The sequence below is a fragment of the Coenobita brevimanus genome, chromosome 58 (genome assembly GCF_032717465.1).
Source record: "Coenobita brevimanus isolate Jiangsu-jjx chromosome 58, ASM3271746v2, whole genome shotgun sequence".
Taxonomy (NCBI): domain Eukaryota; kingdom Metazoa; phylum Arthropoda; class Malacostraca; order Decapoda; family Coenobitidae; genus Coenobita; species Coenobita brevimanus.
Window position 1 is genome coordinate 31,435,512 of NC_137011.1, and position 137,500 is coordinate 31,573,011.

Genomic DNA, 137,500 nt, shown 5'->3' on the forward strand with positions numbered 1-137,500 from the left:
GCAGCTCCTAAATTCTCTCTCGCCAGCTGTAAAGCAGTGGACAGCCGTTCTTTGAACTTCATCACATACAGTACTCCAGCAGGTTGACGTCATCTTCCTCCGACAGCCAGCATTCCTTGAGTAACTTAAGGGGTCCTCTTACTTCATGGCCAAACAGTAGTTCAAAAGGTGAGAAGCCCAGTGATTCATTTGGAGATTCTCTTGCAGCAAATACAACGAATGGAAGACCTTTATCCCAGTCTTTCTGATGTTCCAAACAGTATTTCTTGAGCATCGATTTGAGTGTTTGATGATATCTCTCCAACGCTCCTTGGGTCTGGGGATGGTAAGCTGAAGACGTGATCTGGGTGATGCCCAACTCTTTCAGAGACTGCTTGAAAACATTTGACATGAAATTACTTCCTCGGTCTGACTGTACCTCCTTGGGCAGACCAAACTTTGTGAAGAACCCTAGCATTTCCTTAACCTCGTTCTTTGCTGAGATGTTTCTAAGTGGAATGGCTTCAGGATAACGAGTAGCCATATCAATCATGGTCAACACATAAGAAAATCCTGAAGAAGTCTTAGGAAGAGGGCCCACAATATCCACCAACACACGGGTGAAAGGCGCCTCAAAAGGAGGAATGGGAACTAGAGGTGCAACCTTTTCGGTCTGATTACACTTCCCCACAACTTGACAGGTGTGACAAGACTTACAATACCAGGAAACATCCCTGAAGATACCTGGCCAGTAGAAGTGTTTCAAAATGCGTGCCACAGTCTTCCTCACTCCAAGGTGTCCTGCCAAACTGGAGTCATGAGACACTCTAATGATATCCTGCCTACGAACACGAGGGATGACAACTTGATGTACAACCTCCTATTCACAGTCGGCTGATGCTGTTGGGGGTCTCCACTTCCTCATAAGTACTCCTGACTTTACATAATAACAAGTAGAAGCACCGGCTGACTCTTCTTCACTGTAAGCAGAGTTAGCTAGACCTTTCAACTCAGGGTCAGCAACCTGCAACTCAACCAACTCTTGACGAGACAAATTATCAACACTACGGGGTACTGCCTCATCTGGTGAGTGGTCCAAATTAGCAAGAAAAGTGTCAGCTAGGATAACATCATCATCATCATTATCCTCTAGATCACCAGTAACTTTAGACTTAGCCCTAGTGACAGCACATGCAGGGAACACATCAGGGACATCACAATCCTGGGACACAGCCCCTGGCTCACTAGACAACTGAGGAGCTGGACACACTTGACTTCCACCAATATCATTTCCAAGTAAGAAAGTTACACCTGACATTGGGAGTGTCTCAACCAACCCAACCATAACGGAACCATTAACAAAACCAGACTCTAAATTCACTCTGCACAGAGGGACAGAGAAGTAATTATTCCCTACACCTTGTAAGATTACAGTTTCATCAGAGGAATTAACATTAGAGCCTAGAACACTGGTCAGCATAAGGGATTGGCAAGCACCTGTATCACGATATATTTTAACTGATTTCCTGTCATTACTGTCCAGAGGACTGACAAAACCATCAGACAGGAAATTAGCACATGAACTCTTGAGAGTGTCACCCACGTTACTGCTCAAAAGAGGAGCTCCATCATGAGAATTTAAGTTACCCCTCAAAGCAGGCTCAGTTAACTCAGTTAAAGAATTCTGGGAACTCTCAAGAGTGGACACTAGACCAATTGACTGAATATTTAAAGACTCCTTTTTGTTCACATCACGCTGTCTCCTGAAACATCTCTCCGTAGTATGACCAAGCTTACTACAATAAGTACATTGACTTTTCTGAAATCTAGAGGTGAAGCTGGTATTTACTTCCTGAGAAACATCATCTTTATTCTCTTTCCTGTTACCTGTACTCTGAGTAGAGGCAACGTACTTACTCTCAGCTTTCCCTTTTTCTTTAGAATATCTCTTGTGAGTGAGAACATATTCATCAGCTAAAACTGCAGCATCAGACAAATTATCTATTCTTTTCTCATCAAGATATAGGCTTACATCTTTATAAATACACCTTTTGAAATCCTCCAGCAAAATCATCTGCTTAAATTTACCAAAATCAGAATCCACATTCTTAGAATTTAACCACTGCTCTAACAGATCTTTTTTGATTTTTGCATACTCAACATGGGATTGCTTATCTTGCTTGTAAGTTGTCCTAAATTTTACTCTATAAGCTTCAGGAACAAGCTCATAGGCCTTAAGAATCAAGCTCTTAACTACATCATAATTATCAGACTGATCCTGAGGCAAAGATGCATAAGTTACTTGAGCTTTACCGGTGAGAACAGTTTGAAGGAGTACTGGCCAATACTCCTTGGGCCAATTAAAACCTGTAGCTACCCTCTCAAACAACTGAAAATACTTTGTTAAATCAGATTCATTAAAAGGAGGGACAAGTTTAACATTTTTAGCCACATCAAAATCATCAGAGCTAGATGATCCAGTTCCACCTTGTTTCATGCGATACTCATGGTCTGCCTGAATCCTGGCAAGTTCAATTTGTGCCTGAGCCTGTACCTGTGCCTCTTGAATACGAGCATTTGCCTCATTAACACGAGCCTCCGCCTCCTTAGCCTTAGCCTCCTGCAGGGCTAGCTGTAACTTAGCTAATTCAATCTGTGTTTGCTTATTTGGAGGAGTTACATTAAACAAACTTTCATTAATCATGTCAACAATTTGATCTTTAGAATGATGAGAGCGAACAGCAATTCCCAATTGTTGAGCAACAAGCTTAAGTTCATTCTTTGTTCTGTTTTCTATATCACACACTGTTTGCACATTTGACAAAAAATCTTTGGCTTCATCAAGTGTAGTAATAGTAGACATAATTAATAAGTAACAGTCACAAAATATCAAGCAATATCCTTATGATAATATCCTGAATATCCTGGCGAGGTCGCCAAATTTATGTTACGGAACAGAGAAAGATAATGTACACTTTATGTGAGAATACTAAGAGTCACTACTGTCCCGTAAAGTTCCAGGTTCAAAACAAAAGAGTTAGGTAAAATTACAAGTTAAAGTTTAATGCTCAAACTAACAACAAAACATTCAGGACTCATAAGGATAATGTAATGGCAAATAAACAGGTTAAATATATGGTTAACTGCAATAGCCTCTATTAACACAAAATTAGCATGAGTAAATTTATCTAAGTCAGCCCTGATAAAATGAGATACCAGATAATACTCAGTGAATGCCAGATAAATTATTACAGATACAAAATATTATTAAAAATGATGGACATAAAGATCCCTACATGAATTACAAAAACTTCACTAGACCTACAAATTAAACTTATGCTATACAGTACAAGAACAAAATGCAATAACACTTATACTCAAATTACACAGCTGCTAGATGGTTGGAGACTTCCTGAGAAACTCACAATAATAATAACTGTACAGGGGAGGACAGAGATGTGAACAAAATGAGGAGCAGATCTAAGTGGCAATGATGCAGAGACTGAGCTCATTATATAGGGGCCAGGAGAGCTTGATACAACTTGTAAGAAGGACGCGCAAATGAAGCCATGGGGACAAAGAGCTGAAAATCCCGCTCTGAATAACAGAGAGAACGACTTTACTATAACGGTAGAAGGGGGGGACTGAGGCAGAACACGCTCGTGATCAAACATGCAGCATACTGTGCGTTAAAATTACACAAAGGGTGATGAAATCATAGGCTATGTAACAATATATATAATACACACACACACACACACACACACACACACACACACACACACACACCTACTCTTCTTCCTCCTTTCTTCTTCACTTCCTCTTCCTTTTCACACCTTTCTTTATATTTTTTATCTTTTCCCTTCTTTCTCCGTAATCTCTTTTCCGTTCTCTCCCTTCGTAATCCCATCTTTTCCCTTTCTGAGTCGTTTCTCCCACTTCTTGTTCTTTTTCCTTTTCCTCTCAGCGTACTCCATTTTTTTTTTTTTTTTTACCTAAAATACCTCATTAAGTCCCCTCTAACATACCTGTACGAGTATCCTACAGTAACTTCATATAACGTATTCTGTGTCAGTTTGCGGTAGTTTGTATGTTCTAGTCTAACTTAACCTAATCCAGCCTTTTCTAATTTGAGAACTTAAGCTAAACCTCATTTGTCCTTAGTGAATCTTATTTGATTTAACCTGACTGGACGACCTTACCTCACCTCTTATCACTACACCATACCTTACCTCACTGTACCATATCACACCACAGTTTACTCCGCCTCACCTCACTGTACCACATCACACCACAGCTTATCACACCTCACCTCACTGTACCACATCACACCACAGCTTACCACACCTCACCTCACTGTACCACATCACACCACAGCTTACCACACCTCACCTCACTGTACCACATCACACCACAACTTACCCCACTTCACCTCACTGTACCACATCACACCACAGCTCTCGACCTTACCTCATCACATCACACATCACATCACACCTCAGTTCCTCACCTCACTTCCTCGCCTCATTTCACCTCATCCCATAGTACATCACACTACACGTCTCCACCTTGCCTTACCACACCACACATTACAGCACACCTCACCTCTTCTCACCTCACTTCACCTCATCCCACTCAGTCATACAGCTCTGTGTTTGGGATGAGCTCAAATTGTGATAATTATCTAGTGATTATCCAAGCTCCAGTAATGTATTTAAATGTACCGCTTGATAATTAGGCAAAAGTTATGCATATATGACTAACTTTTACGAGTATAATCCTAGTGCCAGTGTACTTTTTAACTCCCCCTCCCCCCTTTTTTTGTGCATGTTAATCTAAACTTTATGCATTTAATGAAAAAAAAATATTTAGGTGGTAGGCCGAAAGGTTAATGTTATGAGATTTGGTAATACTGATGGAGAAGGATATGATTTTATTTTTCTCCTACTTCTTCTGGACTGGTAAGGAAGGTATTAAGTCGTGTTAGGCTACAAGAGTATTGCTTATGTGGTTTGAGAAGGCTGTGAGTTTTGCCTTTTAATACTAGATTATTTTGTGGGTTTTGATTGGTGTTTTTTGTTGGTGTTTATTAGTTTGGTACTTTTTTGAGGAAAACAGAATAATTTTTAGCCTTTATTATTCATTGTGGTGGATATATATTTTTTTAAGCTTTTTTCGTTCGATTACACAACTTCTTTCCAAAGTTTTGTATTTTTCTTTCAGCAGGTAAGGAGGAACTAATTAGCTGAGACAAGGTGTGGTGTCTAGGTCTTAATTGGACAGGTGAGTGTGACTGCTTTGTGGGTTTTGTTGTGGCTTGGGTTAAATCAGCACGTGTTGGGATGTCTAATTCTCTTTCTCTCTCTCTCTCTCTCTCTCTATCTATCTCTCTCTCTCTCCATAATCCAGTTATACTAGTGGCGGCTGCGACGGTGCGGTCATCCGTAGTTGATGATAATATTAATAATAATAATAATAATAATGATGATGATGATGATGATGATGATGATGGTGGTGGTGGTGGTGGTGGTGTGTGTGTGTGTGTGTGTGTGTGTGTGTGTGTGTGTGTGTGTGTGTGTGTGTGTGTGTGTGTGTGGTGAGATCACTGTTGTTTGTTGTGGTATGTGGAGGCCGAGGGTGGGGGTAGATAACCACAGTTTGTGTTATGTGATTTGTCTATTTGCCTAAGTTGATAGCACACTCACTCCTGAATTTTTATGAGTTGGTACCCATTAGACATATATTTACAGTGAGCGTACAAATAACACACACACACACACACACACACACACACACACACACACACACACACACACACACACACACACACACACACACACACACACACACACACACACACACACACACACACACACACACACACACACACACACACACACACACACACACACACACACACACACACACACACACACACACACACAGTGGTATGGTGTGTAAGGGCAGTACTACATGTACGGGTATATCAGTGGGTGTGTTGATACAGACTGGCACTTTGGGCACGCACCACTCTATCATTACTCCTTTTATGGATAATGTTATACGCTGTTACTTAACTCTTTCACTGTCATGAGTTACTTTTTATTCTTGCTGTTGCAGACGATTTTCATCAACATGGAAGATGCTTTACGAACTGTAGGAGTTAGATAAAGCCTTGGTTAATGCCATCACCGCTACAGATACATCCCAACTTTAAAACAGTGCGGTGGGAGCGTGTTTAAAATGAAACATCATCGTAGTGAATAGGTTAACCCATTGATTGCAGTGAGACGTACAAGAATTTTGTCACCTCATGCTTTTAGTCAGTCAGGGTAAAACCATTTATAGTAAAGGAGTTGGAACAGTGTCCATTAAATACTGTAGTAAGTGCTGGCCGGGATATATTTAACTTATATGTAGTGTCAGTTATTTCATTCGGGACTTACTGTCTTCTCTCCTCCTGTTCTCCACCTTCCTCCTCCTCCTCCTCCTCTCTCTTCTCTCGTCCTTTCTCTTCTCTCCCCCTCCTCTTCTTCTTCACCCTCCTCCTCCTCCTCTTCTCCACCCTCCTCCTCCTCCTCCTCCTCTCTCTTCTCTCCTCCTTTCTCTTCTCTACTCCTCCTCTTCTTGTTCACCCTCCTCCTCCTCCTCTTCTCCATCCTCCCCCTTCATACTGAGTGCCTACATCACCATAGCAGTTTGTTTGGAAAATGATACTGTACATTTAATTTGCACATTGAACGAGTATTTACGCTTAGATAGGAAAGAACGAAAATTCTCTCTCTCTCTCTCTCTCTCTCTCTCTCTCTCTCTCTCTCTCTCTCACACACACACACACACACACACACACACACACACACACACACACAGAGGGAGAGAGAGAAAATGTTTTGGTTTATTTAAATGTTTTCTGTCCTTATTTTGTGTGTGTGTGTGTGTGTGTGTTTTATATATATATCTATATGTGTGTTACCCATCATTGGAAGTAAATCTTTTGTGCAATTTATCTATGTATCCGTCTGTCTGTGAATTTATTTGTGTATCTATCAACTTTTATCTGTTAGTCTTTGTACCGTCATTCTGTATCATTCCATCTATCTGTCGAGAGTACGGTATCTATTAGTCTTGCCCTTAGGTCGTCAAATGAATGTCTAAGTTTCCATCATCGTCAGTGGTATTAGTGTTGTGTAGCGAGGGCATGTGCTGTGCCTGTGCTGCCCCAGTACTCACACACGTTATCCGTCTCACCATTACCTGCCTTGCTACTCCATTGGCCAGGCTTTGTTCAGTCGCGTACGGGGCTGCGATGTATTGTGAGATGATTATTACTTGGTGTTGTGCGGACACTGATATTGAGGTACAGTACACATTAAGGTTTCTCTCTCTCTCTCTCTCTCTCTCCAAACGATTATGTGGTGCGTCGGAGGGAAGTTTAGTGGGTCGGTCAGATACAGCTGTCATTAATCTCTGTGCTGTAGCATGTTGCTCATGTTCTGCTGCTGCGCAAAAAAGTGTAAATGAAAGCTTCATGTACGGCCATCCTTTATCCCCACTACTACTGCTACTGCTACGACCGCCATACTGCTGTTGCTGCTGCTACTGCGGCAGCGGCGGCGGTTTTCCACCACCAGATTCACTCCTTGTTTACCACACGCACACAGCCGTGAAACGCTGGACTGAAATAATTCCCAGTTGCCCAGTTAACTACAGCAGCTTTTATTGTTCGGTGCGTTTGGACGTCACAGAATTATTACTATTTCCTGATGCTCTTGTTTACGATGCTGGCGATTAAGTGCTCTTTTTTTACATATTCTTTATAGCCAGAGAAGGCAGTTTGTGTTTTATTGTTTCTATCTACACACGATTATATTTGGTTCAGGAGAGACTTTGCCAACTGTGAGATGGCGTGTTACATTTTTGGTATCGCTACATGATTTTATTGGGCTTAGGGGAGACATTTAGAACTGGGGTGGCAGAATATAACCTTCAATAACCCCTTCACTGCTAGAGATCTCCCCAGGCTAAATAAACTCACCTCAAAGTAGCACGAACAAAATGAAAAGCCCGTCATTGGTTGTGTTGCTTGCACTCTCTCTCTCTCTCTCTCTCTCTCTCTCTTTCTGTGTGTGTGTGTGTGTGTGTGTGTGTGTGTGTGTGTGTGTGTGTGTGTGTGTGTGTGTGTGTGTTTGGAGTAATGGATCTTGGAACGGAACTGAGCAAATGGACAAAGATGTGAGACTTGTGTAGGTGAGAGAGGTGTACTGTAGAGGGGGAGGGTGGAGGAAGCGAGGGTGGGGGCGGGGAGGATTGAGGAGATGGATGGATTGAGAAGGGAGGGTTTGGAGGGGATGGGGTTGAGGTAGGGAAGAGGATGGAGGAAAGGATACTAAGGAAGCGATGGGAGTTGAGGTAAGATATGATTTAGATGGTAGGGTACTGAGAAGGAGGAGGGACGGTACTGAGAAGGAGCAGGGACTGAGTGGAGAGTGAGGAAGAAGAGTGGGAAGTACACAGGGAAAAGATGCAGTGTTGTAGTGGTTGGAGGTAGGGTGAAGGGATATGGGATTGTGTTAGTGTGACGGGGTGGTATAGTTGGAGGTAAGGGTGAAGGGATATGGCATTGTGTTAGTGTGACGGGGTGGTATAGTTGGAGGTAAGGGTGAAGGGGTATGGCATTGTGGTAGTGTGACGGGGTGGTATAGTTGGAGGTAAGGGTGAAGGGATATAGCATTGTGGTAGTGTGACGGGGTGGTATAGTTGGAGGTAAGGGTGAAGGGATATAGCATTGTGGTAGTGTGAAGGGGTGGTATAAGTATAGTACGTCCACCATAATTTGCATTAGATTTTCGTCTTTTTGTAGCATATTTCCTGTAGCTCAACTGCTGAATACAAAACCACGGCTCTGCATACTTTCCACAGCACTTTTTTAGTAGCACTATTATCGGGGTTAATCTTTTGTTACAGCTTAGTGGCAAAATGAGACAGTGCTACTGATTTACAGTACATCCTTTCCATGTCACATTTTCATGACTAACATCATAGTATCGTGTTAATTTCTTGTTACAGCTCAGTGGCAGAATAAGACAACACCACGGCCTTATATTCTGGCATAGCACTTCTTGGCGACTAGCATTTTATTCGTTTTAATCGCTTGGTACAGCTTACCAGTCAAAGTAGACAGATGGCAGTTTTAGGGCAAGTTAAAGTGGAGAGAACAGATTGGAGGTTGTAATCAGTGGACAGTATTTGTAATTATATTCTTGCTGCAACCAGACGCTTTTTTATGCAGAGTATGAGAAAACCTTAGCAGTGGCAGGATTGGCGAAAACTGTATCTAACCCATCTGTGTCGGGGAAAAAACTATGACAGTTTCAGTAGTATCGTCTGTTGATAACATGAATAAAAGAAGAAAAAAAAAAACAGCTTCAGGCAAAGAGGTTAAGGGAGCGATGGAAAGGAAGGAAAAGTTAACTCCATCACTCCATGGACGTATAATTCATTTTTTTCATAATACTTTCAGACGGTAATGAATGAATTAGTCAGGTATATATCTGATTGCTCAAGCCAGAAATCTCATTCCTAACAAGGTAATTTCTTCTGTAGGTACCACAAATGAACTTGAAATTGCATAAAAAAAAAACCTGTGTGTAAATGACAAGGCTCCATTAAAATACGTGAAGGTAGTGAAGGTGATAATGCCATAATGGGGTAATGGAATTGTAATGGAGTGGAGGGCTGGTGTGAATCCAGGGAGGAGCAACATATCACTTGCAACAAATTGACTCTCGTGTTGCTAATGTAGAAGGGGAAGTGGAGGGAAGGGGGGGACGGAGAGAAAGGAGGAAGGAACGGGCAGAGAAGACAGAGCTGCATAGAGGGGGAGAGAGGGAGGGAGGGAAGGGGAGAAAGGGAAGGAAATTCGAGAAACACTGAGGTTAAAGAAACGGTAGGGAGGGGTAAGGGAGAGGGAGAAGAAGGAAATGAAGGAGTGGGAAGGGAGGGAAGTAAGGAGGTGAGGGAGGGAAAAGAAAAGCTATGCAACATTATGAGGAATCAGACAAAGATTTGTGTGTGTGTGTGTGTGTGTGTGTGTGTGTGTGTGTGTGTGAGAGAGAGAGGGGGGGGGGACAACCTACTTCACTTTCCTGTCATCTTCCATATCCTTTCCTTTCATTTTCATCTTCCCTCCTCCTACTTATCACCCTCTCTTCTCTCCATAATAAGAATCTTACTCCCCTTTTGTTCTCTTATTAACCATCTTTGATTTTTCTCTTCTTCATCAAGCACTTCGCTACGTTGACGAACTTTTCATTTAATTCCACTGCTGTCAAACGATTGTACCTTACGAAAGGCTCCTGATAGTGACAGGGTTAATGAAGGCTGTATCTTACCACATGCAGGTAAGATAATCTCTGTTACACAAAAACATCGTGTAGTCGTAGCAAGAGGTTGATTCCTTACGTCTCTGTTCTCCCCTCCCTCCACCATCTCTCTCTCTCTCTCTCTCTCTCTCTCTCCAGTTTTATCTCCCTTAATACTGTTAGTACAGTATTTTTATCCCAGTGTTGTTTTTCTTACTGTTATTTATGTATTTTTTTTTTTAGCCACTCTCTTTATCCCTCTCCCTTCCCTCTCTCATTCGCGCCCTGTGCCTCACTCTCACTCCCTCTCCTCCTTCTCCGCTCCAGCCCGTCTCTCCCACGTTCTCCTCTTCTCCCTCTCCCACTTTCTCAGTGTGTCATCCTCAGTGGAATTCCCTCACTGTTTCCCTGGCTCTCTCGGTCACAGCCACTCCCCACCCCGTCCTTTCCTCGGCTCCTCCCACCCAAACTCTTCCTTGCCTTTATTCCTCTATCCATCCCTCACTCTCCTTCAGTTTTCCCTTATTACAGTCACCCTCTTTCCTTTAATTCTTCCTTCTTCTAGCTCCCTCTTTCCTCTCTCCCTCTCCCTTTTCTCTCCAACATCTTCCAGCCATCCTCCAAGTTTCTCTCCCTCCTTTTGCATCCTATCCCCGCCCTCCTTTCCCGAACAGCCTCTTCCCTCCCTGTGTCATTTCTTCCAGTCACTCTCATTCCTCCCTCTCTCTCTCTCTCTCTCTCTCTCTCTCTCGATTTTTCTATCATCTTTTCGTTTAAGCTTCCCTCACTCCCTGTCCTTCAGCCTTTCTCTCATTCCGTTCTCTCCCAGCCTCTTCAACTCATTTTCCAAACCACACAGCCTGTCACAATGTCTGCCATCCTCCTGCCCAACATCCTATCTCCTCCCTCATCCTCCTCCCCAGCATCCATCTGTCTCCTCCCCCAGTACCTTTCTCTATCTCCCCCAGCACCCCTTTCTCTGTCTTCCCCAGCATCACTTTTTATCTCCCCCAGCATCACTCAGTCTCCCCCAGCATCACTCTTTATCTCCCCCAGCATCACTCTTTCTTTGTCTCCCCCAGCTTCCCTTTCCCTATCTCGTCCAGCATCCCTCTTTCTCAATCCCTCCCCCCCCAGCATCCCTCTTTCTCTGTCTCACCCAACATCCCTCTCCATCTTCCCAGCGTTGCTCTCTCTGTCTCCCTCCAACTACTTCCCTCTCCCTTTATCTCCCCACTTCTTCCCAGCATCTCTCTCTCTCTCTCTCTCTCTCTCTCTCTCTCCGCCTGCCTCCTTGAAAGTATCCGTCTCTGTATCTCCATCACTCCAGCCTCCTTTTTTTCTGTTTCCCCCAACATCCCTGTCTTTATATCTCCCTGCCCTCCTAATATGCCTTTCAATCTCCCTGCCCTCCTAGTATGTCTTTCTCTCTCCTGCTCCCCCAGTATGCCTCTCTCTGTCTCCCCCCCCCCTTGCCCCCCAGCATCAGTGAGTCAGCGGTGTCGGCGCCAGGGGGCCACGGCGCCAGGCAGGCCATACCTCTCGTGACGTCACCCCACCCCTCCACCCCCGTCTCCCTCCATTACCAGCACCTTACCCTACGTCACCCTGCCCTACCTTACCTAACCTTACCTCATCTCACTTTACTTTACCATACTTACCTCATATCTTTGCTTCACTTCGAGGCGGCCGGTGCAATACACACCTACCTGTACATTGCCCTGCGTAATTTTGCTTACCTTAGTCTCGTATAACCTCACTTTGTGTCATCTTGCATAATCTTGCTTCACTTTGCACCTCTATCCATTCCGCTTCTAATGTCATCCCGTATCCCTCCTCCACCTCGCACCTTAATTTGTCTTTTCTTATCATAGCTTACCTCTCCTTGCGTTACTTACTTTTGCTATGCCTAATTTTACTTCACTTTGCTTAACCTTACCTGTCCGTACTTCATTTTGCCATGCACTATCCAGACTTACATCACCTCACCTCATTCCATTTCACTCTGCTGTTCCCTACCTTTCTTACTTCACCTTAGCTCACCTCATTTCACCCCAGATTTACTTTTCTCTCCCTTTACTTTTCGTAACTCGTTCACCTTGCTTCTGATCTCCAACCTTACCTCAGTTCACTTTGCTTCTTCTTACCTTCCTTACTTCCCTTCACATTGCATCACCTCACCCAGCCTTACATCAGTTCACATTGCGTCTTCTTACCTTCTCTTACTTCCCTTCTTCTTGCATCGCTTTACCCCTCCTCACCATGACATTAGTGGTGTTTGGTAGTGTTGTTGTTGTTGTTGTTGATACTGATAGTATTGTTATGGGGTCATTTCACTCTCCAAACCAGTGTTCCGTTTTTACCCATTTATTCTTCTCCCTTTATACTACGCTATTAGTTTCACCGTTTTTCTCTTTTCTCTTCATTTTCTTTCTTTTCTCTTTCCTTCCGTTTAATGCGGCAGGTATTTAAGACTATGCCAAGTATACATGCTATAAAAAATAGTAACTTTATTGAAGAGGAGAACGATGATGAGGAGTGATGAGGTAGAGAGGTATATGAAAGAGGTAGGTGTAAGTGGAGAGAGGGCATTGTGATGGCTGCGAACTGAGTAACTAAAGCGATTCGTTTGTGGCCACAATCTGGGAGTAAAGCGTCCGGTTATAGATGGATAGATATTAATAAAGAGTACAGTATACACATCCATGAAAGACTGCATTATTACTTCAAATACCAGTTTGGTGTATGTATTTTGTCATCACTAGAATAACTCAACATTCATTGCCAGTAAGCGGTATTGTATGTAAATATTTCAGTTCCAGTGTCTTGATACTCTCGTAACAGTAGATCACGTAGAAGTAGCCCTTGCAGCCAAAGTATTGTACATTTCGATTTTGATATGCCCAGACAGTTTAAATCAGCTTTAGGTATAACTTTGTAACTGAAAGGATTAGATACAACCTTCATTAACTCTTTACCACCGGGGACCTGAGGAAAAATATCTCATTGCAGTAACAGAAATAAAGTAGAAAAATGTCATGTTGTTGAAGTGGTTCATTGTGCCAACATTGTAACAGCAACATTATCTGCATTGCTGGTGAATATTTAAGGTTTCATTTTGGGCATTAACCTTTAATTTATATGACAGAAAATGCACAGCAAAAGTTACACCACGCCAAACCATGCAAATTCTGGCTGTTTAAAGTCAACATTGATTGCCATTGAACACAAATTACTTCTTGAAAAATAATGGTTCTCCTTACTTGATACTTTCTTATTCTGTGTGTCTGCATCCTAACTCCTCTGATATTTAAATAGGAAAGATGGTGATGTTGATGATGAAATTTTTCTTAAAACTTCAAAATAGGTTCTTTTATCTTAGTCCTGTAATGTTGCAGATAAAGTCTGTTAAGCCTGGACTGAAGACAGAAGGTTGTGTCGGTGTTCCAGTCGAATGATTTGGTCGATCTTGAATGCTGATTCTGCCTTTGATTCCTGGCCAGCAATTACACTGGTTTTACTGGCGTTGTAATGACACTGGAGGAATACATTCTTGTGTCTGTGGCAAGTGTTATGATGAAAATTTCTCACGGTGTCCATGGTCCACGACTGGAATTGCTGGCATTATATTCCTCCTACAGACAGCTGGGTTGCTTACAATTCAGGCCAAGACTGGATGATTTTATTTTGTATTTCATATCATATTAACAAAGTGAAGGAGCTTTACAGAAGAAAGTGATGAAGAAAATTTAATGAAAACTCAAACAGAAAACAGAGACAGGTTAAGTATTAATAAGAGAGAATAACGATGATAAAGGGAAGCTGTTGTATAAAATGTAAGCTACTTTGTTATGGTGCTATTTGTTTTACCAGTAGTAATATACAGTAGGTTATGTATGTACAGTTTAATAATGCACTCTAATATAACACTGCTTTCCTTTGTTGCAGGTAATTTCTGGTGCAGTACCGTGGTGTCCTGAAGTAAGTTATAGTTGTATCCAGGTATGGATTCACAAGCATTCACTGGTAACATTGGTTTGCTGTCTCTGTTGGCTGTATTTTTTCGCTGGCACAGCAGACTTCGATGTGCTATTTCTTGGTGATGTGTTATGTATATTTCACCTTATATTCTCTTCTATATTATTCATGTATTTCTGGTGTCCATATATTTTATACATGTTTTGCATCAGTAACATTCAAAAGGACAGTATGGCGTATTAAGCAATATAAATCGCTAATAAGAAGTTGATTGGAAGGCACCGGTACAGCTACAACACGGCCGTATATCATAGTGCCTTGAATTATTTAGATGGAAGATTGTACCCACGTTTGAAAAAAGTGTAGACTGGGGAGATAAATCTTGGAAAGGGTCCAGCTCGGGCCCAAACTGTTTTATCTCCACAATATACTTCTCACCCTGGAGGAGATACCTACAGCCATCACTGATCTGTGTTCAAGAGGTCATTTCTGTTTTGCATGAATCATTTTACATAAATAGGAATAAAATGGATAAGAATATATTGGGCCAAAGGAGGTAATATTTTGCCAGTGGTTCATTCACGTATTTTGAAGGATGTCTGGAACTTGGTTCCTCCGATAGAATACATTTTCAAAACCATCGTACTGAGAGTAAATGTATCGGTAATGCCCCAGTCACACTGCAGGTATGACTTGTCGCAAACCTGAAAATCGCGAAACCAGTCCCCGACCACGGAGGTCTCCGAGCAGTCGTGCCACTGATCGGCTACCGGTGGTCGTCCAGTGTTCGTCCAGCAACCGTCCAGTGGGCGGCCGAACGGCGACCATGGCCAGGTATACACAGGTCAAGACGCTGACGGGTGGCCGGTCGGTCGTCAGCAGGCCGGCGTCCTGTCGCAGTTTAGACCACTAGACCGACACCGGCCGTGGACTGGCCGGCGGCTGGTCTCGGTCCAACCCACCACTTGTTGCTTGACCAATCGCCAGCTGGACGGTGGCCAGACTTCAACCACCACCCCGGACAGGAGGCTTGTGGACGGCAGCCGCTGCAGTCCAGTCGTCGCCTTGACGGAGTGCGGACGGCCACCGCACAGAGCGGGCAGCGACCGACCTCCGTCCGGATGGCAACCACTGCTTAAAAATCAGGTGTTGCAGTCCGTAAGCCGGCCAGATGCAGTCCAGCCGACCATCGGGCTGCTTCCGTGCCACGACATCGGTGGTCGCGGGGAGGTTTTTCGTGCAGCACGAAAAACCTCGCGACGATTTTTTGGTCGCCATGGTGGCCTGCGGCTAGACCGAGACACATGAAGACCAGTCGTAAACATCACCAAAACCACCCACAACTTGTAGGTCGCGGGTGGTTTGCGATAAGTCGTACCTACAGTGTGACTGGGGCCTAAGGATGAGGTGCTAGGGATCCTCCTGACCTCACGAGCCTCCACCACCACTACGACCATTACACTGCCACAAATAGCACCACCACCACCCACACACCATAATTACCACCACCACCACCACCACCCACCCTGCCACCATCATCATTACCTCTAGTACTATCATTACCATGCCCTGCAACCAAGATTTATCACCCCATTAACATTGCCACCATCTTTGGAAGGTAACACCACCACCCCACTACCTCGTCCTACAAATACCCCGTTATCACCACCACAACTGCCATTTATATCAACTCTTTACCTTTTTCATCACACCACACCACCATCACTGTCACTGTCCTCTTTCGTCATCATTCACATCCATAATTACTCACAAGCATAGCTACAACAACAGCTACTGCAGTTGCTGCAATTATAACCACATTCACAACCACAACTACAGCCACACCACAGTCACTGCCACAACCATAATTTAGCTAAAATCAAAGCAATAACCACAACCAAAGCCACAAAAATAACTTCATGCAGACGTACAATCACATCCACAGTCATAAGCATAACAATAACCACTACCAAAACCGCGACCACAACCACAACCACCACAATAGCCACAGCGTCATCCGTATATTTAACTACAACCACAACCACTATATTAACCCCTTCAGTATGGTGATGCCTTATTTTCCTCGTGACGTCTACATCAGGTCAGTTAGTGAGTCAATCAATCCTAATTAGACCCACATACCAAATGTTTTTGCCAACACACACACACACACACACACACACACACACACACACACACACACACACACACACACACACACACACACACACACACACACACACACACACACACACACACACACACACACACACACACACACACACACACACACACACACACACACACACACACACACACACACACACACACACACACACACACACACACACACACACACACACACACACACACACACACACACACACACACACACACACACACACACACACACACACACACACACACACACACACACACACACACACACACACACACACACACACACACACACACACACACACACACACACACACACACACACACACACACACACACACACACACACACACACACACACACACACACACACACACACACACACACACACACACACACACACACACACACACACACACACACACACACACACACACACACACACACACACACACACACACACACACACACACACACACACACACACACACACACATGTTCCTCAGCTCACCACCATATCTTCTCCAAACCTTTACCTTCGACTGTTTCTTCCAACTTTTTACGTGTTCCTTGACATAGCCATCTTTCCTGTGCCTGTTATCTTCTCTTTAGTATTAGATATCATTACATTTCCACCTTTTACTTAAGCTGTATTCCCTCTGTATTGCTCTACTCCACTTCCATCCTCTCTCTGTATTGTGTCTTTATAGCTCCACATAATTTCACCACCGTTCATCTCCACCTTCCACCATTGTGTCATTCCACTTCCACTATCCACCTTGACTTGTATCCTCTTCTTATAGCTCTACGTCGTTCCACTTTCCATCAGGACTTGCATCCATGATTCATAGCTCCACATTATTACACTTCCAGCTTCAGACTTTAATCCATATCCTCTCTTCCCAACTCCAAATCATTCCAGACGGTTTTGTCCAGCTGGAATAGTTTGTATTATTTAAAGACAAAGCAAAAAGTATCCGGTTAACCATTTTGCCAAGGTAGACGTACGTACTTAATTCAGACAAACGCCAGACGATTTTGTTTAGCTGAGAATAATCTGATAGGCCAAAGGGTTAAGTACTCCTTACCCACCCACCTCCGCCGCAACCACACCCACTACCATACCAGTCCCTCCCCACACACCCCACCCCCACCATACCCAACACCCTACTAATCCTTGACTACCCATCTCTCCCCCACAATACCCATAGCCCTACCAATCATCCCCACCCCAGCCCCACATCAATCCCACCCCTAACACCCCTAGCACTCTACCACTCCTTCCCCTCCTTTCCCACCCACCTTCACCCCACAGCTTGAATACTCCTCCCCTACTCACGACCACCCCACCACCCAAATGCTTGTACCCCATCCACCACTTAAATAACTCCCCACCACCACCACTTAAACACAACTTCTCCACCCTACCACCACCACTTAAACACAACTTCTCCACCCTACCACCACCACTTAAACACAACTTCTCCACCCTACCACCCACCACCATAACACTCCTTCCCCACCCACACCACCGCCGCCACCACCAGCACTCAGGGTGGGGGCTGTACTTATCCTCGAGACACCAACACACACGCCCTAAATCATCCACTGAAGCTTCACCCTTCTCATTACCTCGTATAGCTGGGTCATGCTGGGGAAATGAGAAGCATGGAGTATGAGAGAGAGAGAGAGAGAGAGAGAGAGAGAGAGAGAGAGAGAGAGAGAGAGAGAGAGAGAATACGGCAAAAATGAAATTACTTGCTGTGACTTGTGTCAATCTTCGTTATTTTCTCTTTTAATTTTGAAAAGCTCGCGAGTAACGAGAATTATTGTTAATATTTTTTCTTCGTGTTTTACTTTTTTTTTTTTTTTTTTTAGGAGGGTATATTCTGTGTTGCACGGGCCTGGTTCATTGCTTGTTTAGTCTTTGTGTATGTGAAGTTATTTTTGGCCATTCCGCCATCTTTTTCTTACTCATATTCTATACCCACCTCGTTTGCCTTCTCTTCCTCCTCTTTATCTTCCTCGCATACACCAAATTTTATATCCCCTAAAACGTCTTAGTGACTTTTTTTTTTTTATGTTCTTTTACTCACTTACATTTGTGTGTGATTTACATACGGTAAGTGTGTGGTGGACAAGGAAAAATATAGTACTTGAAGAAGTAGTTCCCTGCAAACTAAATTACGTTGAAGTGAAGACAGGAACACGAGTTGTGGCTTGGCTGTTTAGTTACCGGTATGCAGCCCATTTGTATTTAATTTTATTTCTTTATCATCTCTCTCTCTCTCTCTCTCTCTCTCTCTCTCTCTCTGTTTTAACTTCGTAAGTTTTGACTTCCTCTTTCATTTAAGGTTGATTTTGGTTTCTAACATTTTTCTTTTATTGTGTTTTATTTTTTATTTTTAACATTTTATCTGTATTATCTCCTGTTTAAATATTTTAACTTTGTATTGATTTTTCCTCTTTATTTTCCTCTTACTGTCAACTTTCGTTTTAAATATCGGCTTTACCCCATGTTCGTTTTTCTCGCCTATTCTTTTTTCACCCTTCTTTCCCTCGTAACTTTTCGCTTCTTTATTTTCCTATCTTTGGTTTTCTGGAGTTATGCGTCTCCTGATTTTTTTCTTGTTGTTGGGCTGTCCTCTTTTGTTTTATAATTTTCCTTAATTTCATGGTGGTTTCATCTTCCGTTTAACATTCATCTACGTTTCTCCTCTCTGCTTCTTTCATACAGATTCTTCCATCCTTTCAATTACGATTGCAGTTTTGAATGCCTTTTTTTTTTTTTTTTTTTTTTTTTTGGCTGCGTTCATTTATTTTCAGTTCATTTATGACCTTTCTTCTCCAGGGTACTTTTTGATTCTCTCCACCCTTCAGTTAGACTCCAGTTTATTTATTTTTTCTCAGTAGTCTATCTATCTATCTATATACCTAGGCTGCTTCCCCCAAGGAAAGAGAGGTATCCGAGACAGGACGACACACTCCCCATTTACTCATCCATTCAAACACATTCATTCGCATCTTAGCCCCAAAGGGGAAAAGGGACAGATCCTCACCACACCACACCGCACAATGTGTCAACTCCTTAGTGCAATCAGTGACATCCGCAGCAGGGCCCGACAGCAGAGCTGGTTTACCCCTGCCACATCATAATAGACCCATCCCCTTACCCGCACCTGACCTGACTAGCTGATCAGACCAAATGCGGGAGAATATCCCCTCAGGGCTGCGTCATCATTTATCAGTTCACAATTTCCATTTATTTCTGTCACGCCCAGCCACTCTTCCTTGCTCAACAGACATCCCTTTCGCATCCAGCGCTCTCTTCACACTGTCCATCCATCCTGTTCGTGGTCTTCCTCTCAGTCTTACACCTCTCACATCAGTAGTAGTAGTATTTTTTAAGTTTCAGCTTCAAATGTGAGTACGTTTAAGTACTTGGGTAGTGTGATGAGTAAGGATGGAGGTTTGGAGGGTGAAGTGCTTGAAAGGGTACAGCAGGGAAGAAAGGTTGCTGGTTCTTTGAAAGCAGTGATAAGAAACAGGGAAGTGAGCATGGAAGTGAAAAAGTTACTACATGACAGTATTGTGATACCAACTCTAACGTACGGAAGTGAAGCTTGGACGTTGTTGGAAGGACACAAGTCAAGAGTGAGAGCCGTGGAAATGAGTTATTTAAGAGGAGCCTGTGGAGTCACATGGAGAGACAGGCTGACGAATGAGGATACAAAGGAGCGTTGTGGTGTTGATGTGGATGTGATAGGAAGCGTTATGAGGAACACACTGAGGTGGTTTGGCCATGTGGAGAGGATGGAGGGTGAAAGACTGACGAAGAGAGTGTATGTGAGTGAGGTGGAGGGGGAAAGAGGGAGGGGGAGGCCGAGGATGAGATGGAGAGATGGGGTGGAGAGGTATATGAGAGAGGGGGGTGTGAGTTGGGAGCAGGGGAGTGAAATGGCGGGGGACAGGGCGACTTGGAGGCGATTTGTTTGTGGCCACCCCAAACGGGATTGAGGCGTCTGGCAATAGATAGATAGACCTCTCGATGAATGTAATACCATGTACAGTTTTTCCTTGTTACTGCATATTTTCTTCCTGCTCCCCTCTTCCTCCTTTACTTTTCAGTTTTTTCACAGCCTCTCCCCCTGTATTTACCCTGTATTCTTTTACTTAAGCATTTCGCTTTTTCATCGTCTGTTACTGCTTCATCCCAGGTACGTCGTTGATATGTCAGGAACATTTTATTCTGTAAAGGATATATTTTGTTTTGACCAGGGAAGGTTAGTTATAGCCTCCATTATCCTCTTTATACGAGAGGGTCTTTACTGAGATGAATACTTTCTTCTGGTAGCAGGAAAAATAAAGCAGAGATAATGTCCTCTGACTGAAGGGGTTAAGTTCCCTTCATTATATTAACGCGATTCATAACATTGATCTCTCTTCTCTCTTGTCACTTTCTTTATATAGCTGCCACTTCTTTCCTTTCCCTTGCATATTTTTACCTCAGTTTTATTACAATATTTTGTTTCGTATTTCCAGTCATCGCTTTCATTACTTGTGTATGATCTTTTGCCATATTTCTTCATTTATTCTCACTATTCGTTTTTTATTCCTGAGATTATTATTTTTTTCTTGTGTTGTCAATTTTTATTTTTTCCTTTTTCTCCTTTCCTAATGTTACTGTCTTCTTTGCGTAATAATGTCGTATTTTTGCCCTGTTACTTTTCTTAGCAGTTCGTCATTTCATTGCGCCAAATCCCCCCCCCCCCTTTCTCTCTCTCTCTCTCTCTCTCTCTCTCTCTCTCTGTTATGCTGTTCTTTCTTGATCCTTTTTTTTTTTTTTTTTTTTCTTGAAGATGTCGTTCCCTTAATAGTTCTTGTTCATTGTCTTGTTTTCCTGTTTGTTTTCCTGTCTATTCGTTTCGATGTATGGTTTAGATAGACGAGTTCATGGTGAAAATACAACAGTTTTAGCCCGACGTGGATCCTCCTCCGCCCAACAGAAGTCCCAGTTTGTGGCGAAACTGTTGTCTTTTCACAGTAAACACAGTGTCAGCAGGTGTGCAACGTACCTCCATCTACAACCTTTTCTGCTTTTCCCCCTCGTCCCTTTTCGTGCAGTTGTACAATTGGAGACTTGGATTTAACATCGATAATAGCAGGAGGTAATGAAGGGGATGATTGGTTTTGAACTAAAATTGGTTGTCTGGCTTAAAGGCCTTCGTGCAGTCGATAGGCATTACTTCTAAGCCTTGTTCTGCATTCACCGTCACTGCTTTAACCTCATATTACTGTTTATTTAATTGTGTTATTCCTTCCTTTCCTTGATATCCTTCAGTTGCTTCACTTTACCTGTCTGTTTGTAGCTTCCATCTTCTTGTTCATTTTCCAGTCTCACGTCTTATCTTTTCTGTTCGTTTCAATTTCCTCCAGGACATTGTGACCTCCCACCCTCTCTTCTATTCCGTTTTTGTATTCCTTTCCACTGCTGTTTCCCGTTTTATTCTCTTTTTCTCTACACGTCCATTTTCACCATTGCATTTTTGCCCTGCCTCCCTCTCCCCATCCACTATCCTCTGTATGTGACCCCCAGTATTTGTGTCTGTCTGTGTGGGTTGGACTCTCTCTCTCTCTCTCTCTCTCTCTCTCTCTCTCTCTCTCACACACACACACACACACACACACACACACACACACACACACACACACACACAGTTCAGTCATCAATATGGCGAGCTTATATCCCTGACAGTTCCACTTTTTTATTTCTCATAGCGTCATCGATATCCTACATACAATACTGTAATTAGGTGGGTCAGAGCCATACATGACATAGGGAGATTAAAACTACCCCCTCCCACTACTTGAACATCACCTGTTCACCACCACTTCATCCTGCTTCCCCTCTCCATCCTGCTTCACTCGTCCACTCCACACCAACCCCCATCAACCACTACCACCTTTCCCTTGCTCCCCCTTTCACCCCATCACCACTGCACATACTGTACCATCCTCACTAGTACTCGTACCCCAGATTAACCCCCATCAGACCACATCACTCCTGCCATTACCCATCTGCCCCGCCTTTATAGCCCCACTTTCACCCTCACTTTTGATTAACCCTTCAAACCATTACCACCATCACTATACTCCCCAAATCCCTTTTTCCCTTCCCTCTCTGGTGTGGGGATTTAGTCTGTGGAATGCGAGTTATGTTTGGTAGAAAAAAATGCTCTGGTATGTTTGACTGCGATAACTCCATTGCTGCAAATATGTAAACAACAATAAATAACTTGCCAGTCATAGGAGCAACAGTTAAGACTTTTAAGCATGATGGAAAAGTTACTGGAGTTTGCCTGTAATCCCTTTAGCCACAGTGATATACATTTATATATATTATATTTCTGAGGTCAGATGATTAAGCTTAAGAGAGACGTTTATATCACAAGAGGTCCGTTACAGCGTTTATTAAATGTGACTGAAACACTGTTTCTAAGGTAGTTACAGGCTTCCCCTCACCCCCCTCAAAAAAAAAGAAAAAAAGTACTACTAACTGTGTGGCTCAGTAACTTCCCCGGTATTTTTTTTTTTCTTTGTGGCTCAGCAACATCCTCGGCATTTTTTCCCCCCTTTTTAAGAGGGATCTACTCGTATAGTCGTCAAAGAGTATCAGGCATGACCTACAAATATAGTACGTTATCAGATTAGAGTCGACTAAGCTGGAAAGAATGGTCTGCTGTGATGTGAGGAACATAATGAGTCATCGTATTAAGGGGCTGTAGAGGCAATAGCGTAAATGAGAGGCCACGTCACGGCAAAAACTAACACATTGGATTTCATCCTTAGACATTTTTTTTTTTTTTTTTAAACTATACAGTATAAACTAGGTCAGAGTTTGAGGTCAGTGCGGAAGGGCAAATATTGTTGTTTTGGTACGTTAAAATCTGAGGTGAATTTGCTGTGAATGGAGTAAAGGTTGTTGCTCAAAGGCGAGGGGGAGGACATACAGACTTATACTACTTTATTTAACAAAAACCGCACATTTATTTTTTATTTCTCTCTCTCTCTCTCTCTCTCTCTCTCTCTCTCTCCCCCCGTGGCTAAATTTACCTTTTCTTCACTGAACTTATAGTATACCCTTACACTGTTATAGTTTAGCTGAGTGTACTTTTGAAAAACAGTTAGAGAAAAAAACAGCAATCAATAAATACTCGGGAGAAATGGAAGCTTTATTCGTGCTCTCGTAAGGGACGAAGCACTTCTTCCTTAGCGCTGTGTTTTGTGTTGCCAATTTTCTGTATTGTTTGCATAATTAGCATCAGACAACATCGACCTTTAATGTTTGTACATAAAGGTGTGCAAGGCAGCTTCTTTAGCTACCACAATACGATCCTGACAACCATGTGCTGAAGACTTGTGTCGGGAAGAGGAAGGGAGGCTTTTAATTGTTATGGGCTTTTGGGGACTGACTGTGTTTATTAGCTTTTATTAGCCAGCATTCCACATCACAGTGTTGTCAGCAACGGCACGGAGGGGGAAGGCACCTCGTATCTTCGTAACCTGAGTCAGAACTTGCCTTAAAAATTTGGTATTTCCCTGGTAGTTTTGGTTGGTGTTTGGTACTTGTGCCTGGTAGTTTGGGTTGGTGTGTGGTACTTGTGCCTGGTAGTTTGGGTTGGTGTGTGGTACTTGTGCCTGGAAGTTTGGGTTGGTGTGTGGTACTTGTGCCTGGTAGTTTGGGTTGGTGTGTGGTACTTGTGCCTGGTAGTTTGGGTTGGTGTGTGGTACTTGTGCCTGGTAGTTTGGGTTGGTGTGTGGTACTTGTGCCTGGTAGTTGTGGTTGGTATCTGGTACTTCTGCCTGGTAGTTTAGGTTGGTGTGTGGTACTTGTTGTTGGTAATTTTGGTTGGTGTGTGGTACTTCTGCCCGGTAGTTTTGGTTGGTGTGTGGTACTTCTGCCCGGTAATTTTGGATGGTGTCTTGTACTTGTGCCTGGTAGTTTTGGTTGGTGTGTGGTACTTGTGGCTGATTGCTGACCAGTGAATGTTAAGGTACTTTGGTACATGGATACATCAGGTGATTGTGGCCGCCTTTACAGTAGATGATATATAGTGTCTTGTTTGGAAAGGAGTGTCAGTGCTGCTCAGCCCATTATCGTCACGAGTGAGTGGCTGGCTGTGGATGCCTCAACTTTGACATTAATAAAGGTGTGTGTGTGTGTGTGTGTGTGTGTGTGTGTGTGTGTGTGTGTGTGTGTGTGTGTGTGTGTGTGTATCACGTTGACTGGCTCACTTCTATATTTACAGTACTTACATATTTTTTTTTTTTTTTATGCGAGGAAGAAGGAACCAAAGGCCACGAGCCCGCAGTAACAGTTCCCTCCAAGAGAAAAACAAAATACAATATAGAGCCAAATTCAAGATCCGATCATTTTGAGATGCCTGGACACACTGCGTTTGAAAGACTGGAGATCATAGGCAGCAGGAAATACAGACAGAGGGAGACAGTTCCAGAGCTGACCTGTTGCATAAATGAAAGACTGGGAGTAACGGTTAACTCTTGCATTAGAGAGTTGGACAGAAAAAGGATGAGAGTTTGCTGCCAGACGGGTGCTACGCGCCCGTCGTAGAGGTGGAGGAATGCAAGCAGACAGTTCAGAGGAGCAGTGACCATTAAAGTAGCGATAGAAAAGAGATAAAGATGCAACAGTGCGGCGAAGAGACAGAGGTTGAAGGGAGTCAGTAAGAGGAGGAGAGTTAATTAGACGAAAAGCCTTTGACTCCACCCTATTGAGAAGAGCTGTATGTGGGGAGCCTCCCCACACATGAGAGTTGTACTCCACACAGGGGCGGATAAAACCCCTGTATAGAGTCAACAATTGCGCAGGGGTAAAGAAAGATCGGAGTCGGCTTAGCACACCCAATCTCTTGGAAGCAGATTTTACAAGAGATGTAATATGATCTTTCCAAGATAAGTCCCGAGTAAATGAAACCCCAAGCATGTTCAAGGATGATGCAGGATTAAGCTGAATATTATTAAACATTAGTGGGTATACCTGTGGAAGATTTTGTCGAGTTGATAGGTGTAAGAACTGAGTCTTAGATGCATTAAAGACAACCATATTATTTTTACCCCAGTCAGAGATATGAGCCAAGTCAGACATTAGGTGTGCCATAGCCTCATCCCTTGTTTGTTGAAGTAACTGTTGAGATGGGCGTTGTGGGAACCGAATGGAAAGGTGAAGGGTGGAGTCATCAGCGTATGAGTGGATAGGGTTAGATGTACAGCTTAGAAGATCATTGATGAATAGAAGGAAGAGAGTTGGTGATAGGACAGAGCCCTAAGGAACACCACTGTTGATAGATCTAGGAGAAGAACGATGGCCGTCTACAACAGCGGCTATAGAACGACCAGAAAGGAAGCTAGCGATGAAGGCACAGATAGAAGGATAGAAACCGTAGGAAGGCGGTTTGGAAATTAAAGATTTATGCCAGACTCGATCGAAAGCCTTTGAGATGTCAAGTGCAATGGCAAAGCTTTCGCCAAAGTCCCGAAAGGAGGATGACCAGGAGTCTGAAAGGTAGGTGAGAAGATCGCCTGTGGAGCGTCCCTGACGGAACCCATACTGACGATCGGAAAGAAGGTTGTGATAGGAAAGATGCCTTAAAATTTTTCTATTAAGAATTGACTCGAAAACTTTTGAAATACAGGACGTTAAAGCAATTGGACGATAGTTGGAGGGTTGGGAGTGGTCACCCTTCTTTGGGACTGGCTGAATGAGAGCAAACTTCCAGCAAGAAGGAAAGGTACAAGTTGACAGACAAAGACGAAAGAGTTTGCCTAGGCAGGGTGTAAGCACAGAAGCACAGTTCTTGAGAACAACAGGAGGGACTCCATCAGGCCCATATGCCTTGTTAGTACTGAGGCCAGTGATGGCAGAAAATACATCAGCTGAAGAAATTTTAATGTCAGCCATCAAGTCAGAGGGGGGAAGTGATGGAGGAACAGCACCGGAATCGTCTATGGTAGAATTGGAGGAGAAAGTCTGTGCGAAGAGATCTGCTTTATCAGTAGAAGAAATAGCTACAGAACCATCAGAGTAGAAAAGAGGAGGGAAGGATGATGAGGTAAAGTTGTTAGAAAGATTTTTGGCAAGATGCCAGAAGGAGCGGGAAGAATTCGAGTTGGAGAGTTGAGAGCATTTAGTATGGATGAAATTATTTTTAGTAGGGCGAAGAACAGACTTAGCACGATTCCGGGCAGAAACGTAAAGAAGATGTGATTCAGGGGTGGGTTGGCTCCGGTACCTTTTGTAGGCCCTCTCCTTGTTGCGGACAGCATTAGAACAAGCGTGATTAAACCAAGGCTTTCTTGCATTAGTCAAAGGATATGAGAAAGGAATGTATGCTTCCATGCCCGAGAGAATAACCTCCATAATGCGCAAGGCACACTCAGATGGCTCACGGCCATGGAAGCAATAATCATTCCATGGAAAATCAAAGAAGTACTGCCTGAGGGCCTCCCAGTCTGCGGCTCCAAAATGCCACAGACGACGTTTCCCTGGAGGGTCCACAGGCCGTACCGGAGTGATAGGACAGGTTAAGGTACTAAGGTTGTGATCCGAGGAGCCCAACGGAGAGAAAAGATTAACAGAGTAAGCAGAAGGATTAGTTGTGAGGAAGAGGTCAAGTATGTTGGAGCTCTCTCCAAGACGGTCAGGGATACGGGTAGGGTGCTGTACAAGCTGCTCTAGGTCATTAAGGATAGAAAAGATGTAGGCTTGTTCACCAGGTGGATCCGTGAAAGGAGAGGAGAGCCAAAGGTGGTGGTGAACATTGAAATCTCCAAGAATGGAGATTTCAGAGAAAGGAGAAATGGATAGAATGTGTTCCATCGTAGAAGTAAGATAGTCGAAGAATTTTTGATAGTCAGTAGAATTAGGGGATAAGTAAACAGCACAGATATATTTAGTCAGAGAATGACAGGAAAACCGAAGCCAGAGTGTGGAGAATTCAGATGAATCAAGTTCAGGAACACGAGAGCAAGATGAGTCGTTGCGTATATATACACAACAGCCACCTTTGGCTTTGAAATGAGTATAGAGAAAGTAGGAGGATACAGAAAAGGGTTTGCTGTCAGTTGCCTCAGACAGCTGAGTCTCCGTTAGAAAAAGAAGGTGAGGTTTAGAGGAGGAGAGGTGGTGCTCAACAGAGCGAAAGTTAGAGGAAAGGCCGCGAATGTTGCAGAAATGAAGAAGAAGAGAGTCAGACAGTGGTTCCAGGCACCTCGAGTCGTCACCGGGAGAGGGGCAGATGGTGGGGGCATTTATGGTCCCCCCCCCCTGGGGACTCCGAGGCTTGATAAAACGACGCCATTTTTGGTAAATTTTAAATAGGAAGTGTAGTGTGTACTGTGCATGTAGTTTGTTATCAAAGTTCTTTCCGCTATCTCGTAACTGTGTCGAAAACTATTGAAATTTTGCTCTATTTATCGGTAATATTCTGGCGAGATGAAAGTGTTTCGATCTTGTTTCATTAATTCCGACCAAAACGTGTAAATAGATCATTGTCCGTAACTGTACTTCCCTGCCGACCTTGTTAAAATATCAGTCAGTGCTACAGTACTACCTTGGAGGTGTGCTATAGTACTACCTTGGAGGTGTGTGGGTCCATGGCTAGATAACCGTAGGCCAGTACATTTAACAGTGTACTACAGGACCAACCAAACGTCCTTGATGGCACCAGGGGATCACCTCCAGTCACACCTTGGATGGATCCTATGTCAGACCGTCACTCCGACTTGAGGTTGTAACCACTAAACCACCTGCCACCATACTTACCTTACAGATTATTGTTGTTTTGTTTTGGCGAGTCCAGACAGGATTTAGAATACCAAAAGCGATAAAAACAAATGGCGTTCATAAACTCTTCTGAACAGCTGCAAAGTTCACATTTATTTACTCGCTTTCATTTACCAGCAAGCAAAAGTAAACAGCCGGGAGTGTACACAGATGGTATTGTGTAAACATCACCATTAATCTCTTTAACACTCACCCTTGGTGAGAGAGAGAGAGAGAGAGAGAGAGAGAGAGAGAGAGAGAGAGAGAGAGAGAGAGAGAGAGAGAGAAACACCGGACGGTCCTCGATGGGCCACTTTAATAATATATATCCAAGGTGGACTTCCAATAACTGAGTCAATCTTCCCTGAAATGAAAACTTAATCCATGCCAAGCCAGGCCTCCCGCGGGTCTCTATTTGCTGCCACAGTTTTGTCATTGTTTCACATCAATTATTTCTTGGTGGTCGGTAGACTTTGGTATTTCATTCAGATTGGCATCTGGCAGTTTTGTTCACCAGACATTAATAACAGCTTTGTAAAGGATTATTTTGTCACAGTTTTGCAAATGATTTTTTCCATTATTTTACTCTACCGCTTGACTTTTAAGTGGCATAGACGAATATTTATCGGTAGATAATTATAAGCAGCTTCAGAGTTTCTCCATTAACCCCAACCCTACATTGACTGTCTTAGATGCAGGAGCATATTTTGGAGTGGCCCTATTCGTCAATCACACCCTAAAGTTTTTCGGACAAGGACAAGAGGTTTGTTACTCCCGTAAACTTCAGTAAAGCCCTGTATGACGGCCCTGATCATCCGGCATGCCTAGTGCTTTTTCATTGTTTTCCTGTTTTTCACGCCGGTTCTCTGTTTGTTTCACTTTAATTTGGGGGAGTTTCCTTTTTTTTCCCTTCACTCTTGTCACCGCTTGACGAGTTTTGGGAGATTCAGGGAAATATCTGTATCCCTCTTATTCTAACGTGGCCTAAAATTGATGTATCTGCATCTTCAGTCAGTAACAATAGATTAACATCAGAAGATGATGCTAGTCACGAAGAGGTGTTTTGGAAAGGATATAGAACTGTGGTATTGTTTTATTATGCCATTGAGTTAGGTGAAATAAGCATCAGAAGGACGAGAATATAGGCCAGGTTAAGGTAAAAGGACTTTAGTGAAGCTTTACATACGAGGAAGTTTTTTTATTTTTTTTCTAGTCCTCATACCCCAGATGATTTTCTCTTGTGACTAATGTAGAAGAGTTTACATCATATTTCAGGTTTGTTTATTCCTGCTGCCGTTGTCAATATTAGGCAGCCATTACCATTTATACCTCAATGACTGTTTTTGTTGATACACGCGATTGGCTCTTTTTTGACTTTGATTTGCCTGAATTTGCTTGGCTCTGTACTTGCTATATTGTTTATTTTAATCTTGCCACCGATCAGCGATTTTACTTACCTTATGGAAGACGTTGATTTTGGTGGAAGTTGTTAGTGATTGTTGTTGTTGTTTTACTATTGCTACCGCTACACGATATCATGCAGCTTAAAGAAGATTTACATTAATGTCTTCCATGATATTTTTTTTTATCAAGAAAAATTTATTGAGATAAAGGTAGGTGTAACCCCTTCCTTACGATGACCTGTGCTGTAATACTGCAGGTATATGGAAGGGACGTGTGGATACACTGTTGTGTTAATGGTGAAGCCTGGTGGAATAAAGCATGAAGGAAGCAGTGTACACAAAGAGAGAACCATTTAAAGCCTTTACTGCAAGGAAGGTGGTGGAGAGGGACGCCTTCACTCGGTTTGTACTGATATAACCCAACTGTGGCGCTGCAACAGAGAGCCACCTGAAGCCTACATTGCACCACCTGCACCTGATAATGTACCTTCCGCCACATTGTTAACTCTAACGGTTCCGCTTAAATAAGAAAAAATATCTGTAATTAATCTGAATAAAATGCATAAGTTTACCATTAGCCAGTAGTCAGGATTATTTGAGGCACCTTTGACCTGTCAGTTGTTATGATTTCTCTCAGGTAAATAAAATAATCTCTTGTTAAAGTGAATAAAATGCACGTCCATGACAGCGAATATGTTCTGGATAGGTTAAGCAAGAGAGAGAGAGAGACAAAGAAATCAAGAGGAGTGAATACAGACACAAATAACAACAGAAAAATGGGAAAATGCCGGAGCGAACGAGAGTGAGATCCAGTGAGGAAGGTAGCAAATTATTCAAGAGACAGAAGAGACTATGTCCCAAATTAAATTAGCCCAACAAACCAAACTTCTAAACAACGGGCGAGAGAAGTATCAGGTAATTGACTTGTGAACTTATAAGATGGCCGAGGAAAAGTCGAACGATAAAACTTTTTTTTTTTTTTTTTTTTGGCTTTAAAGATCGGTTTTTTCTCTTCCTCACGAGTGGTTTATTATCCGAGAAATTCGGTAAATTGTGAAAGTTGAGTGTCGTGGACGGATGGATAAGCTGACTGGTGGATGGAGTGTGTTGATGACTGGACAGATGAATGGATAGGCGAGAGGGAGTTGAGCCCATTCACTCCACTGACGTTTGTAATTTTAATCAGGTCTCCATCAGAAAATTCAGTTCAACATGAGGTAAATGTCTTGTGATGAGGGTTTTATTGAAGGTTTTATTTATTCCCTCAAGTGTGACGTCTCTTATATGCTGAATAAAATCGTCTGGTAATAATAAGAATGAAGTAAAAAGTACGTCATTGTAGTGAAGGGGTTAAATGGGATAGTGGGATGACGTTTTGTGTATGGGGCAGTTTTGTGAATAGGTATGTGTAGGGATTGATGGATAGAAAAGGGTAATTGATCTATGGATTTAGGTAGGTAGGAGTTTAGGTGGGTAAATTGATGGATGGGTAATTAAGAAAGATGCTGATGTGTAGCTGACGGGTGATAACAAACATTCTCCATCAATACCTTCACTACGAAAGGTTTCCAAGAGTTGAATAAAGTTATCTAAGGGTTGAAGAATACAAAAATAATTGGCATTGAAGGGAATTATCTCTTTACTACGATGGCGTCTTTATTATTTTATTTTTGCTATTTTTAAACAGTTTTAGTCACATTAGGAGGGATTTTTCGAAGTGGGGGAAGTGAGTGGGTATACTCCTCATTTATCCCTTCAGTGCTTTTCTGAATCGAATAAAATCCTTTGAATGATGCGAACGCAGGAGATTACTAGAAAGTCGTCATCATAAATTAAAAACACATCAGTAGGCCAGAAATATTATACTTAGATTGACCTATTGGACGGTAAGATGGCTGGCATTGTAAGTGATTTAAATATTGCCGCCTCCAAAAGATTTTGTTCATTGTAGGAGAAACTTTAAGACTGGATGGGTTAGTTACAGCCTTGGTCAACCCTTTCACGACGAGGGAGATGTCCTGATCGTAAGGACATTATCTCACAGTAACAAGAATAAAACATGATTGCCATCATTCTCAGTGGAATGCACGATGGTCTCCACACACTGTACAATGACATGCTTCTGTACAATTTGCTGTGATGATTTATGAACAGACAAAACCACAGGATCGACAGATGTTCTTGTCTGTATGGTTTCACGCTTGACCCCATAAATCCCTTTAAAATGACCCCCTCCTAAATAATAATAATAATAAAATAATAATAATAATAATATTATTATTATTATTATTATTAATGATAATAATAATATTAATAAATAAAAGGTGTTTGGGGCTATTGGCCCAAGGAACAATTGTGTCAAGTTTGAAGCGAACTGGTGAAGAAATAAAGGAATGGCGCCAAGCTGAATAAGCGTTTGGGAGAAAGAAGTGGAAGATATACAGTGGCCCTACACTCTATGGTGTGGAGACCTAAAAACAGACATCCTTGAATGGGTTTACTATAATAGTTCACAGCCAGGACGTGTGGTATGGGGCGGGGGCACGTATCCGTCTGAGGGGAAATGGACGGCCCTGCCCTGCACCGTCCCGGGTCACCAATGGGCAGGGTAGCATCCGTCAGCCTGCCAAAAAGTAGTAGGTGGATGGTTACCAAGGGACTCTTTCACAAGCAGAAGAAAAACGTCCTGCAGTTAATATGAAAAAATATACACTGAACTGAAAGGATGAAATAGGCTGTTTCTAACTTGTCCTCGACAAGGACATTCTGGTATGTTAAATAAAATTGACTGACGACAAGCCATCGCACTGAATGGCTTCAAGCACTCCCAGCGAAAGAGCTAAGCTGAATCAAATCATCTGGCATTGGCAAGAATAAAATAAAGTGATGAAGGGGTTAAATGTCATGCCAAATGCTGCCCCACCATGTATTATGATTTGTGGTTAAATCTGTCTCATGCAGTCTTAACTCTCTCTCTCTCTCTCTCTCTCTCTCTCTCTCTCTCTCTCTCTCTCTCTCTCTCTCTCTCAGGCCAAATAGTCGTCTAGAGTTAGCAGGATTACAATATATCGGGTGTCATGGTACTGAATGGGTTGTATAATTGTCGTAAAACACTAACGACTTTTATAATGGTTAGTGTAAGTTACTACTAATTATGGCCATTATCAAAATCATCTGGGGTTTGCAAGAGCAGTAAATATGACATTGTGTTGAAGTGGTTGAATAATTATCGTTAATGGCAGTGTCAGGTATAATGGTTGATGTATTTTATGAATAACTATCACCATTACCACAGTACCCACCAGACAGTAACAGTATCCTACATAGCCATTGTACCCATCATCCTTCACTGCTTCAATACCAACACAGTATTAACACATAAACAGTTCACTACGCCCTCACTGTGACGGAACTCCACACACCACAGCACATCAGTTCGCCTCATGCACCTCATTGTCACAACACTCTCATTCAACATATTCATAGCAAATGGTTACTGTGCACACCCGGGTAAAGTGGCCGGTGTCCTGCTGTCCACCACTCTCTCTAGTTCAATCATCATCGTCAATACCACTTTATTCATAATATGTTGTATTACTACCACGATTATTATCATAAACAGACCTGCTATCACTACCTTCACAGTTAAAACCTCCAGTGTTTCTCCTGTTATCATCGTAGTTATCATATGACAACTACTTCCATGACTGCCACTACCACCATCATCATATTCGTTGTCGTCATCATTATCATTGTCATCGTCGTTAGTGTCATTGTCCCATTCACTCATCGTCATCATCATCATCATCATCATCATCATTCATATCTAACAAACTTATCATCATCATCACCTCTCATCGTGGTGGTCTACATTGCCACCTGTCACTTTCCCACCACCCCATATTATACCTACAAGCAACAAACTCAGCCAGACCTTCCCCTGTGATAACACCTGGCCCTTTGCCTTCACCCACGTCACACCACCAAGTCATCCTGCCACATTTTGCCTCGGCCCAGCAATCTGTCTTGGCCCAAACTGCCTCATAAACCATCACGCAGGCCAGTTAGCGAGGTACCACGCAGCGGCCTTATTACCCAGTGCGGAAGTCAGCACGGGCTGGGCTGGGCTGGGCTGAGAGTGTGGGAGGAAAAGGCGTATATCAGGAGTATTGTTTTGTGGCCTTCATGTGTTAGATGGGGAGGAGTGTGTGTGTGGGGGGGGGGAGGGAGGAAGGAAGGTAGAAGATGAAGGTGTGCGTGTGTGTTCTTACCTAATTGTTCTTACCTAATTGTATCTTTACAGGAATGAGTCAAGCTCGTACTGTCCCGTGTCTTAAACCATATTTATCGTACATATCCTTAAATTTGTGAATTGTTTTGGCACACACTATTTCATTCGGTAGTGCATTCCATTGATCAATTGCTCTGTTTGGGAAACTGAATTACCTTACGTCTTTATCACCTCTCTTCTTATGCAGTTTTTTGCAGTGTCCTCTTGCTGATGCTTCTCCATATGTTAAGTAATCATTTATGTCTATTTTCTCCTTTCCTGATATACACTTATATAGCATTATCATGTCACCTCTTTTCCTTCTCTCCTGTAGTGTTGGTAGATTCAGTTTATTTAGTCTTTCTTCGTAGCTTAGGTCCCTTAAGCTTGGTATCCATCTTGTAGCGGCCCTTTGAACTTTTTCAATCTTGTTTATATGCTTTTTGTGATGAAGACTCCAGACTACTGATGCATATTCCAGGGTTGGTCTAATGAATGATGTTATTATCCTTCTTAGCATGTCTTCATTTATGTATGTGAATGCTATTCTCATATTTGCAAGCACCGTACCTTCTTGCTGATGTGGTCAGCCGGAGATAGTCTGTTATTGATAATCACACCTAGGTCTTTCTCTCTTTCTGATGTGTATAGGGTTTTATTTCCTAACTTATAATCCCAATCAGGTCTTTTTCCACTTTTACCAAACTTGATTACATGACACTTGTCCACATTGAATTCCATTTGCCATGTACTACTCCATTCATGAAGTTTATTTAATTCTTCTTGTAGCTCCCTACAAGAGTCTGTGCTAGTAATTCTCCTTTGTATTTTTGCATCATCTGCAAACATATTCAGATAGCTCTCATTTCCAGTGTTACTGTTTATATCATTTATGTACACTAAAAACATGATTGGTGCCAGCACCGAACCCTGAGGTACTCCACTAGTCACTTCTTTCCATGATGAGTAGTTTCCTCTTAGTACTGTCCTCATTTCTCTTTTTATGAGAAAGTCTTGCATCCAACAAAACAGTTTGCCTCGAATTCCTCCTTGATGGTACAGTTTCCATAAAAGTCTTTGGTGTGGTACTGTGTCAAAAGCTTTCTTGAAATCTAAATAGATACTGTCCACCCATCCCTCCCTTTCCTGTATTGTGTTTGTTACTCTGTCATAGTAGCTCAACAGATTAGTAACACATGATTTTCCTTTTCTGAAACCAAACTGTCTTTCTGTTATCATACTGTGTTCTTCTAGATGATTTACCCAAGCTTTTCTTATAAGTTTTTCTAATACCTTGCTTACAACACTGGTCAGTGATACTGGTCGGTAGTTGAGAGGATTTTGTCTATTTCCTTTCTTGAATAATGGGACCATATTTGCTTTTTTTTTCCAAATATCAGGTAGTTTCCCTTGACTCAAGGATTTCTTGAAAATTAAAAATAATGGTTTACTTAACTCCTTTGCACATTCTCGTAATACCCAACATGAAATTTCATCAGGACCACTTGCTTTTCCTCTGTCTAATCTACTTAACTCCTCCTGTATTACTTTTTCTGCTATTTGTATATCTGGTAGTATGTGTGGACATGCGTGTTCCACATAGTCCCTCTCAAAATTTTTTTCTTCTGTAAAAACTAATTGGAAATTCTTATTTAGTGTTTCACAAATATCTTTCTCTTGTGTATAAGTGATTCCCTCGTCCGTAATGGATTGTATTATATCTTTTACTTTGGTTTTGCTTCTGATATAGCTGTAAAACAGCTTTGGTTGATCACTACTTTTATTTATTATATCCTCCTCAAACTGTTTTTGGGCTTCCCTCCTTATTCTTGTCTAGTCGTTTCTTGCCTGTTTGTAATTATTATACGCCCTTTCACTATTGTGTCTTCTGTATCTATTCCACAACAAATCTCTTCTTTTGATTTTTTACATTCTGTATTGAACCATTTCTGTATTTTCTTATCTGCTTCTTTGTGCTGTGGGATGTACTTCTGGACTCCTATTTCATAAAATTCACAAAAATTTTTATATACAGCATTTAAATCGTGTCCTCTAAGCTCATTTTCCCAATCAACTTCTAAGAAATACTTCTTCAGGTCTTGATAATTTCCCTTTTTATAGTTTAGGCTCTTTTTGTAACTGTCATTGCTGTTTACTATGTCATATGCTATCCTGAAGTTATAATTTAGTACTGCATGATCGCTTTTGCCGAGTGGAGGGTGATATATTAGACTGTCAATGTCATTTTCTTGCCTAGTAAGTATTAGATCTAGCACTGAAGGTACATCAAGTCCTCTTTTTCTGGTGGTTTCCCTCACATGTTGCGTTAAGAAAAGCTCTTGTACGAGATCCAGGAGCTTTTGGTCCCAACAGCTTTCTTGGCTATTTATATCTAGAGTATTCCAATTTATATTTGTATTGAAGTCCCCAGTTAGTATAATTCTTTCTGATTTCTCTTCCATTTTATGTAGCAATGATCTTATACTCTGAATTGTACTCTCTGCCAGGTCCTCATATTCGTCTCTTTCCCATGTGTTTGATCTGGGTGGCATGTACAAATTGGCTACAATTACTTTACCTTCAGATGTGTCGATCTCTACTGCAATCAGTTCTACTTGTGATGGTATATCTAGGTTTATTTCTTTGACTTTTAGATTTTTCTTAGTTAATATTATAATTCCTCCTCCTTTTTTTAAATTTCTGTCTTTTCTCCATATATTGTATTCCTCTAAGTTTAGTATGTTATTGGATATCCTTGGTGTTAATTTTGTCTCAGTTAGGCATATTATTTGTGGTTCATTTTCTCTGACATAATCATTCATCTCTAGTAATTTAGATACCATTCCATCCACATTTGAGTACATCAACTTTATCATCTTGTTTATATACTTGTCATGACATGGTTCTACTACCTTCCTCCTTTTTCTTCCATCCTGTTTGTGTACCACTTTCGTACCTGCAATCCTATTACTTTGTAAAAAAATTTCTTCTTCTCCTCTTCTGATCTTCCCTCATTTTTTGTTTTTGCTTCCTCCCTTTTCTCTTTCAGTAATTCCAGTTCCTCTTGTGTTAGGCATCTTTTTATCCATACATTTTTGAACTCCTCTTTTTCCATAAGATTCTTTGCATTTTTTAGTATCTCTTCCACAGTTGTTTATACTCTAGAAAGTCACCTTTAGAGGTCTTGTCTTGCTTTTCTCCTATTTCCCTAACCTTTTGTGTTCCTCTATGTCTTTACTACAGATTTCCTCTGATACTTCTTTCAGTAGGCTCATTACATTTGCCATCTCCTTTTTGTCTCTAGTGATCTTGTTTTTAACTTCTTCCTCTTCTATACCAGTGATTACTATTGATTTATTTATTTCTACTGAATCTCTGACTAACTTTAGATTGTTTTGGATTATTCTTTTCACTTCCTTTTTAATGCTTTTTTCCTCCACCCTTGTTTCTAAGTCTTTCTTTACTTTCACGATTTCACCATACGTGGTTTCTACATCATTTTTGTAGCTTTGCACAGCTTCATTCACCTGTGTTATCTTCTCCTCAATATCACTGCTCTGGTCCATAAGACTGCTTGCTTGTCTAATTGTCTCTGTGTCATTTTTTAACTCTTCCATAACACTCTTGTGATTGACTACTGTACTTCCTATTTCACTCACTTTCTTCCTAAGCGTACTCAATTCCACTGTTAGTTCACTGATAGTTGTGTCTTTCTTATTGGCCTCCCTTCCTAGTTTTTCTATCTCTTCCTTTTGCAAGTGCATTTGCTTCTTTATTTCGTCAATTTCATTTTTGAAAGCCATTTCTAGTTTGTGTACACGTTCGACCAGTCTATTGTGTGTGTGTGTGTGTGTGTGTGTGTGTGTGTGTGATGTAGTTCTGCACCTAGCCAGCAGGAACAAATTATATTTTCGTGCGGACAGCAAATAACCGTCAACCGTGTTCTTTAATGGTTACAAGAAACAACTGCGGGAGATGTTTTAGCTGCAAAAAATATCTGAGGAAGGTGACAGTGTCATAAAAGACTTTGTAGTTACTTGTAGAGAAGTTATATATATGAGACTTGTGGACGAGCAGTTGTTATACTTGAGTAGCTTTGTAAGTAGATAATCTTCTTTCCCATTTGTCATGTAGTGACAGGAGAGGTAAAGAATAGTATGGGACTATTTTTATTTGTCTTGGAAATATTAACAAGTCTCTCACACAGAGCGAAGTATAAAGTAGAGTCCCGCTAGCTATCTCCCTATCTCACTCTGTCTCTCTCTCAAGTTGCTAAGCCCTTCTCCCTGCGACCTGTCTGTTCTATGGCTAGCTTCCTTCTGAGCTCTCTTTCCTAAATTCTGGTGAAACAGGAGACGTATCACGTGTGTTCCTTGTGATTGGAAAGTTCTAGAAGCCTGTGTGTGAGTATGTGTGTATGTGTGTTCACCTGGTGATCGCTGACCAACTAACTGCATCATCTCCTGACTCCTACTTCCTAGTCTGTCGTCAGCTTTTCCTCAGTGTAACTTGCAAGATCATTTCCCATTCCCAGGCTCGCATAGAGCTGTCTATCTATCTATTTATCTATCTATCTATTATGATTTGTAATTATAATATGGAGTCCTAATATATGCTCGGTCACGCGAAAATGGCGTACCATCGACAGTTAATAGTCATAACATATTAATACATATTATATACACATTATAATGAACTTATAAGCTAATTAAGTGAAATACATAATATTGGAAAAGTAACATAATTGTATGAATAGTGTATACATATAATATTTATAGTAAATAGTGATTATTTAGTAATATTACATTTTAAACAAGTTGTATACATATTTGAATAAATGCATTAAAAGTAAATTATTTAACTGTAATACAGTATGTACTTGGGTTATTGTAGTGAAATGCATACATGCAAGAAAAAAGAAAAAAAATAGTTTAAAATTAAGATTATGGTAAGAGTTATTAATATTTCATTTAAAGATAATGGTACTGGTATGCCATACATGGGTCATTCTTCATTGTATTGTTTATATATATATATATATATATATATATATATATATATATTTAATACTATATACAAAATATGTACACTTCATTCAGGGGGGTTAACTTGGATGTTAACTCTCCCCCCACTAAATAATGACTCCAAATTAGCAATTCTTGCATGCATTCTGTGCACTGCGAACAGCAATACTGCAACTACAATGCAGACGATTATAAAGACAGTAGGTGCTGGGCTATACACATAATATGGGTTGAACATACTCAAACTCAAATCTTCCCAGGGCTTCATTGTTTCATTGATCAGCTGCATAGTTTCAGACTTAGGTGAAGTCAACTTAATACTTGTGCTCATGTTTAAGTCCATATCAGGCAGTGGGTGGAAATGTTTGTGTGTATGATTGAGAATGGCGTAGTGATTGATGGTGGATAAAGTAGACATGGCTGGTGTAAATACCGCACAGTAGTCTGGTGCTATGTATATTCCTGATGCTGAAGTATGAGATGGTGGTATACCTGGACAGACTATGTAAACTGATGTGTTAGGAGGGAAATAAAAAAAAACTGTGAGTGTCCAATGCGTTGATGGTGTACAAGTTTATCTGGAGCAAAAGTGAAGTTGCAATGATGATGAATATTGTCATTTCTGATGATAGCCATTTCACAAGGGACTGTATCAGTAGGCTGAAACGTGAAAATGTACGCAGGACAAAGATGAACAGCATGTAAGGATGTGCGGCACTTTCGTTCAATCGTTGATTCACTTGCAAAAGTGACAGTGTCCCGTCTCTTGGAGACCATGATGAGTTCGGTGTCTGTGGTGATGTTGATGATGACCAAAGTGTTGTTATTTTTAAAAAAAGTATATGTTTGTCTAAAAGTATATGTTTGTCTGACGAAAGAAAATTACACAACACAATAATAATTTAAGCGTCTAATAATAATAATAACAATAAAAATAAGCAGGGGTATAATACACGGGACGGTACTGAAAAAAGTAAAATAGCCACAAGGAATACTTGGGTGGTGTAGTGGTTAGAACGCACCAGTCGGAGTGACGGCCTTGACACGTGCAAAGTTTTGATCGCCAAGAAGGGCCTGGATGTGTTTCAGTCATGTCAAGCTACTGGAGGGTATAATATGGACTTGGGTGTTACCGTATTGCCAACGGAGACGCCTGGGTGGCCTGGTGGTAGTGTTCCAGGGTGGGAGAAGGCCGTGTGTCAACCCTCTGACTGCTGGGATTTACCTGCACTGCACAAAATCGTCTGGTGTTGGCCAAAGTAAAATCCCTGGGTGTATCAGTGGCAGAGAAAGGGTTATTCCAGATAGTTCTTGACATCCTTCACTGCTACAGTTGCTCTCAGCTAAAGTAATAATAATAATAATAATAACAATAATAATAATAATAATAATAATAACAATTCTGGTGATAGCCTTTATAAACTTTGATGGTGGTTAAGAATAAAAATTTATAAATTCGAATAGCCAGCGTTAATGTGCTTTGGTATTATCGAGAGTGAGGGGTTTTAAGCGGGCTGGACCCCAACACAGAGAAACACACTTACCCCTATTCACCCACACATTACCTCTGAGTCATCTTCCACTTACATAACACACTCTTCACTTCCGTAACAGTCTATTCACTTCCATAACGATCTCTTCACTCTTATCCACCCGCGCTTCACCTGCGTCACTCTTCACTTCCGTAACTGTCTCTTCTTTCCCGTCTGCACACTTTCTTGGACAATGGTGCTTAAACGTGTTGAACGTTTATATAATTACATCCAGTACAAGAAACTGAAGGAGATTACGAGAGAGAGAGAGAGAGAGAGAGAGAGAGAGAGAGAGAGAGAGAGAGAGAGAAAGGGGAGGGGGAATTAAGTTTATTATTGTATGCAAGGCTTGAATGAGAAGCCTGAATAAGAAGAGGGAGGGAGGGAGGGGAGAGAAGCGAAGCTTGTTTGAAATAAAAATCTGAGGAATGTTTAGCTGCGTGGTCGGAGGATTGGATGGTTAGATGAAGGGTTGAATGGAGGGAAGAATGACTGCATGGAACAGTGAATGGTTGAATGAAAAGGTAGTTGATTTACAAGGATGACTGACTATAATGATGTTGGATGGCAGACTGAATGACAGCGATGATTGGATGGAAGATAACATGTAGAGACTTTTAATTGGGTAGTTAAGTAGTGAATGGATGGATGGGGAGTAATGGATGGCTGGATGGAGTAATGGATTCTTGGATGGACTAATGTAAGGTTGGATGAATGAACTGGAAGGAAGGAACAATGGATGGATGGATGGCATATGGATGATTGGGACAACTAGTTTCTTGGATGAACGAATCAATAAAATGAATGGCTGGATCGAAGGATGTATGTATGGAAGGAAAAATGGTTGGTTGAAGAGGAAGATAGTTTTAGGAGAGGGATGCTTGGATATATAACAAAAGATGGGTTCACTGGAAGGTGGATGGATGAAGGTAAAAATAACTGACAGTGATGTCCGTATACGTGAATGGAAAATGGATGACTAGGTGTATGGAAGGATGACTTATGGAGGAATGGATGGAGGGATGGAAGAAAGAGTGGTTAAAAGGAAGGATGGATGGGTGAATAAATGATGGGATAGAAGGATAGCTGAATGACGAGAATGGTTATAACAAAAAGGTGGTTGAATGGGAGAATGAATGGCAAGAATAGTTATATGGAAAATTGAATTAATGGCTGGATGGATGAGTGGCTGGATTAATGGTTAAGAGGGCTGGGTATAAATTAAAATGGATATGTAGGTCTGAATGGTTGGATTGATGTATGGATGGATGCTTGGATGGCTGGCTGGCTGGATGGATGGATGGGTGAATGGATGAAGATTGAGAAGGGTAATTGTATAAATATAGGGAACAGGAAGGAAAAAATAGACTTAAGGAAGAAAGGAAGACTAGAAAGGAAAGACAGAACCGAATGAAGAATGGAAGAACTGACGGAAGAAACGGAGGGATGATGACCGGAAGAAGAAAGGAAAGAAGGATGAAGAACTGAAGGATGGCAGGGTGGAAGGACCGATGTGAGCATGGAGGCCAGGATGAAGGACCAAAGGAATTAAGGAGGGGCCGAAGGCGACTAAAAGAATAGGAAGGGGAGAAGGCGAAAAAAAAAAAATGCAATCTAAGTGCGTGCACGTAATTGAAGGAGGGGAGGGATGTGGAAGGAAATATTCTTGGGAGGTGGAGAGGAAGAGAAATTGACGCCTTCACCTCGAGAACGTAATTCCTGTTGTATTATTATTGTCACTGGACGGTTTTATTCAGCCTGGGATGGACTTTCCATACCGAAGGGGGTAGCTACAGCTTTCATTAACCCCTTCACTATACTCTTTTTACTCTAACTTGATCCAGATTTCATCCTTTTGCAGCATCTTTCATATAGCTCAGTGAGAAAAAAGAAAGATAATGCTATGGTTCTATATCCTTTCCATAGCATTTCGTCTTTACCAGCATCATTCTGTGATGTTACTGTGTTCATACAACTCACCATGCATTATGGAGAGAAGGCTGTTTTGGGCGAAATAAGTGTAAAATTTGCATAGTAAGGGCATCTCTAAGCCTAATAAATTCGTCTTGAGGTAGCATGAATAAAATAAAATTACATCGTTGGACCGAAGCAGTCAGGAGGGTGCAAGTCCAGAGAGAATGGAGGAAAGAATGTAAGAGATAATCCTGTTAAAGCAGGATATCAGTGAAGAGGCACGTAGAATGAAAGTGATGTGTAGTGAGAGAGAGAGAGAGAGAGAGAGAGACTGAAGGACGGACTAGGAATACTGGAGGAGGAGACGGAAGGGGAAGGAGGGACGAGGTTATAGAGACATACGACGGCATTTCTGACCCTCCCCCTAACGTGATTATTTCTCTCTCTCTCTCTCTTTCCCCCAACACACACACACACACACACACACACACACACACACACACACACACACACACACGGCTCTTTTAAAGCCAAAACAATCACACCGAACACCGCCACCACAACAACAACATTCATTTTCCCTGTCCACCAAAAAAATAACAAAAAATGGAACGAGACGGATTAAAAAAACAAAAAAACACCGTCCGAAACAAAACTGAATAGTGTTGTCAGTGTCGTGTTATGCCGGCATTTTAGTGCGTATTTAATAAAATGGCCCACCGAACGGAGCAGTACAGTATACTGTACAGGGGCAGCATAAATAGATCAGTTTACCCTCACATTAATGTAGTTCCCTGTGGCATTCAAACGTTTTTATTCTTTTTTTCCTGAAGTTATCACGCTGGGTCTTTTTGTGCAGTTTAGGTTACAAGTCTTTATACGTTTGAAATACCTGGATGCTTTTATGCCTTCCCTACGGTGGATTTTTTCTTTTCTAACACCGTGACGAGTGACGTACATATCATGTTATTCTTGCTACTCACACGATTTATCTTTATAACCAAGCGCCTTTCATATAGAGAGGTGTAATAAAACCTATATCAAGTCAAGGTAACTGAATATAGAAGCTGTACCAGAACTGCATGAAGGTGTGTTAGTGCTGCGTTAACGTATGCGTGTGATGCTCTGATATCCACGAGTGAGATAAATAGAATTGCGAATTTTGGAGTTTTTACCTTTGTGCATTGTGTAGGTTGCATTGGTAAACATGTACTGTAGATTGTGTTAGATATGTAGTAGAGAAGTCTTCTGATTTAAGGATAGCAGCGTTAGTGCATAGACAGTATGACCACTTAGAGAGAATGGATTATGAATAATTTAATGCAAAAAGCAGACATGAGTGAGTTCGACAGTAAGGAAAGGTGTGGAAGGCCGGGAAGAAATAAATGGACATGGTAAATGAATGTGTAAGTAAGCTAAGCATGAAAGGTAAGGTAGGAAAAAGAATAATGTAACAGAGAAAGATTAATGAAGGATTGACAGATGCATTAGACAAATGTTGCACGTTTCTTATTAGCTAGCCATTCAGTACGATAACACCTTATTGTGTTTTTTCTTACTGCTCTCTTACTATTGTGTTCAGGCTGTAATAGACTTCTTGTACTGAAACGGTTAATGAAGGCTGTAAGTGACCTATCCGGTTCGATACTCTCTCCTTGGCTGAATACAAGCATCATACTAAGTAGGAAGACTAAAATGAAAAAAAACAAAAAAGTGTTCGGACTGAAGGGTTTAACCTGACAGTCATCGGAATGTTGTCTGTCCCTCAGGCATCATGAAGCAATTTTTTGTGTGGATCGTTTAGCCTGTAATGTGATGCCGAGAATTTCGTAGGCATGAATGATGAGCGAATTGATGGAGGGAACATTTCTATGGGCCCTTTGTTGACAGTTCTTATTGTACGCATTCCTGTTCCTGTGTGTGCAGCCTCCTTACTGCATACATTACTTGAATGGAATGATAATGGTGATGCTAATGATAATAGTGATGATTATGATGATGATGATAATGATAATAGTGATGATTATGATGATGATGATAATGGTGATGATTATGATGTTGATGCCTCATGCTTATAGCGTACTACAGCGTTTTATTTATTCCCTGCTTTACTGTCATTCATTTGTCTGCAGTAATATGTTTTCGTAGTATCTGCTTTTCTCTCCTCCCCATTCTTCCACCACCCCTCTGCTTAGTACACCAATTGTGTGTGTTTTAGCGCTCAGCCGTGTTGCCATGACAGCTGTGTTGTGGAGGGGGGGGGGAAAGAAAAAGAAGTAGTAATACTAGTAGTAGTAGTAGTAGTAGCAGTAGCAGTAGTAGTAGTAGTAATAGAGTGAGGAGGAGTTGGGTGTAGAAGCTGGGGAGGAAAAGAGTTGTTAAGAATTGGGAGGTGATGGATAGTAGAATAGAATGGGAGACAATTGAGAAAGTGAAAAATAGTGTGATGAAGAGGACACAGAACAGATAATTAAAGAAAGGGTGGATGTCACGAATCAATTCGCGACATTTCCCTTTTGTGAGAAGCCACGAACTATTAGTGGAAAACTCACTGTGTATCGCTCAGTTAACCGTTTCTCTCTCCATTTCGGAGTATACTTTTCAAAACATTCGTTACTGTTCAAAAGTGACCGATTTAATGCACGTCACTAAGTGCGCTACTGAGCGATACTATTGTTTGTTTATTGTTCGCCCCTGCTGCCTTAACCGTTAGCCACGCCTTCTTCCGGTGGCTTGTGCGTCCTGCCCATACAATGTATTTTGAATTCAGTCTAGTGTTTGTTGTGACGGAGAGAGGTCCTGTGCTCAAGAAGTGTGAGAGGTCAGCTAGCACCCAAACTCCACTAGTACAGTTAATCCAAACTCCCACCCCCCGGGTGATACATAGCATTCATTGACTGGTATTTCCTTTTTGTATAATCCTAGTTTTAAGAGTTTAGTTAAGGTTTTTTTTTCTAGGCGTAAGTATTTAGCTTTTGTGTGAGTGAGTGAGTGCGTCTCATTAATTTGATTTGAATTGTAACGTTAAATTTATTTTTTGTAATCAATAAATTTAACAGTTCTTTTTCTTGAGCTTAATGTAAAGTAAACTCTTGTTTCATTTCTCCATAATTAAGGTTATTTCCCACATAGCTCCTAGTTTGCATAAACGTTTGCTTTCATAACTGGTACTTAGACCAGTCTTGTTGTATTAACTTAAAATCCGTTGTGCCATAGGAGTTAAGCATCAGCAAGGACCTGATTATTATTATTAGTATTAGTTATTTATTGTCAGGGGTGAAGTAACTTTCTCCAGAGGCTAACAGTACAGTAATTCAGCAATTGTGAGTAATTAGTCTCTGCTGTGTACTGTTGAGAAAGTTTATAAATTCTCGTTCTCAGAGAATCGTGCACAAGCCAGCGTAAAGTAATCGTTGCTTGATGTAGCAAGACAATCATTGTCTCTGCTCTTCAATATTATTGAATATTATTATCAATTAAATAATATTTAAGCATATATTTTTAAAAATACCGTGTTATTTTAAAAAAACCGTGACAGTGGATAAGTAAAAAGAGGGGAGAAAGAGTTGCGAAACTTGGAAAATAGAGAAAAAAAAACAGTAAGATAAAATAAGTGGTAGGAAGGGAAAGATCGAGGAAAGGAGAGAAACTAGGACGATAGGTGTGAAACAGAACAGACTAGGGGAAGGAAGACAAGAGAGGAAGAGGGGTAAGAAGAGATGGAATGATTTAGGCGATATGGGAAGCAAAATAAAAAGGATGGAATAGAGGATATGGATGGGAGATAAAGGAAAAGAAACGTCATACAAAAGCTGCATGAAAGGAATCAAGGCTGGGAATGGAAGGAGAGGGGAGCGGATAGAGTGTGGGAAGAGTGAAGAAAAGAAAAAAAGAAAGGAGGAGGGAGGAAGAAGAAATAAAAAAAAGAAGGAAAGGGGGATAATAAAAAATAAATAAAAATGAGGAGGGAAGAAGACTAACAATAAAGGTAAAAAGAATTACTAGAAGCAGTGTTGAAAAGGAAAAGTGAAGGAGAGGGAGAAAAAGAATGAAAGTATTACCTAATACAAAAGAGTGGAGGAATTATTGAAAAAGAATTGAAATGAAAATGAGAAAGGAAGAGTATTAATGGAGCATGATAAAAGGAAAAGAGAGAGGAGTGAGCGAAAAATGATGAGGGGAAAGGGGTAAGGAGAAGAGGATTGGAGAGGCGGGTTTCTTATGGTTAGGGATTTACATAGGATTGTGGAATATTAGCAGGTCTTCTGTTTGTGTATGTGGCACAGACTTTTTACAGGGGTAGGTTTGATTGGGAGAGAGAGAGAGAGAGAGAGAGAGAGAGAGAGAGAGAGAGTTTGTGTTTGTACCTCTATAAGTACTCAGTATACGGTTAGGAGCATCTATCTATATACTATCTATATACCTAGGCTGCTTTCCCCAAGGAAAGGGAGGTAGCCGAGACAGGACGACACACTCCCCATTTAATCATCCATTCAAACACAGTCATTCGCATCTTAGCCCCAAAGGGGAGAACGGACAGATCCTCACCGCACCACACTGCACAAGGGTCAACTGCGCAATGCAATCAGTGACATCCGCAGCAGGGCCCGACAGCAGAGCTGGTTTACCCCTGCCACATCATAACAGACTCATCCCCTTACCCGCACCTGACCTGACTAGCTGATCAGACCAAATGCGGGAGAATATCCCCTCAGGGCTGCGTCATCACTTATTCATTCACAATTTCTCTCCACCCATTTCTGTCACGCACAGCCACTCTTCCTTGCTCAACAGACATCCCTCTCGCATCCAGCGCTCTCTTCACACTGTCCATCCATCCTATTCGTGGTCTTCCTCTCAGCCTTACACCTCTCACATCAGATCTAGTTTTCTTTTTCACCAATCGCTCATTATCCATTCTCTTCATATGCCCAGACCATCGCAACACCCTCTGCTCAACTCTACCAGCCATCTCCCGAACAACTCCAGTTCTCCTTCGCACTTTATCATTCCGCACTCGATCCATACGCGTCACTCCACACACAGTCCTCAGACACCTCATCTCCATTACATTCAAACTTTTCCTCTCTGCTACACCCATATTCCATGTTTCAGCCCCATACAATGCAGTCGGTACCACAACACCCTCTTACAGCCTTCCCTTTACATCCATTCTAAGCGAACGACATCTAAACACTTTTTTCATTCCTCCCAGCACCTTTCCTACTTCATTTATTCTAAACTTCACTTCTGCATCTATTCTTCCATCCACAGCGACATGTGACCCTAGATATTTAAAACACTCTACCTCCTCAAGCAACTCGCCATTCAAAACTATATTCATCCCCCTACCATCTACCAACCTCGTACACTTCATCACTTTACTCTTATTCTCATTTACTTTCAATTTCCTCCTTTCACACACCCTTCCAAACTCCTCTACCAACTGTCTCAATCTCTCCTCTGAATCAGCCACCAGTGCAGTATCATCTGCAAACAGCAGCTGCTTCAGATTCCACTCTCCACCATCAACATTCACCAGACTCACACCTCCACCTAAAACTCTTGCATTCACCTCCCTTACAACACCATCCATGTAAATATTAAACAACCAAGGCGACATCACACATCCCTGTTGCAGCCCCACTCTTACAGGAAACCAATCACTCACAGCATTTCCCACTCTTACACATGCTCTGCTATTTACATAAAAACTTTTCACCCCTTTTAATAACCTACCATCAAGTCCATACAATCTTAAAACAGTCCACAAAGCCTCCCTATCAATTCTATCATACGCTTTCTCTAAATCCATAAATGCCTAAAACACATCCTTGCCTTTCGCTAAATACTTTTCACACACTTGTCTCACCGCAAACACCTGATCCACGCATCCCCTCCCTCTCCTAAAGCCACACTGCTCATCACCAATCGCTCCCTCTGTACCCTCTCTAACTCTCATAATTAACACTCTACCATACACCTTACCTACAACACTCAACAGACTTATACCCCTAAAGCAAGTACATTCATACTTATCACTCTTGCCTTTATACAACGGGACCACACAAGCACTTGCCCAGTCAACTGGCACCATACCTTTCACAAAGTACACATTCAACAATCTTACTAACCAGTCAACAATAGTCACTCCACCACCTTTCAGGCATTCCACAGCACACCCATCCATACCTGCAGCTTTCCCTGTTTTCATCTCCTTTACTGCCTTCTGCACTTCCTCCTTTTTGATCAAAGAATCACTCAACTCTCCCAACACATTTATTCCTTGCACCCTTCCATCTGCTACAAGCTCAGCCACCCTTTCCTCCTCTACATTTAACAATCTTTCAAAATACTCTGCCCATCTCTTCCTTCCTGCATCCATCTCAGTTAACATCCTTCCATCCTCTGCTTTTACTCGTTCTTCCTTCCCAGACTCTCCCTTTCGCACCCTTTTCGCCTCCTTCCAAAACATTTTCTTATTCTGTTGAAAATTCTCTGTCAGCCGCATACCCCACCTCTCATCTGCTGCCACTTTAGCATCACGCACAGCCCTTCTCGCCTTATTCCTCTTTTCCTTATACCTCTCATATGACATCTCATCCTTCCTCTGCAGCCACACTTCATATGCACGTCTCTTCTCAGCCACAGCCATACTTACTTCCTCGCACCACCCTTCACTTCCTTTTCTTACACCACCACCCACACGTCTCACACCACACACCTCTTCTGCATGCCCCACCACAGCACTCTTAAATAACAGCCATTCCTCCTCCACACTGCCATTTTCCCGATCTTTCACTGCGTTCCACTCATCTTTCAATTTCTCCTGATGCTCTATCTTTTTCTCTCTTAAACTCACTCACTTTCAAAACCTCCCTGCCACACCTAACTCTCACCCATCTCGTACCTACTCTTAACTTTCCCTCCACCAGGTAGTGGTCAGACATACCTCCACCCTCCCCTCTCAGAACTCTCACATCCAATAGTCTTCCTATTACATTCCTAGACACAACCACATAGTCCATCAAAGCTCTATCAACAACCCTTCCACCCTCCTGTCTCACCCATGTATTATTATAAATATCTTTCTTCTCAAACAGCGTATTTTCAATCACCATCTCTCGCTCAACACACATCGCTATCATTCGTTCCCATTTTCATTTCTTCCAGGCACACCATGCATACCAACTACACCTTCAACTGCTACATTTCCCACTCTAGCATTCAGATCTCCCATCATTACCACATTCAGATTCGCTCCAAAACTCTGCAGACACTCATCAACATCATTCCAGAAAGACTCCCTCTCTTCTTCATCCCTTTCACTACCAGGCCCATATGCACTCACAAACACCCACAACTCACGTTCAAATTTCGCTTTCACCCACATCAGTCTCGATGACACCTCCTTCCATTCAGTCACACACTGCTGTTCTTCCGGACTCACTAACAAGGCCACACCTTCTCATGCCCTTCCTCTATCAACACCTGACAATCTTCCATTCACACTTCCAGACATAGACTCACCCTTCCCTTTCATCTTCGTTTCACTCAATGCTAACACATCCAACTTTCTTCTCACAAACATTCTCCCAAACTTCTCCCTTTTAGCCTCAATCGTACTACATCCACGCACATTCATAGACCCAATCTTCGGGGTACGGGGATAACTCCATCCCCCATCCCTTTCTCTGGCCTGTCTATTTTTAGGAACTAAAAAACAGAGGAGGGGGTCCCTAGTCCCCTCACCCTGCCCCTTTTAGTCGCCTTTTACGACACGCAGGGAATACGGTGGCAGTATTCTTCCTAACACAACCTGGCCGCAGAGTAGTAGTGCCATCCCATAGTGCGGCCTGATTGTGTCCCCCCCGCCACAGGGGGGGAGCATACAGAAGGTAAAAGTTGTTGAGAGTAGAAGCGTAAGTTAAGTAGAATTTATTGTTATTTTATATCAAGAATACAGCAGTGTGATGATGATGATGATGATAATGATGACGACGATGAAGGATGTGTAAATGAAAGAATCGCTGTAGAAAATTTTTAAAATACTAAAGTGGGTCAGACACATAAACTAAGTGAAAAACAAGGCATGACCCAAAAGAAGCTGAAATCTGATACAGTAGCCTACACAGGTGAGGCAGAGAGAGGTAGGTCGTGTGCCGATTGGTTAAATAGGATTTGAGTCTGAGGGAAGAGGAGGACAGAGGGGCGTGGGGGAGGAAGGGTTTAGGAGCGTAGTGTTTGTTTTAGGAACTGCCATGCTGAAGATGAAACCAGGTACTCTGTAGAAAAGCTCTTTTTCATTGTTAAATCCTTGTAGCAGCCAAGAGAGCGAGGCATAAGCAATAGAGAATGCCATTATGGCTGAGAAACGGTTGAAGCAAGGATTGCATAAAACATTTGTGGAATGATAACCCATTTATAGCTGGTAAATTAGGTTAATAATGTATCATCATTGAAAATATCATTAGTACTGAAAATAATAATTTTGTCCCATTGAGATAGAAGTTAAAGAAGGATGCTTGCAACGTACTCCCAGTGTGTCGTAAAGGCGAATAAAGAAAAGGCGTGGGATGAGGTTGCATCTTCCTGCCACTGTTTTTGATCTCTGGCCATGATCATATTATTTTAGTTCGTAATAAAACAAATTATATCAGGCGTAGACAGCAAGGATTATCTGTCAGAGCAGGAAACACTATTAGTCAGCCCCTGTGTATAGTGCAGGTTCCTGAACTAATTACCTTACTTTAATTTCCACCATCCCTCTAAGGGAAGATGTGTGAGGAATGAAGTACACACACACACACACACACACACACACACACACACACACACACACACACACACACACACACACACACACACACCGCTCGCTGGCTCAGTGGTAACGCTCTTGCCTAGCACCCGCTAAGACGGGGGGTTCACGCCTTTCTCGGGATGCGAAAAGTTTCACTGATGAAGCGGGTGGTTACTGTCCCCCTCGAGCAAAGGGATGGATGTGTGCATGTGTGAAGGTCAAGGCTTTGCCCTTAGATCGGACTAAATGAGCTTTCAGCTCTCTTCCGGGAGGGTAAAATGCTGATGATCACAACCATCACGTGATCCTGACCGACCCGGTGAATTACAGAGAGAGAGAGAGAGAATTAGGTGACTATGACAACAACAAAAGTAGCAAGGGAGGGAGAAAATAACACCCTCTCCCACACACACACACGCGATAAAAGCCAGACCGGGACAAACATTTCGTGGCAAATTTTTTTCCCACCGCTCTCGTCTCTTCAGTCAGTTCAGTGCGAGATATACTTTGTCCCCTGTCTTGCCTTGAAGTGGCCATGTGAGGTGTGGGATTGGGTGGGGTGGGGTGGAGTGTAGTCTGGGTGTGTGGTGTACTTGTTGTGTGAAAGTGTGATGTGTGGGTTGCGGAGGTAATGGATGGGAATGTGATGTGGTGTAGTGTGGTGTTATGTGAGGTGTTTTTTTTTTTAATGTGAGGAAGAAGGAACCAAAGGCCATGAGCCCGCAAAACTGTTCCTTCGAAGAGAAAAACAAAATACAAGAGAGAGCCAAATTCAAGATGCATTCATTTCAAGATGCCTGAACACACTGCGTTTGAAAGACTGGAGATCATAGGCAGCAGGAAATACAGACAGAGGGAGACAGTTCCAGAGTTGACCTGTTGCATAAATGAAGGACTGGGAGTAACGGTTAACTCTTGCATTAGAGAGTTGGACAGAAAAGGGGTGAGAGTTTGCTGCTAGACGGGTGCTACGCGCCCGTCGTAGAAGTGGAGGAATGCATGCAGACAGTTCAGAGGAACAGTGACCATTGAAGTAGCGATAGAAAAGTGATAAAGATGCAACATTGCGGCGAAGAGACAGAGGTTGAAGGAAGTCAGTAAGAGGGGGAGAGTTAATGAGACGAAGAGCCATTGACTCCACCCTATTGAGAAGAGCTGTATGTGGGGAGCCTCCCCACACATGAGAGTTGTACTCCATACAGGGGCGGATAAAACCCCTGTATAGAGTCAACAATTGTGCAGGGCAAAGAAGGAACGGAGTCGGCTTAGCACACCCAATCACTTGGAAGCAGATTTTACAAGACAAGTCCCGAGTAAATGAAACCCCAAGCATGTTCAAGGATGATGCAGGATTAAGTTGAGTATTATTAAACATAAGTGGGTATACCTGTGGAAGATTTTGTTGGGTTGATAGGTGCAAAAACTGAGTCTTTGATGCATTAAAAATAACCAGATTATTTTTACCCCAGTCAGAGATACGAGCCAAGTCAAACATTAGCTGTGCCATAGCCTCATCCCTTGCCTGTTGAAATAACTGCTGAGATGGACATTGTGGGAATCGAATGGAAAGGTGAAGGGTGGAGTCATCAGCGTATGAGTGGATAGGGTTAGATGTACAGCTTAGAAGGTCATTGATGAATAAAAGGAAGAGAGTTGGTGATAGGACAGAGCCCTGAGAAACACCACTCTTAATAGATCTAGGAAAAGAACGATAGCCGCCTACAACAGCGGCTATAGAACGACCAGAAAGGAAGCTAGAGATGAAGGCACAGAAAGAACGATAGACATCGTAAGAGGGCAGTTTGGAAATTAAAGATTTATGCCAGACTCAATTGAAAGCCTTTGAGATGTCAAGTGCAATGGCAAAACTTTCGCCAAAGTCCCGAAAGGAGGATAACCAAGCTTTCGCCAAAGTCCCGAAAGGAAGATGACCAGAAGTCTGAAAGGTAGGTGAGAAGATCGCCTGTGGAGCGTCCCTGACGGAACCCATACTGACGATCAGAAAGAAGGTTGTGATAGGAAAGATGCTTTAAAATTTTTCTATTAAGAATAGACTCAAAAACTTTTGAGATACAGGATGTTAAAGCAATTGGGCGATAGTTAGAGGGTTGGGAATTGTCACCCTTCTTTGGGACTGGCTGAATGAGAGCAAACTTCCAGCAAGAAGGAAAGGTACAAGTTGACAGACAAAGGCAGGATGTAAGCACAGAAGCACAGTTCTTGAGAACATCAGGAGGGACTCCATCAGGCCCAAATGCCTTATTAGTACTGAGGCCAGCAATGTCAGAAAATACATCAGCTGAAGAAATTTTAATGTTAGCCATGAGGAAGTCAGAGGGGGGAAGTGATGGAGAAACAGCACTGGAATCGTCTAAGGTGGAATTGGAAGAGAAAGTCTGAGCGAAGAGATCTGCTTTATCAGTAGAAGAAATAGCTACAGAACCATTAGAGTAGAAAAGAGGAGGGAAGGATGATGAGGTAAAGTTGTTAGAAAGGTTTTTGACATGGTGCCAGAAGGAGCGGGAAGAGTTCGAGTTGGAGAGTTGAGAGCATTTTGTATGGATGAAATTATTTTCAGCAGAGTGAAGAACAGATTTAGCGCGATTCCGTGCAGAAATGTATAAAAGATGTGATTCAGAGGTGGGTTGGCTCCGGTACCTTTTATAGGCCCTCTCCTTGTTGCGGACAGCATTAGAACAAGCGTGATTAAACCAAGGCTTTCTTGCGTTAGTCAAAGGATATGAGAAAGGAATGTATGCTTCCATGCCCGAGAGAATAACCTCCATAATGCACAAGGCACACCCAGATGGCTCCTGGCCATGAAAGCAATAATCATTCTAGGAAAAATCAAAGAAGTACTGCCTGAGGGCCTCCCAATCCGCAGCTCCAAAGTGCCAGAGACGACGTTTTTTTGGAGGGTCCACAGGCCGTACCGGAGCGATAGGACAGGTTAAGGTGATAAGGTTATGATCGGAGGAGCCCAACGGAGAGAAGAGATTAACAGTGTAAGCAGAAGGATTAGTTGTAAGGAAGAGATCAAGTATGTTGGAGCTCTCTCCAAGGCGGTCAGGGATACGGGTAGGGTGCTGTACAAGCTGCTCTAGGTCATTAAGGATAGAAAAGGTGTAGGCTTGTTCACCAGGTGGATCAGTGAAAGGAGAGGAGAGCCGAAGGTGGTTGTGAACATTGAAATCTCCGAAGAATGGAGATTTCAGAGAAAGGAGAGATGGATAGAATGTGTTCCATCGAAGAAGTAAGATAGTCAAAGAATTTTTGATAGTCAGTAGAATTAGGAGATAAGGAAACAGCACAGATATATTTAGTCAGAGAATGACAGGAAAGCCGAAGCCAGAGTGTAGTGAATTCAGAAGAATCGAGTTCAGGAACACGAGAGCAAGATAACTTGTTGCGTATATATACACAACAGCCATCTTTGGCTTTGAAATGAGTATAGGGAAAGTAGGAGGATACAGAAAAGGGTTTGTTGTCAGTTGCCTCAGACAGCTGAGTCTCAGTTAGGAAAAGAAGGTGAGGTTTAGAGAAGGAGAGGTGGTGCTCAACAGAGCGAAAGTTAGAGGAAAGGCCACGAATGTTGCAGAAATGAAGAAGAGAGTCAGACAGTGGTTCCAGGCACCTTGAGTCGTCACCGGGAGAGGGGCTGAAGGTGGGGGCATTTATGGTCCCCCCCCCCTGGGGACTCCGAGGCTATGTTATTTGACGCCATTTTTGAAAATTTTGAAAAGGAAGTGTGGTGTGTACTGTGCATGTAGTTTGGTGTTGATAGTTGGAGAAACTTGTATTGGAGAGCATGCTGGTCTACTCTGTGTTACTGAGACACTGAAAAAGTTCAGCAAAGGGGGATGGTCGGGACCTAGTCCCGAGGGCTGATGAAACGGGAGCTCCAGCTCTCCCTGTCATCAGCTTTCCATCCACCTTGGGAGTACTGCCCTGCTCGACTGGTGCTACAGTCTACTCCGCGTATTGGTATATACGGAGTGGTGTGGGTACATGTGCGGTGGGGAGGGGAGGCTGGTGTTGGGTGTAATTTGTGATGGCCCTGTATGGGAATGTGGTTTAACCAGTTGAGGTGCGGTGTGTTTTGGGAATGTATGGTGTTGAGAGGTATGATGTTGTGTCGTGTGGTATGCTATGTTACGATTACGTTTGAGTTATCTTGGGGAAGTATGTGATGTAGAGTGGAGAATTAGGAGTAGATAGAAGATGTGTAGTATGGGGTTGGGAAGTGTTGTGTTGGGTATGGGGGTTTGATGTGGTATGGTGTGCTATGGTATGATTGGTTTGGTGAGATGTGGATTGATTTAAGGACGGGGTTTAAGCGTGGTGTGGTGTGAAATTATGTGGAAGGTGCGGTGTGGGGTGGTTGTGGAGGTGTAGTTTGGGGTAATTGGTAATGGGAGTGGGGTTCGGTCTGGGGAGGTGTGATGCGGTGTGTGTAGAGATGTTGTCTAAGATGTGAGGTGGAGTGGTATTGTAAAGTATGATTGTGGTGTGGGGTGTGGGGTTGTGGTGCGGTGTGGGGTATGGGGGTGTGGTGTGGTGTGGGGGTGTGGTGTGGTGTGGGATATGGGGGTGTGGTGTGGAGTGTGGTATGGGGGTGTTGTGTAGTGTGGGGTATGGGGGTGTGGTGTAGTGTGGGGTATGGGGGTATGGTGTGGTGTGGGATATGGGGTGTGGTGTGGTGTGGAAAGGTGTAATGTGAGGTATGGGGGTGTGGGATAAGTTGGGGAGGTGTTGTATGTGGGATGGATGTGGATTTGATGTGTGGAAGTGTAGTGTGGGATATGGGAGTATGGGGTATGGATGTGTGATTTGATGTTAGGAAGTATAGTGTAGGATATGGGAGTGTGGGGTGGAGTGGATAGGTGATGTGTGGGGTATGAGTGCATGGTGTGGTGTAATTTGGATCGAGATGTTGTGTAAGGAGTTGTCTGGGGCCGGTTGTATAGTAGAGAGCGTGTAGTTTAGTACAGCGTGATACTGTTGTACAGTTTGTTGCGGCGAGGGGTTTGAAAGTATTGTGTAGGATGGCGTGGGGTTTGTGGTCTGGGATCCTATGCTTGGTGTGGGGTGGGGAAGTGTTGGAGGTGTAGGGGTATGCACTGATGTGGTGTTGGAAGAGAGGCTGTGGGGTGGAGAGGAATTTTGAGTGTGGGAGTGCGATGTGTGGCCTGAGGAGGTGTTGTGTGGGGTTGATATGTGACAAAGGGTGGAGAGGCTGGTGCTGGAATGTGTAGGATGCTGTGGCGTGGGGAGATGGGGTGTTCCTATAAAGTTTGGAGTGAACTGGTGTATGGTGTAGTGTGGTATAATGGGAGGTAAAGGGTGGGGTAAACTTATGGAATAGGTTCTGTGCAGGATGTGGGGATGTAATCTGCAATGGAAAGGCGTGACGTGGGGATGTGTGATGTGAAAAGGCGGAGTGTGGGATGGGGTAAAGTGATATACGAGTAGGTAGGTGTTACGTGGGGAGGAGAGGCATTGAATTACTAGGTGTGGTGTTGGTGATGCTGGTGTTGTGTAGTGAGGTAAGGTGCAGTGCAGTGCAGTGTATTGCAGTGACGTGTAGTGTGGTGAGGTTTGTTATAAGACCTTGTTGTCTTCTTCCATACTTTTTTATCTATCTTACTGTCTACTTACCTATATTTTTTACCCGTCAGGTGGATGCCCCATACACCACTTTACCTCTCCATTACGCCTTCCCAACTTATACACACCCAGAACACTCTGTTTTATAACCATTTCTCTCCATTTCACATTAGACATATTTTCCTTTCCCCCCTCACATTTTCCCTAACAGCCTTCTTTCTGATCGTCAGTACGGGTTCCGTCAGGGACGCTCCACTGGCGATCTTCTCACCTACCTTTCAGACTCCTGGTCATCCTCCTTTCGGGACTTTGGCAAAAGCTTTGCCATTGCACTTGACATCTCAAAGGCTTTCGATCGAGTCTGGCATAAATCTTTAATTTCCAAACTGCCCTCTTACGGTTTCTATCCTTCTATCTGTGCCTTCATCGCTAGCTTCTTTTCTGGTTCTATAGCTGCTGTTGTAGACGGCCATCGTTCTTCTCCTAGATCTGTCAACAGTGGTGTTCCTCAGGGCTCTGTCCTGTCACCAACTCTCTTCCTTTTATTCATCAACGACCTTCTAAGCTGTACATCTAACCCTATCCACTCATACGCTGATGACTCCACCCTTCACCTTTCCATTCGGTTCCCGCAACGCCCATCTCGGCAGTTACTTCAACAAACAAGGGATGAGGCTATGGCACACCTAATGTCTGACTTGGCTCATATCTCTGACTGGGGTAAAAATAATCTTGTTGTTTTTAATGCATCTAAGACTCAGTTCTTACACCTATGAACCCGTCAGAATCTTCCACAGGTATACCCACTAATGTTTAATAATATTCAGCTTAATCCTGCATCATCCTTGAACATGCTTGGGGTTTCATTTACTCGGGACTTATCTTGGAAAGATCATATTACATCTCTTGTAAAATCTGCTTCCACGAGATTGGGTGTGCTAAGCCGACTCCGTTCTTTCTTTGCCCCTGCACAATTTTTGACTCTATACAGGGGTATTTATCCGCCCGTGTGTGGAGTACAACTCTCATGTTTGGGGAGGTTCCCCACATACAGCTCATCTCAATAAGGTGGGGTCAAAGGCTTTTCGTCTCATTAACTCTCCTCCTCTTACTGACTCCCTTCAGCCTCTGTATCTTCGCCGCACTGTTGCATCTTTATCTCTTTTCTATCGTTACTTTAATGGTCACTGCTCCTCTGAACTGTCTGCATGGATTCCTCCACCTCTACGACGGGCGCGTAGCACCCGTCTAGCAGCAAACTCTCATCCCTTTTCTGTCCAGCTCTCTAATGCAAGAGTTAACCGTTACTCTCAGTCCTTCATTTATGCAACAGGTCAACTCTGGAACTGTCTCCCTCTGTCTGTATTTCCTGCTGCCTATGATCTCTAGTCTTTCAAATGCAGTGTGTCCAGGCATCTCGAAATGAATGGATCTTGAATTTGGCTCTCTCTTGCATTTTGTTTTTCTCTTGGAAGGAACTCTTATTGCGGGGTCATGGCCTTTGGTTCCTTCTTCCTCGCAAAAAAAAAAACTCCCACCTCCCCCCCCCCCAAACACACAGCCAAAGCAGCCAGCCTCATATCCATTCCCTGCTCTCCCCGTGGTGGTTGTGTACAACTGGTCACATCCACCACCTGGCCCTAATGTGCTTTATGTGTATGTGTGTGTTCTGGCGCCCCTCCTGGATACTGACACTTACACCGGACACTCCAGGATACTCACGGTGAGTGGCGGCTGTGTTGTGTGTGTTGCAGCCTTATTGTGTGATATGGTGGTATATTGGTTTGGTGTGTGTGTGTGTGTTCTTACCTTACCTAATTGTTCTTACCTAATTGTATCTTTACAGGAATGAGTCAAGCTCGTACTGTCCCGTGTCTTACACCATATTTATCGTACATATCCTTAAATTTGTGAATTGTTTTGGCACACACTATTTCATTCGGTAGTGCATTCCATTGATCAATTGCTCTGTTTGGGAAACTGAATTTCCTTACGTCTTTATCACCTCTCTTCTTATGCAGTTTTTTGCAGTGTCCTCTTGCTGATGCTTCTCCATATGTTAAGTAATCATTTATGTCTATTTTCTCCTTTCCCGATATGCACTTATATAGCATTATCATGTCACCTCTTTTCCTTTTCTCCTGTAGTGTTGGTAGATTCAGTTTATTTAGTCTTTCTTCGTAACTTAGGTCCCTTAAGCTTGGTATCCACCTTGTAGCGGCCCTTTGAACTTTTTCAATCTTGTCTATATGCTTTTTGAGATGAGGACTCCAGACTATTGATGCATATTCCAGGGTTGGTCTAATGAATGATGTTATTATCCTTCTTAGCATGTCTTCACTTATGTATGTGAATGCTATTCTCATATTTGCAAGCAGTGTATACATGTTCCGTACCTTCTCGCTGATGTGGTCAGCCGGAGATAGTCTGTTATTGATAATCACACCTAGGTCTTTCTCTCTTTCTGATGTGTATAGGGTTTTATTTCCTAACTTATAATCCCAATCAGGACTTTTTCCACTTTTACGAAACTTGATTACATGACACTTGTCCACATTGAATTCCATTTGCCATGCACTACTCCATTCATGAAGTTTATTTAATTCTTCTTGTAGCTCCCTACAAGAGTCTGTGCTAGTAATTCTCCTTTGTATTTTTGCATCATCTGCAAACATATTCAGATAGCTCTCATTTCCAGAGTTACTGTTTATATCATTTATGTACACTAAAAACATGATTGGTGCCAGCACCGAACCCTGTGGTACTCCACTAGTCACTTCTTTCCATGATGAGTAGTTTCCTCTTAGTCTATCTATCTATCTATAGCCCGACGCCCTAATCCCGCAAAGGGTGGCCGCAGACAAAACGCCTCCAAGTCACTCTGTCACCCACCATTTGACTCCCCTCCCCCCAACTCACTCCCCCCTCCCTCATATACCTCTCAACTCCATCCCTCCACCTCATCCTCGGTCTACCTCTCCCTCTCCCTCCCTCCACCTCACCTACATACACCCTCTTAGTCAGTCTTTCATTCTCCATCCTCTCCACATGTCCAAACCACCTCAGTGTACTGTCCTCATTTCTCTTTTTATGAGAAAGTCTTGATCCAACAAAATAGTTTGCCTCGAATTCCTCCTTGATGGTACAGTTTCCATAAAAGTCTTTGGTGTGGTACTGTGTCAAAAGCTTTCTTGAAATCTAAATAGACACTGTCCACCCATCCTTCCCTTTCCTGTATTGTGTTTGTTACTCTGTCATAGTAGCTCAACAGATTAGTAACACATGATTTTCCTTTTCTGAAGCCAAACTGTCTTTCTGTTATCATACTGTGTTCTTCTAGATGATTTACCCAAGCTTTTCTTATAAGTTTTTCTAATACCTTTCTTACAACACTGGTCAGTGATACTGGTCGGTAGTTGAGAGGATTTTGTCTATTTCCTTTCTTGAATAAGGGGACTATATTTGCTTTTTTTTTCCAAATATCAGGTAGTTTCCCTTGACTCAAGGATTTCTTGAAAATTAAAAATAATGGTTTACTTAACTCCTTTGCACATTCTCGTAATACCCAACATGAAATTTCATCAGGACCAATTGCTTTTCCTCTGTCTAATCTACTTAACTCCTCCTGTATTACTTTTTCTGCTATTTGTATATCTGGTTGTATGTGTGGACATGAGTGTTCCACATAGTCCCTCTCAAAATTTTTTTCTTCTGTAAAAACTAATTGGAAATTCTTATTTAGTGCTTCACATATATCTTTCTCTTGTGTATAAGTGATTCCCTTGTCCGTAATGGATTGTATTATATCTTTTACTTTGGTTTTGCTTCTGATATAGCTGTAAAACAGCTTTGGTTGATCACTACTTTTATTTATTATATCCTCCTCAAACTGTTTTTGGGCTTCCCTCCTTATTCTTGTATAGTCGTTTCTTGCCTGTTTGTAATTATTATACTCCCTTTCACTATTGTGTCTTCTGTATCTATTCCACAACAAATCTCTTCTTTCTTTTGATTTTTTACATTCTGTATTGAACCATTTCTGTATTTTCTTATCTGCTTTTTTGTGCTGTGGGATGTACTTCTGGACTCCTATTTCATAAAATTCACAAAAATTTTTATATACAGCATTTAAATCTTGTCCTCTAAGCTCATTTTCCCAATCAACTTCTAAGAAATACTTCTTTAGGTCTTGATAATTTCCCTTTTTATAGTTTAGGCTCATTTTGTAACTGTCATTGCTGTTTACTATGTCATATGCTATCCTGAAGTTATAATTTAGTATTGCATGATCGCTTTTGCCGAGTGGAGGGTGATATATTAAACTGTCAATGTCATTTTCTTGCCTAGTAAATATTAGATCTAGCACTGAAGGTACATCAAGTCCTCTTTTTCTGGTGGTTTCCCTCACATGTTGCTTTAAGAAAAACTCTTGTACGAGATCCAGGAGCTTTTGGTCCCAACAGCTTTCTTGGCTATTTATATCTAGAGTATTCCAATTTATATTTGTATTGAAGTCCCCAGTTAGTATAATTCTTTCCGATTTCTCTTCCATTTTATGTAGCATAGATCTTATACTCTGAATTGTACTCTCTGCCAGGTCCTCATATTCGTCTCGTTCCCATGTGTTTGATCTGGGTGGCATGTACAAATTAGCTACAATTACTTTACCTTCAGATGTGTCGATCTCTACTGCAATCAGTTCTACTTGTGATGGTATATCTAGGTTTATTTCCTTGACTTTTAGATTTTTCTTAGTTAATATTATAATTCCTCCTCCTTTTTTTAAATTTCTGTCTCTTCTCCATATATTGTATTCCTCTAAGTTTAGTATATCATTGGATATCCTTGGTGTTAATTTTGTCTCAGTTAGGCATATTATTTGTGGTTCATTTCTCTGACATTATCATTCATCTCTAGTAATTTAGATATCATTCCATCCACATTTGAGTACATCAACTTTATCAACTTGTTTATATACTTGTCATGACATGGTTCTACTACCTTCCTCCTTTTTCTTCCATCCTGTTTGTGTACCACTTTCGTACCTGCAATCCTATTACTTTGTAAAAAAAATTCTTCTTCTCCTCTTCTGATCTTCCCTCATTTTTTATTTTTGCTTCCTCCCTTTTCTCTTTCAGTAATTCCAGTTCCTCTTGTGTTAGGCATCTTTTTATCCATACATTTTTGAACTCCTCTTTTTCCATAAGATTCTTTTCATTTTGTAGTATCTCTTCCACAGTGTTTACACTCTGGAAAGTCACCTTTAGAGGTCTTGTCTTGCTTTTCTCGTATTTCCCTAACCTTCTGTGTTCCTCTATGTCTTTACTTCAGATTTCCTCTGATACTTCTTTCAGTAAGCTCATTGCATTTGCCATCTCCTTTTTGTCTCTAGTGATCTTGTTTTTAACTTCTTCCTCTTCTATACCAGTGATTACTATTGATTTATTTATTTCTACTGAATCTCTGACTAACTTTGGATTGTTTTGGATTATTCTTTTCACTTCCTTTTTAATGCTTTTTTCCTCAACCCTTGTTTCTAGGTCTTTCTGTGTGTGTGTGTGTGTGTGTGTGTGTGTGTGTGTGTGTGTGTGAAGAATACACGAAACAGTCGCTCTGCAAATCCAGGCTCTTCTTCCGTTCCAGATGGGAAACAGACTTGCGGAGGAAGTGCCACATAACTACCAAGGAATAACTCCCAACAAACATTTTCCCTAACTACGACACCTAACAGTCGCTTTGCTCGTCCAAGTCCCTGTTTCAGTAATCGGTGTGAAGACACTGGGGTACACTGCCTAAAGGTGTCGTTTTCGGCCGGGGAAGAGGAGTACAACACACGATCTGGGTTAACCTAAATGAGGAACTGATACGTAAGTCACAACTGAATGAAGATCATTTTAAGGCGTATGGTCTCACAGTGGGCGTATGGTCTCACAGTAGACGACGCCAAAATTCAGTTCATGCGAGCTCGTCTCCAAGACAAGGAGACAGCTGTTCAGTTCCTCGATCGTCTCACAGCTTACTTAAATGAGTGGATGGAGAAAGATGAAACTCCTTCCACGCGTGAGGGGATAATTGACCTTTTGCTGCGTACACAGCTAGAGAGGTCGTGGCCTGCTGAGCTCATAGCACAGCTTAAGATCTGCCAGGTGAAAGATGCCAGCCAAATGGCAGAAAAGGCTGATGCATTCTTTACTACATACAGGTATCAAACTCGTAAGCAAAACACCTGGAGCAGAAAAGATACTGCCAAATCTGGGAAGCCGTCTCAGACTGAACCCCAGCAACAGGGCCATTCTCAGAATAATGGCCAAGGTCCAAAACCGCAGTGGAAGGACCAGGGGCAAAACACTCAGAAACCTGAGTGGAAGAGGTACAACAAGTACTCTAACCAGCAGCAGTATCAGCCACGCAACCGACCGTTGGGACAAACTTTTCCACCACCAGCTCAAAAGAGGCAGGAAGCGAATGCAGCCTTCATTCCTCAGCAGCAGCACGGTGGTCACGTCCCTACCAGTATGGGTACTTCCCCACAGTTCGCTAGTCCCACAGTGACAGTGAACCCCCCTCCACAGATGGCCAATGTTCCATCTTCCGAATATAATTCTCAAGGCACAATGTTTGCCACTTCAATTCAGCAGCCTCATGAGTGGCTAGCTGCTTCCTCCACAGGCCCTCCCGCAGGTGACACTACCTTCCTTGTTCAGCCAGGGTTTGTGGAAGGCATTCCTGTGAAGGTCCTGAGAGACAATGGTTCCTCAGGTTGCTCTGTCAAACAGAGTCTAGTTCGGCCTGAGCAGTATACAGGTCGACAGATCCATGCCAACCTTATTGATGGATCAGTGAGATTGTTCCCTGAGGCATGTATCCAGGTGGCATCTCCATTTTAAACTGGTACGACACTTGCAGTTGTCATGCCAGAACCTTTATTTGACCTAATTGTAGGCAACATTCACGGAGTCAAGGATAGTTGCTCCGATGATGACGCTACTCGGCTGCTGCGGTAACACTAGCCATGGCTGAGGCTCCAGACTGTGTCACCCCAGTGATCATTGAATCGCCGCAAGATCTGATGTGTAGTCAACTTGTTGTACAAGAACAACATTCTGACCCGACACTTGCTGCCGTGCGGAACAAACAAAAGGGTCGAGTGATTAAGTATTCACGGGGAGGTCGAGCCAAGTTCCTTTGCAAACAAGGACGGCTCTACCGTGAGTCATGAACACCCGAGGGCGAGGTTCGACTGCAGTTTGTCGTCCCCGCCAAGTACCGCCAAGCAGTGTTAGAATGGGGTCATTGTTCAGCCTCAGGAGGTCACATGGGCAAAAGGAAGACCCAGGGCCGTATCCGAGCTGACTTTTTCTGGCCAGGGATGGGACGGGACATAGATGATTTTGTCTGTTCCTGCAGTGTGTGTCAAAGTAACACCACCAATCAGGGATATGTCCTTCCTGTGCCGTTCATAACCACACCTGTAATCTCTGAGTCAGTTGAGAGACAGGGTAGTGGTGAAGTGGGTGCAGACCTGACATCTCGCCCATTGGCCCCACAGGACACAGTATGTACATACACATTAAGTACTGTAGGTTAAGGAGGAAGTTCGAGAGAGAACTCCGCAGAGGCGACTCGAGGCTATGGAAGACCCGAGTTTGCACAAGGATTCTCAGCTTCCCGGTACTAATATAAGTACTGTAGGTTAAGGGGGAAGTTCGAGAGAGAACTCCGCAGAGGCGACTCGAGGCTATGGAAGACCCGAGTTTGCACAAGGATTCTCAGCTCCCCGATACTAATATAAGTACTGTAGGTTAAGGGGGAAGTGAGAACTCCGCAGAGGCGACTCGAGGCTATGGAAGACCCGAGTTTGCACAAGGATTCTCAGCTCCCCGATATTAACCCGCCCCGTCCCGACGACGTATGGGTACGTTGCAACGATTTGCATTTGCCAGTCCCGGCGACGTACCAGTATGTCGTGCAATTGCAAGGTCGCTAATTTGCACAATTTTCAATTTTCGCACGTGATTTTTCGTATGTATACACGGGACACCTTCCTCTATTCCTGTACAAGATACCAAGCAGGGATAATGCCTTACACTGCATAACCTCCCCCCTCCCCCCCTCACGACATTGTCTTGGCAAAGGACCTGTTACCAGTGACCTGGCTAGCAAAGTTATTCAGGGCCAGAGTGATTCCCCAATCGATGACAATGTGGAGGACAATGTTTACATAGCATTAGAAGAAGAAACAGCCAGAAATAATGATCAGGTAGTGTGGCAAAAATAGGTCAGGTATGGTGATTAGTTAGTGAGTGAAACAATGCTTATAATGCCTTTATTACTGCTTGAAAACCAATATACTGTCATACTACATATACATTCGTACCAAGTAAATAAATAAATACCGTTTATGAGTGGATAAAATAGTTACTCTCCCATAGAACTCGTTTTCTTTGGTGCCAGCATGTTAGAAAACCCACTCAGGTAAGGAGGAAATCCTACCTGGATTGGGCACTTTAAACTTCAGGTGAGCGATTTCTCTATGAATTTTCGATGTTTCTCACCAAAAGCGAAGGTTTTAGCCAAAAAAAAAAAAATCGAAAATACCTTGGGACTGGGGGATGTTGGAGGTGCGGAAAACCTCGGGACGTGACGGGTTAATATAAGTACTGTAGGTTAAGGCACAGGTTGAGGACCCGTGTGCAGTTTGAGGCTATGGAAGACCCGAGTTTGCGCAAGGATTCTCAACTTGCCGACACTAATCGTGTGCTATAATTAATGGCGACCTCGAATGTACGAAGCTTAGGTTGTCACTTGTATTTTTCAGCTAGAGCGTACTTTTCGTAGCATGTACTGATTGCTAGGCAGAGAGAGTAATTGTAACGTAATAAGAATTTTGTCTCATTGACACTTTTGATGCTCCACCTTAATTGGTTTTGCAGGTACAGCAATGGGTGTAGCAGTTTTGCTGTGCGGGCCAGCTGATCGTCTGCCGCACGCTGCCGCCTCTTCTCCTCTCCTCTGCCTTCGTCGTCGCCATATTATTATTTACTGTGTCATTTTACACATAGGTACAGTTACACTACAACTGTCACACCTACACTGTGTATTACATACACCATGCTACACAACAATTATTTGTCAGTGTAAATGTAGCGACTTTTCGCTCAGTTTGACCTGAGTACGGGATTTTCACCGTCGTCACAGAGTTTTTCCCTCAAGCTTGCTTCTATTAATGTAAATACGAGGCTTTTTCGCTCACTGGCGACTGTGACTTTCTCCTGTAGCAGGATAGCACACACACCACAGTGTGAATCTTGTGTGACTGAGTTAGGATGTGTACATATATATATATATCCACGAATTTTTTCCCATAAGGAAAAAATTTAATTTTGTAGGGGCGTAATGTCACGAATCAAATTCGCGACATTTCCCTTTTGTGAGAAGCCACGAACTATTAGTGGAAAACTCAGTGTATCGTGAAGTTCACCGCTCATTCGGACGGAAGCTTTGTCAAATCAATTTTTCATTATCATACGTGATCGTCTTTGTGTGAGACATTAGCGCTTCCGCTGAGCGATTTGTTTTGGGCGCGTTTCGCTCATTCGACCGTTAAAAAATGCGGCCTATCACTCCCATTTCTTTCTCACGAGTTTACTCAGTTGAGTGTTTGCTCTGACGGAGAGAGGTTCTGTGCTCCAGAAGTGCGAGAGAAGAGGTTGCTAGCACCCAGACTCCACTGAGTACAGTTTCTCCAAGCTCCCATCCTAGATTTGGGTGATACACAGCATTCATCGACCAGTATTTCCTTTTTGTATTTTCCTAGGTTTAAGAGTTTAATTAAGGTGTTTTTTTCTTAGGCGTAAGGATTTAGCTCGTGTGTGAGTGAGTGAGTGCGATCTCATTAATTAGATTTGAAATGTAACGTTAAATTTATTTTTGTAATCAATAAATTTAACAGTTCTTTTTCTTGAGCTTAATGTAATGTAAACTCTTGTTTCATTTCTCCAAAATTAAGCTTATTTTCCATATAGCTCCTAGCTTGCATAAACGTTTTGCTACTCATAACTGGTACTTAGGCCAGTCTTGTATTAAACTTAAAATCCGTTGTGCCTCCTAGGAGTTAAGCACCAGCAAGAGCCTGATATTATTATTAGTATTAGTTATTTATTGTCAGGGGTGAAGTAACTTTCTCCAGAGGCTAACAGTACTAAGAAACAGCAATTGAGTAATTAGTCTCTGCTGTGTACTGTTGAGAAAGTTTATAAATTCTCGTTCTTAGAGAATCAAAAGAAGCAGGCCAGCGTAAAGTAATCGTTGCTTGATTTAGCAAGACAATCACTGTCTCTGCTCTTCAATATTATTGAACATTATTATCAATTAAATAATATTTAGCATTTATTATAAAAACCCCGTGATATATTTAAAAACCCCGTGACAGTGTGTAAGAAACGGAATCTAACGGTGAATGTAAGGAAGAGTAAAGTGATGGTCTTTGAGAGAGGTGAAGTCAATGAATGTACAGCGAGGTTGGATGTTGAGGAATTGGAAAATGTGAGTACGTTTAAGTACTTGGGTAGTGTGATGAGTGAGGATGGAGGTTTGGAGGGTGAAGTGCTTGAAAGGGTACAGCAGGGAAGAAAGGTTGCTGGTTCCTTGAAAGCAGTGATAAGAAACAGGGAAGTGAGCATGGAAGTGAAAAAGTTACTACATGACAGTTTTGTGATAGCAACTCTAACATATGGAAGTGAAGCTTGGATGTTGTTGGAAGGACACAAGTCAAGAATGAGAGCAGTGGAAATGAGTTATTTAAGAGGAGCCTGTGGAGTCACATGTGTGTTAGGACTCCATATTATAATTGCAAATCATAATAGATAGAGAGATAAATAGATAGATAGAGAGACAGATAGAAGCAGGGAGTCAGATGATGAGAAGGTATTGTGTCTGCGAGAATCGAGCAGTGCTAAACATGCTTACACACTCTTAACTCGAGGAATGCTTGATAGGCACACGACAGCGCCTAGTGACCATACACACACATACACACATACTCACACACAGGCTGCTAGAACTTTCCACTCACAAGGAACACACGTGACACACCCCTGCTACACCAGAATTTAGGAAAGAGAGCTCAGAGGGAGGTTAGCCACAGAACAGGCAGGAGCAGAAGGAGACAAGCCTTAGAACAGGCAGGTAATGGGGAGAAGGGCTTAGCAACTTGAGACAGAGAGAGAGAGGGAGCGAGAGCGAGACAGAGACTTGTTAATATTTCCAAGACAAATAAAAATAGTCCCATACTATTCTTTACCTCTCCTGTCACTACATGACAAATGGGAAGCTACTCCAAGATATAAAAACCGCTCGTCCATAAGTCTAATATATATATAACTCAACCACAAAGGAACCACAAAGTATTTTATGACACAAAGTCTATTTATGACATTTGGTAGCAGCGAACGTATACGAACCTCGTCTACGAATCAACATTGAATTCCTACAAAATATCAAGATTGAAAACAAAAAGAATACCTCTCACAACCAACAACTTACAACCAGCTCCTGACACTTCTCTCCAACCAGCCCCCTCCGTCTCCCCGATCATCATGCTGATGCAGAGGTCAAGAGATCACACGACGCCTTGCAAGTAGTTTAACAAAAAATTGATACGATCTTGCAATTTCTACGACGAACCAGTGAATCTACGGACATCGTCTCCGAATTAAAAGCAAATTTCTACAAAAGCAGGCGAGACTCTACAAGATTAGCTTCAGTTCTACAGTGAATTCCTACAAAATACAGCCTACAATGCAAATAGTCTACAAGTCTACAAAACAACTCTATAATCTTCACGTAACTTCAAGCAACAACAAGAAGAATATAAAACAAAGCAAGTAAAGAAGAGGAAAGACCGAAGCAACAAGCACACTAGCCCCCACCACTCTCTCCCGCCTATGCTGACCCAGAGGTCAAGACACACAGCAAAACACCAAGTCCATATTCACAACTCATCTTACTCACCCGTCTTCACTCAAGTTACTCATCGCTACTCATTCACTCACCACAGCTACCAGTGTGGGAAGCCGACGTCACCATGTGCTGAGACAACAACACGCCAATCAACCCTTGAAGAACAACGCTATCACCACGTGCAACACCACTCACACCATTTCCTCCACGGTAAAAATTAATGAGTTACATAGTTACTTCATTTATACAATACACAGTGATAGACAATAAGCTTCTGCACAAACATATAAAACGTGTTGTATAGTTAAAACTTAAATACACATACTTACTTCAGTTATCTGCATAACTCAAACACTAAATAATCACCAACAATAAATATTATACACTGTATATATTCATTCATTTATTATAACATTTATTTACTACCAACGAGTGTTACCATTTATACCTACATAAAATACGTGTTTCATACATACAACTATACCTTATTACATCTACAAAGTAATAAAGAAAATATACCATCACAGTTACTCAGTGAGCAATTAAAAGAACTGTATTAAACATTTATTAATTAAAGCTACCTAGTGGAAACATATAAATTAAGTTACAAGGTAAACTAGAGAAAAAAAAAAAATGGCCAACACAAATGACGTTAGCAAGAGTGAACATCTTCAACACAATCGTGAAGACAATGATTTCTACACAGTGCTGACACACATATTGCCCACGATAGGTACAAGTGAACAACAAATCAGTGTATATAGTTAATACTGTATATATGTATATATATTTTTTATATAAAATAACAAAATATGGGACTATATAATATCATTTTCAGTAATACCTGTGCAATATAAACTAAACTTTAAAAAAGTATCCCAAGGAAATTAGCCAGTAATTGCCATGAACAACATAGAAAAAGCGTACACAAGCGAAGTAAAACAAACTGTGGAAAATCAATACATACAAAAAAAAAAAGAAAAAAAGAAAAAGAAAGAAAGAAAGTAAAACAGAAAAAAGAGAAATAGAGTAAGATCACATAACAAACAAATGAAAATAAGTGTAAGTGTTACTACATATGCCAAAATACCACATAAACTACAAACAAAAAAGCAAATTGCTGTCTCCACAAGCAAGTGGCATGACACATCATCACTATCATCGACCGCAGCATATGTTAGGACTGCAATTATTACAATTATGTAACTCCATATTATAATTATGTAACGACAAACGATTACATTATGTTACACTTGCTACAATTATGTACCTACAAACAATATGTACCAATTTATGTGACAGTTGCATTAACAAGATGTAACTTTTATGTAACTTTAACTACAATTATGTAACTACAAACAATACTACAAACAATATGTACCATTTCTGTGACAGTTGCATTAACAAGATGTAACTTTTATGTAACTTTAACTACAATAATGTAACTACAAATGATATGTAACAATTATGTAACGACAAACGATTGCATTATGTTACACTTTGCCAATTAACAGTTGCATTAACAAGATGTAACTTTTATGTAACTTTAACTACAATTATAAGGCCAAGACACTTATATAAGGCCAATACAATTATGCATTAACACAATATAAGTCATACAATTATAGCACAATTCTGTATTACCAGTATCATCATACAAGTTAGGTGAAATATTAGACATTACTAAAGTGATAACTCTATGTAATGTATAACCTAGCAGTATTACCATTGCACAATTATATGCGTACGTCTGTTGTACATGCACGTCTTACAAAGTGTTATACAACAACCATTGCATTTATTCAAATATGTATACAACTTGTTTAAAATGTAATATTACTGAATAATCACTGTTTACTATGAATATTATATGTATACAATATTCATACAATTATGTTACTTTTACAATATTATGTAATTCACTTAATTAGCTTATAAGTTCATTATAATGTGTATATAATATATATTAATATGTTAGGACTATTAACTGTTGATGGTACGCCATTTTCGCGCGGCCGAGCAGTGTGTTAGGACTCCATATTATAATTGCAAATCATAATAGATAGATAGATAAATAGATAGACAGAGAGACAGATAGAAGCAGGGAGTCAGATGATGAGAAGGTATTGTGTCTGCGAGAATCGAGCAGTGCTAAACATGCTTACACACTCTTAACTCGAGGAATGCTTGATAGGCACACGACAGAGCCTAGTGACCATACACACACATACACACATACTCACACACAGGCTGCTAGAACTTTCCACTCACAAGGAACACACGTGACACACCCCTGCTACACCAGAATTTAGGAAAGAGCTCAGAGGGAGGTTAGCCACAGAACAGGCAGGAGCAGAAGGAGACAAGCCTTAGAACAGGTAGGTAATGGGAAGAAGGGCTTAGCAACTTGAGACAGAGAGAGAGAGACAGAGAGAGAGAGGGAGCGAGAGCGAGACAGAGACTTGTTAATATTTCCGAGACAAATAAAAATAGTCCCATACTATTCTTTACCTCTCCTCTCACTACATGACAAATGGGAAGCTACTCCAAGATATAAAAACCGCTCATCCATAGGTCTAATATATATATAACTCAACCACAAAGGAACCACAAAGTCTTTTATGACATTTAGTCATTTTATGACAACATGGAGAGACAGGCTGACGAATGAGGATATAAAGGAGCGTTGTGGTGAGGATGTGGATGTGATAGGAATCGTTATGATGAACACACTGAGGTGGTTTGGCCATGTGGAGAGGATAGAAGGTGAAAGAGTGACGAAGAGAGTGTATGTGAGTGAGGTGGAGGGGGGAAGAGGGAGGGGGTGGCCGAGGATGAGATGGAGGGATGGGGTGGAGAGGTATATGAAAGAGAGGGGTGTGAGTTGGGAGTAGGGCAGTGAAATGGCAGGGGACAGGGTGACGTGGAGGCGATTTGTTTGTGGCCACCCCAAACGGGATTGAGGCATCTGGCAATAGATAGATAGATGTCACCACTGCTGTTTTTCTTTGCATGTTGCCTGCTATGTTACTGTTGCACTCCTTCACATCACCATCTACTTGCATGTCATTTAGGCACAATGTTTTTTATCACTGCTGTTACCTATTTACAAACAACAGAGGAATACACCAATTATAGTGAGGGAGTGTAAACCAAGTAAAAGAAACACAAACATCATTTTTGCCCAGGAAAGGTATCATAGGAGAGGAGGGTATAGAGGGTGGCAAAGCATTACATGAGAGGAGGGAAGGTAGGTTGGCGCCATGTTTCCATATGATAGGTCTCCACTCGTGACAATGAACGGGGGGGGACTGCTGAAGTAGTTTGGCTTGGCTGGGGTGATGATGGTGCATCAGAGGTATGCAGGTAATGAATTAAATGAAGTGTGAATGGTCCTGCTGTCCTATAAGCACTCAGCTGACTTTAATGAAACGTAAGAGGTCACCTGACACCATATTTACAGGTGCTCTCTTCAAACCACGATTTAGCAAGTTTTGTATCAAATCTTGTAAACCAAAGGAGCTTCAACCCCTGGATCATCACGTGATGTGCCGTGACCCGTGGGATAAATGTTTATGAATTAAACAGTGTTGGCTGAGATCGTATTTCCTAGTAAACAGTTTACTACAATCATCACAATTGAAATTTTTCACTTCCGAATGAATTAGTAGGTGTCTGGTGAGATGTCTTTCCTGCCCAGTTTACTACATTCATTACACTTGTAATCTGATTGAATTGTAGGTGTATGGTAAGATTTTTTTTTTCTGTCCAAACAGTTTACCACATTCATCACACTTGAATTTCTTTAGGCTACTCGTGAATGAATTAAGTGTTTGGTGAGATTACTTTCCTGACTAAATAGTTTACCGTATTCATCACACTTGAAGTTCTTCACTCCTGAATGAATTAGCAGATGACTGGCCAGATGCTGTTTCTGGCAAAACAGTTTACTGCTTTCATCACACTTGAAATTTTTCACTCCTGAATGAATTAATAGGAGCTTGGTGAGATTATGCTCCCGACCAAACAGTTTACCGGTACCACACACATTACATTTAACCCGCGGCGTCCCGTCGACGTTCTTTAACGTCCACACGTTTTGTCACTGCCAATCCCGTCGACGTACATAAACACGAAAAAATTGCAAGGTCCCTAATTTGCACAATTTTCAATTTTCGCGAGTCATTTTTGGTACGTATACATGTGACACCTTCCTCAACAAGATGCCAGGCAGGGACAATGCCTTACCCAGCATGACCTCCTCCTCCCCCCTGCATGCCATTGTCTCAGCAATTCACCTGTTATCAGTGACCTGGCCAGTATAGCCATGTCATGCCACGGTACGAAATTCAGGGCCAGAGTGATTCCCCAATCAATGACAATGTGGAGGACAACCTTTACATAGCATTAGAGGAAGAAACAGTTAGAAATGATGATCAGGTAATGTGGCAAAAAAAGGTCAGGTATTAGTGAGTGAAACAAAGCTTATAATGCCTATAGTACTGCTTGAAAACCAATATACTCTTGTACTACATATAAATTCATACCAAGTAAATAAATAAATACCGTTTATGAGTGGTGTGAAATAGTTATCCTCCCATAGAACTCGTTTTCTTTGGTGCCAGCCTGATAGAAAACCCAGTAAGGTAAGGAGGTGCTCCTACCTGTAATGAGTATTTTAAACCTCAGGTGAGCAATTTCTCTATGAATTTTCGATGTTTCTCACCAAAAGCGAAGGTTTGAGCCAAAAAAAAGTTTTTCCTAAAATGGTTGGGATTGGGGGGAGTCAGTGGTGGAAAAGTGGTCGGGATGGAGCGGGTTAAAATGCTTCACTCCTGAATGAATTAATAGGTGTTGGGTGAGAGAACTTTTTCTGCCAAACAGTTTACCACATGCATCACACTTGAAATTTTTCACTCCTGGATGAATTAATAGGTGTTCAGCCAGACATTGTTTCTTGCCAAACAGTTTACCACATTCATCACACCTGAAATTCTTCACTCCCGAATGAATTAGTAAGTGTTTGGTGAGATCTCTTTTTTGCTCAAACTGGTTACCACATTCATCACACTTAAAATTCTTTAGGCTTATTTCTGCATGAATTAATGTGTTTGGTGAGATAATTTTTCAGACCAAACGGTTTACCACAGTCATCACACTTGAAATTCTTTACTCCTGAATGAAAGAGTAGGTGTTTGGTGAGAGTACTTTTGTGACGAAATAGTTTACCACATTCATCACACTTGAAATTTTTCACTCCTGAATGAATTAATAGGTGTTCAGCCAGACATTGTTTCCTGCCAAACAGTTTACCACATTCATCACACTTGAAATTCTTTACTCCTGAATGAAAGAGTAGGTGTTTGGTGAGAGTACTTTTGTGACGAAATAGTTTACCACATTCATCACACTTGAAATTCTTCACTCCTGAATGAATTAATAGGTGTTCAGCCAGATATTGTTTCTTGCCAAACAGTTTACCACATTCACCACACTTGAACTTTTTCATTCCTGAATGAATTAATAGGTGTTCAGCCAGACATTGTTTCTTGCCAAACAGTTTACCACATTCATCACACTTGAAATTCTTTACTCCTGAATGAATGAGTAGGTGTTTGGTGAGAGTACTTTTGTGACGAAATAGTTTACCACATTCATCACACTTGAAATTCTTCACTCCTGAATGAATTAATAGGTGTTCAGCCAGATATTGTTTCTTGCCAAACAGTTTACCACATTCATCACACTTGAAATTCTTTACTCCTGAATGAATGAGTAGGTGTTTGGTGAGAATACTTTTGTGACGAAATAGTTTACCACATTCATCACACTGGAAATTTTTCACTCCTGAATGAATTAATAGGTGTTCAGCCAGATATTGTTTCTTGCCAAACAGTTTACCACATTCATCACACTTGAAATTCTTTACTCCTGAATGAATGAGTAGGTGTTTGGTGAGAGTACTTTTCTGACGAAATAGTTTACCACATTCATCACACTTCAAATTCTTCACTCCTGAATGAATTAATAGGTGTTCAGCCAGATATTGTTTCTTGCCAAACAGTTTACCACATTCATCACACTTGAAATTTTTCATTCCTGAATGAATTAATAGGTGTTCAGCAAGATATTGTTTCTTGCCAAACAGTTTACCACATTCATCGCACTTGAAATTCTTTACTCCTGAATGAATGAGTAGGTGTTTGGTGAGAGTACTTTTGTGACGAAATAGTTTACCACATTCATCACACTTGAAATTCTTCACTCCTGAATGAATTAACAGATGACTGGCTAGATGATGTTTGTACCCAAACAGTTTACCACATTCATCACACTTGAAATTTTTCACTCCTGAATGAATGAATAGGTGTGTGGTGAGAGTCCTTTTGTGACCAAACAATTTACCACTCACATCACATTTGAAATTCATCACTTCTGAATGATTTAATAGGTGCTGGGTGAGAGTACTTTTCAGACCAAACAGTTTACCACACACATCACATTTGAAATTCATCACTTCTGAATGATTTAATAGGTGCTGGGTGAGAGTACTTTTCAGACTAAACAGTTTACCACACACATCACATTTGAAATTCTTCACGCCAGAATGAGTTAATAGGTGTTTGGTGAGAGCACTTTTCCAATGAAATGGTGTACCACACACATCACACTTGAAATTCTTCATTCCTGAATGAACTACTGCATGTTGGATAAGCTTGTTCTCAAAAGGAAATGTTTTACCACACTCTAAACATTTGAACTGGTTAACTTCAGGCGAGAGGGTCACTTTGTCCTGATTAATCTCATTCTCACTGAGGAACACATCTTCACCCACCTCACACTTTAAATCTGGTTCTTTCCTTACTGGCTCCATTATTTTATCATTCACCACACACTCTACATTATGTTCTTCCTTTACCACCTCCACTATTTTATCACTCATCTCACACTCTGTCTTTACATTTGGTTCTTCCTTTACCCCCTCCATTATTTTATCACTTACTTCACACTCTGTCGTTACATTTGGTTCTTCCTTTACCACCACCATTATTTTATCACTTACCTCACACTCTGCATTTGGTTCTACCTTTACCACCTCCATTATATCATTCCTTCCACCTCTCTCAATTTCAAGCATACTTCAACGATTCTATCTTAGTGTTAATCTTGCTGTCTATCACCAATATCTTACCTTTATTGTACCAGTTCTCAGTTGTAAGATGCTCCCATTACAACTGAACAATGTCAAAAATTCATCATTATTACTGGATAATAATTGCAATTCCATAAAAATGATAAAAACTTCAACACAGACTTCCTTTAAATATACACTCGATTAATAACACATTCGAATGCTTCTGAAATGTAACTTTAAATACACAGTCCATCACTGCTGGGTCAGGCTGTCATATCAGACTGAAATTACTGCCATCTTCCTTATTTCAATAGCTGTTACCTATTGTCTGTGCTACAACAAGTATTGCAAAGGATACTGCAGCAGGTAAATTATCCAAGATCAGCTCCTATGTGTGTGGGGGGGAGGGATTCTTCCAGAGGACATTACATGGAGTATAACCCCCGAGTTGTTGACCAAGGTACCTCTTGCTGAATGTGTTGACACAACATAAGATGTGGCCACAGTCCTGTTTGATATTTAAAATCTTACTCAGGCAGCACCTGATGACGAGATTGTTTATGACTGCTTTACTGCTCTGACTTCAGCTGTGAACCTGCAACAACAGCTGCCATTAGACCAGCATCTCAATGAAGTTAATGACACTGTCCAGTGAACCCTAATTTTGCATGGAGCTCATTTATGCTTTGTGACAAAAAAATGTATATTCAGATTCTTTTTTTATGGTTATTCAATAGGGACAGCAATAAAAGACATAGGGAAATGCATATAATAATAACAAAAGAAATACAGTGAAAGTTCCATTATTCGACATCTATGGGACTGGGCCGATGCTGAGAAATTGGATTTGCTGAATAATCGAAAAACCTACCCACTAAGTACCTCATGTGTATTTGTGAACACTGTCATTACCACTTATGGTATTAAAAATGTATTTGGAGAGAGTACTTTATACTGTATGATACTATACAATACTGTAATCAATACAGTACTATACCTGAATCTGAAATATATATAAATTAGTGAACATATACAAGTGTAATGACTCAGTAAACCTACAAGTCACAGATAACACTTCTTGGAAGGCTGAAATGATACGGAATATTACCTACCCGTTCAGTACATCATTTCTATTGGTGACCACTGTCATCACAACTTATTATGACTGATTTTGAAGTGAGTACTATGTACAGTAATCTCTCCAAACAAAATAAAAGTCGGAAAAATACATAAACAAGAGGAATAAGAATTGGTAAGGTCTTTCAGATGAAAGTTAAATGTACATTTAGTGCTTACTCTTTTGTTCATTTTCATGTTTATAAGCAAGAGTATTGATGCAAACAGCAATGTATTCCATCAACGCCTGAATAACCCTCGGCGTTGAACAACCTTTTACGGTACCGGTGTCAGTGACGTCGAGTTAGTGTGAGCTATAAAAAACTGTTAATAATAATGGGAAGGGAACAAAGGTCACCAGCATGTTTTCACAACTGTACTGAATGCTACCATTCCAAGCAGTCAGGCAGTCGCTTAATCTCAGATGTTTTCGCCCATATAGTAAATGCACCGTAACTTTATGAATTCTTCTGTAAATCATAGCATGGGCTTAGGAAGCTAAAAAACACATTGCTAGGTGTGCCAGACGATTCTCTTCACGTCTTTAAGAAAATTAAATGGAAGAAATTTAATCCATCTTTGAGTACGTAAAGTAAATTTCTTCCATTCTAATGAAATCAGTTTATTTGTCTTAACGATGTGAAGAGAATCGTCTGGTGCACCTAGCAATGTGTTAATTAGCTTCCTAAACCCAGGCTATGATTCATGGAAGAATTCATAAAGTTTCGGTGCATTTACCACATGGGTGAAAACATCTGAGATTAAGACAGCCTGACTGTTTGGGATGGTAGCGCAGAGTTGTGTAAACATACCAGTGACCTTTGTTCCCTTTCCATAATTGTTCACGGTTTTTTACAGCTCACACTAACTCAATGTCACTGACACCAGTAAAAGGATTGTTCAATGCCGGAGATTATTAAGGGATTAATGGAATACATTACTGTTTGCATCAATACTCTCTCTTTCACATATAAACACAGAAACGAACAAAAGAATGAGTGCTAAATGTACATTTAACATTCGTCAGAAATACCTTACCAATTCACATTCCTCCAGTTTACTTGTCTTTTTCCGACTTTAGGTTAGGTTAGGTTTGGTTAACCCGTGGATTGCAAGCCACAGCTCTGGCTGGGTAGGGTCATGTTGCGAGCCACAGCCAAAGCTATGCTGGCCATGCATCACAGCTAACTACTCCACCCCTAGCAAACTTACGACTGGCATTACGCAAAGACGGAGTGAGGGAGATTTTTTTCTTTTCAACAGATGATGCGCTGGATGATTATCTTCAGGTTTGTGATAAACAAAAGCAATTTATTTTTTGTTTTTTCAATACTCCCCCACATAAAATTACACACGGCCCTACGCAAAGACAGAGTGTGAGAGGTTATTTTTTCTTTCACCAAATGAAAAACTAAACTAAAATAAAAAAACTTTTTTCTTCATTTTTTGCACACCATGGGGTGGAAAAAAAAATTGGTAATTGCGCAATCCACGGGTTAAATTGTTAGGTACAGTTAAGCTCAGCTAGGTTAGGTTTAGTTAATCACTTAGGACAGTCCCTTCCACCACTATGCTGAGGATTCAAACGAGCTGTCACAGCCGTACAGCTACAAACAACGGGGAAACAGATTTAACAAGCAACGTTTATTTATGGGTAATGCATTACAGTACCAGTAGGTCATGGGCTACGCAACTACCGGTAAATATCATTTTCAGGAAGATGTCAAGAATTAGCGAATTTCAAGCATTAGCGAGGGGGCTTGGAACATAACCCTTGTTGATTTGGGGGGGTGATTACTGTACTATATGATATTGTGAAATATTGTAATCAACACAGTGCTATACTTGCATCTGATAAATACAGAAACTAGTGAACATATACAAGTGTAATAAAACAGTAGGCCTACAAGTCATAGATAACACTGCCTGGACTGCCAAGATGATTCCAAGCATCTGCCAAACAAAGACTTTCGTAAATGGGACTAGTTCTCAAAACTGCTGACATACTGGATCTACTGAATAATCAGCTGCCGAATGATTGGACTTTTACTGTAATGCTGTGTCTTTCAGTATGATTAAGGGCTGGTTTGCAAAACTCTGTGTACAACACTAACTTATAAACGAGACAATTTATTTGACAATTAATATCACTTTACTGTGAAATTCATGATCAATATATCTTTAACACTTGAAATGTGATGTTCCTTCCATGAGTAATGATCAAGTAACTGCCATATTACTTTGGGAATGTATTTAGAATTTCCTGCCACTTCATCATTGTGCACCAGAGACATGGATAACATCAATTGTGGCATAGTTTGACAGTAAGCCATAGTGTACTGTATATCATTCCTGTACTGAAGATAACAAAATGCTTTTTACAGAGCCAAAAGAGGGACCTTTGGGAAAATTTCTGATTCAATTTTCCCCATTAGTGTCATTACTCATTTTACGAAGATTCGGTTTACAATAACAGGAAGGTCCCACCCCAAAATTCGATTTACAATAGATTTCCCGCTATAACGATTTTGCCATCGGAAAGCGCCAGGCACACGCAAGGTGACCGTCGCTTGTCTCAGGCAAGATGGCGGCCCCGGCGTGCAGCGCACGCGAGGGTTACGTTCCCAGACCCTTATCATATGTGGTAAATTCGCATATATGTTCTGCCCATGTGTGCATATATTTATGCATGTGTATTAAGTGTATTACCGTACATCTGAATAATACTGTTTATGCACTACATACACATAATAAACTAGCATAAAGTATGAAAAACAACAAAAATGTAAGAAATTTAACACTGAAAGCTGACAAGCACAGGCAGAGGTGGAGACAGTTTAGTAGTCTGGTGCACTAGCCCTCACTGCCTCCCGTATGCTACATTCTGCCTTCATTATTGTACGAACAGTTGACTCATTCACCCCAAACATATGGTTCCGAGACAATTCACAGATGTAGGCGGAGACACTTTAGCACAGTCTGGTGCACTAGCCCTCACTGTCTCCCGTATCCTACATTCTGCCTTCTTTATTGTACGAACAGTTGACTCATTCACCCCAAACATACGGTTCCGAGACAATTCACTGTTAGGTCAACTCATCATCAAAACATGGACGATTCCACGTCATTCTATAAATATACAGTACTTATTATTGTAATTAATACTTTAATAACTAATTTTCAGGGGGATTATATAACTCATATAAGTAAAAAACTAGTGTACTGTACTTGCTAAATAAACTGGTATGTAAATAAATGAGGAGGAATCGTCCTGATGGCGAACTGTCGCCAACATTCCTTCCCTAAGTTTGTCCAACACTTTAACTTTCTTTGTCAGCGACATCATTTTATGAGTCCGTTTTGGTGTGTTACCACATGCATCACTAGCACCACGCTTAGGCCCCATATTGGCAAACAAGGCAAGCAATCATTGGAAGGCAGAAAAATAGGCCACAAATAACAATTCACGACTCACGCACGGTTCAACCGTCAGATTCAAACTGACTGTGTGGTACGTGGTAGACTGACCTCCCACACACACACACACACACACACACACACACACACACACACACACACATGCATGCACACGAGCAGCAGGCAGGCATTTTTATATTTTATTTATTTCTCTTGTATACTGTATTAAAATTATTTATTTGAATACTATAATTTTATGTTTTAATTATTGTACAAAAATTCGTGGATAACCGAAATTTTGTGAAAAAAGTTCGTGTGAATTAAGGGATTACTACTGTGGATCTGTGTGCCCAGTGGTAAGGTCAGTGCCAGTGTAGGCCCCAGTGCTATGGTTGGTGCAGGTAAGGGTCCCAGTGCTAAGGTTGGTGCAGGTATGGGCCAGATTCCCCTCCCCTTAACCTGTTCCTGTCTGACTCAGAGGTTGACCACTAGTGCCTGTAAGCACAGGCTGTCCCCCAGCCTCGGGGGGGACGACTTGGAGACGACTTGGACCAACACAGGAAGGAATGAAGGTGGTTTGTCATTTATGGTTCAGTCTTGGTTAGGTGACTCTGGGAAGTTGAGTTGATGTAACCCCCCTTTTATAATGGGTTTCAATCTCCCGGTTTAAGATAAAATCGGTATATGATAAGGTATGACCTGACGTAACCCCATCATAAAACGAGTAATGACTGTACCAAAGGAGGATTCTTAAGCTTCTTTTTGTGAAGATTCCATTTCCACAATGTACAGTATAACTTGAGAATACATTAGCCAAGCAAAACAGTGGCTTACTGTTCAACACTTTATAACGACAGAGCCAGAAACGTCAGCATGAAGATCCGAGTCTTCACACAATCATTACCTTTTAGCTGGGGTCTACAGAATCGACATCAGTTCCTCCGATGAACTGACTGCAAGCTGCCTTGTGCAGGTCCATTTGTTCTCTCACCACATACCTGAATCATGGATCACTTAATTACCCACACAACAGTAAAGTACCAGGTGGACAAATACTTAATGTTACATCAATAACCATGTAACAGAATTAGAAGTCATTGGACAAAAAGCAGTAAAGATTAAATGTCAAGTGCAGTAGAACCTCTTTGGTCCAGACCCCTTTGATCCGGACTTCTGTTAATTCAGACAAAATTTAAAAATAAAGAGCTCCAAAAATATGTTGAAAGTAATTCTAAAGTAATTTTCAGTATCGGCGCGGAAAGCGATCGTCATTCGTTTAGTCTCGGATCACGCTAGGTCGCAACATGGACGCCTGTTTAAACACACGCTAGCATTTGTTCCATCAACTAGTTCACCAACCATTTATATTTTTACGCTGTATTTCAAAAGTTAATCCTCCTTACCATGCCCCTTAAGGCAAGTGTAGCTTCTGCAATGAATAAAGGTGCTAAAAGGAGGAGTTTGCTTACACAAAAATGGGTCAGAATATTCTGCAGTGTTTAATGATTACTGTAGGTTATTTTTTGTATTTAAATGTGCTTTACTTGTACATCAAACATTAGCTTCTTGCCCATATGGGCATTATCAGTATGCCAAAGATGACAATGTATTTTTTGCCTACATAAGTTTTATTTTTATTCCAAATATTAGTTAATTAATTTATTTTTTTGCCTACAAGGGCCTTAGTCACTTACTACAATTTAAAATGTAGGCTAGTTTCTTGTCATGGCCTTACCTGTAAATTATGCAATACAAAACTATCGTACATGATTAGTTTGGTTATTTTAATATCTTTTCATCTTTTGCAGTTACGTAGGGTTGACATATGCCACATATGTTAATAATTAACAAACATACCATATGTAGATAGTTTTTGGTATGAACTGGAGATTACCCTGATGGTCCAGACAATCTGCTAATTCGGACAACCCTTCCCCCCATATAGTCCGAATGAGAGAGGTTCTACTGTACTCCTAAAAGAAAGATAAATACAGCAATTGTAATGACATACTTTAAACACTGACTGAAGGTAGTAGGTGGTGGCAATGATCATCCAGTCACTTGATGTATGGTAGTGCTGCCTACTTCTTTCCCCCTTCTCATTTTCTTTCTGTTTCTGCCTTCCTCTCATCTTACCTCTCCATTCCCTTCCTGTCACCTTTTATTACTCCCCTTTCCATACCAGGTGGCTCATTCCTGAGTGACAAACCCACTAATTTCCTATAACCCAGGAAACCATTACAACTCTGCCAAGTAACAATATAACCAATTTACAGGGTGCAGTGGGACCTACTATGGTACCCCTGTTAAATGATTGGAGAGATGCAAATGTGGCAGTCATCCAGGAACCAAAACTCCACATTATTCCCCACACCTTGCTAGGGTGAGGCAGTCAGCCGCAAAGGAACAGCAGTTCAGTGCATGGGACAATGCTGCAGGGTCGGTTGCTTGCCTGTAGCTGATGGGTCTGCTCAGCCAGACAGACTGGAGTTGATAAAAAACTTCCACTGAATATATCACAGATCTGATAAGTCCTATGTGGTGAATATGGATGCCAAGTTTCTCAGCCTACAGTAGGGTCACCTCTGCACCACCAAACAACAGCTAACTACCGATTGCTCCCGCATTTGTTTCCCAAAGTAGAGTGGCTGCTTCCAACACCAGCCTAGTGCTGGTACACTAACTTATTGTACTTTGTCACCAACAAAACCCTCTACAATCACAGGACGTTAAAAATGGCAAATGCACTGGATTCAAAAGTCATATGTAGCCCCTCCAGTTCAGTATATTTTTGGATCAGCTGAATAAATTCATCCTTAGATAATCCATAATAATTGACGACAGGACAGCATGAGCCTAGATCAATATTTATTATTTCATGCATAATCTTACATATTCACACACGTCTTACCTAACTTAAACTGCCTAACCTAACAGTTTACCTAAACCTAACCTAACCTACTTTAACTGTACCTAATTATTTAACCTAACCTATCTTCCACTTGGGAAATGGGAAATGAAATCCAACTATGAGCACCTTGGAGTAAATTTCTTCCATTATGCCGGAAGCAAACAATCGCAGGCACAATTTAAGGAACATGACAGGGTATTTATTTACTTGAGTTGTTTCTTTAGCGGGCAATCTTACCATATCCAGTGGATTTGTGTTATCATATAGAGTATGTCTGTATGTGTGTTTTTGTGTGCAAATGAATACAGTAATTCCTGTACTATCCAGACACCCCACTTACCGGACATTTTGGTCCCAGGATGTAATATTCCCAAAATTGCCCAAAAATCACAAAAAATTAGAAAAAACTCTGACTCTTTCCCCCCCCCATAATTTGAACTCGGCGCACGCAGCGCGGACCAGCTGTGTTTTGGTGCATAGTTCCGCTGCCATCCACTAGAGCACCCCTGCATCCTCCCCACTTACCACCCGTCTCTTGTTGTGTGTGCATGCTCGTCATCGTGGCTGTCCAGGTCCTCGCTTTTGTGGTGGTGCCCTACTTGCTGCAGGCTCTCCTGCCTATTGTTAGTGTGTGTGATGATGGCCCCGTTGACTCTGAAGAAGAAGAGGGAAATAAAGGACAAGGTGGACGCGGGATGGTCAACCTCACGCATCCTCCGTGAATTCAGCCTGGCCCGATCTACTTTGTTTGATATCAAGAGATCCCATGACAAACTCATGCAGTACACAGCTGACTTCTTGTCGAAGAACAAATGCAACGTGGAGAGGATGATGATGTTTACTCCCTGGTATGCTGAAGTCGACTGTTCCACGTTGATTTGGTATCGACAGCAACATGCTGCTGTTGTGCTGGTGCGTGGCATGGAGCTGAAAGCGGCTGCTGAGAAGTTCGCAAGACTTCACAACGCCCCCGACTTCAAGGCATCCGAGGGTTGGCTCTTTGCGTTCAAGTTACAACATGGCCTTACCAACCATAAGTCTCATGGCGAAACTTTGGACGCCAACGAGGATGGAGCAGAGGAATTTCTGTACAAGGTGAAGGGCTTGATTGACAGGGAGAGCCTCACCCTCGGTCAAGTCTACAACACTGACGAAACTGGTTTATTCTATTGCTCTTTGCCAACGAACACTCTAGCCAAGGAGACGGAGAAGCGTGTACCTGGATGCAAGTTCTGCAAGCAACAGATATCTACTTTGTGTTGTGCCAATGCTAACGGCATGCACCAGCTCAAGCCCATTATTGTTGGCTGTGCAAAGCAGCCTCGGTGTCTTTGCGGGGTGATGGATGTCCTTCCTGTCGTTTGGTACCATTCTTTGAAGGCATGGTTCACCGCCCAGATCTTCAAAGACTGGTTCCACCGCCATTTCGTCAAGGAGGTCATCAATTACCAGACGAAGACACTGGGAATCCCGCGCGCCCTGGTAAAGGCCCTCCTTCTAGTGGATAATGCCCTGCCCACCCGTGCGACAAGGACTTGGTGGCTGAGAATGGGCGCATTAGGTGTATGTTTGTGCCTCCTAATACGACTGCTCTCATCCAACCAATGGACCAAGGAGTGATCATGGCAACGAAGAGGCTGTACCAAAGGAAGCTTTTGGACGAGGTGATGGTTGTTCTCAAGGACAAGGATGAGCGGAGGGAGGAACGGGACACGCGAGGCCAGCAGACTTTGGAAAACATTCGCTGCTACAACATCAAGTCTGCAATCTACAACTGGGCCAGTGCATGGAAGGAAGTCCCTGTCAAGACTCTAGAAAATGGTTGGTCCTGTCTGCTTCTCAGAACGGATGTGGAGCACAATTTCCTAGGTTTTGATATAGATGACTTCCATGCACGTCTACGTGCGCATGGCGACGATGTTGATGTGGACGAAGTGCGTGAGTGGTTGGATGACGACGAGGGCGATCCTGGGTATCAGACCATGTCTGATATATCGAGATCGCATCTTCAGTTGCAGGTGTCAGAACCCAACTTGAAGATTCTGACGAGGACGGCGACGATCATGCTGACTCCTCTCAGCGTGACACTACTCCAGCCATCCCCAAGCTGAGTGCACTCCGGGAACTTGTAGAGTTTGTTCTCGACTACCTAGAACACCCAGACTGCGACACGGATATGGGGCCCTTGGGACTTGTGGAGGAAGTACGCACTTTCAGGCAGCCATCATTAATCGCCAAAATCGTCGTTCCTTGCGTCAATCAACCATTGACAGCTTTTTCAGACCCGTGACACCCACTGTGCCCAGCCCAGGCTCCACACCATTGCCTCCCCAAAACAGGCCCTCATCCTCCGAGCCACAGCCCAGCATATCAGGCACGGCAGAGTCGCCACTGGACGTGAGTTTGCGCCTCTTTTCAGAGTCGTCTGCATTGGGTAGTCCATCATCACGTCCCAGCGACCTACCCCTAGGCCACCTGCATCAGCTACTCTCAGACTCTGACAGTGAATAAACAGCAAGAACTCGCCACTAGACCACATGGGAATTTACAGTGTTGTGCAGTGAAAAAAACAGTGCGCAGTGTTAAGAAATTAGAATTCAGAGAGCAAAGACTTAAGTGCTGATTTTATTGACGTTCAATGGAGTGCAAATTAGACTAGAGTGTGTAGTGTTAATTTATGAGAGCAAAGACTTAAGTGCAGAATGCAACACATTTCATTAAGGTACAATGGAGCGAAAATTAGACTAGAGTGTGTAGTGTTAAGAAAATGGATTTATGAGTGCAAATGACTAAGTTCAGTGCAAGACTTCATGTACAGTGTACTGCAGGTGCTTCAGGTACTCCTTTTTACTGTCAGAGTCTTAGAGGAGGCGGGTTATTCATCGAGATGGCCAGGGACTTGTTGTAAGTACCCAGAATGTTTCATATTGTACTGTATTTTTTATACTTACCTCTCAAACCTCATTTCACTCTTTTATGTCCCTTATTGATGTGAATAGGGTCTTAAGTGCCATGCATGTCCAGTAGGGAGGTGTTTTTCTGAGTTAGGCTAGGTTAGGGTCCATAAGTAACCAGTCCAGGAGCCAGGGACTTCTTGTAAGTACCCAGAATGTTTGATATTGTACCATATATACTCACTTCTAAAACCTCATTCTCTGGTTCTTTTGCATTTATTTCAGTCTTTTATGTCCCTTATTGGTGTGAACTGGGTCTTAAATAGGTGCTATGCATGTCCAGTAGGGAGTTGTATAGGTGATTTTCTGAGCCAGGGTAGGTTAGGGTCCATAAGTACAAGTCCAGGAGGCTAAGGCCCACTTTCTGGACATGCCTTTGCCTCTATTACATCGGATAGTGGAGGGATTACAGTACTTCTATTTTTTATGAATATTTTTAATTTCTATACCATGGATCTTGACTGCCAGTCAGTGTAAAAATGTGTGCGTTCGTACATGTTTCTCCTTTTGTCTATTGCTCATGCGTCTTCTGGGTCTGTTTCAGCCACTCATAGGCATACTTTTGGTCATGTGATGGTATTCTACCAATCAATTTGAAGAAACACACTAAGGTGGTTTGGCCATGTGGAGAGGATGGAGAGTGAGAGACCAACGAGGAGAGTGTGTGTGAGTGAGGTGGAAGGGGAGAGAGGGAGGGGAAGGCCAAGGATGAGATGAAGGGATGGAGTGGAGAGGTATATGTGATGTGAATTGAGAGCGGGGCAGTGAAATGGCGGGGGACAGGGTGACGTGGAGGCGATTTGTTTGTAGCCACCCCGTATAAGGGATTAAGGCTTCTGGCAATAGGTAGAATTTGAAGGGTGCTCTTTGATTCATTCTGGGTAGAAAATTCAAATCCCTCTCGGTATGGCTTCCGACGAAGTAGGATGATCTGTGCACCGGGTGTGATGTTATTTACGTGTTATTAAGCATTTCCACTTGGTGGTTTTTGATGTGATTTTATTGATTTTTGCCTTAGTTTTCTGTCGAAAATGTTTCATTTCAGCTCCATATCGAAAGTTCATGATTGGAAATGTGGCAAAATGAAGCATTTCTGACAAAAATGAAGGTCAAAACCACTCACATCTCATCAAAAACTATCAGAAAAATATACTGCACAACCTGGACTAGCGTATATCTAAGGAAAGAATTCCGCTGCAGCAGGTTACGTTGGTTAGGTTAGGTTAGGTCTGGTTAGGTTAACCAGCTGTGAGGTATAGTTTTCTGGTGGTTTCTGATGCGATTTCAGTTATTCTTGCCTCATTTTCTGTCGGTTAGGATTGGTCAGGTTATGTTGCTTTTGTTTGGTTAGGTTAGGTTAGGTGAGGTGGCAATCAAGAGCCCCCGCAGGGTTAGGAGGTAGCTAAGGTTGATTTCCTTTATTGCTTTTTCCTATTTTTTTTGTTCCATTTGATAGTTTTTTAGTTCATTTGAGTGTTTTAAGGCTTCAATTGTAGTGCAAATTAATAAAAATCATAATATGACTGTGACGATTGTCATAGTTATAGTAGGGTTAGTGTTCATTTGCACAACAAATGAGGCCTCAAAACACTCAAATGAACTAAAAAACTATCAAATGGAACAAAAAAAGGAAACAGCAGAAGAGTAAACATTTACCCAGTTACTATGTTATCGATGCCAGATATGCTAAATTAGAAATGTTTACGGTATTCTTGTTAGCTTAGGAACAGGTTCGTTGTTATGTTTTATTCCCTTTTCAAGAGTTTGTAACCCGTTTTCAAAGTTTAAGCGTGTTTTAGTAATTACCCAAGGTTAATGTACGCTTTACTCTCAGCAACTGAAAAACTTTACCAGTTCGAGTCATATTCCTCCAGTTTGTTTTCTGTATTTTTCCGACTTTTCATGATGGTACAGGTAAATGACTTTTTCACCCAGAAATTTTCCCGCTATTACCCGTACCTGTGGTGATTGTCCTTGAATGACAGAGTGAAACTCCCTCCACGAAATTGTCCTGACGGGGAGAGACCAACCGTACAAACGTACACCTTGAGGGCAGCTGACGCCACAGCAGACAATAACAAATCACTATGCAACTCGCCATCTTTCCACTCCATCCAACACGTGCGTTGATGTAAAATCAGAACTTCGCAAAGTTATATATATATGTGTATTCCAAAGTGTCCTGGAAATATTTTTGAACATATACTTTGTGCAATCTAGATTTTTCATATGCTCACGTACATTCTCTTTTGTAGAAAATAATTATTCAGAAAGACGGCGACCAAATTGCTTCGTGCTATGAATGTTACCCTTTAGTTAGGGCAAATAAGTAAGCATTATCGTCCCCTTAATGCTTCTTCAGTTTCATTTTCATTCTTCAAAAGGTAAAAGTACGTTTTATTTCAAGCAACAGAAGGGCCTTACCATTTCAATCTATCTGTTAAGAAGTGAGATGTACCAGCTAGGTGCTCTAGAAGTTTCTCGGCGTTTCATGTACAGTAGTTCCGGTGTCCAGTGGCGTAGCTAGGTATTTATCATTGGGGGGGCACCTGGGGGGGCACAGCTGACTATGGAGGGGCAAACAAGCCCATACAGCTGGGGAGTATGGTGGGGACGTACTTTCACTTAGTGCCAACCCCCCCTCCCCTTGCATATTATGCATTCTGACCAATATCAAGAGTATATCTGATGCCGTATGGACTATGGAAAGTTATTAGATTTTATTCTAGGAGTACGATCAGATGTGTGGTGCGTACTGTAGGTATTATCCAGTAGCTGATGAAGAATGAAATAAAAAGTCATGGCCAAAAATGAAATGCATATATTACTATCTATCTGTTGCCAGACGCCTCAATCCCGTTTGGGGTGGCCACAAACAAATCGCCTCCACGTCGCTCTGTCCCCCGCCATTTCACTGCCCTGCTCCCAGTTTACACCCCCCACTCTCATATACCTCTCCACCCCATCCCCCCATCTCATCCTCGGCCTCCCCCTCCCTCTTCCCCCTTCCACCTCACTCACATACACTCTCTTCGTCAGTCTTTCACCCTCCATCCTCTCCACATGGCCAAACCACCTCAGTGTGTTCCTCATAACGCTTCCTATCACATCCACATCCACACCACAACGCTCCTTTATATCCTCATTCGTCAGCCTGTCTCTCCATGTGACTCCACAGGCTTCTCTTAACTCATGTCCACTGCTCTCACTCTTGACTTGTGTCCTTCCAACAACGTCCAAGCTTCACTTCCATACGTTAGAGTTGGTATCACAATACTGTCATGTTCACTTCCCTGTTCCTTATCACTGCTTTCAAGGAACCAGCAACCTTTCTTCCCTGCTGTACCCTTTCAAGCACTTCACCCTCCAAACCTTCATCCTTACTCATCACACTACGCAAGTACTTAAACGTACATTTTCCAATTCCTCACCATCGAACCTCGCTGTACATTCACTGACTTCACCTCTCTCAAAGACCATCACTTTACTCTTTCCTACATTCTCCTTTAGATTCCGTTTCTTACACACTCTCACAAACTCATCCACCAAGCCTTGCAGCTCCCGTTCGTCTTCACTCAACAACACAGTATCATCTGCAAACAGTACAGGGAGTTTCCAAACACTATCCTCCCTCACCAGGGCCACTCCAACATCCACTACCCTACCTTGTACCTCTTTTATTACCCCATCCATGTACGGATTGAACAACCATGGAGACATGACACATCCCTGTTTCAACCCAACCTTCAAAGAGAATAATTCACTTAGTTCACCATCCACACACACTGCAGCCTTAGCACCATCATACACACTCTTTCCAGCATTCAACAACTTCCCATCTACTCCATATATTCTTAATACTTTCCACAATTCTTGTCTATCCACCCTGTCATATCTATCTATCTATCTATTGCCAGACGCCTCAATCCCGTTTGGGGTGGCCACAAACAAATCGCCTCCAAGTCGCCCTGTCCCCCGCCATTTCACTCCCCTGCTCGCAACTCACACACCCCTCTCACATATACCTCTCCACCCCATCCCTCCATCTCATCCTCGGCCTCCCCTTCCCTCTTCCCCCCTCCACCTCACTCACATACACTCTCTTCGTCAGTCTTTCACCCTCCATCCTCTCCTCATGGCCAAACCACCTCAGTGTGTTCCTCATAACGCTTCCTATCACATCCACATCCACACCATAACACTCCTTTATATCCTCATTCGTCAGCCTGTCTCTCCATCTGACTCCACAGGCTCCTCTTAAATAACTCATTTCCACTGCTCTCACTCTTGACTTGTGTCCTTCCAACAACGTCCAAGCTTCATTTCCATACGTTAGAGTCGGTATCACAATACTGTCATGTAGTAACTTTTTCACTTCCGTGGTCACTTCCCTGTTGCTTAACATTGCTTTCAAAGAACCAGCAACCTTTCTTCCCTGCTGTACCCTTTCATGCACTTCACCCTCCAAACCTTCATCCTTACTCATCACACTACCCAAGTACTTAAACGTACTCGCATTTTCCAATTCCTCACCATCCAATCTCGCTGTACATTCACTGACTTCACCTCTCTCAAAGACCATCACTTTACATTTCCCTACATTCACCTTTAAACTCCGTTTCTTACACACTCTCCCAAACTCATCCACCAAGCCTTGCAGCTCCCCTTCGTCTTCACTCAACAACACAGTATCATCTGCAAACAACAGTACAGGGAGTTTCCAAACACTATCCTCTCTCACCAGGGCCACTCCAGCATCCACTGCCTTACCTTGTACCTCTTTTATTACCCCATCCATGAACAGATTGAACAACCATGGAGACATGACACATCCCTGTTTCAACCCAACCTCCAAAGAGAAAAATTCACTTAGTTCACCATCCACACGCACTGCAGCCTTAGCACCATCATACATATTCTTCATAGCATTCAACAACTTTCCATCTACTCCATATATTCTTAATACTTTCCATAATCCTTGTCTATCCACCCTATCATATGCTTTCTCCAAATCCATGAAAGCCGCATACAACTTTTTTCCCTTCTCTAGAAACTTTTCCACTAAAGATCTAAGAATGAATATCTGATCTACACACTTTCTTCCCTTCCTAAAGCCTCCCTGTTCTTCTCCAACTAATTCCTCTGTTCTTTCTCTAACTCTGTCAGTAAGTATCCTACCATACACTTTTCCTATTATACTAAGAAGACAAATGCTCCTATGATTACCACACACTTCTTTTTCCCCTTTTCCTTTGTACAAGGGAATAATTATACCTGACTTCCAATCCTCCGGGACTCTACCTTCCTCCCAGGCCAATCTGAACATCTTCCACATCCATTCTACTACTATCTCTCCCCCATGCTTCAGCATTTCACCACACACTCCATCAATTCCTGGGGCTTTCCCCGATTTAACTTTCTTCATTGCTTCCCCAACTTCTATCCTACTGATTTCTTCCTGTCTTTTCACCTCCCTCCTCCCAGCCATTCCCCAGCCACTTAAACTCGCATTACTTCCATCCTGTATGTTTAACAATTCCTTAAAGTGTTCTCTCCATCTGCTCACTTTTTCTCCATTCTCCACTAGTAATCTACCATTTTTATCTTTCACTCCCCTGCTAACCTCACTTCCACCCTGTCTTACTCTCTTCACCTCTTTCCAGAACATTTTCTTACAGTCCCTCCACTTTACACTCAAATTCCTTCCGACACTGAGAATGTACGAATACCTCATTTTAGCAAAATTCTTCTGTTCTTGTGGTTCTCAGCAAACTTATCAACAAATAACTCTAAATCAAGGCTTTTAACTTGCCTGCTTTCAATCGACAACACAGCAAGATTACCTAAACTCTCATTACCCATTGTATTTCTCAGTGTAGTTTTGATTAATTTCAGAGCAGAGAAGCTTCTCCCTGCTCCCTGCTAAAGCTGATGACACAGGTAATACTATAGATATTTTAGCCAGTCTGTAGGGTTCAGGAAATGCCTCCTCATATGGACCAAGAATTCTCACAAAATCTAACAGTGATTTGGGCTTTTCATTGTCACTTAAATCCTTATAGCGTCTTTCTAACATGCGTTTTGCAGAGTGCAGCTCATGGCTAAGATCTTCCTCATTAGCACGAAATGCAAGAATAAGTCCAGACATTTTCTCAAAAGATAAGAACTCAGCACTTTGTGGGTTCAGTGCCTGTAATGCTTTCATAAGTTCACATGCTTCATTACTGAAGCGCCTTGTCATTTCTGTTAACATATGATCTAGAATAGGATAGAAGTTGATTCGTGTTGAATCCTTAACACTGAAATCAGAGTGTGTGCTCCCTGACTGTTTTCCAGTAGAATCAGTAACAACAAATTCCTGCAATTGTGTAGACAGTTTTCGTTTCCTTGATGATCTACACTCTGAAGTATCAAAACCAGGAGCTGCAGAGTTTTTCTCAACTTCATCCCACAAAGCATCAAAAGAGGCTGGGTCTGACCGCATCTCTTCAAGGTTGGCTCTTACAGTTTCAATTAATTCTACAGCTTTTACCAGGTCAAGATTGGCTGATTGTAGCAAATTTGATAACTGATTTATTTTACCAAGAATATGTGTCATAATGACTAGCTTCATAGCAAACCGAGCATCAATTTGACCTAAAAGACCTCTTGCATCAATAGCTCTATCAGCATTGCAGTCATTTGCTAAACCTTCTAGAACACGCACAACGGCATGCAGTCTCTCTTTCATTACTTTGCAGGTATCATACCTGCATGCCCATCTGGTATCTGAAAGTTGTTTTAGCTCTCTAGTTTGCTCATTGGGATACAATTCTTTTTGCACATCCAACCATTTTGCATGGACATAAGATCCACTGATGAATATATACAGTTTTTCCAGTAACGAGAACTGTGCAGCATCTGGTAAAGATTTGACAACATCTATAAGAACAAGGTTTAGACGATGGGCATGACAGTGTACATAGAAAGCAAATGGTGCCTCTTGTTTTATGCGTGCTGCCACTCCTGTGTGTCTGCCACTCATCACTGAGGCACCATCATAGCCTTGACCCACTAAATTGGCCCTGAAATCAATTCCATGACTTTTCAGAACACCAAGTATTTCATCTGTTAGTGCTTTTGCATCTAGCTTAAAAGCAACTTTAAAGTCCAAGAAACTTTCATACACATTATCTTTGTAAAAATACCTAAGTATGAGTGATAACTCTTCTGTCTTTGATATATCCTTTGTTTCATCAACTATAATGGAGAAAAATTTAGCTTCCTTTACTTCATTCACAATTTCTGTCCTTATCATCTCAGCTAGAATATAAATTATTTCATTTTGTATCACTGGACATGCGTACTTAGCATATTTTGGTTCACCTTCTAACCGATCTTTTACGATTGGATCTAATCTGCCTAACATTGCCAGGACTGTCACTTTCTTCTTCTCTATGCCCTCTTTGAGCCAGTTTCTGGGTACAAGTCACCAAAATTACCGGCCCTAATGACTAAATGTAGTGGCGATTTTCTTTTATTATTTTTTTGAAATTATCTCCAATTAACTGGCTCACAGAGGTGTTATGATCATTCATTGTTTTGTATTCACTCCAAGCAACCATTGCAGCACCATGATAGGCTGCATGAATATGCTTTGCAATTGCTCCTGTCTTTCCACCTGCGTGTTTCCAGCTTCTGTACCCTGCAGTGGTGAATGATTTTTCAAGATTTAAATTAGGTGATGCAAAATGTCGACAAGCAAAACAAAATATACTGTCTGTACTTTGAGAATATTCCAGCCAGGGAAATTTTTCATATCACTCCTAGCGAAAGGAGCGGTGTTTCTTTCCAAATAAAGTTTGAGGATATCTGTCAAGTTTAAGTTGTGTTGGGCCCAACGATGGAGTAGCCCACACACGCCACAAAGCCAGCCAGGAGACAGGACGTGTGTGCTGGGCAATCCCCAGGTCCTGTCCTCCCCCCTTACTGTTTTTTTTTTAACCAGCCCATTCACCACTGACATGGCTAATGTACGGCCCGGCTTGCACTATAGGTGCAGGGAATCTTAAACGAATGAACAAACGATGGAGTAGCTGATATATCAGTTGGTGTTGCTGATGTTGAACACGCCTCTGTCAGATTCTGGGTCGTGCTGGCGTATTCAATGTTTTTATCATTTTTACTTGTGTCACCTTCTGTGAAAGTGGTTGGATCACTGGTACACTCTTCACCATCAGAAACAGATTCGTCTGAATTTTCCGAACCACTTTATTCTACTTTTTCTGCTTTCTTCCCACCATCTCATCTCCCACGCTCAACTTAAAGTAATCCTTAATGGATTTTTTTTTTTTTGGAAGTCATTTTGCAGTTCGTGAAACAGGTGAAACAATCAGGTCTCAGGTAGTCTGTAACAAAAAGGAGAATAAAATTTATGTCAACATCTCGTACGCATCAGCGTTTCGTTTTCACCAACTTGAAGTGACACATGATTAACGACCGTGCCTTCTGACTTCTGAACGCGACTATATGTTATTGGAAAATATAAACTAAAAATATTAGTTTATTTTTAACATTCAGTACCTGAAAGTAAAGATATAAATCAGGGCTGGGTGAGATGTGAGAGCCGGGATGGACGCTACCATACAAGGCCACAAGCGATCGATTACTGACTCTGATTTTGTATGTGCAGAATACGTACATGAAGGGGACACGTACACACAGAAGGCATAATAGAAAACTTGTAAGGTGGGTAGCTGGTGTAATTTGGTTATATTTGTTGGTGTTAAGAGTGATTACTAGTAAGCATAAGCATTTAACTCGGAGGCATGTTTCTTTCTTTCAAACAGAGGAAAAATATTTATTGTATTTGTGGCCGAGGGAAAATCATCGGTAGAAATTATTTTTAATACCGCATGCATGCTCACTCAGTCCTAGTGGGACACGGTTCCCACGCCACACGGCAGCCGTGGACAGTGGGTGGGCACCGCCTTCTAGTGGGGGGGCACGTGCCCACCCATGCATGCCCCCTCCCGTAGCTACGCCATTGCCGGTATCGGTACGAGTCAGAGTTGCCAGTTTGCCTCTTTGTGAGCGTAGTTGTTTCGTAAGCTATTCATTAATTTTTCTGCTCTTTTTCTTTAAAATGCTTTATTTAAGTGATTGCTTGTTAAATTATGTAATTTAAGTTCGTATAGTAAATGATTTAGGGTGTTTTATAAGGTAGGAAAACTATAGCATGTTTTGATGTCTCCTGGTTGGTAACTTTTTTTTTAATACGTTGGGAAGAAGGAACCTAAGGCCACGGGCCTGCAAAATTGTTCCTTCCAAGAGAAAAACAAAATACGAGAGAGCCAAATTCAAGATCCGATCATTTCGAGATGCCTGTGAAATACGTGAAATCCAGCATGGTGCCCTCAGAAACTCCCCGACATCCCCACCAGGACCCCACGGAGGAGCAGCAGCAGCACAGCAAGACTCAGCGTGACAACGGCATAAGCCAGCCCGGGCCATACGCCCCTATGACGCGCAGCCGTCTCACCGTCGCCATAGCAGGAATCCTGCACTACTTTCCGGGCGAGGTTCCACCAAATCAGATTGGGGTGGAGCTCTCTGTCCAGCTCTGATCAGCTCCCCTCAGGAGTTGGCCTGTAGCCACTCATGCCTTCCTAAGGAGTGTGCCAGTAGCCTCTCCAAAGGTGTCTTCCCTTTAGGGACAGCCTGTAGCCGCCGCCCCTCATAAAGGAATCGGCACACCACCGACCTGAGGGTAATCAGGAGACGGCCTGTAGTCGCTCCCGCCTTCATCAGAAGGTGTTCTTCTGGGAAGGCCGGTAGCTGCCCCACACACCCTCTTGACGGAGTCGGCCTGTAGCCACTCCCACCTTCGTCAGACGGCCGGTAGCTGCTCCGAAGGTGTTGCCCTCGAGTCAGTCTGTAACCGCTCCCCATCCCTCCTGCAGGAGTCGGCCTGTAGCCGCTCCTGCCTTCGTCAGACGGCCGGTAGCCTCTCTGAAGGTGTCCAGAGGTGCGCTGGTATTGATTCCCCCTCTTAGGCCACGACCAGTAGCTGGGTCTCGGCACCTTATGGTCGCGCCCCTGGGAAGCCACAGCCAGTTGCCGGGCCCCACGGCCGGAAGCAGTCGAGAGCAGCCCCGCTGCCCCTGTGTGAGATGAGTATCCCGACCCCCGACGCAGAGGACGTAGGAGAATCATGGAGAGGCCCTATCGCCTCCCCCGGCCTCTGCTCCCTACGCCAGGCCCTGGAGAAGACCCACCTGACGGACCCTGATTCAGGTTGGTGCTGCAGTCCCTTGCTGACGGCGCCGCTTGGCTCTGGGGGCCGCAGCCCTCAGGAGCTCCAGGCCCTCCCCAGAACACCCGGGCAGGACCTCCCTATGCTCTGACAGCAGAAGACCTCCACCTCCTGCTGAGACCTGAGCCAGAGATTCTTGGAACTGTTCGGCCCCAGTCCTGAGGGCCATACGCCTGTTCCCAGCCCGGAAAGTACGGGCCCCTTCGCCACCTGCAGCCCCAGATGAGAGAAGACTAGATTTGGTTTTAGCTAATAAAGTATCATTAGTGATATAGAGGTTGGTGGACGACTTCGTAATAGCGATCATGAAGAAATTAAGATTTATTTGGGATCTCTGTTCCACTGAAAATATCTCCACCGTTCCTAATTTTCGTCTAGGAGATTTCGATGGATTAAGAGCTTATTTTAAAACAGTATTCCACAGGGAGAATAGCTATTTTAGGGAGTGCCAGGTCAGTGGGGAACCCCAGGTCATAGGTGAGGGACAGGAAACAGGTTGGAATGTGCACCAGGTGTCTGTGGAAGGTGAGGTGGTGTATGGGAGTGTAGTCCAGGTGACAAGGATTAACTCAGGTCCAGTACCAAGCAGACGTTCAACCAGTGAGAAATATAACGCGTTAGTAAATATAATACATCGAGGCCAAGACAGATATATCCCTTCAAAACCGTTTAGAACGAATAATTCTGAACCAAGATGGTTTAACAACAGATTAAAATCTCCCATAGGCCAAAGGAAAGGAATATATAGAAAAATAAAACGTGGAGAGGAACACTTACGTAACCGGTACGCTATTTTAAATAGAGAAGTAAAGAGGGAGATACGAAAAGCAACGAGAAGTTATGAAATTAAGGGTTGCTAGTGAATCGAAAGAAAACCCCAAGGGTTTTTATCAAATGTACCGTACAAAAAATAAACATAGGATAGGACCACTCAGAACAGAATCAGGTGACGTTACCAGTGAATATAAAGAAATGTGCTCCATCCTAAACAATAATTTCATATCAGTATTCACCAAGGAAAATCTAGACCCGGTCCCTAAGCAGCAAATATTTACGATGATAATACGGAAAATATTCTTAGTAAAGGAACCATTAGTAAGGAGGACGTATTGAAAGAAATTAATAAATTAAAGCCTCAAAAATCACCAGGTCCGGACGATATATATATATATATATATATATATATATATATATATATATATATATATTACAGAACGGAGGAAGGAAAAACAAATGAATAAAAAAAAAAAGTAATCCATTTACCAGATTATTGGTGTCCCCTTCATAAAATATCTGTAACAGTTAGACTTGAACAGCTGTGGGTTGAAATTTGGAGGGAAACAACTCTGGGGAAGCAAGGTCCAGAGAGATGCAGTTCAGGGAATGAAGGAATTCTGATAGGCAGAAGTTCTGCAATATGGCTGAGTGACATTCCAGTCATGAGTGCTACCAGATGCCCGTGTAACACGAGGGAAGGCATGGAGAGGTGGCACCATGGATGCAACTTCTGAGCATTTGCCAAAAAAATATCTAAAATAATGCAAGGGAGGCAACATTCCTTTTTACTTGCAGGGGAGGTAGTTTATATTTAATGGCAGGGTTGTTAATGATTCTAACAGCTCTGTTTTGAATTTTGTCTAGTTGTTTTAATGCAACCTCTCCACAACAGTTCCACAGGGGTGAGCAATATTCAAGCTGAGATCGCAATTGACTCTTATAAATTATAGCTAACTGCTCATCAGCGAAGAAGTTACGGACTCTGTACAATAATCCAAGTTTCTTTGAGGCGGTTTTAGCCAGTGATCTGACATGAGAGGTCAAGCTGAGGGCTTTGTTAAGTGAGATGCCAAAAATTTCAATACTTTTGGAGGTGGGAATATTAGTAGCACTGAAGGTAATGTACGAATCTGGCAATATCTGTCTATTAGTAAAGTGTATATATTTAGTTTTACTAGCATTAAAAGGGACAAGGTTGTTTTGTCCCTATTCACTGATCGTAGATAGGTCTTGATTTATGGAGATGGCTGTACTGAGTTGAGAGGTAGAGATATTTGACTTTGTAAATGGGTGTCTGAGTGTGAATGAACTATGTAGTGTTGAGTCGTCTGCATATGAGTGAATGGGATTGTGGGTGACAGATAAGAGATCATTAATATGAACCAAAAATAGGGTTGGCACCAGAACTGACACCTCCGGCACGCCGGCGTTGAGTGGAAATTGGAATATACATCATCTACTTTTACTCTTCTTTTCCTGTCACTAAGATATGAAGAAATCGAAGGAACAAAAAACGTTAGTCCATAGCAAGGGAGTTTGGACAGCAGGGAACGGTGCCATACTCTGTTGAAAGCTTTAGAAATATCAAGAGCTGCTGCATGAGTTTCTCCATGTAGATCAGTTGATTGATGGATGGTATGAATTAGGAGATTGAGTATGTCAATGGTGGATCTTTCGTGGCGAAAACCGTATTGTCTATCACTAATTAAGTTGTTGGATTCAAGATGTTTAACAATGTGCTTATTAATTAAAGTTTCAAATACTTTACCAAGAGAAGATGTGACAGCTATTGGTCTGTAATCGGAGGGGTCAGACGAATTTCCTTTCTTTGGAATTGGGTGGATATTGGCTTCTTTCCATGAATTTGGGAATAAAGGTATGCATAGTCTGAATAATTTAGCTAGAACAGAGGCAAGGTCAGGGGAACACTTTCTCAAAACAATTGGCGGAATTCCATCTGGGCCCGGAGCTTTGTTGGTAGGTAAATTGTCTAGGATGGATTTTACGTATCTTGTTTGTATTTTAAGTGGGGCAATTTCGGGAGAGTCAAGTTCTAGTACTGGGATATTCTGGCTGGTATCGTCTATGGTAGAGTTTCTGGCAAAGGTACTGGCAAAGATATCTGCTTTCCCACGCGGGTCATTTGTAATGTTGCCTTTTGAAGATTTTAGTGGGGGAATGGAAGATGACTTGTTAAAGTTAGTATTGAAAGAATTAAGAGTTGACCAGAATATTCTATTGTCATTAGGGTTGTTAAGTAGTTTTGATGCATGCTTTTGAAGAAAGTTTGATTTAGATAGATTTAATACAGCTTTTGCATGATTTCTAGCAATTTTAAATTGGGAGAGTGATTCAGATGTTTTTGATTTTAAGTAAGAGTTATATGCTAATGGCTTTTGGGCTGTTGTTCTGGCACAGTTGCCATCTAACCATTTTGGAGAGTTCGATCTCTTAGTGAACTGTTGACTTGGTATGAATAAATCCATACCAGCTAGTATTAAGTCGCAAATGTGGGACTGGGTAGAACTGGGATCACTAGAGAAGAAAGACTGCCATGGAATATCAGCAAGATAATTTCTAAATCCATCCCAGTCTGCCCTGTCAAAGTCCCATCAGGTCACCCTGACAGGTTCAGAACGGGGAGGTGTGGGAGGGTTAACTAATGAGGCTTTGATGAGATGGTGGTCAGAGGATCCAAGTGGTGACAGTACCTCTATCCTGTATTGATCTGGATTATTTGTCAAGAATAAATCCAAGAGATGGGCATTATGGTCAGGATTATCAGGTATTCTGGTTGGTTGCTTTACCAACTGGGTGAGATTAAACGATTCCGCAAACAGCTTGCACTCTAGACCAGCGTCGTCAGTCCGGGCAGAATGCAATAACCATTCAACATTATGTATGTTAATATCACCCAAAATGGTAATTTCGGTGCTAAGGGCAAGGTTAAGGTAACTCAACTGAGTGGATATGGAATCAAATACACTGGGTTCCGAAGAAGCATTGGGGGAACAATAAACTACACAGATATATTTGGTAATGTTTTGACAATTTGGTTTATATAATGAGTAATCAAAACTGGATGAAGTGAAGTTTAAAATAGTGTCAACTGCATACTGGGATTTGATATAAGAACAGGTGCTGCCCTTGTTATGGAAGTTTGTAAGGAGATGGTAACTGGGAAAACAAAATGGATATATATCGGTAGAGGGTGAGATTTGTGGTTCTGTGAGGAAAAGGGCCAAAGGGGATATGGACTGAAGGAAAAAATGAACGGAGTTTAAATTTGCGGTAAGGCCGCGGATGTTGGTGAAGAATAAGGCCGCACTTTCACTTCTTCGCTGACGAGCATTCGCGGAAATAGCAACAGTTGCTGCCAGCACAGTCGCTTGATGACGACCAGGAGGACCCTGTGCCGCCAGCCCTACCCTGCCGGTGGTGGCAATCCGAGGTACCACCTCATTTGATAATAAGATTGCAGTGGCCATTACTAAAGACAGTGAATAGAAGGTGTGATATGTTATGCGCATGTAGTGTAGTGTAGACAGTTGAAGGTAGAGGTATTATGAGAGCATGCTGGCCTACTCTCTGTGTAAATGAATGCACTGAAAATGTTCAGCAAAGGGAGATGGTCAGGATCAAGTCCTGAGGGCTGGTGAAACGGGAGCTCCTGCTCTCCCTATCACCAGCTTGCCATCAACCTCGGGAGTGCTGCCCTGTTCGACTGGTGCCACAATCTACTAAAAGAAACCAATGAAGAATTATGTCAGCCACTTTTAACGTTATTTAATGACTCTTTAATTTCAGAAGTTCCAGAGGCATGGAAGACCGCAAACGTAGTGCCCATCTTTAAAAAGGGTGACAAATCAGCTGCGTCGAATTATCGTCCGATAAGTCTAACGTTAATAGTAGGAAAAATGTTAGTCAATTTTGGCAAATAAGATTAGAGAACACTTAGAAAGATTTAATCTTATAAACGAAAGTCAGCACATATTCAGGCAGGGACGATCCTGCCTCACAAATTTGTTGTCATTCTACTTAGAGGTCTATGAGGCAGATAGCGATAAAGCTGACGATGTTATTTATTTGGACTTTAGTAAAGCTTTTGATAGGGTCCCACACGAAAGGTTAGTTAGAAAGGTTCGAGCACACGGTATAGACAGCAATATCTTAAAATGGATAGATTCCTGGCTGAAAGGATGAAAGCAGAGGGTATTAATAAATGGAACTAAGTCGGACTGGGGATTAGTAACTAGCGGTGTACCTCAGGGTTCAGTACTCGGTCCCTTATTATTTATTATATATATATATAAATGATCTAGACTTAGAAGTCACTAGCAGCATCAGCAAATTTGCCGACGATACGAAAATAGGGCGTACCATTAACTCGACTGACGATTGCCATAACTTACAAAAGGACCTCGATATATTGTCCGAATGGTCTAAAACTTGGCAAATGGAATTTAACATTGAAAAATGTAAAGTACTTAACGTAGGCAAGACCACTGGAGATACTAAATACAACTTAGATAACAAAGAAATTAGCAAATCGGAATGCGAGAGAGATCTAGGAGTTGTGGTTAGTAACGACTTCAAACCAAGGCAACAGTGTATTAAAGCGAGAAATAAAGCAAATAGGGTCCTAGGATTTATTTTGAGAAGCGTGAGCAACAGGTCAACATAAGTAATACTGCAACTTTATCTAGCATTAGTAAGGCCACATTTAGACTACGCAGTACAATTTTGGTGTCCTTACTATAGAATGGATATTAACTCGTTAGAAAATGTACAGAGAAGAATGACAAAAATGATACATGATGTTCGGAACCTGTCATATGAAGACAGACTGAAAAGACTACGTCTGCACTTGCTAGAGAGGTGTAGAGTAAGGGGAGATTTAATTGAGGTGTTTAAGTGGATGAAGGGTATAAATAAGGGAGATATTAGCATGGCACTTTAGGTAAGCATACAGGATAGAACTAGAAGTAATGGTTTTAAACTAAAAAAAATTCCGTTCCAATAAGGAAATAGGTAGAAATTGGTTTGGTAATAGAGTAGTAGACGAATGGAATAAGCTACCTAGTAAAGTACAGTAGTTGCTGCCTCTTCCATTGAGAGTTTCAAGCATAGGCTAGATAAGCATATGACAAATAAGGGTATAGAAAAAAAAAATCTTATAACCAGTACTAATTCATACTTTTTCCTTTTCAGTTTACACTGCGATAGTCTCTATTCTCCTTTCACACTTTCCTATAAAATGTTCACGCAGTTTTTCTATACTGCGTGGTGTTTTTTCTGACTTTTTCCTGCCGGCTTCGACTGGAGGGTTTGGAGGGCAGGGGAGAGCCTTCTTCTTTGCTGTCCTTATCTCATTCTAGTAGTTCAGTTACCCTTCTAAGAGCTGCCTAGCATGGGCCAAGCAGCCTACTGCAGTTATCCTCTCTTATGTTCTTACTTGTGTAACAAGTGGTGTTAGCAAGCATTACGTGTACTAACAGTAAAGTGTTGTCATGCATCAAGTGTGATAGCAGAAGTAAAGTGTGTATAGCTCCAGTGCTTGTGAGAACAGTGAAGAGAAGTTGGGAAGCATTAAGTGGAATTACTTGGAAAATAAAGACAGTGAACTTTAAGAAGCCAATGTTTATTTTCGCCTCAGCTGACCTTGTGTGCTGTACACCTTAACCCTTAGCCGCCAGGGGGTTCCCTGCAGCTGCACAAAGGCCTTGCTTCTCCTTACAGGCGATTTCCGAGATTTTGGAAAAAATACCCTTTCTTCAAACCCTTATATCTGACAAACTATAATAGCTAGAGAATGCGATGAAAGTTCATAAGACTCACCAACTCTTCCTCTTTCCAATGAAGGTATGCCGAGGTCTCTAGGTGGTCCCGTCGATGAGTAAGGATGAGTTGAAGACGAGTGGTCTTTCACGTTTTGGCGCGCGGCTTCGAGCGTGGGCCACTGGCAACGGCCTTGGCCCGGCCGGCTAGCGTTGGCAGCACTGACTGGAGTGGTGATTGTAACACTGTCCTTGGAATGCGGAATATTCACTCGTTTTTTCTACTCCTTCTTACTCACCGCCGTGAAAATGTGTCATCACCCAGTTCATGTGGCTCACCCAAGGATTTACCGCCCACACCATCATGCCACTATTCCTTGTAGGTGTGTGGGAAAGGAAATATCTCATCGTTTCTCTGTACTCACTTCTTCCGTAAATAATCATATTTCTCCTTTACTAAGACACAGCTGCACTTTACATCACGATTACGGGTAATTGCACTTTGACAAGTAAGTGCTGTTGCTCTTTCATGCATGATCGTAGAGTATGAGGTAATTATTTGTGCTGTACATCAGACTGCTTTGTACTAATCAGGGTTATATATAGTGACAGTAATATAAGTGTTTTACACAACTAACATTATTTGTACTTCACATTACAGATACACTGATGCTCATATTTGACACAATCCCCCTGAGTATTGAGTGAAATAATTTAGGTATAGCGAAGCAGGTATTGTTCATTGTGGCCCGCTCACAAGTGGCTTTCTTTCAGGTAACAGGTAGGCAAACTTAAGATATATCCAATAATTTTCTAACCAATATCCAATAAACAGTATCAACTCCTGCATTGCACTTACTATAAATCACTTATATGCACTTGTAGAACTTAAAAAAGACATATCTTAGCACTTTCTATAATTCACTTATAACATCACACATTTCACTCATGAAAATACACAAACTTCTGCACTGCTTTACACTATTTACACTTCCCCACACATCTGCTCAGTACTCATACCACTCCCGAAGGGCCTGATTGTGGAGATTCTGCCCTTGAAGTGGTAGGCTGAGGTGTGGGAGAGCGCTGGAGGAAGATACTTCGGAGCAGGCGGCGAGAGTGTGGGGGAAACGGCTCTGTGGCGTTTTTCCGCAGATGACCGCAGGTCTGCGTCACTTTCCCGATGTCCTGGATCATCTTGCGCCTCCTCATCGCCGAAATCATCACTCTCGTAGGCTGCCCCTTCCTCCTGGAGAAGTCGGAGAGCCCTATCTGACGTCTGAGGGCGAGTAGGGGTTGGAGGGCGAGAGAGCTCGCTCTCCACGTCATAGCCTTTTTTCTCCTCAGAGGACGTACTCAAGCTGAGTGTACGAGACGAAACAGTATTGTCAAGGGCACGTCCTATGGCACTATCACTAAGCCCTTCACGTGGCACTAATGGCTGAATTTTCGCGGGGGTTGATGAGGCATTTGGCCCTTAAAGCGTTGGGACAGAATCGGACGATACCATGGAAGATGACACGGCTCCTCTCGCAACCACTGCCGAGCACAAACTGAACCTCGCAACTGCGGGGTACCTGGGGGTCCTACCTACCCCGTAGGTATCACAGAAAATGGTCTCGTGCTCAAACAGTGGCGGGAAGGTGAGTGCGGTATATCAAGTCAACCGGCGGCCCTCCGCGCCCTGAATCCTGTCGTGCATACACGTCAGCCAGTGGATAGGGGTTAAGGCTGACCACAGGAAGAACAGCTTACTGGGCCTCATCCTTCCTGTACTGTACTACTGCTGTTGGAGCCTGTGGCAGTGTGGGGTGAGGACGTAACACTGGTGGCAGGAGTGTGGGATGATTTAGGGCTGCAGTGAGTCTAACCTTCGACATGGAAGCGGAGGGTGTGAAGACAAGGTCTCGAGCTGGACAGGAGGAGGAAATTTCCCTGGCGACAATCGTGAAGCTATTAGAGGCACAGAGTGAAGAACAAAAAGAACTCTGGAGCAAAATCAAAGAACAATTACAAGCACAAAGTGAAGGACAGAAAAAGCTTGAAGAACAATTACAGGCACAGAAGAAAGAAATCAAAGAGCAATTGCAGGCACAGAATGAAGAACAGAAAGAATGATATGAACAGCTTCAGGAGGCACTACAGGAGCAACAGAGGGACTTACAGATGAGAATGCAAGGACAGCTAGATCCTTTCATGGGGGAAATGAAGGAAGAACAGGAACAATTGAAGGAGGATGTATATGCTGAGCTACGGCAGCAGAAGTATGAGGTAAGAAATAATGTGATAGAGCGTAAACATCATGTAGACGAACAGTTGAAGACAGTTAATGAGGAAATAGTGACGGAGTGCAAACAGCATGTGGACAAGCAGCTGAAAATTAGTGAGGGAACAGTGATGGAGTGCAAACAACATGTAGATAACCAGTTGAAGCATGTAGTTGACCATGTGCAGATAATTAGTGAGAAAATTGAGGCTGTAGAGAAATATTGCACTGCTGAGCCTCAGGTTAGTGTACAGGGGGTGTATGAAAGGAAAGGACAGTGTATGGTGAATCTTGACGGATCCCAGGCATCTAAAGGTAGCATTACAGGATTGAATAATCAGAATGCAGAAGTTTTAAGTCCTGGCCTTAATGATGATGCACCAGTTTTTAGGCCCCAAACCAGTGAAGCGCATGGCTGTAATGGGGATCCATTTAAGAAGAAACCTCAGGAATTTGATGGTAGAGTATCTTGGGAAGCTTATCGTGCACACTTTGAGTTACTTGCAGATCAGAATGATTGGGATGATAAGAAGAAGGCTGCAGAAGACCCACCACTGAAGAAATGCAAGAGAACCTTGATGAATAGTGTGCGAGAAGACAGAACAGACGGCAAGGAGTGTAGTAGGAATGGGAATCATAGGAAGAAATGCTGCTGTACTGTAGTTACGGAGCTGGTATCAGATGATGAGGACCTGGGGAGGATGCAGGTGGAGGATGCAGATTTACAGCCAGTGCTAGAGTGACTGCAGCAGAGTACGGTGTGACCATCTTCGGAAGAAGTTTCCAGGTTAAGTCCTGCGACCAAGAGCTACTGGGGTCAGTGGGACCTTCTTCGGTGGAACAGCGGTCTACTGGAGCGTCAGTGGGAGACAGCTGATGGCCACAACAAGTATTGGCAACTGGTGGTCCCGAAGAAGATGAGGTCCGAGATCTTGGATGAGTCTCATAACCAGATCACTAGTGGGCACCTGGGAGTGAAGAAAACTCTAATCCGGCTGTGACAGAGGTTCTACTGGATTGGCATGCATCAGGATGTTGAAGAGTGGTGTCGAGTCTGTGATGTGTACTGTGCCGAGAAGGGACCCAAGAAACGTGGTTGCGCCCCTCTCCAGCTCTGCCAGGTGGGTGCACCGATGGAAAGAGTCGTGGTGGACATTGCTGGACCTTTGCCACTCACTGGAAGAGGAAACCTGTATATATGTGTTGCCATAGACTACTTCACAAAGTGGCCAGAAGCCTATGCTATCCCTGATCAAGAGGCTGTGACTGTTACTCAGGTGTTGGTTGATCAGTTTTTCTGTCGTTTTGGAATGCCACAAGAGCTACAGTCAGACCAGGGTAGGAACTTCGAGTCTGCTGTGTTCCATGAGTGCTGCAAGTATTCGGGGATCAAGACGACTAGGACGACTCCACTGTCACTGGGGGATGTGAATTTATGAATTAAATATACTAGGTGTTACTTGAAAATAGAGACAAGGAATTAACTTGTGAAAATCTAGCAGTAAGTTTTACTTTATGCCAGCATACTTCGCCGATTCTCTAAGGATGAGAATTTATGAACTTTCTCAACAGTACATAGCAGAGACTAATTACTCACGCATGCTGTTTGTTAGTACTGTTAGCCTCTTGAGAAAGTGACTCCACATCTGACAATCAATAGCTAATGCTAATAATAATAAACAGGTTCTTGCTGGTGCATAACTGCTGGCTGGCACAACGGATTTAAGCTTGATACAAAAGAACTGGCCTGAGTACCAGTTATGAATAATATCAAGAGATTGTGCAAACTAGGAGCAGCAACTAAACTAAGCTTAATGTGGAGAAATAACACACGTGTCTAATTACATTAAGCTCAAAGAAAAGAACTGTAAATTTATTGATTACAATAAAATAAATTTACGTTATATGAATCTCAAAAATGAATTCAAAATAACAAGGAGAATACACTCACTCGCTTATTCAAAAGCTAAACACACTTAAGCCTAGAAAAACGAACAGAAATACTGGTCAGTGGAAGGGAGCTGAATGAGTCGTGTGAGCACCTGTGATGAACATCAAAACGCTGCTATTCACTAAGCCCGCTTCACCGATTCACCGTCTAGGTGGAGATTCAGGAACTCGCTGCACAGCGGAGGCACTGCTCTACGCTGGGCACAAATGGTCCTACCCTTGAGGCAACTCAAAGCTGACTAAATTCAAACAGTTGAAAGAGGCAGGGGCTGGCCGTGTTTGCCAGAAGTAGGGCGTGGCCTAACTTCAATGGTCAGTGGAAAGAAAGTGAACAATAGAAGCTCACAATAAATCACTCAGTGAAAGCACTAATGTCGTGGATAAGAATGATCACTTATGATAGAGTGACAAATGTTCTGAAAACCATCCCGATCAAAGTGAATACAAGGATGGTTGAACTGAGTGATGCCCAGTGGGAATTCCAGTAGAGTTCATGGTTTTCTCATTGCAGTACAAAATCACGAATTTATATAAATACGCTCGCACGAATTCGTGACATTACGCCCCATCAGAATCAACTTTTTCTTTAGAAAAATTTTACGTTTTACATACATATAAATCCTAACTCAGTCACACAAGATTCACACTGTGGTGTGTACTATCCCGCTACAGGAGAAAATCACAGTCGCCAATGAGTGAAAAACCTCACATTTATGTTAACAGAAGCAAGCTTGAGGAAAAAACTCCATGACGATGGTGAAAAATCCTGTACTCAGGTCAAACACAATCAAGGTGGAGCATCAAAAGTGTCAGTGTGACAAACAATTATTATTAAATTACAATTTCTCTCTCTCTGCCTAGCAGTCAGTATATATGCTACAAAGAGTACCCCCTAGCCGAAAATTTTAAGTGACAGCCAAGCTTTGTACATTCGAGGTTGCCATTATTTTTGTATTGGATACAGTATTAACCAGAAAACGTGGTCTCAGGACAGAATCTCAAAGGACGCTTATAGTTTAATGGTTAAACCCTACGTTATTATTAACCAGGAAACGTGGTCCCAGGACAGAATCTCAAAGGACTCTTATAGTTTAATGGTTAAACCCTACATTATTATTAACCAGGAAACGTGGTCCCAGGACAGAATCTCAAAGGACCCTTATAGTTTACTGGTTAAACCCTAAACCTACATTATTATTAACCAGGAAACGTGGTCCCAGGACAGAATCTCAAAGGACCCTTATAGCTTACTGGTTAAATTTACACCTACATTATTATTAACCAGGAAACGTGGTCCCAGGACAGAATCTCAAAGGACCCTTTTAGTTTACTCGTTAAACCCTACTCTACACTATGATTAACATTGGCAAGCTAAGAATCCCTACGTAATCTCAGGCAGATCACATTTTAACACCCACCATGGGTGTGAACACTCATGTGGATAATGTGCATTCTCCGGGAATCCTCAGAGAGGCCCACAGCTCGAGACACCACAAGGTAATTCAAACACAGCCTCGGATTGTCCTTGCGGGGTTCTCAAACTTCCCCCTTAACCTACAGAACATATGTATGTACAGGCCCTGGATATAATGTGTTCCTGTGGGGCCAATGGGCGACCTGTCAGGTCTACACCCACATCACCACTGCCCTCTCTTTCAGCTGACTCAGAGATCATGGGCGTGGATTCAAATGGCGCAGGAAGGACATGTCCCTGGTTGGTGATACACTGACACACATTGCAGGAATGCACAAAGCTGTTTATTTCTTGTCCCATTCCTGGCCAGAAAAAGTCAGCACAGAGATGGCCCTGGGTTTTCCTTTTGCCCGTGTGACCTCCTGAGGCTGAACAATGACCCCATTCTAACAGTGCTTGGCGATACTTAGGGGGAATGACAAACTGCAGTCGAACCCACCTCGGGGTGTTTGTGACTCACGGTAGAGCAGTCCTTGTTTACGGAGGAACCTGGCTTGACCTCCCCGTGAATACTCTACCCTTTTGTTTCTCCACATGGCAGCAAGTGTCGGGTCAGAATGTTGTTCTTGGACAACATCTTGGCTACAAATCAGATCTTGTGGCGGTGCAATGGTCATCGGGGTGACACAGTTTGGAGCCTTGGCCATGGCTCGTGTTACTGCAGCCGAAGTCTGAGTAGCGTCATCTATGGTGCAACTGTACTTGGCACCTGCTATGTTGCCTATTGTTAGGTCAAACAAAGGTTCTGGCATGCCAACTGCAAGTGTCGTACCAGTGCAAAATGGAGATGCCACCTAGATACATGCCTCAGGGAACAATCTCACTGATCCATCAATCAGCTTAGCTTGGATCAGTCGACCTGTGTATTCCTCAAGCCGAACTAGACTGCCTGACAGAGCAACCTGAGGAACCATTGTCTCTCAGGACCTTTACAGGAACGCCTCCCACAAACCCTGGCTGAACAAGGAAGGCACTGTTGCCTGTGGGAGGGGATGTGGAGGAAGCAGCCAGCCGCTGATAAGGCTGCTGAATAAATGATGTGGCAAACATGGTGCCCTGAAAATTTGATACCTGAGGGGTCGTACTCACCGTCTGGGAGATGGAGCATTGACCACCTGTGGTGGAGAGTTCACTGTCGCTAGGGGACTAGTGAACTGTGGGGAAGTACCTGTGCTGCTAGGGACGACACCACCGTACTGCTGTTGAGGAATAAAAGCTGCATTCGCCTCCTGCCTCCAGTACACCGGGGCTGTTGCAGAAAAGGATAGTCCTGATGGTTGATTGCGTGGCTGATACTGCTGCTGGTTATGGTACTTGTCATACCTCTTCCACTCGGGTTTCTGGGTGTTTTGCCCCTGGTCCTTCTTCTGCGGTTTGTTTGGACCTTGGCCATTATTCTGAGAACGGCCTTGTTGCTTGGGTTCAGTCTGAGACGGTTTCCCAGATTTGTCAGCTTTCCTGTTCCAGGCATGTTGCTTTCGAGTTTGATACCCGTACGCAGTGAAGAATGTATCAGCCTTCTCCACCATTTGGCTGGCATTCCTTACCTGGCAGAGCTTAAGCTGAGCCATAAGCTCAGCAGGCCACAACTTTTCTAGCTGCGTGCGCAGCATAAAGTCAATTATCCCCTCTCGCATGGGAGGAGTTTCATCTTTCTCCATCCACTCATCTAAGTAAGCAGTAAGCCGATTGAGAAACTGAACAGCAGTCTCCTTTTCTTGGAGACACACCCTCATAAACTGACTCCTGGCGTCGTCAACTGTGAGACCGTATGCTTTGACAAGTGCGGCCTTCATCATCTCATACGTGAGATTGTCTCCACGAATTCTGTGGAGAATATCTAGAGCAGGGCCTTCAAACAAGCTAAGAAACTGGAGCTGCTTAGCTGCCTCATCCAGCTGGTACAGCTGAGCCATGTCTTCGAAACAAGCTATGAATGGCACGATTCGCTTGCCTTCCTTATATTGAGGAAGCTTGATGTGTGGGGGCGCCAGAACATGTGCAGGGAGAGTGCTCGTGGAGCTTGGATTAGCTGCACCAAATGTTTTTGAAGCCAAGGAGTCTCACTTGAGCTTCAGCATCTCAGGTTCATGTTTCTCACATGCCTCGCGTTCAGCATGTTCGAGTTCTCATTCTCTCTCTCGTTGTTCTCGCTAATATTCGCGTTTTCTTTCACATTGTTCTCGCTCGTGTTCACATTGTTTTTGCTCATATTCACGTGGTTCTCGCTCGTGTTCACGTTGTTCTCGCTCGTGTTGACGTTCTCTCTCGCTTTCCTCGCGCTGTTCTCGCTCATGTTCGCATTGTTCTCGCTCGTATTCACGTTGAATTCTACGCTCTTCACGGGCATCATTCTCACGTTGCTGCTCGTAACTAAACCAAGAGAGGGCGTATTCCTTTATTTGTTCGGGGTCAGTAAGCCCCATATCTTTGGTGTCCTGTACATATATATATTAGTAGCCATAATGCTAACTCAACTAAGGCTGAACAGACTAAAGACTGAGTACTGACTGCTATTTTGCAGAGAAATGCCAATAATCAAAAGTAAAGAATATAGGCACAGGTTGGTGGTGACCAGTTTTATCTATTTAAACTGGTAAAGAAAGAAAATAAAAAAAGAAGCAACTGACTGGGAAGACTATTAAGTAAAATTAATAGAAATGGATCAATAACCACCAGTAAGATAGTGCCTATAGACTTTAATGATAAATACCTAGGTGTGAGTGAGTGAGTATTATCTCATTAATAACTTTAGAGCTAGGAGTTAATATCCTGGCGAGGTCGCCAGATGTCACAGGGGGATGTGAATTTATGAATTAAATATGCTAGATGTTACTTGAAAATAGAGACAAGGAATTAACTTGTGAAAATCTAGCAGTAAGTTTTACTTTATGCTGGCTTACTTTGCTGATTCTCTAAGGACGAGAATTTATACAGTTTCTCAGCAGTACACAGCAGAGACTAATTACTCACGTGTGCTGTTTGTTAGTACTGTTAGCCTCTTGAGAAAGTGACTCCACCCCTGACAATCAATAACTAATGCTAATAATAATAAACAGGTTCTTGCCGGTGCTTAACTCCTGGCTGGCACAACGAATTTAAGCTTGATACAAAAGAACTGGCCTACGTACCAGTTATGAATAATGTAAAGAAATTGTACAAACTAGGAGTGGCAACTAAAATAAGATTAATGTGGAGAAATAAAACACGTGTCTAATTACATTCAGCTCAGAGAAAAGAACTGTAAATTTATTGATTACAGTAAAATAAATTTACATTATATGAATCTCAAAAATGAATTCAGAATAACAAGGAGAATACACTCATTCGCTCATTCAAAAGCTAAACACACTTAAGCCTAGAAAAACGAACAGAAATACTGGTCAAGGGAGGAGAGACGAATGAGTAGTCTGTGATGAACATCAAAACACTGCTATTCGCTAAGCCCGCTTCGCCGATTCACCGTCTAGGTGGAGATTCAGGAACTCGCTGCACAACGGAGCCGCTGCTCTACATTGGGCACAAATGGACCTACCCTTGAGGTGACTCAAAGCTGACTAAATTCAAACAGTTGAAAGAGGTAGGGGCTGGCCGTGTTTGCCAGAAGTAGGGCGTGGCCTACCTTCAACGGTCAACGCAAAGTGAACAATAGAGGCTCACAATAAATCACTCAGTGAATGCACTAATGTCGTGGATAAGAATGATCACTTATGATACAGTGATAAATGTTCTGAAAACCATCCCAATCAAAGTGAATACAAGGACGATTGAACTGAGTGATGCCCAGTGGGAATTCCAGTAGAGTTCGTGGTTTTCTTATCGCAGTACAATGTCATGAATATAAATACGCTCACGTGAATTCGTGACATCCACTAAGACCACAGTCAGATGGGATGGTGAAGAAATTCAATTGGACCCTGGGACAAGAACTGGCCAAATACTGCATAGAGGGACAAGCAGAGTGGGACCAGAAGTTACCTGCATTGCTGATGGCATATCGGTCTGCATCACATGAGTCTACCGGCTACACTCCTACAAAACTGATGTTGGGCCACAAGTTATGCTTACCTATTGACTTGTTAATGGGGAGACCACCTGATGAAGAGCTACCTACAGACACCACTAGCTATGTGAAACACCTTCAGGAAAGTTTGGCTGAGGTACATCATCAAGTGCGAGGAGCCCTCAGGTTTTTAGGAGAGGTGATGAAGTGCAAGTATGATGCCAAGGCAAGTGAAGTGAGCTTCCAGGATGGTGATCAAGTTTGGTTATACAATCCTCAGTGAAAGAAGGGACAGTCACCGAAGCTGCAGAGCCCATGGGAAGGGCCTTACACTGTGTTGGACCGCCTATCAGACCTAACATCGGATTTGGGGAGGCAGGAAATCTCATCCAAAGGTGGTACACGTGAACCGTCCATGGCGGTACCATGGGCCAGGACAGTACAGCTGGGATGTCTCCGAGGAATTGTGCTCACCCACAGCCGAGGATGTTGAGGAGGACCAAGGAGCTGAAGTGCAAGAGGATGGTGACAGTTCCCCAAGAGAAGAAGCGAATCAAGAAGAGGACCAAGACCTTCCTGGAGGAGTGGACTGTGTAGAGGAGCAAGGACACCATCAGAAGTGGCATAGAAGAAGACCTGATAAGTTGAAGGATTATTTTGTGTATAGTTAGATGGTCCATTAAAATTAAGGTTTGTGTTTGTATATACTGTGTAGTTTTATCGGGACGACAAAGAACTAGGGAGGGGGTGGTGTTAAGAAGTGAGATTTACCAGCTAGGTGCTCGAGAAGTTTCTCAGCGTTTCATGTACAGTAGTTCCGGTATCGGTTTGAGTTAGAGTTGCCAGTTAGCCTGGTGTTTGTAAGCGTAGTTGTTTCGTAAGTTATATATTAATTTTTCTGCTCTTTTTCTTTAAAATGTTTTATTGAAGTGATTGCTTGTTAAATTATGTAATTTAAGTTCATACGGTAAATGATTTAGGGTGCTATATAATGTAGGAAAACTATAGCATGTTTTGATGTCTCCTAGTTGGTAACTGTTGTTAGGGGAAAGTGTAAGACCAGCACGTCAGAGAATGTTTGAGAAGTAGGTCTTTTTAGAACAATGCAAGTTTATATAAGGATGGATAAGAGACTAGAACGAGGTCAGTCAGTTTTCAGTTCAGTTCGACTGAAGTGCAATCGGTTTTGGTTCAGTTTGAGTGTAGTGCAGTATCAGTGCAGTGCTGTTAGTGAAGTTTGTGAAGAGTTTCTGGCAAGCATTAAGTGTACCGGTAATTACTGTCAGTGAAGATTATTTTCGGTACTTGTGTAATAAGTGAAGTGTTAGCAAGCATTAAATGTACTTACAGTAAAGTGTTGTCCAGCATTGTGCGATGGCAGAAGTAAAGTGTGTATAGCTACAGCGCTTGTGAAAACAATAAAGCGAAGTTGGGAAGCATTAAGTGGAATTACTTGGAAAATAAAGACTGAACTTTAAGAAGCCAGTGTTTATTTTCGCCTCAGCTGATCTTATGTGCTGTACACCTTAAGGCTGACCATATGAAGAACAGCTCACTGGGCAACGTCCTTCCTGTACTGTACTACTGCTGTTGGAGCCTGTGGCAGTGTGGGATGAGGACGTAACATATCTGTCTATGGCCAGATGCCTGTATCCTATAAGGACCCTGTCCCCTGCCATTACGCTCAACCCCTCCCCCCCCAACTCACCCTGCCCTCTCTCATTTATCTCTGCACTCCTTCTCTTCCTCGGTCTCCCCCTCCCTCTCCCCCCCCCTCCACCTTACATACACTTGCCTCGTTATTTCCTTGGTCTCCCTCCCGCTCTCCCCTTCATATCAGTTCATTTGCTATTACTCCAGTTTGTTTTCTGTATTTTTCTGACAATTTCCATGGTGGTAAACAACTGTTTTCTGTTGACTTCCCCCCCCGTGTGTTTATCATTTTCCTTATGCCTCACCGACGTTTATAATGGTGGATTTGCCAAAACTGACTCGAATCTTGGTTTAACTTAGGTTGGGTTAGGTTAAATTGCTCGCTTAGATTTGGTTAAATTGCTTGGCGACCAGGACGTATGTTGGATGTGTCCGCCATTACACTCGAGAAACAGTTGATATTATAGCTCAGTGGGTGATACAGTGGAAGGAACATGGCTATAAACAGTAGAGAAAGAAATTTAACGTGAAACGTTCATGTACCCCCCAAAAATATCCAGATAAATCTGAAAGGCTGCTCATTAATCTCATAATTATTTCTTTTAGCAGTATATTACAAAATATTTCATAGAAAATTATAATTAGGATTGAATCAACAGGACCGTGCGAGTTGAGTGGGTAATATGGTGAGCGGAAATACGACTGTACTTGGCATCAGTGAAATGTAACTCTGCTGATGTGTTATTGTTCTGAAGGTTTCTTTTTTCTTGTCCATTTTATTTCTCCCTCTCTTTCATCAGCTTCCTTCACTTTTGTCCCTTCCCCCCCCCCCCATCTTTTCCATGTGTCACCTATCCCTCTGTCACCCTCTTTCCCCCTTCACCCCTGTTTCCCTCTCCTCTCTTTTAGCACCTTGCCCCACTATCTTCCTCTTATTTCCCGTCCAGATCTCACACACACACACACACACACACACACACACACACACACACACACACACACACACACACACACACACACAATAAATTCCTTATTTTTCTTTTATCTTTTTCCGTTTCACCTCCCTGACTCAATTTTTAACTCCGTTCTTCCTTCAGATACTCCCTTCTTCCCTTCCTCCCTCCTTCCCCTCAGATACTCCCTCCCTCCCTCCCCTCATATACTCCCTCCCTTGGAGGTAGGCTATACCTCCATGCTCCCTCCTTCCCTCCCCTCAGATACTCCCTCCTTCCCTCCCTCCCTCCCCTCAGATACTCCCTCCTTCCCTCCCTCCCTTCAGATACTCCCTCCTTCCCTCCCTCCCCTCAGATACTCCCTCCTTCCCTCCCTCCCCTCAGGTACTCGCTCCTTCCCTCCCTTCCCTCAGATACTCCCTCCTTCCCTCCCTCCCCTTAGATACTCCTTCCTTTCCTCCGTCCCCTCAGACACTCCCTCCTTCCCTCCCTCCCCTCAGACACTCCCTCCTTCCCTCCGTCCCCTCAGACACTCCCTCCTTCCCCTCAGATACTCCCTCCTTCCCTCCCATCCCCTCAGACACTCCCGCCTTGCCTACCTTCTGGCCAACATTTCGTCGCTGCTACACCCAGCCTGCCTGCCGCCGTGCTCTCAGGGCCGTGTTCATAGTGGTGGTCAGTGCCGTGGCCAACAGCCTACACAGCTGATGCCAACACATATTGTTGTGTTGGCAGTTGCCGCCCACCAGCCTGCCAACACCTTCGTTGGCACCGCATTGCCGCTGTGCCCAGGTACTCTTGCCCCCTCCCTGCCCCAGTGCCTCCCTGCCCTCAGTGCAATCCTCCCTCCCCTCAGTGCTATCCTCCCTGCCCTCAGTGCTATCCTCCCTCCCTTCCTCCCTGCCCTCAGTGCTATCCTCCCTGCCCTCAGTGCTATCCTCCCTGCCCTCAGTGCTATCCTCCCTCCCCTCCTCCCTCTCCTCAGTGCTATCCTCCCTCCCTTCCTCCCTCCCCTCAGTGATATCCTCCCTCCCTTCCTCCCTCCCCTCAGTGATATCCTCCCTCCCTTCCTCCCTCCCTCAATGATATCCTCCCTCCCTTCCTCCCTCCCTCAATGATATCGTCCCTCCCTTCCTCCCTCCCGTCAGTGATATCCTCCCTCCCTTCCTCCCTCCCTCAATGATATCCTCCCTCCCTTCCTCCCTCCCCTTAGTGCTATATGGGGGAGGCGGTGGCTCAGTCGGTATAGAGGTGGCCTGCAGTCCTACCGGACCCAGGTTCGAATCCCCTCTGGGGCAGGGAACAGTTTAAGGATTTGAATTTCGCCAAATCAGACTTTACTGATCTACCAGAAGACCCGCCGACATGTCGTAAAAATACCCCCGCTAATACTAATACACCAGTCCTGTATGAGACAGCCCTAGCATGTATTCAATATGGACGGTGGGTGTTAGCGCCGATGTGGTGACACGTAGAGGTGTATGGTATGTAGGAGGACTACTGGGCCTTGATAGCAGGCTGTGATGCCTATGCCCAGAGTCGGACACATAAAAAAAAAAATCCTCCCTCTCTTCCTCCCTCCCCTCAGTGCTATCCTCCCTCCCTTCCTCCCTCCCCTCAGTGCTATCCTCCCTCCCTTCCTCCCTCCCCTCAGTGCTATCCTCCCTCCCTTCCTCCCTCCCCTCAGTGCTATCCTCCCTCCCTTCCCTAATTGCTATCCTCCCTCCCCTTAGTGATATCTTCCCTCCCTTCCTTCCTCCCCTCAGTGCTATCCTCCCTCCCTTCCTGCCTTCCCTCAGTGCTATCCTCCCTCCCTTCCTCCCTCCCCTCAGTGATATTTTCCCTCCCCTCAGTGTTATCCTCCCTTCCTCCCTCCCCTCTGTGCTCTCCTCCCTCCCTTCCTCCCTCCCCTCAGTGATATCCTCCCACCTCTCAGTGATATCCTCCCTCCCTTCCTCCCTCCCCTCAGTGATATCCTCCCTCCCCTCAGTGATATCCTCCCTCCCCTCAGTGATATCCTCCCTCCCCTCAGTGATATCCTCCCTCCCCTCAGTGATATCCTCCCTCCCTTCCTCCCTCCCCTTAGTGATATTCTCCTTCCCTTCCTCCCTCCCCTCAGTGATATCCTCCCTCCCCTCATCGATATCCTCCCTCCCTTCCTCCCTCCCCTTAGTGATATCCTCCCTCCCTTCCTCCCTCCCCTCAGTGATATCCTCCCTCCCTTCCTCCCTCCCTCAGTGATATCCTCCCTCCCTTCCTCCCTCCCCTCAGTGATATCCTCCCTCCCTTCCTCCCTTCCCTCAATGATAGCCTCCCTCCCTTCCTCCCTCCCCTCAGTGATATCCTCCCTCCCTTCCTCCCTCCCCTCAGTGATATCCTCCCTCCCTTCCTCCCTTCCCTCAGTGATATCCTCCCTCCCCTCAGTGCTATCCTCCCTCCCCTCAGTGATATCCTCCCTCCCCTCAGTGCTATCCTCCCTCCCCTCAGTGATATCCTCCCTCCCCTCAGTGCTATCCTCCCTCCCCTCAGTGATATCCTCCCTCCTCTCAGTGCTATCCTCCCTCCCCTCAGTGATATCCTCCCTCCCTTCCTCCCTTCCCTCAATGATAGCCTCCCTCCCTTCCTCCCTCCCCTCAGTGCTATCCTCTCTCCCTTCCTCCCTCCCCTCTGTGCTCTCCTCCCTCCTTTCCTCCCTCCCCTCAGTGATATCCTCCCTCCCTTCCTCCCTCCCCTCAGTGATATCCTCCCTCCCTTCCTCCCTCCCCTCAGTGATATCCTCCCTCCCCTCAGTGATATCCTCCCTCCCCTCAGTGATATCCTCCCTCCCCTCAGTGATATCCTCCCTCCCTCAATGATATCCTCCCTCCCTCTCCCTCAGTGATATCCTCCCTCCATTCCTCCCTCCCCTCAGTGATATCCTCCCTCCCCTCAGTGATATCCTCCCTCCCTTCCTCCCTCCCCTCAGTGATATCCTCCCTCCCCTCAATGATATCCTCCCTCCCCTCAGTGATATCCTCCCTCCCCTCAGTGATATCCTCCCTCCCCTCAGTGATATCCTCCCTCCCTTCCTCCCTCCCCTCAGTGATATCCTCCCTCCCTTCCTCCCTCCCCTCAGTGATATCCTCCCTCCCTTCCTCCCTCCCCTCACTGATATCCTCCGTCCCTTCCTCCCTCCCTCACTGATATCCTCCCTCCCTTCCTCCCTCCCTCACTGATATCCTCCCTCCCTTCCTCCCTCCCTCACTGATATCCTCCCTCCCTTCCTCCCTCCCTCACTGATATCCTCCGTCCCTTCCTCCCTCCCTCACTGATATCCTCCCTCCCTTCCTCCCTACCGTCTTTCCTCCCCTCAGTGATAGCCTCCCTCCCTTCCTCCCTCCCCTCACTGATATCCTCCCTCCCTTCCTCCCTCCCTCACTGATATCCTCCCTCCCTTCCTCCCTCCCTCACTGATATCCTCCCTCCCTTCCTCCCTCCCCTCACTGATATCCTCCCTCCCTTCCTCCCTCCCTCACTGATATCCTCCCTCCCTTCCTCCCTCCCTCACTGATATCCTCCCTCCCTTCCTCCCTCCCCTCACTGATATCCTCCCTCCCTTCCTCCCTCCCTCACTGATATCCTCCCTCCCTTCCTCCTCTCAGACGTACTCACCAAGTTGGAACAGTCACTGAATAAAATGATCGCAAATTAGGAAGAATTAATAATCATAATAATAATAATAATAATAATAATAATAAAATTTCAGTGTGCCTGTGGTATGCTGGTAAATTGTCCATGCAGCCAATGCCAGTCAGTGCACAGGACCAGGTGCAGTGAGTGGGCCCCATTATTTGGGTCAGCTATGGAAAGGGGAAAATAATCTTGGCCTGCTGATTTAAATTGTGTGTGTGTGTGTGTGTGTGTGTGTGTGTGTGTGTGTGTGTGTGTGTGTGTGTGTGTTTCACCTCCATTGTTTTGCATTTTGTTCCCTCCACTTTTTTCTTTTGTCAATCCTATCCAACATTTTTTCCTCCTCTTGTTATCCGCGTCTTTCTTTTTCATCCTTCATTTCTTCCCTCTGTCCCTTATGCTTTCCTGGCCGTCCTTCCTCTCTCTCTCTCTCTCTCTCTCTCACTTGCTCAAGTTTTCTTCCTGTTATTTTTTTCACTGTTTCCCTTTACCATGTATTGTCTGGTCACTTCTTTCCCTCTTTCTCACGTTACCAATATTTTCTAATTTCTTCCTTCCGTTTTATATACTGTAGTTTAATATTTTTTGTTTCATTTTTTCCCATCAGTGTTTCTTTCCCTAACATGAATTCCTTTTTTCTCTTCTGCTGTTTCTTCTCTCCCCATTTACTCGTTTCTAACCATCACATTTTCTACATTATTCCTTTCTTCCCATCTCTCCTGTTATATTTGGGTTTTTCGTCCTCTCACTCGTTTTCTTCCCTCTCCTCCACCTTCTTTATCTTTCTTTATGCTCTTCTTTACTTTCTCATTCCCCTTCGCCACAGTAGTCGCTTTCTTCTTTTCTTGTTCTCTTTCCTGTTTTCTTATCCCATCCTCTCTGCATATCACTTCGTCTCACTTTGCCTATCACTCCTGCACCTCTACTCCCTTCTCCCTTTTTCTCTGCTTCTCACTCCCTCCTCTCCTGCTGTCTTTCCCTCTTCTCATCTAACTTTTCCCTCCTCTCAGTACTTGTCATTCTCTCATTTCATTTTTCCAGTTACTTTCCTTTCTTTCATTTTTTCCCCAACGTCCCTCTTTATCACTCCTTCTTCTTCCATTCGTCTTTTTCCTCACTCCATTTCATCTCTTTCTTCATCTCTCTTTCCATTCATAATACCTTCCCCTTGTCCGCTTCACACTCTCTCCCTTCCTTCCTCTCCTCCTTCACTCCTTTCATCTTTTCGCTCCCTCCCTTCTTCCTGTTTCTTCATTCTTCCTTTGTACGTGTCACTCTCACCCCCATCCCCTTCCCCCCTCCCCCTTCCTCCTTCGCACGTGCTTCTCGCTGTGGCTAACCTAATCCCACTCCCTCCCTCCCCCTTTGCTCTCTTCTCTCCCTTCTCCCCATAAGCTATTTCCTTCTCTCCATTCACTCTCTCTTTCTCACTGTTTCTTTGCCGTTTCCTTCTCCACATAGTATTTCCCTGTCTTCCCCCTAATCCCCCCCCCCTCTCTCTCTCTCTCTCTCTCTCTCTCTCAAGTGCCTTATATCTCAAGTTCAGTATTTCACTGTCGACATCAGTAAAAGGAGAGAGAGAGAGAGAGAAAGAAAGAGACTTTCCCTATTGAGGAAACAGAAAAGGAAGAAGGAAAATGTGCACAGAGTTAAGGTTGCAAGAAGAGGAGGGGGAGGATGAGGAAGAGAGAGAGAGAGTGAGGAGTGTCCAAGTCACTATCAGGAGACTCACCTCATTAATTTCCTTCCTTTCCTCTGTTCCGTCCCCCCTCCCATCCCCTCCACTCATCCCCCACACACTTCTAGTTTACTTCCAAATTAATTTCTAATTGCCCCTCTCGTGTCTCTTCTCCCTTTCCCTTCCCCTCGTCTCTCCCCCTTCCTGTCAGCCCAACCCTCCCTCTCCCTCCCCTCTCTCCTCTCACCTCAGCCCTCCTGTTAGCTCTCCTCTTTGCCCATCCTTTTTTTTTTTTTCTTTTTTACTGTCCTCTGCCTCCATTTACTTTTCTCTCCTCTTCCTTCCATCTACATCTTCCCTTTCCCTTAACACTTCCCTTTCTCCTACTTTCATCCACCGCCTCTCACTCCACCCTTCACTCCCTTTCCCATCTCATTCCTGTGTTCTTCCCTCACCTCCTTCCTCCATTGTTCCGCTGCCTTCCTCTTCTCTCCTCTCCATTATTTCAACTTCTCTCTCCTTGTGTTTCCTCCTCCTCCTCTCTTCTCTCCCATCCTCTCCCATTCCCTTATCAGTCCTCTCCCCTACCTCTTTCTTCTTTTTCCGTCATGGGATACTTTTTCCTCCTCTCCTATCTCCCTCTTTCGTTCCTCATTTCCAGCTCATCTCACTTTCCCTGTCCCTTCCCTTCTCCTTTCATTGTTTTTTCTCTTCTGTTTCTCGCTCCAGTTGGCAATTTTTCATTCGCCATGTCCCCCACATTTCTTTCACGTCTTCCTGTTTCCTTGTCTGTTTATCTCAAATGCTTTATATAATTCTCTTATCCTACCTCCTCCTGCCATCACTTCTGTTCTGGCCTCACCGTTACTCCTCCCTCTTTCCTTCCTCTCACCCCCCCACCCTTCCTTTCTTTTCCTTTCCCCTATTCCTCATCTCCCCCTTTCTTCCCCATTCATTCATAGCTTTCTCCCTGTCTTTTCTTTATTCTCTTCCATCATTTTCATTCCTCTGTCTCCCAGTCTTCTTTCCACCCCTTCTCCCTCTCTCGATTCCTCTTCTGCTATCTCTCTTCCTCTCTTCCTCTTCTCTCTTCCCCTTCTTCGTCGCTTTTCTTCCTTTTTCCTTATCCCTTCTCCTCCTCCTCCTCCTCCCTCCTCATTTTCCCCCTCCCTTTCCTCTCCTCTCCCCTCTTTTTGTCCCTCTTTCCTCTCTCTACCTTCTGTTAACTCACCACACATTCCCTTGCTTTTAGTTTCCATTCCCGTATTCCTTTTTTTTCTGACGTATATTATGATTAATTCTTTCATTATGATGACGTTTATTTTATTCTTGTTGCCACCAGATGATTTTATTCAACTTGAGAGCGTTTTCGAATTAGAGGATGACAAAAATAGACTACATTAACTACTAGAGATCCCTCCAAGGTTATATGGAATAGTATGGTAGTGGCCTGATGATTAAAATGCCTTCGTGCGACTGAAGGAGTCAACAGGAAAAGGTATGACTTGTAGAAGACAGTCGTCTGGTTTTATCCTGATGAATGAAATGCATTGGCGCGCACATAGCAGTGCAATTAAAAAGCTTGGTGTTGCTTTCAATGAAATTCGTCAGTGCACCCATAGAAAAGTTGCTAAATAATCGTGTGGTTATGTTTTAATTATCTGAAGCGTGCCCAGAGGAACAAAAAACAAAAAAATACAAAAATGATTGTAAGAGCCCAGTATAATACCCAACAGTGTCACAGACTACCGTTGAAGGGGATATTAAACTTGAAATGTTTTCCCTGTGATGTCAGCCTGACTGATGTGTGTTGTTTGCAGAGACAGAAGGTAAACAAGAATATACCAACCCTTTCACCACCACAGGTTTCACTTAGGCAAAAATGTTGCCTACTGTATGTTGTTTATTTATATTTATTCATATATTACTTTTATGAGTGTATTTGTTTATGTGTGTCTCTTGATGTTTGTGATCTTATGTGTACAGTTACTCTGTGCGTGGTTGTTTTTGGATGTGTGTGTGTGTGTGTGTGTGTGTGTGTGTGTGTGTGTGTGTGTGTGTGTGTGTGTGTGTGTGTGTCTTTCTCCGTGTTGGTGTGTGTGCGTACATGTTTGGATGTGCGTCAATATATGAGTATAATGTACTCGTGTTCAGTGATGTTCGTTTGAGCATAAATTCGTTTGTGTTTGTGAGCGTATACATGTGCGTATATGTATGTGCGTGTGCGTGGCCGAGTTTCAAAGCAGCCACTTCACTATTTGCATAATTCCTTAAAACTTTTACTTCTTTTTTTTCAGCTACTTCGCTGCGTGTTTTTGAATACTGACGTTTTGAGTCAGGAGGTGTGTGTGTGTGTGTGTGTGTGTGTGTGTGTGTGTGTGTGTGTGTGTGTGTGTGTGTGTGAATATTCCTGGTCGTCGGAATATTCAAACGTAATGCGTCTGTATTAGAGAGAGAGAGAGAGAGAGAGAGAGAGAGAGAGAGACTGGCCTGTTTGTGCAAGAATAAATACCCACAATATGTGTCGTATTCTCTGTCCTGTTTCTCTTCTTTCCTTCTGTTTTCTCTCATTTGCATTTTCTTCCCACCCACTTCATTCCCCCCTCTCTACTTCTCCTGTTCCTTTTTGTTCCTTTCCTCCATCCCTTTTTCCGCTCCTCCTCCTTTCCGTTCTCCATTGATCCTTCTTTCTCCTCTTCTCCCTTTCTTCCTTTTTTTTTACACTATCCTCCTTGTCTTTTTCTGTCCTTCCATTGTTCTTTTTCATTCCTCAGTTTTCTACTCCCTCTCTCCCTCCTCATGCCTCATATTTTCTTCCCCTCCTTCCTCTTCTCTTTCTTCGTTCTCTCTCTCTCTCTCTCTCTCTCTCTCTCTCTCTCTCTCTCTCTCTGCCTACTTTACTCCCCCCTTCTCTCCTTCCTTCCTTTTCTCCATCCTTTTTGGTATGAAGGAGAAATCAATGAAGGTAATTTAGCTATAGAGAAAAGTGGAAAGAAGAGGGAATGGAGGAAGGCTGGAGAGTGTGAGAGGGAAGGGAAGGATGGAATGTGTGAAACCAGGAGAGAGAGAGAGATTTTGAGAGGGAGAGAGAGACTTTATCAGAGGGAGAAAAATTTTGAGTGATGGTGTGATTGCAAAGGAGTGCAGATGAAAGCAAATAGCACCTGAGTTGTTGGTCCTTCCCAGACTCTTTGTCACAGCATAAATTGTAACTATGGTACCCTAAGGCACGGTATTTGTTTTGCGAGTCTAAGACAAGGATAGCAAAGCATGAAGCCTTTCCCCCACCCGCCAAACCCTCCAGCCAAAGCTGCAGGAAAAAAGTGAGAACCATCACCCTACTGCATAAACAAACTGTCCTGGAAATTTCACAGGAAGTGCTAAATGGAAGGCATTCCACACTAGCCTACCCTGTGGGGGTAAGATTCAATAGTTCGCAGCAGTTTCGGCCTGGTTGTTCCATTTTCTCTTTATGACCAATAGAGTGAATCGTTACCCCGTGGACCGGCAGCTGAGAGAGAGAGAGAGAGAGAGAGAGAGAGAGAGAGAGAGAGAGAGAGAGAGAGAACAGGGAAAGAAAATTGAGAACAAAAAAGGAATAACAGGGTCAGATATACTGTATACAAAACTAGAGATCCCCCCCTAAGGGGGGAATCACACCATCTGCGAGCCGATACATATCTATCGCGGCTTGGAATATGACCTGGACTTTAACCTGCTTTCACCATTTTCGAACTCGCAAGATATTTTCATCCCTACTACACACCTGTAAAGTTTTGTGATGATATCTTGAGCGGTTGCGAAGTTATCATGCTAACAGACACACAGACTTTGACCTGCTTTCACCAATTTCGAATTCGTTTTCGATTTTTTCCCTGTTACACACCTGTAAAATTTTGTGATATGTTGAACGGTTGCGAAGTTATCGTGTTAACACACACACACACACACACACACACACACACACACACACACACACACACACACACACACACACACACACATCGAAAACAATACCAGCTTCGCCATCGCGGCTGGTAAAAACATTAGAGAGAGAGAGAGAGAGAGAGAGAGAAAGAGGTTAGGCTTCAACTAGCGGAGTCCTTGCAAAGTGTGTTCAGTGCAGTCCTGCCATTCCGCCCGTATCATTCAACTCGCACCCGCAACCTGCTCATTCTCTTTCCCTTCATTTCCCTCCCTCTCTCTCTCTCTCTTCTCTCCTTTCTCCTTGTCCCCCTCCTCCTCCTCCTCCTTTTTGTTTTTATTTTTATTTTTTCCCCTTGTTGTTGTTGTTGTTGTTGTTGTTCTTCTTCTTCTTCTTCTTCTTCTTCTTCTCCTCCCCCTCCTCCTCCTTTTTGTTTTTATTTTTATTTTTCTTCCCCTTGTTGTTGTTGTTGTTGTTGTTGTTGTTCTTCTTCTTCTTCTTCTTCTCCTCCTCCTCCTCCTCCTCCTCCTCCTCCTCCTCCTCCTCCTCCTCCTCCTCCTCCTCCTCCTCCTCCTCTTCCTCCTCCTCCTCCTCCTCCTCTTCCTCCTCCTCCTCCTTAATACTTTAGCAAGCTGGGCAGAAAAATGGCAAATGAAATTCAACACAGAAAAATGTAAAGTACTTCATATTGGAAGTAACAACGTCCATGCGAACTACAAAATGAACAATATCCAGTTATCAAGTACAGACAATGAAAAGGATCTTGGTGTGATAATATCAAATGACCTAAAACCAAGTAAGCAGTGCACCGAGGAGGTTAAAATTGCAAACAAGCTGGTGGGTTTTATTGGAAGAACTTTCAAGATTAAATCAGAAAAAGTCATACTTGCATTGTACAACTCGCTAGTGCGCCCCCATCTTGAGTATTGTGTGCAGTTCTGGTCTCCAAACTACAGAAAGGACATTGAAAAATTAGAGAAAATTCAGCGAAGAATCACAAAAATGATACAACGACTTAGAAACAAACCATATGAGGAACGCCTTGAAGAACTTAAATTATTTAGCCTAACGAAGCGCAGGTTAAGAGGGGACCTTATCGAAGTTTTCAAAATCATGAAGGGATATGACAACTTAGACATGAATAAATATTTTGATATAGACCGGTCAAGTCAAACCAGAAGTAATGGCTGCAAAATTATGGGAAAGCGTTTCCAATCCCATGAAGCAAAATACTTCTTCTTTAACAGAGTTGTAAATATCTGGAACAGATTACCCTCAGATACCGTGAACAGTATCTCAATTGAGACATTCAAAAACAAAATAGACAAGTATTTGTACGAGAATCCTCAGCTGACTCTTTTTCTGTCCGAATAACTTTCTTTTATAGCTACGTGTAAGTTCATTCCCCTTTTGTCTTCAAGACACCCTGTAAACAATGTACTCGTACATAGTGTCGCGTCACGTCATTATACATTTTTCAATTTATTCGATGCAAATAAAGTAATATAAGCACAGATTAGGATCTGCACAGATAACCCTGAGTTAACGGTCACTACTCTTACTTTCGACTTGTGATGGGCTATGGATCACTGAGGGTCCCTGTTAGTCAAGTGACCACCATCGGGATTTTTTTTAATGTACCAGGGGTCACTGCTTCAGGATGAAACTTGTGTACTTGTCCCACATGGGTGAGTTCCTTGTCTCAGTGAAGTGAATGGAACTAGGGCCTGATTGAATGCTGCCTACCTTAAAAACACCAGGCAAGGCTGCTGCACCACCCCTAAACATCCACACTGCGCAGTCCCCTCAAGTCTACAGGACACCCCGTAAACTTAATATAGCGTCACATAATGTCATTATACATTTTTCAGTTTACTCAGTGCAAATGAGGTAATATGCAGTAAGCGCAGATTAGGATCTGCACAGATAGCCCAGAGTTAACGGTCACTACTCTTTACTTTCGACCTGTGATGGGCTGTGGATCACTGAGGGTCCCTGTTAGTCAAGTGACCACCATTGGAATTTTTTAAATGTACCAGGGGTCACTGCTTCAGGATGAAACTTGTGTACTTGTCCAACATGGGAGAGTCCCGTGTCTCAGTGGAGTGAACGGAGCTAGGGCCTGATTGACTGCTGCCTACCTAAAAAGCACCAGGCAAGGCTGCCGCACCACCCCTAAACATCCACACTGTGCACTGTGCAGCCCCCTTTTATCAAAGACACCCGTCGTATATATTTCAATCTCCCCAATGCAAAGAAAGCAATATAAGGCCAGATTAGGATCTGCACAGATAACCCGGAGTTAATGGTCACAACTCTTACTTTCGACCTGAGATGGGCTGTGGATCACTGAGGGTCCCTGTTAGTCAAGTGACCACCATTGGGATTTTTTTAATGTACAGTGCCTCAAGAAAGCATCCGTACTTAGGGGTAGATAGTTTTGAAATCATACGTTCACCTCAGGCATGTTTCAGATCACGTCGTTGGTTTTTCAGTTTGTTTCCCACATAGTTGTTCTGATACTTTTTTGAGGTACTGTACCTGGTGTCACTGCTTCAGGATGAAACTTGTGTACTTGTCCCACATGAGAGAGTTCCTTGTCTCGAGTGGAGTGAACGGAGCTAGGGCCTGATTGACTGCTGCCTACCTCAGAAGCGCCAGGCAAGGCTGCTGCACCACTCCTAAACATCCACACTTTGCAGTGTGTAGTTTCCACGTTATGTCAACAGACTTCCCATAAACTCAATGTACCTGTTTATAATGTCATTCCGTAACTATTAGTTTATTTGATTACTTTCTCTTTCAGGTTACTCAATCGGGTAGCTTATAGACAAAGTATTATAGAATGTGACTTTTCCCTTCCAGTTTTTCCTATGAAATTTCCATGTCAGTTTTTCCATGCTGCATGGTGGTTTTTCTCACTCTTTCATGGAGGGTTTGGTGGTGCGGGGAGCCTTCTTGCTTTACTATCCTTATCCTTCAGCATGTAGAGTTAGATCTTGTAGACATAGTTTTCTCTGTAACAAGCGGCCTCGAAAGGACCATAAGGTTTGTTGCTGTTTGCTTTCCTATGTAATCCTATGTAATCCTCCTCCTCCTCCTCCACCCCGTTCTTACTGTCCATCTTCAAGTCCCACCACCCCACACGTAGTGCTGAATGCTTCGCTCTTTTTCGCCGCACCAGCAGAATCGGTAAAAAAAAAAAAAAAATGTTCCTGACTGCCACTCACTCATTCACTGTACCATTTTGAAGGATGGGTCTACCCTAACCCTAATAGGTGTGTGCTGAGGGGTAGGGGTATACATACATACATACAATCTTGTGTATATCTGCATACACAGATATACACAAGAAGACGAGTGTTAATCGGCCACATACTTGCGTCGTGCCAGACCACCCATATATATGACAGAGATGGACAGGATAAAGCATTATGTATATTCATACTTACATACACAGAACTACACAATACACGAGTATAGTCGACTGCTTACCAGCTTGGTGCCGGAGTAGCCGTAAATGTGATAGAGGGACAGGGTTAAATATTACGTACATTTAGACTTACATACATACACACACACAAATACACAATACAAGAGTACTAGTTAACCACGAACCTGCGTCGTGACGGAATAGCCGTAAATATGACAGAGGGGCTAGGTAAAGCAGTACATACATACATACGTACATACATACATACGTATATACATACACAATACATAATACAAGAGTACTAGTTAACCGCGTACCTGCGACGTGGCGGAATAGCAGTAAATATGACACAGCAACGCAGGGCAGAACACAGCAGTTACCTGTACTGGCACCACCTGTCAGCCAAAAGGGGTCATTTACATGTTGGTCTAGGAATTTATTATTTCATTCCCATTACACCACTGCACAGGCGGGTGCGGCTATCAAAGATGTTCATTGTCTTGTTCCCTGTATACTTAGTTTATACACACACACACACACACACACACACACACACACACACACACACACACACACACACACACACACACACAAGGAAACGGGCGAGATAACGAAATGAACATGCTTGCGTGCTGTCTTCTTCTTTGTGCTTTTATTTTTGTCCTTCCTGTTTGCTTCATAGAGATAGATAGATAAATAAATAGATACCTTCAGTTCCAGGTGGTATCTAATTCCTGTTACTACCATACGTTGTTAATCACTGTGAAAGTGCTCTGGTAGTGAGGGTGTTAATGAAGGCTGTAAAGACCCATGTAAGAAATGTGTCTCCTATTGTGACTGAAGTGGCGTGGAGGTAGTAAGAATGACGTGAAGGTGTGTGTGTGTGTGTGTGTGTGTGTGTGTGTGTGTGTGTGTGTGTGTGTGTGTGTGTGTGTGTGTGTGTAGATGACCGTTTGCTCCATTCATTGTAGTCTGGCCTTAATATTTATTGGAAAGATATACCATGTAAAAACAGAAGTGTAAAAATACTTAAGCTTGAGTATAACAAGTCGGACAGGACACGGTGAACCTGGAGAGGCGAAAGGAGGAAAAGGGAAAGAAATAGAGGGAAAAGACAAGAGAAAATGTAAGGCGCGATGAGTCGATAAGAGTAAGAATAGTCAAGTACGAAATAAAGAGGTATAGAAGATGAAATATAGAAGAGTGAAGAAGGAAGTGGAAGGAGAGAGAGAGAGAGAGAGAGGATTTTGCTTAGCCTGAGAAGCTTGGAAGGGGAAGGGTTAAGTATAGCCTTCAAGAACCCCATCACTACAAAAGGCCTTCCCTAAACTTAATGAAATCGACACAGTAGCGAGAATAAATACAAATCACCGGATTGAAAGTCAACCACACACACACACACACACACACACACACACACACACACACACACACACACACACACACACACACACACACACACACACACACACACACACACACACACACACACACACACACACACACACACACACACACACACACACACACACACACACACACACATTCAAAGCCTCAACAAGCCACACAGTGCCCCGAATTCCAACCCAATCCTTTCTTTTTCCCCTTCCCTCTGCTCCTGCTGCTTCTTCCCTCCAGCCCAGGTTTTCCAAAGTTTCCTCGGCAAGACTCTAAGTGACAGTAAAAAGTTTTGTGCTATATATGCAAGGCAGCAGCTGGAACTCTGAATATTAATGGCAAACTTAGGGCCGCTTTGGCAGGCAGGGACACAGGCTTTTGGGGCCGTCTTCCCTGGTGTGGTTGGTGATGCTTGGCTGCCTGGTGGGTGGGGTGAAGGGAGGCTGTAGGGTGAGAGGGATGGGTTAGGGCTGTGGGGTGTGGTGGGTGGCAGGGGTGACTTGATGTAGGGTTATATGGCATGTGATGGGTGGGAAAGGTGGGGTGGAATGGATGTCGTGGATTGGGGTGGTGGTGGTGGGAACAGGTGAGAGAGGACGGAGTAAAGTGAAATGTGTGAGAGTGATGGGATGGAGGGGTGAGGTAGGGCGAATGAAGTTGGTTAAGGCTGGAGTGGTAGGAAGAGGTGAGAGAGGATAGACAGAAATGAAAAATGAGTGAGGGTGATGGAGTTGGGTAGGGTGGGGGTAAAATTATGGTGGTAGAATGTGGGTAAATAGATTATAGTAAATTTAGATGGATGAGGATGACTGGGTGGTGTGGCTAAGGGACAGGGTAGTGGTAAGTGGTTAGTGAGGATGGAGTAAAGTAAAATTAGTGTCAGTAGTAGAGTGGAGAGGGTGGAATGGGTAAGTACGTTAGTGTGATAAGAAGAGATGGAATGGGTTAGGGAAAAGTGGGCAAGTGGATGGGATGGGAGACTGAAGTAGGGTTGTGTGGAGTGAGGGCGGTGGGGTGGGTGAGGGTGGAGGAATGTAATGGGTAAATTAGGATGGTGGGGTGAAGTAGGATGGGGGAGATTGGGGTGTCGTGTGGGTGAGGGTGGTGAGGAGGGGTGGAGTGGGGGAGATGGGTGAGTGTAGAGTGGAGTTATTAGGAGTGGATGGTGAGGAGGGGTTGGGTTGGTGGGCATGGTGGAGCGAAGTTGGGTTATTTAGTTGCGGAATCTGATTCTTTTATGTCTGGGGGATTTTGTGTGTGTGTGTGTGTGTGTGTGTGTGTGTGTGTGTGTGTGTGTGTGTGTGTTGTTCTTGTTGTTTTACATCCTTCCTTATCTCAATCCCTTCTTCCCTTCCTCTTTCTCTCTCCATCATTATCCCAGTCTTTGTCTCCTTTTTATTCCTCATTCCCTTTCTGCTTCTTCCTTTCTCTTCATCCTCTCCATCAATCCCTCCCAGTCCTCCTCCTCCTCCTCCTCTGACAGGAAGACTCGACCAAAATGAGAGATGGAAAATCGAAGTAGCGTTAATTCCTCCTGGAAACTTTCTGCTCTGTGTTTCGCTGGGGAGGGGGGTCATGGAGAGACAGAGATGGAGAGAAAGGGGCAGAGATGAAGGGGTGGGGGAGGGGAGAGAGAGAGAGAGAGAGAGAGAGATGTGGGAGGGGGGGAAGGAAAAAGTGGGAATATGAGTGCGGGGAAGCGTGGAAGGAGAAAAAAAAAATCGGAAAAAGAGAGGGAAGGACAAATGGGGGACAGAGGAGAAGGGGGGGGGGGGAAAGAAAGGAATAGAAAGATGGCGTAGTCAAGGAGGAGGCGGAATAAAAGAGAGGAAGGAAGAGGAATAAATAGAATTGTAGGAGGGGAGAAGAAGAGTAGGCGGGGTACTGAAAGAAGGAAAGGATATTGGAAGCAGAGAGAGAGAGAGAGAGAGAGAGAGAGCGAGGGGGGAGGAAGTTAACAGGAAAGGGGTGGATATGTAGAACTGGACGAACAGAACAGTGATATTACAGGTAGATACATTCATACACAGAATTAGAGAGAGAGAGAGAGAGAGATTTTGCCTCGTTGGCTTCTCATTCATATCTTGATTCAAACAGCCTGGAATACTTGTAGCGCGTCGTGTCCGGAGGTTTCGGGTGGCCACACATACAGTACACACAGCCGCCAAAATAGCCAAGAGCGACACATTGCCGCTCACGTAGAACACACGGTTCCGCAAAAATGCCAAGTTTGTAAAATATAGCTTTCCATGAAGCTCGCATTTAAATAAAATTGTCAGTCTCGTGGAATTGCATATTCGTGGAGTTTTCAGCGTCGTGAAATATATAGGTTGGTGACAGTCAGCCTTGTGAGATACCAGTATCGTTATAATGGCAGATTCATGAAATTATCATATTCGCGAAATTCTCATATTCGTGAAACTCCCAGATTCAAGAAATTCCCGGCATAGTTATTTTCTCAGATGATTTTGGCGTAATGACTGGGAAAAGAAGTGGCTGCCTGCGAAGATGGATCGGCAAAATGGGAGCAAACGAGGGAGGTTGTGTGTCGCGGGAGAGAGGGAAGAAGAAATGACTTCCAGCCCTCAGCGTCGGCCAGTATCTAGGTAAATGTGTCACTTCTATAAATGGACGACGTTAAGGAAGGATTGGGTTGTGTAATCTTTGCACCTTAGCCTGGATTAAGTACAATGCACGCGAAATACAGCGAAGGGCAAAACTTAGCCAACTATTCCACTGTCAGTATACTTCGTACTTGAGCATATCCGTCCCTCTCCTCCCATACACATCATATCAAAGAAAATTATCTGTGAGTAGAGAAACATGTCAAACCTCTTTGTGCTTAGCATTATTAGTCACCCGAGGAAGAGGAGAAGTAGGATAGTTTAAATACTGGGCGAATTTTTGTCCCCGATTCTACGGCCAGCTAGAGTTTTGCTGCTCCAAAGCCGACATATTCAGTTGTGCTGTCATGTCTTCCATAAAACAGTGTTGTTATTGGAGAAACTTATCTCAAAACTGAAACATGAGGGTGGGACAGACAACTCACTGAACCCTGTGGAATATTAGATTCTTAATAGACCAGTAGGGTAAGAGCTTTAATGCTACACCCTAAAATTTAGGTAGTAGGGTAAGATACAGATCTCTTTTACTTTCCAGTTTAAATTAAACAGGAATAATAGACTAGTAGGGTGGAATATGGCAGCGTGTTGTGCCTTGTAGTTTATAGAGAGCTGGTGTAGTAGGGTGTATTGGGTGTGGTAGAGAGTGAGATAGTGTCTTACCACTGCACTCGATATAAATGGGTGTATTGCAGTACGGTAAGACAGGGTAATGGGTTTTGTGTTGCACTTTAAAAGACTGCAGATGGCCTGGTTCGGACAGTTGACCGGTGAAGAAACCGGCGAGGTAGGTGAAGCTAGTCTATTGTTTTGAGCACCATAACCACCTGCAGTCTAAGATTTGCAGTGACTGTATTTTATGAGGTCAATGAAAACGTAGATAAAACTGTTGACCTCTGGTGATTTTTGCCATCAAAAAACTCTCCAAGAGTTTTCATTCCAAACTTCGTGGATTTCCTCAGCCGCGGTACAACGGGCTCAGCGAAACTCCTAAGTGCGTTATTCAAGGAGTTAGCCTAAGTCCAAGGTCCGCATTAATCTGGTGTGGCGTATTTATGCCACTGCTTACTCCGAGTCTTGTTTAGAGAGCTGTAACGCCAAATAATCCTGGGCTCGCTGTTCTCTGGCTATTCCCGGCCGTGGTGGCAACACTGGCCTCGCTGGTGATGTAGGCTACAGAGGCGGGATGGATGTGGTGGTGGTAGCAGCATAGTTTTGTCCTGGAACAAATTTATGATAGTGGCATGACTAATTTAGGAGTTTTCTCTTTTGTTCTCTTCTCTCTCTCTCTCTCTCTCTCTCTCTCTCTAAATCTGCCATTAACTCCTTCACAACAAGAAAGCTCCCTTAAGCTGAGCAAAATCGTCTTGTGTTGGCCTAATTATAACGAAAAATCCATCGTCTGACTTCAGGATTTACACCCAACGAAACTTAACCAAAGTTAAGCCTTCTAGTGATTAATTCCTTTACTGTAGATATAACTTTAATTTATATAGATTAATGATATGTAAGATTCCAATACAGTACTCCAAGATTTGTATATACTCTCTAATGATTTATATGTATTTGTTTTTATTTCTAATGATGTGTGTGTATCTGTATATGTATTTCATAACGTTGTGGTATGTGTCTGATTAACATTTTCAGCAAAGTTGTGTTTGTGGGTGATTGTTTATGCTTTTACAAATAACCGTGTATTTATTTATTGATTGAGTGTTTGTTTGTGTGTGTGTGTGTGTGTGTGTGTGTGTGTGTGTGTGTGTGTGTGTGTGTGTGTGTGTGTGTGTGTGTGTGTGTGTTTATTTCTGTGGATCAAGTAAACATTTGTGTATTTGTAATGAATAACTGCATCTGTGTAATCTTAGTGAAGCGTGTGTATGTAAGTGTAGGTGATACCATACGCATCACTACCATATTTTCAACCCCTCTTGACACCCCTTTTCCCATGACAGAATATCGGGTTTTCATTAAATTCCATTTGTGTTCTACGGCGTGCCTGTGATTCTTGCCAACATTTGCATTAACAGTCACGCGTGTATGTGGGGTGGGGCGAGGGACACACCCAGCTGAAACGATGGTCCCGTGGGTAACGTACTGGGCTGGGGAGTGAAGGGGTCGCAGATTCAATCCCAACTGTTGAAGGGGACAGTTTGGGGATGTAACTAAAGGCTTTGCCTTTTGTGATGCCAGTCTTCCATTAGGTGGACAGGGTGGTGGACTGGTCCTGGCGTCGCCTCTGGTATCCGCGAGTGGATGGGGTGAGGTAGGGTGAAAATAATAAAAGCCAAGAAAGAGAGAAGATGATAGAGAGAGAACTGTCAACAGAACACGCCGAGAGAAATGAGCTAACACTTATTTACACACCATTTAGGCCTCTGGCAACATCTCTCTACCCCACAAGCCTAATATTCTGCATATCTATCTGTGTCCATCCACCCAGCCATCCATCTTTCTATCTATCTGTCCATCTAGCTACATACTAGTGAATATATATTTTGGTGTCGTAAAATCAGCTGTACTTGTGTGTGTGTGTGTGTGTGTGTGTGTGTGTGTGTGTGTGTGTGTGTGTGTGTGTGTGTGTGTGTGTGTGTGTGTGTGTGTGTGTGTGAAGTTGTAAGTCACTGTGGTGGCAAGCTTGGCGGCCGGGTAGATAGGTTGATGGGTGGATGGATGGGAACGTTGGGTGAGTGGGTGGGAGTGGATGGCGAAGTGGGTGGTGTGGGTGAAGTTGATGAGTGGGTGGTATAGGCGGGTAGTTCGTGGTGGGGTGGGTGAGTAGGTGGTTGTGGGTAGGGGGTCTGGGAGTGGGTACGTGTGGGAGGGGATGTGTGGCTTCCCGGAGGACAAGTCAGGATACTGGTATACTACACTGGTTGAGTGGGTGAGTATATGGGTAGGTGGGGGGGTGGGTGAAACAGGTCCACTGGGGAAGAGGTCTGTGGACAGGTAGGTCCTTGGGGTATATAGACCCAAGTGGACACATAGCTTCAGTAGGTAAGAAAGCTCCATAGAGGAAGTAGCCTTTGAGAAGACAGGTTCATGTGGGTACTTGGTGTGTCTCCATGGGAAGAACATAGGTCCATAGAGGGAAAATAGGGTCACCGGTAAAATAGGTCCAAGGGACATAGCTCACTCCATAGGTCCTTGGAGGAAAAATTGGTCCTCGGCAGAAAATAGGTTCATGGATGAAGATAATTTCATGGAGGAAAATAAGTTCAAGGGGGGAAGCAGGTCCATGGGGGAATGTGGGTCCAAGGGGGAAAATGTCCACGGGGGAAACGAGGTCAGTGGCATGAAAATAGGTTGGCAGGGAGATGACCCCTAAGGAGTGTAGCCGGAGACGGCCTTATTGGTAGTTTTTTTTTTTTTTTTTAATACATTCTTGCTACCTACAACGAACTTTTTAAGAATATTGAAGATCATTGGTAGTGAAGCGGCTGACGAATTCAGTAAACTCCTACAGCAGAAAAAGTCTTTTGAAAAGTCTTAAGCAGTCACATGGTAGAAAGAGATAGATATAAGAATACGTCATCAGAATGAAAGGGTTAGTAGTAGTAGTTGTAGCCTCAGGATCATCTAAAACATGAACCCAGTTGACTGCAGGCTGAAGATGCCCTTCTCCGGTAGACCATCCTCCTCCTTTCAGAGGTAGGGAAAGAGTTGTAGGATGTTTGTATAACTAGGCAGCGGAGCCGCTTAGTTATATCAGTGCCACCACATGAAGGCCTACTTCTTCAGCAGCAGTGAAAGGAATGAACATTACAGCCTAATACTGGACTGGGAACCATTGGGTCACACATTCAGTGCCAGCTGTGACAGGGATTACTGTGAAGATGTGAAGACGAAATCACCGTGTTTATTCGCTGTTTGATATTGTTGCACAGGCACGGCATAAAACACCTACACTAACACCATAACACCAGATCTGAGTAGAGCTGAAGGGTGTTGTGCTGCTGTGATGACGTTTGAAATCTGTTTGTGATGGGTAACTGATGTGTTATAGATGGACTGCAGGTTTGTATTGTAGAACTTTTGAACTTCGGAAACGGGCTTCCTGGCCTATGTCCAGCAGACGGATCCATAGAATAAATTAAAAAATAAAACACTGCACGTGAAAACCCTTCTCATGATGGGGACAACTCTAGTATACCGTTTCAGACTATACCTGGGTGAGTGAGTCCTAGGAGCAGAAGAAAGTTAATATTGTCATTATTAACTGCTTGATGGTCAGAACAACCCTAGTGCTATGTTTAGGTTAACTGTGGACGATTTTATTTTGCCGTGAGCCATTTATAGGAACCTGAAATTTAACTAGATGCTTTTGAAGTCATACAACCACTGAAGTGTTTTCGTGTTATTGATAACACGATTTTGGTATTGTTATATTTTCTGATTGACTGATTGAATGACAGTAAAAGTGAAGTTTTAAATAAGCCTGATTGTTTGACTGATTACAGGCTGTGGGATATTCTTTTATCCTGTTCCGCCAACTGACAGGGAGAGAGAGAGAGAGAGAGAGAGAGAGAGAGAGTACTAGTGAACTGTTGAGAAAGTCCAAAGTACTAAGTAAGAGACCCATATTCAACCTTGTCACATATCCATGTCATTAGGAAGAGATATCATCCTCTCCTTTATTCTCAGCTCTTCTCTTCTCTCCCACCTTCCCTTAAATATTGTACCCAGGCAATTGTGATCACTCTAAAGAAAATCTAGCAGCCAAAAGGTTAAGAACTAGGCTAACTGCTTTGGTGAATTGTTTGGCTGCCATGGACGCTGTTAGGTACTATTATGGAAATAAATATTGGTGTACTGGTACTTGATTACGATAAATAAAAAGGCAATGATTTTCGAAACTCAGTATTGGGATCTGCGGAGCCCAATATATTTGTCATAATACTGTGTTAAACTTTTATATTTGTTGGACTAAATTTTAAAGCGAGAAGTGTCTACACCTGTACTTATTGCAGGTGTATGACACCGGACACTTCTGTCCGGGTGAACATAGTCCTGGCAGTCGCACGGTTAACCCTTTAGTTTAATAACGTGTTTTGTATTTCATTCTTGCTATTGACAGAATTTTACTCTGCTCAGAGGCGGCTTTTCCAGCTAGAGAATGTATATATAGCCTTCCTTAACGCCTTTACTGCCACACATCATTCCGAAACTGAATAAAAACTGTCTGTGCGTATAAACTGAACTATTACGCTAAGAGATTAGTGGTGGCGTGAAAGGATTGGAGGGATCAAA

At 42.9% G+C, this 137,500-nt stretch overlaps 2 protein-coding genes across 2 annotated transcripts; both read right to left on the reverse strand.

The window, feature by feature from the left end:
• Positions 1 to 23,987: 23,987 nt before the first annotated feature.
• Positions 23,988 to 75,723, reverse strand: LOC145402720 (uncharacterized). The gene is made up of 3 exons (XM_080274688.1): positions 75,591 to 75,723; positions 73,988 to 75,200; positions 23,988 to 24,531 (listed from the first exon to the last, which is right to left on the reverse strand). Exons 1-3 carry the CDS (start codon positions 75,721 to 75,723, stop codon positions 23,988 to 23,990), a joined length of 1,890 nt encoding a protein of 629 aa, XP_080130814.1.
• A 16,513-nt stretch (positions 75,724 to 92,236) lies between these two features.
• Positions 92,237 to 95,385, reverse strand: LOC145402721 (52 kDa repressor of the inhibitor of the protein kinase-like). The gene is made up of 2 exons (XM_080274689.1): positions 95,274 to 95,385; positions 92,237 to 93,522 (listed from the first exon to the last, which is right to left on the reverse strand). Exons 1-2 carry the CDS (start codon positions 95,383 to 95,385, stop codon positions 92,237 to 92,239), a joined length of 1,398 nt encoding a protein of 465 aa, XP_080130815.1.
• Positions 95,386 to 137,500: the final 42,115 nt, after the last annotated feature.

Bases quoted from the DNA above. Each gene is read 5' to 3' on its own strand.
- LOC145402721 (XM_080274689.1), bottom strand. From the start codon at position 95,385: ATGCATGGGTGGGCACGTGCCCCCCCACTAGAAGGCGGTGCCCACCCA. The intron at 93,523-95,273 runs GTATTAAAAATA...TGGACTTTAAAG, and splicing joins ACTGAGTGAGCATGCATGCG to TTGCTTTTAAGCTAGATGCA.
- LOC145402720 (XM_080274688.1), bottom strand. From the start codon at position 75,723: ATGGAGCCAGTAAGGAAAGAACCAGATTTAAAGTGTGAGGTGGGTGAA. The intron at 75,201-75,590 runs GTAAAACATTTC...TCATTCATTCAG, and splicing joins GTTCAAATGTTTAGAGTGTG to GAGTGAAAAATTTCAAGTGT. The intron at 24,532-73,987 runs GTTTGGTCTGAA...TTCACTGGTCAG, and splicing joins TGTGATGACTGTGGTAAACC to CAATCAGCCACAAGTACCAC.